This window comes from Leptonotus elevatus, chromosome 12 (assembly GCF_054856555.1).
Source record: "Leptonotus elevatus isolate MCC_2025b chromosome 12, RoL_Lele_1.0, whole genome shotgun sequence".
Lineage (NCBI taxonomy): Eukaryota > Metazoa > Chordata > Actinopteri > Syngnathiformes > Syngnathidae > Leptonotus > Leptonotus elevatus.
This window is the reverse complement of record NC_141250.1, coordinates 21,877,076-21,998,971: the sequence shown is the minus strand read 5'-3', so window position 1 is coordinate 21,998,971 and position 121,896 is coordinate 21,877,076. Positions and strand designations below refer to the sequence as shown.

The window sequence follows — 121,896 nt, the reverse complement described above, 5'->3', positions numbered from 1 at the left end:
GTTGTGGCTTTGTTCCTCAAACCTTGAGGGACTTTTGTTTTTTTACTCTCTTCCAAGTGTAAATTTTACTCTGTTTACTGTGTAAAACAATGTGATTAATCTCGGAGACTTGTTTGATTCATTAGCTAAGACATTTTAATCATAATAATCACAAATAATTGTAATCTAATATACATATTAGTGCGTTCAAGCGATTACAATTTTTAACTAATTATTTAAAATGCCCTGTACGCCCTTCACCTTCCCTGCTTCCCTGCACTTGGGCCTCATTTCTTATTCGTAGTTCTTGATTGCCAAACGGCCACTAGAGGACAACCGATACTGGTATCGGCCACCGTTCCGAGTACTGATACCTTAACTCATTCACTCGCAGCCATTTTCACTGAAGCAACTCCCTTCGCTCCCGGCTGTTTTACTGGATTTTGACTGATCTTGCAAGGCCCACATAACTACCATCGCTTTAAGCGACCTCTTCAGGTCAGAGGCTGCATCAAAGCCTTCTGCATGCTCGAGCATCGCAAAACATAAAACATGTCTAAATAAGTTTTTGTGACCATGGCAATATTTAAAATAAAATGTGTTTATACATTTTTGGGAGCTGGTATCGGCATTGGTACTTGCTCATCTCCAATTGTAAAATCTGTTTTTGAGGAAATCAATGAAGACTTTGTTTCCTTGCCCCCCAAGTGCTGGATAAATGCTGGCTTATTTTCTTGCTGCACTTCACTTGCTTTTGTGCTTCTAATGATGTTCCAAAGTGTGTGTCCTGTGCGACAACCCCCCCCCCCCCTTCCCTTCCCCTTCCCCTTCCCCCTTCCCCCCTCTCCTTGTTGTGAGAGCTGTGTGTCAGTCACGGGGCACTCTGACATGGAAATGTGGAAATCCCTGTCCCAACAATGAGCTCATCTGTGGCCAGACAGGCTATCCTGGCCTTTTTGTCACCGGCACTGCAAAGGTTTCACACAATTGCTGTTTTTTTTTCCAAGCAATAGCACAATGGACATACTGATACATCAGGGCAAACAGAAAAACCTGAACTATAATACCAAAAGAGAAGACGTTTTAGGTAGACAAACTGTAGTTGAAACTAGTGCTGACACTATCGAATATTTTTAGAATCGATGAATCGACTAATCGGATTCATTTGAATTTTGCATTGAGAATCCGCCGCCACCGAAACAGCCTGAGATTACATCATGCAAGCAGGAGAGGAGGGTATGAGAGAGGTGAAGCGGAGGAAAATCAGGCTAACATAGATGGGTGTTTTCGACAGTGTAAAAATAGTGGATCTTTACCTGGCCTGGCCGCCAAGTCATGAGTATATACAGTTTTGAAAATACTGTACTAGGGTTGGTTCTTTTTGTGTAACACATCTGTCACAGATTTTCCAAGCCTCATCTGCAGCTTGCTCTTTGCCTGACCTTCATCTTGAATTCTTCTCTCGTTAAGCTCACTTTTCAAAACATAAATGTGTGACCTCTTGACGTTTTTCCCACCATTGCTCACTTGGGACGGAGGGTGGCCGTGATGCTCCCATCCTGTCATTCTTCCCACTGTCCCCCCTCCTTTCCTCTTTTTCCTCCATGTTCTTCCCACTCGCTCCAGTATGATCACGTTTCCGAACGTTTACTATGATTTCATAGTAGAGGGCCCGTCTTGTGTATATGATGAAATAATTTTATGAAAGATTTCCCATGGACTCAAAGGTTACTTGACGATTATTCTCCCTCAGTGTGTGTTGTGTGCCCTCTAGAGGCAAAGGGATGAAAGTGCAAAGATGGACTGTATTAAATTGTAATTAAATATATTTTAAATTAAAGCAGACACTATAACTAACCCTCAAGAGCCTTTAAATAAACTAACACACGTGTCACCACCTAATTCTCTCAAATCATCTTTAATATTATTTTATTTGACTGGATGAACATAAATTGCAATTTGCAACACCTTATTAAAAGTATCACTCGAACAAAATTCCTAGAAAATCACTATGTCACATCAATAGTAAGCTTTATTATTATTATTATTTTTAGAACATGCTACCTATGTGGTCCTTGGAGACTAGTGTGCCATCGGGCACCATAAGTTGGGTTTCCATCCACCCATTTTTATTCGAATGTTCAAGAAATGCAAAAATAAAAATGAATGGAAACGCCAGAAATTCGAAAAAGGGCCCAAAAAAGTTTTTACGCTTAGAGGGGGTGGATTTTGAAGCGTATCGAAAAAAGGAAAATGCAAACGTTGGCTATGGAATTGTGAATAACCGCTGGCGAGACCGGATACACGTCGCACGTTTGACCGGATATTACGTCACATGTACGTTTGTAGTAAAGCAATGTTGGACGAAAAAGTAAGGTATGTTTGGTGGGGACGACGAAACAGAAATCTTTTTGGAATTAATTAAAGAAGCGAATATTAATTAATGCTATTTTAATTGGAAAACAACAAAGAAACGATACGGTTTTATCAAGAATTACAAAAGCAAACTCATGCGACGTCATCGCACGGCGCAGTTGCTTCCTGGTCTTATTTAAATGACTGGTGGATCACATCTCTATGGTGTTATAGCGCCACCTAACAGCGGCGGAGTCCCCTCTCAATAGTCGTTAAAGAAGAACAGGTGGAAACGGGCATAAGTCGCATGTCCGTTTTGCGCATTTTCAGTCAATTTGCTTTAAAAAAAAATGGAAACAATTGGCTGGAAACCCATTAGACAGACATGCTAACCACGGCCCTTGTTTGATTTGTTGAACCGGCTCAAGCCGGATGTCTCCTCTCCGCCGCGTGCAGGGAGGACACATGGCCAACAAAAGCCTACCGGAAGCAAAAGCTGACGGCGACCATCTCCAAATGACCTCCTTTCACAACACAGCGTGCGTCGGACTCGGGACAAATGTTCACTTAAAGGTGGCCTTGCCAAGCTCGCCTCGTATCAATCATAAAAAGCTAATAGAGCACTTTGCGACGAGGAAAGCTTTCTCCATCCACCGTGTTGTTTATTGCTGTGTTATTTGTTGCTTTGCCACGATGCGCGCGCGCGCTCGCTCTCTGCAAGTGCCAAAGCATCAATTCTACAACTAAAAGGGGCCAATCTTTTCCCGCTACTGAATGGCTCACACTTTGTTGATGGCAAAATCAGTATGTGGCCTCTACTGGTGATTCATTCTTCACGATAATTGTCAAAAGTATGGAGTACCAAAAAATAAAATGAAATAAGACACATAGACCTATTTCCAAGAATCTTCATATTTCAACATTTCTGGAAAAGGTGTTGCACATGCAGTTGAAGTCAAATTCAGCCCTGTTGATTTTTTTTAAAATGACATCTTCCTGGCTAATGAGACTATGGTGTTCCACAGGGTTCAATTGTAGGGCCTCTGCTGTTTTCATTGTATCTGCTGTCCTTGGGTTTCATCGTAAGAAAACACGGTATTTCCTTCCACGGCTATGCAGATGCCGGATGACTGTTGGATTGATGTCCCGCTGAGCAAAAAAGAAAAAAAGACACGGTATGTTTACTTATTAAAACAAAACATCTTATTACTCATTTTAAAACACGATGACCAGTAATGTAAATAGACAAGTATATGAAATAAACCACAACATCAGCGGACAGTGTTCATGAATGTGTCACGTGTCTGCGCGAGAACTGAGAGGTCGCAGCAGCGCCCATCAGTAACACGCACGCACATTCCTGAAAGGTCAGATGAGAGTAGATCGACACGCATTCCTGGATGCTTTCCTTCCTAAATTCCTCCCTGGCCTCGGGCACTTTGCATTTAAGATCAAATGTGGGAAACGTATGAGGACCACACATACACGACAACAACATGCAGCCAATATCTAACACATTTGGCCGTTAAAACAGGAGAATATGTTTAATTCACTGCTTGTAAAAGTTGCCCACAGTTGTTGTTTAATGACTTTTTCCTTCGCGAGTTTCTTCCGGTGACGTGCAGGGTGATTGGTGTCAAATAGGACAGCGGCTCGCGATGTGATTGGCCCAACCGGGGCAAGAAGTCATGCGCTGATTTGAGCTTTGCGCTCACGTGTGATTGAGTCGCGCGCCGATTGGCCCATTTGTGTTTACTTTGGCGCGAACTGCAGAGTGCAGCAGGCTCACACCGGAGCGAGCGGGTTGGAGCCACGCTTTTCTAGTTTAGCGTTAAAAGGGTTTATTTTAAACTAGCACTAGTTTAAAAATCCAGTGTTGTAAGACAACTTAAATAATAATATAAAAATAAATTTCTTGAAATAAAAGAGACGTTGTCGGCAGGATTCGAACCTGCGCGGGGAGACCCCAATGGATTTCTAGTCCATCGCCTTAACCACTCGGCCACGACAACTGTTACCGTTATCATATAAAATAAACAATTTATGGTACTCTGTCTTCCTCAACAGCCGTGAACATTTTCTTAAAGAGACGTGGGATAACATTTACAATAGATTGACAAGCGCTTGATACGAGAAGCGCCTTTAAACTGCGTGCCAACGCTAAGCTAGCAGGGGCAAGCTTCGAGCATGTTTGTTGTCGGCAACCAAACAAAACAAAAAACGATGCCTGCACATTGTAATGCCAAGTTGCGCGCAACGGCAACGTCGTACAATAACAACCATGCAACTGGGAGTGACCTGCAATAAGTACGATTTTATTTTATGTTTTGCCCTTTGAAACAAAACAAGTAAGTTCTTGATTTATTTTCAATATGCATTGCCTTTGAGAAAAATGTTATCCTCATTAACAGCATTCTAGCAAATCTTGTCTTCTTTTTGCATCTGTGGCTTGAATTCATGCATTTGACTCTTGTGTTCTATTTTGTTTTTGTTCTAAAACTCACCCCCCCCTGAAAAACTCAGTAGTGATTTAATGCATTTTATGACTAAATGTTACACATCTTAAAGCCACGGTGTGTATTTTTTTTTAACCACAATCTAGTGGTTAACTAATCATTCAATAAAAAAACACACTATAATATGCAAAAAAGTACGTCCCATCACATCAACGTACATTTTTCAAAATATAATTGGAGGTCTAGTAATCACTAATTATATTACATGGCTGGAGTTTCACCTTAGAAGAGACTGACATGTTTCGCCGCCATCTTCCTGCTACAGATGCTCAAAGGACAACTTTGCCAATGTAGTTTGCCCGGGTGGCGCTTGCATCGGGTGTCGGACCCAAACGCAAACTACGACTTGGTGGTAGGCTTGCGGTGTGTGTGATCTCTCTCGAGCTGCTGTAATGTACGTGCTTCTAAAGGCACGCACTCGGCTGCATTCTATGCTATAGCGACATCTAGTGGTTACTTGTTACACAATGTGCCTTTAATGCTACCCATTTTATGGGCGTAACCCTTTTTTTCCCCCCCTAATCAACCTGCCAGCGTCATCGATGGAAGTCGGCAAGCATTGTATATGGGAAGGGGGCGTGGCTATATTGGAATTCTGAGGAGGCGTTTTATAGCTAGTTACTGATTTGGAAGTGGATGCAAATGAAATCATACCGACATAGGTGCAAAATGTGTGTATGTGTAACTTCTGACAACATGAAAGTAAAGAGCCACAGTTTTACGTTTTGTGATATAAATTATTTATTTACATTTACAGAAAAAAAATGACCCCATCAAGACAACGTAGTAATAACTCATGGAAACGGAACCCAAGATACAGTAGCTGAAGTCATTGTCACAACCAAAGAAGAGAGCTCTAGAATAACATCGTGACCTCTCAAGGGCCTCCTATAACACAAGGTGCAAGGCATCACGTGTATAGCCACCCCCCACCCCCCCCCCACCCCAACAGGAATAAAGAAAAACCTCAATTAAAGCCCCCTTACCCTGCTTTGCACTACCCCCAATTTGCTTTGCCCCCTCGCCTACGAATGACAGACACCGGCTAACCCGTATCTACCAAAACTCACACATCTAATTTACACTCACACGTACATACTCACATTCAGGATTCTCAAACCCCCCCCACTTGCCATTCCCCCTCCCCAAGTTCTCATGATGCTCTCTGGCAAGACTTTTAAAGTGACGCTGACAACATTCCCCGTGTGCGAGTCTCGCCGTCGACTGGCGCGCCAGCTCGGTCCTTGCTCGCACCCCCTCGTCCTCCGTGGGCATTCCTGGAAGTTCGTAGCGGCCGCGAGGGGGGAAGCAGGTCCTACATTTTTGGGGGGTTGCTCTACAAAGTGTGGGGCACATTTAACAAGACAGGCCTCCCGTAGAGCGGACGGCCATTGCGTCCGACGGGCTCAGATAAGTCGAGTGGAGGCGCGCATGGTGTTCTCGGTACTGAAGTGGACATTGTTTTGCTTCTGCCGGTTGATCCTGTTGGAGCGAGGGCACTTTCTGTGTGGGGAAAGAATAGAAAAAGGTTATGAGGGTTGGATGTTGGATATATATATATTTAATATTAGGGGTGTGAATTGCCTAGTACCTGGCGATTCGTTTCGTATCACGATTCATAGGTCACGATTCGATTCGATACCGATTTATCCCGATACGAAACTATAAATTGATTATTGCGATTTTTTTAAACTCAAATTTAGAAAATACAAATCAGTAAACTTGTACATGTACACTGTAAGATTTGTATGAAAATGTATTTATTTATCTGAAAATTCAGGTTGCTGTCTGTTTCATGTTTGAACAGCACTGAAATAAAAATATTAAGGCTTAATGTCCCATTAATATAACATTCTTCTACGCTTAATGTGTAAATCCTAACCCTAAGTAAGACGTTTTGTTGAATATTCCCATAAAAAATGTATGCTTAAAAATCGTTTCGGCCGCATATTGAATCGATTCGAGAATTGCGCGCTGTAATATCGCGATATATTGCTGAATCGTTTTTTCTAACACCCCTAATATATATATATATAATATATTTATAGATAAAAAAATATTTTTTATATATAAATATTTATAGATAAAAAATATTTTTTATATATATATATATATATATAAAATATTTATAGATAAAAAAATATTTTTTTAAATTAGAGTCTGAATTTGTTCCCTTAAACAAGTGAGGGCACTTTAAAAAGGACAAGTGTCTCTCCTTTGCAGTGCATTGAAAGTCAGCGGGCAAGCAGGCTCGTTATGATGATGTTCGAGCTGTACTCACTGTTATTTTTTGGGGTGATATATTTCCCCCTCTTTACTGCTTTCACCCTGACACTTTACAAGTGCTCATCTTATTTGGCGCACTTGTTATGAGGCGCAATAAATTGTCAGGCACACAGATAGACGGGCGGCAGCAGAATGTTGGGGATCAGATGTGGATGCGCCGCGTCCGTGTTTGCAACGCAATCAAGGTGACCTTTCGGAGCAGCAAAGTCCCTCGTGCGACTGGGGTCCCCCCCGCCTCTGCTCATTAAAAAGGCTGCGTGTGCGTCTTGTGTGAGCGAGCGCACCTTGTAATGCAGAGCACCACCACGCAGATGATGACCACCTGCAGGGCTCCGATGATGGAGGCGATGAGGACGTAGTGCAGCTTGCCAGAGCCCGGCACCACGTAGAGCACGTTGTACTCTTTGGTGTCGCACTGGGGTCCGCTGAAACCTGAGTGGCAACTGACCACGCAAAGGGCGAGAAAACACACACGGCCGTCGTTCAGTGCCTCGCAAGAAAAGAAAAAACAAACATCGGCAACGTCACATTCCAACGGGATCAATTTCATGTTTTGACGTGATGAGTTTCGCGTTAAAATGTGGTCAATGACCACATTATAATGTGACATTTATCATGTTAAAAGCTGAACCTTATCAATGTTAAAACATGCAAATGATCATTTTAAAATGTGAAATATGTCTCATTTATTTGAATAGTTTTGAGCTGGCCTTTTTTTGGACGAGCAAACACATCACAAAGAAGCAGAAAAAAACCCATTCATATTGTTCCGCTGGTTTGGTCGCTCTGCTCATTCTAATTTCTTATTATGAGGAATATAATCAATGTAAGACAAGGAATGAGCGCGCATAATCGTGCCGGTCAACTGTTTGAGCGAGAGCGACAGCCGCCATTGAACTGTAGAACAAAACGTAGGCTGAAGGTCACTACGGTCGGGAATAGCATTAACGGTTCGATGCGTTGTGATGCAGATGTAAACGATGTTGAGGCCAGCACAATTCATACATTACAGGATTCGATCATTAGATCATTGCCCAATGACAAGCATTTTGTACCATCTATTGGATCCGTGAAATCGTTTGCTCGTTTTTTGTGTTTTTGTTGTAAATCTGGTCTACATCACGCCACTGGGTATGCACAAGACTTATGGGAAGAAATGCTAAGTTCAAATGTAGTATTTGCAAATACGTTTCCAAAAAAAAATGGCAGTCCCACGCTTGGTTATGATTGAGAAATGTCAAGTAAATCACTTTCTCATCATGTCTCGGCAGCTTCTTCCTCGCACAATGAACACATGAAATCATTTGCACTGTTCTTTGTTACTGTTTTTCATCTGGATATTTGAGGCCTGGAAGTGTTTCTCATTCAATGATTTACTGTAATTGTGATGTTAATTCAAGATTGGGACTACGTGTGTTCCAAATGAGGTAGGAATTTGGATTATGTTGATGAATTAGGGATGAAGACAAAGACTGACTTGGACTGAAGTTTGACAACGGACATGATTTCTGATCCTTGTCAGCTCGTATTTGTAAAGAGCTCCTCAACTAATACGTGACATGTTACCGACCCAACAACGGCTACTCTAGAAAATATGAAGAAAGGCGACCATCTTGTGTCTCAGTTCTCGGTCCTCAGATAGCATCAGATATGGCAAGACAGACTGACAGCCCGACAGACAAGAGAGGCGAGTCTGGATGATCTCTATCCTCAGAGAGGAGCTTAATGGTCCACCTTTTATCGTTCTGCCTGTCTGCCTCGCTCTGCCTGGCAATCTCGTCTTGCTCCGAGCCGCCTTCTCGCTGTCTCGGGGGAGATTGTTACCAGCAAACAGCGGCCGATCCTCGTTTGCTACAAAATGCACGCAGTCACAGTTCAGCCTGCATCTCAGAGTCAGGCCGGCAATTCAACCTCGCCGTCTTTTGGGGGAGGTCTTCACATTAGGATACAGGCTGTTATTCAGGCGGCCAGTAGGGGGCAGCAAAGATCTTTGAACATCCAGCTCTGCCAACAACAACAACAACGCCAAAAAGCCAATCGAGACCAGCAAGGAAGAAAAAAAGGGAGAGAGATAGCAGTTGAGAGAGATACCCAGACCCTCTGGCGGCTGCGCTATCAGGCTGTAAATGATGGAAGTCTTAGCCGTACAATTACACATTCCCTCTGTGTGCTCCTTGTTGCGCTAGCGCATTCGTTCCTCATTGTGCTTTTATGCAAACGCGACGTCTCTGCTGTCTGCATTCAAGTGAATTTTGTGGAGGCCAGAGAGAGAATAATGTGCACACAGGCTCATTAGTGCCTGCGTCACTGTTGGTGCCAAAAATGGATTTTGTCTTTATGCACTAATGAGGACCAAACACTACAAACTGCACTCAAAAGATGACATTTTAATAAAGGTCATTTTACCAAATGTAACTGAAAGGGACATCATATGAGAATTGTACTTATTACCTGCTTGTATCGAATGATTCTCATTCTCATTTCTGAAAATGTGTATGGACAAATAATTTTATTGAAATGTGATGCCACAATTTGTCATATTTTCATAATCCCACCCCCTACAAAGACTTTCTCCGCCCATGACTTGCCAGCTAGCCTGGGCAAAGAGCCGCCACTTTCAAGCTACGGTCCGACGACACTGCAGGAAACACTCATAACAAAGCCAAAAGGTAAGCAGAGCTGCAGTGAATTTTGTATGCACAGATTAGCGCTAGCTTGAGAAATGAGTTGGATGTGACCCCCACTCGTATTTCAAATCATTGTTCCCCAATGAAATGAGTGGAAATGTCATTTATCTGTTCTTTCCAAAAAATTGCTTCAATTATTTACTCGCAGCCATTTTCACTAAAGCAATGTGTTATATCAGTATAAAAAATGGATTTACCAAAAGAAAGATTAGTCTTTTCTTTCATCAGGAAAAAAATATTATAAAAATAAAATATATTTGTATCTGTTTCCGTTTTGCAGCAATTAGAATTAGAATATAGCTAAGTTATATCATTATTCACAAACCTGTTGAAAACACTGGAAAAAAGAGCTTGTTGCAACATGGCCCTGGTTGATCTCTTATACTCTGCTGCCACCTGCCGGACGTTTTTTTGTTTTTGTTTTTTGTAATAACTACCATTGCTTTAATCGACCTCTTCAGTTCAGAGGCTGCATTAAAGCATTCTTTATGCTCTAGCAAAAAACAAACAAACAAATGAGTTTAGAAGGAAAATAATACTCTTGTTTTATTGCACTTTATAAGAACAATCAATTACATCATTGCATAAAATGTAAATAACTACACAATTTGTGAGTCATGTCATTCATTTTGGATTCTTGTGGTATACATGACTTGGCCACTGGGTGGCAGTATAATACAATAAAGTCACACAGGCAAGCGAAGAAGAGATTCACTCAATAGCTGCTGTGGGTGACTCGTAATCTGCAGTAATATATGCCATTTTTTTCTCAAGGAATAACAAATTGATGCCTTTGAGTGTTGTAGAACGATGTGATTCATTAGCTCATTTATTGCACTTACAAATATGTGTTAGCAATAAGCTAAGCTTTAATAAACACAAAGTGTAATTCTCTTTGTTTTGTGTTTGTCAGTAAATTCAATTAGGCGTGGCAATAAACATCTTGAAAGCCTCTTCTGAATGTTTATTCACAATGCCAAACTGCCACCATACAGTGCTCGTATCTCAAATTTTTGCTCACATGTCAAAGCCAACATTGACTGAAAAACGCTTGTCTTGGTCGACACCCCAGCTCGCCGGACCGACCGCCCCCTCAAAACATGCTCATTTCAGCAGAACAAGAAATGGGGCAGTTAAACTTCTTAGTAAAAAAATGGTGAAAAAAAAAATCCATAATCTGTCTCCCTTGAGGATATTTTGTCTTTTTCTCATCTCCCTTTGCAGCCCAAGAGAAAGTGGATGTGGGAAAGGAGTGGCATCGCATTCTCCTCGGGCGGGAAACAAAACCTCGCAGGTAAGTCAAACTTGCTTGCAAGAGAAAACAAAAGCCAAGCGCAAAAATAGCCCAACATCCAGCATCCAAGCTGAATCATCCAAGTTAAAGTGTGTCCGCCGGCGCCAGCGTGATTCGCCGGCGCATTATGTGCGTACGCTCTTTTGCTCCACAAATGGATTTCCCCAAGAAAGAAAAGAAGGCACCCGAGGAAGTCTTCTTACAATTCCAAATCCGGTTGTTCCGTGTTTTTATTTTGGGCAACGGCTGAGACAAACAAGCAAAGGCGTGACAACGTGCTTGGCTACTGACCCAAGACTTTTGAACGCGTGGATTGCAAATTCTTTTTGCGTCGGCGGCGACGCCGACGTCAGCGGCATCAACAACGCGGCTGCCAATAATTGCTTGTTGAAGACGGGACGACACCACATTATTGTCCCTCCAAGACAACATTAGCCATTCTGTGTAATGTCATTACATAATGCAGAGTGTCATTACGTTCACTCTCAACTCTTTTCATTGTCTATTTACATGAGCACAACAGTTTTGTTTTTCTTTTCTCTTTAGGATGAATCAAATCTCTTATCTTGCAATTCCCATATGCGTCCTAAAATTGACTATCGCACAAGCGGCCGAGCACGCAATACTGTTGTGACACGGACCTTCTACATAGCCACAACATGTTGTTAGTTTGTGTGTGTGTGGGTGTGTGTGTGTGTGTGTGTGTGTGTGTGTGTGTGTGTGTGTGTGTGTATACCTGCATGAGGGCTGGGCAGGTATGCTGGGGAACTGACACTCTCCATGTACGCAATAGTTCTTGTACAGATCTGGACAGGGGGTGTACAGGCCATCTGCCTGCCCGTTTCCTGACAAGAGAATATGCAAAGCGGGGCATGAAACACAGAAATTTGTTCATAACACCATCCATTCATCCGCTCATCCATTCAACACATGCATTGCACTCGTAGCACCTGGAATGCCTGTCTTTACATGATGGCCATCTCTTTAACAAACATGCACTGGAACACCTGTTTATGCTTGCCATGCATGTGCAATGAATATGTAATGTTTGTACGATGCATACGCTATGTGTGTAAGACATAGGTAACATGTAACACAGGTGTAGCATGTGCAATGCGTGTTTAACACATGCAATACATGTAACGCATGCTGTGGGTGTAACACATGTAACGCATGCATTACAAGTGTAACATGTGTAATGCATGTGTAACATGTTGATCACGTATGTGAGGCCTTTTTAAAAACTGTTAAGTCTCTTCATGCACATGTAATGGATATGTAACATTTGTGTAATGCTTGTTACGTGTTTTATACATATGTAACACATTCAACACAGGTGTAGCACATGTGTAATGCATGTTTAACAAATGTAATGCATATGACACATGTAATGCAAAATACATGTAACGTGGAATGCATGTAACACACATGTAACACACATGTAACACACATGTAACATACATGCAGCACACATGTAGCACACATGTAGCACACATGTAACACACATGTAACATACATGTAACACACATGTAGCACACATGTAACACACATGTAACACGTGTTATGAATGTCATGCTTCATACATATGTAACTTATGTAACAAAAGTGTAATGTTAATGCATGTAACACAGGTAAAACACATTGTTAACATGTGTAATAACACGTGTTTTGCACATGATATTGTGGCATGTAACATCTGCACTTACCTGTGATGTCGGTGGGTGTGAAATGTCCATCTGCGCCTTTGTTCCCATCTGGAAAAAGGCCAGAGAGACATTGATCTGAGGCCAAAACCTTGCACCTGGCCATTAGTAGATCCGCATTTGAACAAATCCACAGTGGCAAGTCAAGAAAATTAAATGTGATTTCAGCTCTACAAAAGGGCGCAGGAGCCAAATGCAGCTGCCACTTAATGCATATAAATGCGCACATTGTATTCGATTCGAAAAGTGGCCACCATCTTTTTTTTTCTCTTTCGATTATACTGTACAAAGGCTGGAAAAGAGAGCAGTCTGGAGGTACAGAAGATAAGAGAGAATTGTTATTTTTTTGTTCCCTTTATTGGTGCTGTTTGGAAAATTGCCCTTCACAATAGCAAAAGAAGCCCCTTCCCACTCATTATCACTATATTGCCGTCATTTTCTTTTCAAAGGCCAGCAGTTTGTATTGCCACTGTCACACACTGAAAAAAAGAAAGCAAGAAATGTGTTGGCTGATTCGAGTTTGGGATTATTTATTTACGCTCGTAATATCAGACTCAAATTGTGTCTTTCTATGACATGCGTTTAAGATGACTAAGATTGCTTGGTCAAGATGTCGGCCCGTTTTGGTGTTTGGATCCCCTGCGTGCGCTGCATTGCTTTATTGATCTTTAGAAGGGCAATTCCCCCAGTCACAACCAATACAAGAAACATGAAAACAACAATGACCAACAGGGGAAGACAGAACGGGAAGACTGGCAGGTCGTCATTCAGCGCCCCAAGTTTCTTAGATGAAAAAAAAAAATAAGGAAAGGAGAGGAAGTAAACCAAAGCTCAATCTCTGCTCCTCTATAGGGGGAGGGGGCACAGTATGAACATGGAAAAACTTCAGCACATAAAGGCTGTAACGCTACACAGTAAATTCTGTCGTGTACATTTGTCTCTATTCAGAGTGGGATCAAATAAAGAAATGAAAAAAATAAGTCGCTCAGGGGTTGAGAAACAAATTCACGACTTTGTTTGACGACTTGTTTAAAATGGGCTAAAACGCCTGCAACACAAAACAAAGTCGAGTTGTATGATCATTTTGAGGAATCGCAATGAAAATTCGGGCGCCATTTGCAGCTTTAATTCCAAGTTGTGCCCGATTCGAATTTCTGGCTGTCCCGAGTGAGGCTGTGTCATTTGTTTCTCTTGCCACTTCCCCAGATTGAAACAAATTGCATAAAGTACACCGCCATCAATCTGGTTATTCTGTCCCAAAGCGGGTTGTGTATGTGGCAAGTCCGCCGTCTCTTCTGGTCCCAAAGCAAGTTAGGACTGATTGCGTTGTCCCCAATTACTTCTTAAAGCTCTCGTCTGGAATCTGCAATCAATTGTCCCTAAGTGCCCCGCGGAGGCGGCACGTCCGTTCGCACATGAAAAGGCAACGTTGTGATTTGAGCACCTTTGCTGAATTGTGACAGCGGCTGATGCGCTTTCTGCACACATGACGGCACCTTGCGCCAATTTCAACCGTCGCGTAAGTAAGTGAGCCGGAATGCAGACAAATTCCAACGCGGCGGAAAAATTAACAAAACAAGACCATCGCATCTTTATCTTCAGCCACATGGATTAGCAGGGGGGAAAAAAATAAACGAGTCACTTTATGGGTTTTAAGCAGGCTGATTAATAAAATATCTCTATGTGCCTGGAACATTAACAAACAAACACTGAATCCAAATGGAAGACATTAGACTAAAAGGTAATTAACATTCCGTAATGCTGTGACTATACGCCGGCTAACTGTATGTTGGGGGCGGCAGATTATCTTTGCAAACGTTCCCGTAATGTGATTAGAGCAAACGTGTTGTCAATGCGGATGGAAGGTGCAGTAGCTGCGAGGCGGGCGAGGCGGGCGAGGCGGGCGAGGCGGGCGAGGCGGGCGAGGCAGGCGAGGCGGGCGAGGCAGGAGTCTTTAGCTGCTTTTCTTCACTTCACCAATCGAGGCTACGCTATAGATAGAAATGATCATTCGAACCTACCAAATACATGCAACATACTCTTTTATGGATTTAAGATCATTTCCATCAGGACTCGACCGATGCCGGTATTTGGCAGAAAAGAGTTTAGATGAGCGATTGTTTGGTTGGTTAATTAAAGAAGAACTTTTTTGGTCCTTGAAAGCCAGCAACAAATATTGTTTCCACCTGCTCTCGTTAGCTCCGTTCCTTGTTTCCTCTAAACGTGTTTCCTCGAAATCAGCGCTGTCCAAACTTTTCCCTTGGACAGCTGCATACAGAGAAATCGAAGGATGGTCACTTTGACATTATTGTTTATCATATTGTTATTTATTAAAAAACACTCAATCAAATCTTAATCTATAATAATTATTATTATTTAATTTTTTAATTTTTTTTTAGTTATTTTAACACCTGTTGAAGATAAGGCAAACTATTTGGGCTTCTTTTTTTCTTTTTTTTCTCTTTTTTTAAATTATAAATAATAATAATAATACATTGGGATTATTTATGATTTATGACACACCTGTCTCCCACTAGAAAACTGTAGATATGCCCCCGCCCTGAGCAGATGTCCACATTCAGAATCAAAGCAAGTGTAATCGGTATTAAGATGACAATTTCTTTAAGCAGTGTTTACTTAATAATAATAATAATAATAATAATAATAATAATAATACGTTTATTTTGTATAGCGATTTTCAAGGTACTTAGACACTTCACAGAAAGTCCAAAAAAGATCGAGGACGTTAATAAAATCTGTACAAAAAGCTTTAAAAAAAACATACATACAAAACATAGAATTATTACAATAATAAAAAACTAAACCTTCATAATATTAAACATTAGGCATTAAAAACGACTTTGAACAGATAGATTTTGAGTTATTTTATGAAAGTGGAGAGGTCCGGGCAGGCATGGATTGAAGATCTTACTCTACTTAGTTTATCATTAATGTGATATGTTCACAAATCAGAACTTGATACAGTCTGCAGAAAGTGGTGGAAAACATTTTTGCTTCTGAAACAGAAATATCGTAATTTATTCATTTAACGAAAAAGAGAAATGCGGTTACAATTAGCTTGAAACTGTTTTGTTTTCATACCTATAAAAGATGTACAAGTCAAATTGATCAGTTGTCGGGTGTGTCACAGCCGCTTCAAATAAGGTTGCAGGCATGTCAAAAGTGATTTTTTTATACATGCTCTAAATGTCCCCGGGCCATAGTTTGGACAACACTGCTTTCAAGGCCCTGCAATTTGCTGGTGACCAGTCCAGGTTGTACTTTGCTTCACTTGGCAAAAGTCATGTGGGGCGGGGCCGAATGAAGAAGACAAAATGATGGCTGAACGTTGTTTTTACAATCTCCGAGTCCATCGGCAGATTGGGCTCGGTCACGCTGACTATTTGATGAAATCTTCCCGCACAGCAGTTGCCGCTTGACGGGATCCACTCCTTTCTGTGATGCCGACATGTTTTTCAAGTTGGCAGCCGAACCCGCAGGAGGCTCTGGGGTATACTATTCTTGTTTCTCCGCATCTTTTGTAATAGGCTTGTGAGGGAAAAAGATGTATTTTGAAGGGCAACTTTCAATGAGAATTCACGCGTCGTATCCGTCTCACAAATGCGTGTCGCCAACAGATGGTGCTTGTTATTGAGTCGCTGTTCCACTTGAGGAGTTCAAGGAATCTTAACTTCCCGGTAATGATCACAATGGACACTTTGTCGAGGTATAAAAAGCGGGCAGGAATTTAAGAGCATCTCATAAATGGGTGAGCTTCGGTTAGATTTGGCTTCTGATAAGCGGCGCATATTGTGCAATACGTGGACACACCGGGTAATGTCTTAGCTGGAGTTAAAGTCGCTTTGTTGGAAAGAAAAAAAATCGCTAGAGCAATCAGACAAATATATAGACTCTTCTTTTGCCTCTCTTATGTAAGCGCTCCACATCAGCTGCAACGCTGGATAAATATTTAATCAAGTACAATTGGTGGGCAAAGAAAGTTCTATTAAAGACAAAAGGGAGTAACACTTGAAAACCAAGGTTGTTTTACTAGTTATCGAAAACTAACGAAAAAACAAACATTAAAACAACGATTTCAATAACGAAATAAAATAAATACGAAAACGCTTTTTAAAAAACAAAAATGTCCTTCGTTTTAGTCTTTGGTACCGTTATTAATTTAAGTAAATTATTTATTTCGATATTAACCGGTATGAATACGTTTGAAAGTGTGTCACACAGAAGTGATGTCATCTAGCAGCAGCCAATAGAAAAGCATCTTCAGATGACGGTAATTTTGCCTGCTTGACTTTTGGCTCCAATGGCTCGACTCGCCTGCTTTTTCATTGAACTTGTCAGAAATCCCACGTTAGGTAAGAAATGCATTACTTTTATGGTACACTTATTAAAAAACATACTGAAACTAACTAAAACCATACTAAAACTAAGCATCGTTTAAATAACTAAAACTTATAAAAACTAACAGAACAACCCTGATAACTACCTAAATGTAAAAAACTAAACTCAAAACAAAAAAAAAAAACTAAAATGAAAGTAATTAAATATAAGTAAATAGCTCAAGTAAGGGGACACTTTTCATGTGTTGTTTTTATGAAATTATTAACCATAATGTAAAAAAAAATAATAGGGGGAACTCAAAATTTCAAGGTGACAAACTTCAAACTAGATATTTTCAGTTTTGCTGACTTTCCCACATTTCACATCTACAACTTGCTAGCTGTGTTGCGCTAACTAACAAACGTTGTGATTAATGTCAATAATTTATCAACTTAAATGACCGTTTTAGCACCCAAAAATACAATTTGTATTTGTAAGTGTTGAAAATAGCTCAAGATCAAATCTCTCAACTCCCTTTAGACAAATTGTTACGTTAGATACATTGGAGTAGGCGGCTTTTGTTAAAACCTGTTTCAGCCTCAAAGGTAAGCTTACGTGTAGATTAATTTCTGCCCATTACCCTCTTTAATCTTTTTTTTTTTTTTATTCATCACTCATGGCTCTTAAAGCTTTAAGGAAAGTGATGATGAAAGTCTTTTCTTGTCTGGGCCTTTTCACGAGCGCAGACTTTGATGGCCTGTGCAGACATCTGCGTCTGTCTAACCCAGTGCTTCTCAATTATTTTTTGTTATCGCCACTCCATGAAGAAGAAAATAGTCCTCCTCCCCAACTCTCTGACGCAACTATAAATAGTATCATTTGTCTGGTGAAATTGTTGTAAGCACACCTGTGCAGAGGAGCGAATACTTGCTCTCTCCCTGACAATGAGAGCGCCACTGCCACCTACTGTAGTGGATGTGCAATTACACTTTATTCTTGTGTGGCAAAACAAACAAACAAACACGTGCACGAGGGTCACACATGCCCCCACTGGCAGACTGATTTGACTCTAACTAAATACAGTGTAATTAAATATTTTCTGTATCTAATGAAATTAGCGATTGAAGACGATTTTGTGGTGATGTTGTCTTGATGTTGGCGAATGATTGCTCTTGAACGATGCCGCACTTTTGATTTCTTTAAAGTAAAGCTGTCAAAATGAATGGCTTTCAATAATTGAGCGATCGTTTGGAGCCATTTTGCTATTTAAAAGGGTCCAAATCCTCAGATTTTAGCATATCAACAGTTCACTGATTTCTGTAGTCCTTGATGAAAGAAGACTGATTATCTTCTGTGTTGAATCAAAATAAGACATTTTCAAACATCTGTTTTTACTTTGGAAAACAATGACTGAACCGGTAACATAGTACAACATCAATTCCCCTTTTTATGAAGTACGAAATAAACACATTTCACTGGTTACTAAACAGTAATCAGGAAAAAAATGCTTAATGCTAAATTAAAATGAATCCAATTAATCGATTGAATAATTGATAGATTCTAAAAATATTCAATAGGGCCAGTCATTAAGGCGATGTGAAGATTCCGGCCCACAGCGACGATATACTGCTTGTAATTGGGATTTAACGAGAAATGTTTGATGGAATGATTCATTTTCAATTCAAACCCCCGACAAGTAGCAGACCGAAATCCCCCCAAAAATGATGAGCACAGAAGACTGAAATAATTGGTGACATTTTGGAATGTGGCTGCAATATATTGAGTCTGACCTTGGCAGTGTCCCAAGTGCTTGACCTCGATGCGTTCCTGCTTCTGACAGGAGGCCTCCTTCACCTGGCAGGGGTTGTCATAGGAACGGCCATCCGAGGCACACACCGGATTGAAGCTGATGTGGGAACAGTCGATGTTGCACACGCACCTGCAACATAACAGGTCAGTTACGCAACTGCTGCTTGTGACACAACGACGTATGGACAGCATCCACAAGATGCGGACTCAAAATGACTGAAGGGTTAATGGTGGTTAGAAAGAAAAAAAAAATGCGCTGGATGGAAAAGACACATTCAATCTTTTACATGGTGAGGATATCGGGGCCGTGCATTGTCATCCCGTTGAAATTCAAATTCAGTTTGACACAATAGCCAAATAGATGAAACTTTGCACACACAAAATAGACCGGCTGCGCAGAAGGCTGCTCCGATAAAAGAGCGTCACAATAGAAACAAAGAGATAAGAAAACGGCACATTTGGCTGCGTCTTGAAAACAACCCTGAATCAAATAAAAAAGTACTAACTTGGCTGCTGATAACATCGTAGCATTAGCATGCCATTATCCCAAAGAGTGTGTTTACCATCTCCTTACGTCCTTCCACGCCTGACACTATCTTGATGGAGCTCAACGAGTATAATGCACACGCCGCAGTGGGCGGCTGCCTTTCCAGCGGCGGCGCCGTCGCCGTCAATTGTCCACCTGCGGCAACGATCCAACTGCTGATGGTGACGTTCAAAAGGACTAAGTAGCGCTACAGATACTTGCGTACGCTAAAAAGTAAAAATAAATAAATCAAGCCTGTTTTGAAAAAGTCATCGCTACAAAGTACAGATGAGTTATCAGAAAATGACTTTTAAGCACATATATCTAGAAAAAAAAAGTAAATGTTTAACACTCATTAACGCAACATTATCCTGTCACTTTTGATCCAATAATTTAATTTACTTTTCTGACTGCCTAAAAACTTAATATCTCAATATATTTGTTTTATGCAGCTAAAAGGAGCATAGGGTCCAAATAACCCCAAAAGAACACTGACATGTACATGTCAGCCATCTTTCTTGTATATGTTGACAAGCAAAAAAAGTTCCATACTCTGTACAATTCTAACTCATTTGCTCCCAAAAACGTATAAATATGTTCTATTTTAAATATGACCTTACCCCCAAAGACGTATTTATATGTTTTGTACGTTTCTTTTATGCTAGAGCATACGGAAGGCTTTGATGCAGCCTCATAACTGAAGAGAGTATAAGAGATCAAACAGGGGCATGTTGCAAAAAAGCTCTTTTCCCCACTGTTTTAAACAGATTTGTGAATAATGATAAAACTATATTCTAATGTTAATTGCTGCAAAACGGAAATTTGGATACAAATGTACTTTTTCTTCCTGATGAAAGAAAATACTCTAATCTTTCTTTTGGTAGGTTCCATGTTTTTATAGCAATAGAACACAATATTCTGTGGGTCTTGCAAAATCAGTCCAAATCCAGTAAAACAGCCGGGAGCGGAGGGGGTTGCTTCAGTGAAAAGGACTGCGAGTGAACGAGTTAACTATTCCCCATGAAGTTATTTAATTTTTTTTTAATTGATTAATTTGACTCGTAACAAAAAAGGAGCGTTTATTAAATAAAAAAAAGACATGTTTGTAATAATGACCTTTTTTTCTGTTAAAGAACATCCTACAATGTTTTAATTATCAGGCTTTAACATTCTATGTTGTACTAAAATTCCCATGAGACAGACTAATTCAATTTGTCATTTATTCATTTAGTCCTTATAGGCAATTGCATATTAACGTGCACTTTATGCAGCTAAATGTTTGCTTTCCTACACATTTGAATAAAGAACTCAAACGGCTTCTTCTCAGCCTCGGGCACTTGCCGCATCCGTGCTCGTCTTCTCTGCATACAATTTTGCTTCCTCACCAAATGGGAGACAATTGCTTCAAGGTTTTCACCCGGTGACAACATTGATAATGTAGAATTTTTTGCAGGTCTTAATCCTCTCATGTAATAATAACAATAATAATAATAATAATAATGGTCCTGGCTCAATTTGACCTGAGGTTCTTCTCATTATTTAAAAAAATGTCAGAGCTGAAAATAATCCTAAAAAACATTCTTCACATCATCATCGTTTACGAAACATTTCAAATAATGCTTAATGCATACATCAAATATATTCAAGTAAGAGTACTGCTACTTTAGAATCATACATGTCAAAGTAAAAATGCGTTGATTTGATTTGATCTGTACTTGAGTCACTTCTTATTCATTTTTCAAATCAACGCTTGCACGTCAACTACACAAGAATATAAAATGGGAAAGTGCATCATAGATTTCATTTGTATATATATAAAAAATAATAATTTAAGTGTAATTCTGCCTCAAGAAATAGTCTACAATTAACTTTTGTTGTTGTTTCCACTCATGAAACAGCACAATAGGCTGGACGAGGCATGTTACATAACTGTTCTTTTCTCTGATGTTTTGACCCACTTGCATGGAAATTAAGCACTTGGTGTGCAGTCATGTGACTGCTTGGCTTCATTTGGTTGGTCAAACGGAGCCAAACGTCAGTAGCAGTTCCATTGGTAGCAGAATGTAGTTCAATGTAATTGAGTAAAAGTATTGTTTCTATGTAAAAAAAAAAAAAAAGTGCAGTGATCTCAAACAAATACTTGAGTAAAAAGTAACTGTAGCACGTTATGACCCAGCTTTGAAAAAAAACCCAAGTTAATGCCACTCATTTAAGTTTCACACTGAAAAATCGACTGTTTTGTTATTATTATTATTATTATTATTATTTATTTTTTACTTGCGTTCATGTGGAGTAGCACAGTGAGCTAGTGAATAGCTCATCTGTCTCACAGTTCAGAGGTTCCGGCTTTGAATCTCAGCTCCACTGTGGAATTTGCATATTTTTCCTGCATTCCAAAAACATGCGTCTCAGCTTCATTGAGGACTAAATTGTCCAAAAGTGTAAATGCTGCATTTGAACTCCAGTCCAGGGGTGTACCCGGCAAGTTTGGCAAAAAGCCACCTGGAATTTGCTCCAGCTCACCTCTGACCTCAATCAGGACAAAAGTGACAAGAAAATTTGTCAATTTGACAAGCTACCAGGAAGCTTATCAACAACACCTCCATGATGAAGTGTGTACAACAAACACACATTGACCGTGTACACGAGTGCATGCGGTGTGGTCCGCCGTTGTGTGTCAGCTTTTATTAGGACTAACTTTGCAGATAACCTCCCCCAGGCAGATGCCAGACACTGTAATTATAAATCTGTCATTATTCTCACAGCCTTTTCATTTTCTCCCGGCTCTCGCTAAAGCGCCAACATTCGGCTGTCTTACAAGCGCAACACACACACACACACACACGCGGACACACACACAGACAAATATCCCCAGGCAGGCACCTTCACAATCGGCCTTGATGATACAGCTCATGTTGATGTTGATTGAAATGCCGTGCGGCAAAGGATGGCAGGATCGCCTTGCGATGATGGATCAGTGCAAGTCAAGAAAACCAGAATTGTTGCGGTTTTCTTACGCGCCACACAGATAATAAGCAAATACCCCCACCCCACCCCCAAAGACCACCTCTGCAGAAAACACCACTGTTTCCAGTTAGCTTACGTGCACAGGCGTACAGCCTCAACGTCATTTTAAAAATATACCCCAAAAAATTAATAATATGTCTCTTTTAAACATCTTCAACAAAGTGATGATGGATGAACAGATGATTCCGGTCAAAGCATCATGTGCGGTTATAAAAAAAAGAAAAGAAAACAAGTCCAAATCCTTAAACTGAGTATCAAAATCTAATGATGTTGTACTAGCGTGGAAGCAGAAGTAGTCAAATCTGAAGCACGGGAGATAAAGTGGTTGCCATGGTGTCAAGAATATATAATGAATTGAGGTTGACTGTAATTCCGTCTCAAATTAGCCCCAAGACAGGATTTGGGATTCCGGTGCGTTTATCGTCCAAATCTCCAAGAGCGAGCGAGTGCGAAACACGACGCCTCCGAGCTCTCGCTCAGAGTGCCCGCCCGTCCGTCCGTGCGTCCGTGCGTCCGTCCGTCCGTGCGTCCGTGCGTCCGTCCGTCCGTCTTCTTTCCGAGAGGCGGCGGTTGGTCAGCGGCTGATGTCTGGCCTACATACATTTTTAATGCCCACTCTCACTTTCCCTACAACAGGCACTATAGCACCAGACTGCATTGCGTCAACACATCCTAATGCTTCTTGCACACACAAACACGCACGCTCACAGTAGAAATGTGTGCAACACACACCTCGGTCTTGTGGGGTGAGGCTGTTTTTTTTTTTTTTTTTGTTCGGTTCGCACACACACACACACACACACACACACTTACACACACCAGGGAGAAACAAAACACTACATGGAAGTTAATGGTGTGTGTGAACGTGTGTGAACGTGTGTACACGGCGGTCCAGGTGCGTGTTTGTGTGTGTGTGAGACATGTCTCTGAGGAGATGGTCTTAGCAGGATGTGTTGTATTGATTAGTTGCCTACGATTATTTCACTCCCATCAAAGCAAGCTCCCCCCCCCCCCCCCCCCCTGCCCCCCCAGACTGTCTGCTGGCTTCAGATCGTAAAAGGCACTTTATTCGCGGACTGGGCCGCCCAAAAGCATTTTTCCCCCCCCCTCCAGCTGGATGGAGAAACATGACATATATCGGTATTTGTCTCCAAAGTGGAACGTTTCCAAGTTGAAAAGCAGACGTTTGAATTGCTTGTGTACAAATAGACGGTCTCTGGAGTTACGCTGGCCACCCTTCAAGTGTGAAATGAAAGAACCAAGTCACAATTCACATACATTGTTGTATTGAGTTACGAGTGACCCGACTTACGAGTTTGAGATAGCAGCCTGATTTGTTCGCTTTGACTTGCGAGTGTGCATTTGTGATACGAGCGCTGTTTGGAGGCAGCAACTCAATTCTCTTCACAATGAATGGCACTTTGGCAGACAGTGAACAGTTCAGTAAAAAATAAATACAAAATAAATACAAAAACTCAAGGGTTAGTTTGAGTAACATAAAACTAAAATAATTACACGAGCACAATAGGGGTCAGGGTTATTGTCAAAGCATGAACACCATTTTCAACACTTCAGATTGGTATATAAAAAAAACAACTACATAACACACATTTACCATTTAAGGACTGACCAATAGTAGCAATTTATAAAAAATATTAATATATGTGAAATTCACCAAATTTGGAGATAGGATGGATGGATGGAAGTTTCATCCCAGCACGAGCAATACTATGTGATCTTTCAAGGGTGAGTTTGTCATTAGAGACAGACCAATGTTTTTTTCAGGGTCGATACCAATTACAAGTTGTCAAGGAGGCCGATAACCGATATTTTGGAGCTGATAGTCACGTTCACTAAAAGGGAAAATATTGCAGTAAAAAAGAAAACATTTATTGTTGTGGAAATGTCTTTATGCATGTTTACTGAACAACTTTTCAGATTTGCAAAATATATATATTTTTTAATCTTCAACAATAGCCATATTGTTTTAGAATTTTAACAAAAAGTTCAGGGAGCTTCCAGGGTCGTCAGCATGTCTTAAAACGTTAAATGAAAACTTCGAACATGTAAATAGCGCCCTGTTGGTTTCTATAGTAAATCAAGTTTTCCAAAATTTCAAATATCTGAAATTTTCACTTATCTTGGTTTACATTTTAAGCAAAAAGAGAAGATGCAGAGAGTTCCCAGGGTCAGAAGCATCGCTTATAAAATGCACTGAAAATGTAAATAAATAGTTCCCTGATCTTAATACTTTTATGTTGATCTATTATCAACTATCAGATTAGAATTTTCTACGTTGTTTGTCCTCATTAAAATTATGGGTTGACCCTGAACCCTATCCCAGCCGACTCTCGGCGAGAGAAGTGGGGTACCCCCCCCCCCCCCCGGAGTGGTTGCCAGTCAATCACAGTCCTTATTTTTTTCTCTAATTCAAAAGACAGAAAAAGCCGTTGAAAACTATTCAGGTCAGTCAAGTGCTGAAGGCTCCCTGCTGCTGGTGCAGCATTGAATCACCTTTGTGCTTTTCTCTTCAAATTCTTTTGGCAATGACAGCACAAAAAGGGCGCCTTTGACAACCTCTTGCAGCTATTTTCGGAACGTCTGAACTAGCCCACGCTCCCAAAGCAAGAATCCCCAAGCTTCACCGTACATCCACCAAACGCTCCATCTCGAAAAGCAGACCTCTTTATGTGTAATTACAGTTTAACGCCACAAATGGACCTGAATGGCTTTTCACTATTGATCCTTGAGGTAAATTGTTCATTTTTGCTTACGGCCTGTGCCCGGAGTGGCGTGCTCGTCTGACAGGGACTGCATGCATAGAAGGATAGTGCCGAAAGCTCATCGCAACCAACATCTAGATCAGACTTGCCCGATCCTGGTCCTGCAGGTTTGAGATGTTTCCGTCCTCCAACACTCCTGATTCGTATCAGCAACCCTCATAATGATCTTGAAACCCTGCAGGACTCCGGCCCTCGAGGACCAGGACTGGGGAAGCCTGAACTAGATGGTCAAACTCAAAGGGGTGGTGGTCCGGTTGTTCTCAACGTGGATACAATTAACCCTACAAAAAAAAGCTATTTTTACAATGCCTTTGTATTGACTTAATATCGTCACATTACAGTCTACTGCAGTGGTGGGCAAACTTGGTCCTCGGGGGCTGGAGTCCTGCAGGTTTTGGATGTTTTCTTTCTCCAACACAGCTGGGATATGCTCAGTTCATCAGCAAGCTCCGCAGGAGCCTGATAACGAGCCTGTTGATTGGAATCAGCTTGTGTTGGAAGAGGAAAACCTCCAAAACCTGCAGGACTCTGTGCCCTGAGGACCGAGTTTGCCCATCCCTGGTCTACTGTGTTCAAATGATCATGTGTACAGGACTTAAGTTGATTAAATATTTGAGTTGGAGTATCTTGGATCTTTTTGGATCACCGATGGGAATCTCTGACAGGTTTAATGATAACTTTTCAGGACAGTTACTTTTGGATGAAGTTGTTGTACATTATGAAGCAAGTTACAGTTTTCAGGCTTAATGGGGGGAAAAAGTTTTTTCCTGTTAGTGAAAAGAACAGAGAAATCTGATCCCACGCGAAGGAACAAAACCACTGTAGAATTCAAGGAACTCATCGTACTGCAAAATGTTGCGCTAATTTGTCTGTGACTCAGACGGCAAACAGACAGGTTCATTCAGATCAAACCGCATTAAGGAACGTTTCTCTCAGGCAAATGTATCATATTAAGAGAGCAGCTGTTAAAAAGCCACTAATGGGCAGCAAGCAGCTATTTGAAGCTGTTAGTGCCTCTGGAGTCTCAAGAACGTCTCCAGTGCCGGAATAATGAGCAGGCAGGCCACTTTAGGGTGCCTGAGGGTGTCAAAGTGACCTCTGCAAAAGATGCGGAGTTACTAACTTACCATCTCCTGCCTTCGGATACAACGACGGACCTTACTCTGCACAGTAAAATAATGATCACGCAACAACGCACCATCCTACGCTGCCTACATCATTGAAGTTTTAGCTTCAAACTCACTCATCCCCTGACCTCAACCATACTGAGGATCTTTAAAAGTTCTACAGATGAGAGTTGTCGAGTTTATGAAAGAGGAACTTTAACATGTAACTTGTTTAACTTCTGAGTTTTACAGTATGAAATGAGAGAAATACTGCAAGAAAACAAACAACGTTTTCAGTTCTATACATGTATTATTTTTTCAAACAGTTGTGCGTAATAATTTTTAACATAACCGTGAAATGAGGCCGGTATCAGATAGATATCCATACCTGGAATTGTCAGAGGTGGAAAATCCAGGTCCAGAAAGGAAAAACCCTGCCACAGTTTGGCTTTAATACAGGTGCTCCTAGTCAAGCTTTTTCCGGTTGAGTAGACACAAACAGAACTGTTGCAGGGTTTTTATTTTCTGTACCTGGATTTGCCACCTCTGCTCTCGGTCCTCAAGGGCCAGAGTCCTGCAGGTTTTGGAGGTTTCCCTCTTCCAGCAAGGCTTATGCATAGCTTGCTAATGAGCTGATCATATATCAGCTGTGTTGGAGAAGGGAAACATCCAAAACCTCGAGGACCGAGTTTGCCACCCCTGTTCTAGAAATAAATACTATAGACTTGCTTTGAGGCTGCTAACTAGCACGGCTAACAGAGATGATGTTTTTATACCCAAACATTTCAAAATCATACACATTAGAACTGTAATTGCAACAGCATGACACTGTGAAACCGCAATACCGTCAGAATATAATACCGGCCCATATCTACCCTGGACTGGTCACAAGTCAAACACAAGGCACAAGTAGACAAACCAGTCACACAAACATTCACACCGGCTTTAATTTTGACGTTCTAATAATAATTTAATCAAATTCCTTTCTTCCTTAATTTCTTTGATTGAGCTCAATACGTTTGAGATTTGAATTCACTGGAGGCCTGTCAATGTTGCATTCGTCAGTGTCTTTGTCTTGTCAGAATCAAAATGGGCCTGATTTTGGGTTCATTTCACAACTGTCTCGCAGGGATGAAAAACTAACGGAGCTAAATATAGCTCCGATAGAACTAGGGCAAAAGAAGTTGTCAGAAAAGTGGCCCCAGGCTATCCATCCATCCATTTCGGCTGCTTATCTGGCATCGGGTCGCAGTGCCAGTCGTCTTTTGCTGAGGGAAGGCAATCCAATCATCCCAAATGTCTACAGGTGCAGGCGGGAAAAATGGGTCACCTGCAGGCTGTTTCTGTCCTATACTGCTCACTGCAGTCATTACAAACCATCAAGCGTACAATAGATTGATCCCTGGTATGCCTTCTGAAGATGATTTGACACAAGTCTCACTTATTTATTTTTTGGGAGCACCACTGCCAAACTGAGATAATGCGGATAGATGCGATCGACTGTCTGCCACCGTACAGTTTGAAACCTGGACTGGGCTTGCATTCCCATCGCAGGGTAAAAAGGCGTGTATGTAAAGAGGGACATTATGCCTCCAAGGTCTAAAACCTGGTACACACTTTCGGATAGTTGGACTGATTTTGAACCCTCTTCCGATTAAAGTCAGCAAATGTTCCTTGGAAGTCTTTTCAAAAGACAAGCGGATCTCAGGAGACAGAGCAGACTCAGATGGACTCGGACTCAAACCGGGTAACTGATGACTACGTTTCGGGTCCTGGCCAAGTACACAGAACATCAAGTTGATATTTTGTGTCAATTACTGTCGATTTGCGTGATTGCACATCAATTACCCAACATTCCTATCATCAACTTGTCCAAAAGTTAATCGTGCTTCTAATGTCTCTGAGCATTGATTACAAGAACACTGACAAAACTCAGCTGATTTCTCCAGACAGTTTGATTCCGCAGGTACTTTGTTACGCGTGCGTGTCTCAAAAGCTTTTACAACTGTTCATTGTTTTTAATCGATTCAATAAAATCAAGAATGACGCATAAATCCATTGGTGCGGGCTCACCCGCTTTGTCGTTACAATGATTTCGCTCCACTTGATTGATTAACTAGCAGCTGGTATGATTGGAATCAACTGCTGTCTGATTGGAAGAACCTGTCATTTTAATCAAGATGATTTTGTTTTAATGCACACAAGCTCGCCGGATGACTGCCTACTGATGAGAATGACGGGTTCTCGGCTTGGAATTATCTCTGAATATTAAGCACAAATATTCTCAGCACAAAACATCGGGGTGATGGTTTTGGGAGACTTTGGGGAAAATGAAGGATACTTGTGGTTTCTGCATTACAATAAGGTTTTTTACTAAAATACATCCTTTTGATTGTGTCAATTGTGTATTTTATTGTCGTTGTTCTGGATCATGGTCTCGTGTCCGGCGCTACCTTCTCGGTGTACTATTTCAAAAACAACATCACACAATTAGTTTTTGTTGCAAAAAACAAAGTTACTGGCTATTTTGTCAGTTGTTTTTGGTGATTTTTCTTTAACACATACAGCCTTGGTCTTGTCACGGTGTCAATCTCCAAAATTCTTAGTCTTGTTTTGCTTTCAATGCTGTTTAGTCTCCATAACGGTTGGTGTAGTCTTAACTACAACACTAGTGTATTTTAATGAGGTGCATGATTGTCTTTGCTCTTGTGTTAAACACCAACCAAGTGCACCATATGGTGTTGTTTGTTTTGACACTGGACCCTTGTGAATTCTCAATAAACGGTGCATTTGGAATAGTGGGATGCGCTGACAAGAGTTCAACACGCAACAAGACTCACGATGCATTTGATCCCGAGCATTCCGGTTATTCACGGACTCACGGTGTATTATATTTCGCTTGCATCAAGCTATTGGATGAGTCATGCTCTCAGGGAAAAAGGCACATTTCCCACCTTCCTCGAATGCAGCATCAGTAGCCTGGTTTATTTCAGTCTTTGTCAGTTTGTTGTTGCTGTCCTGCGTCACATTAATCCCGTCATGTTATGTTTCCTTTTGTCGTGAGTTTATTCCTTGTGTTTCTTTGGTACTGAATCTTGTTTTTTGGACTTATAGTCTCGTGTTTTGATTCTTCCCAGTGTCGTGTTTGCCTTTTCATCTTACCCTTCATGTGGGTCCTCCACCTCTTGCTTCACTCCACTCCACAAATCTGCCATTTATGACCGATTGGCTGACACGTTTCAGTTAAAAACATTAACTACTGCGTTGGTACGGGCCGACATTTTTAGTGGTTCTCCAAGTCCGCCAAGAAATTTTGAAGGGTGTCACTTGCCCTAAACGCTTGACTTAAATAGCACGCACAATTAAAACATTATTTGTGAGAAGAGCAATGTAGGCACCAGAATAGGTCATGTGCTTAAGAAATCAATTGCTCTTTTCGTAAATTTCCTTCCTTATGTGTTGAGTCTTTCACATTTAAACGGTTCAAAATGCTAAATGTAATTGCTATGCGTGTACCCTTCTTTAGATGCAAATACGGAGTTGTCATACTGTCTAGTTCTGGCAAGTATTCAAGCTGAACATCCAGCTAGTCGAGTGTTGCAAACGCATGTTTTGCATACAGAGCCCTCAGGCTGTTGTTGCTATCGTTTCTCTGCTAATGCATGCGGATTAGTTGATAAATGGCAGCCATTTGGTACTCAAAGAAAAACAACGACGTCAGAATGTATGGATGCATCCTGGTTGAACTACTTTTCTTTGTGTGAGCCAAATTCATTTTGGCCTGACATTGGCAAGTCCTGTAAGGACGGTAATTGGATTTCCAGAATGAGCGAAACGCTGCTTTCTCTCTGCGCTCCGCAATAGTAATTGAGGTTAAATGAAATGGTCAGCCGTGCACCAAACCTCAGCGGATGTTCTGTGGCAAGAGTGTGCTGAAAAATGAACATTTCTCATCTAAGATCGTACTCGCCTAAGACCTTCAAATTACAATACCAAGTGGGAATATTGGCGGATGATGGACGAAGAGCTATAAAAAATGGAGGTCTTTCCTTGTTGTTAATCAATTCTTTATGAGAAGTAAGTATCACAATTAAAGTGAACAAAATGTATTATCACAGCAGTGCTAAAAGAATGATCACTTCGTAAAAACAAGAACAATCTCTTCTCTCATTGGTCAATACTGTAGACGGGAAGATGTTTTTCTCGTGAGTGATGTGAATAAATGCGAAAAAACAAAACTGCCATTTGTTGGTACCTGTAATAATTAAATGGATCATCATGTAAATGTTTTCAAGATCATTAAAACCTATTTTAATATCTCACAAAGACAACTCTAAAATGCAGTATCAAAACAATTTGACTTAGTGGCGTAACGCTCCAATGGATGGCATTTTTGCATCTTTCTTATGGTTGAGTCATGAACGCTAACCTTCGCTGAGGTCAGCATGGCCTGTGGTTCTTTCAACGTGATTCTGGGTTCTTTTGTGACCTCCTGGATGAGTTGTCCGTGCGCTCTTAAAGTGATTTCGATTCACCGCTGTTCTACAGTTTTGTCCTAAGGATAATTTGCTGGACCTTGGAAATGGCTTTGTGACCTTTTTCAGAAAAAAACAAATGTTTATACTATACCATACTATATTTCTTGAATTTCCTTGGATGGTGGCCTGATGAATTTCTTTTTGAGATCTTGTAGCCTGCTTCACGTCTTCTGACTTTGAGCTCAGCATTTCAAAACGGTGGTAAGTTATCACCGTTAACTTAAGATTTTAACAATGGGGACAATCACTTTTTTACCACAACTTAATTAATAAAACATAATTTTGCAACACCATTTTGTATTTCCTTGGGTTGTCTTTGTCAGCTATCAAAATGGTTTTGCTAATGTGAAGCATGTAAGTGTGAATCAGGAAGGGGGCAAATATTTGTTCACGTCACTGCACCTTCATTCTGTGAGCTGCCGATATTATTGCTGATAGCTAACGGCATCAGCAACTATAAAGTGGAGCCATTTGCTCTCACAGAGGCTAAAAACGGTGTTAACGATAATTACAGTATCGATTTATTTCATCTCTTTGCAAGGCAACTTACCAAACGTCCTCTGCGTCCACGTCACACTCTGCCCCAAACTGGCAAATGTCACAGGTGGATGTTTCCTTCTGACCCGCTTCCGCTGAACCCTCTCCTCCTGAAAACAAGAAATGTCAAGAAAACTCAATTTCCCTTGCAGAAACGTTCATATAGTGGTTCATTCCACACGGTAGCTGTGCTTATTAGACAAAAGAGAAATGGTTATGATAGCAGAAGTGAAAACGGAACGTATCACCATCATTACTTAAGATGAAGCTTAGCTAGATGTTGTATTCTTTTATTTTAAGTTTTACAAACAGGAAGTGGTCCGTTTGGTTGAATTCTAGGGTTTGCCCAAATCAACCCCAACCTGAAGCAGATTCCTAAACGGTTGCGCATCACTAAATAGCAAAGCTTTTTGGGAAAATATATTTTGCAAAACCTAACAAATAAAATATCGGACAGCCTCCTGGAATGCAAATGTTTGCCTTGAAGGGTCCGTTGTACATTGGTCAAAGTCTATTCCTACCCAAAACAAGAGTCACAACACCAAATAAGTACGGCCTTTGAAAAGTAGCCAGACGGCTCGAGCCTATATGGGGTACTTGAGCACTGCTAGCCGCTATAGCTGTTGCCGCCGCTAAATGCTAGCAACAGGTGCCGTAAAATACAATGTCATCATAATTAAGTCTCTTTTAGCGCCCTTAATTAGCAATTGAACGAGATTTCAGGGCGACAGTGTGTTGTTGATGGTAGCAACACTTTGTGACGGTATATAAACAAAAATAAAAAAATATCGGTCATTGGTCAGTACTACAGCACTAATGGAACCCTTACATTCCGTACTTATGTGTCCGTACTTTACGTACGTACCTATGTTGCTTGCTACCACGAGTGTGGCTCACACTCCCGGAGAGACATTCTTTGTGGGTTTTTTTGGTACTTACAGGCCAATACAGCTGATTACGATTCTGAAACGCTTCCTGGTCAAATGCAATGCACCAAATCTCTAGGTGCGGCATGAACCTGAATATCAGAACGAGACAGCGAGAACATGTTTGTTCTCACACTCTCCATCAAAGATAGGGTAGGTTTACATACAAAAAGTCATCTCCTTCATCCGTTCTCTCCGAGCCCGTTTGGCACTCCCCTCTCCTTGCCCGACGCTCATCTATCACTCTCTAAATCCCGCTGATCTTTTTGGACTGCCTCTTTTATTCCATCCTGCTGATTTTCTCACAGTGTGGTTACTGGCGTCAGGCTTACACTGGCTTAGGGACTCTGCCAGTGCATATGAGGATTCGCAAGTGGCTGAGGAGGGGGCGGCGGGGGGGATAGCTGAAAGAAAAGGCAATTTGGATGATCTCAAATTGCATTCTCCCAGCGCATACGACTCTTGCCAGTCTCTGCACACCTTCCTTGCGGGCCCACTCCTCCTCAGACGCGTTCTATTTTTAAACTCACAGGGGGGACTACAGAAAAGACGGTGAAGGGGCGGAACTTGGCATCATTTTCTCGTGTCGTGTATTTAATCTCCCTGACACGCGGACGCCCACGTCGCCGCCGTCGCCGTGGTGCATTGCTCCCTCGTGTCGCCTCTTTCATTTTCCCCTTTTGAAACTTGTGTTATTTCTTGTGATCCCCTGTGACACACACGGGATGAAGGAGAAATAACTCTTGGTGAGAATGAGTGGTGTGTGTGTGTGCGACCTGATTTTCCACCATCGGATTAAGTTGGCTTTGACTTGGAATTCAAAAGGTCAAAGTCAGTTTTTCATTTATTTCACTTTTTGTATGGCAGTGGCACGGTGGATGAGTGGTTAGTGTCAACGCTTCACAGTCGAGGCTCTGTGTTCAAATCTTGGCTTGGGCCTGTTTGAGTATAGGTACGCATAATTAGATGACTTGAGTTAGTCCGTTATATTGCTGTAACCTCTATCTTGCTTGGCTTTCCTTATCTATGGCACTCTTGGCACACTTAATAGTTGAATCCAGGTAAGACCGTCGAGTCACACGCTGTCACATGAGCACGGCTGAGATTGGAGATCCTTTTCGGAACGAGCAACCATTTTGAATAGATTGCACCAAGGTAGAAATAAGTTCCATAGCCATGTACTCTTGTCTATTTGGCATCCATTAAAGAGTTCAACTTAAACAGATCTCTGTTAGTTCTTGTTAGTAAAGCGGGCATTCAAGAAAACCGGACAGGACCGGCAAAAGTTCCCCGAGAACTTTCAGGCCTTCCTGAGAACTTTCTGGCTATTGTCAGGAACTGAAGCACCCAGCGCATTCCTATACGCAGATCCAGAGCGTCCCATACATGCTCGATGCAAGAACAGTGAAATTTCAGCTTCTTGGAATTGCATACAGATCATTGTAACATGGGGCTGTGTGTTAAAATGAACGCTGCAACAAGATTTGATGGTTGTTGATGAATGGCACAACAATGGGCTTCAGGATCTCGTAAAATACTTCCTGCCATCTAGTGCTGTGGTTTTCAACCGCGGTTCTCGAGTACCCCTATCCAGCCTGTTTTCCATGTCTCTCATAGCCAACACAGGTTTTTCAAACGATCAGCTAATCAGCAAGCTCTGCATGAAGACTGATAATGATCCTCAGCTGTGTTGGCTGAGGGAGACATGCAATGCAGGCTGGATAGGGGTACTCAAGGGCTGTGGTTGAGAACCAGTGATCTCGTGAACCTGCTTACATAAGATACAACATCAGGTAGGACGTTTGTTTATTATTCACAACCGCTTCCTTGTTCCTCAGTTGGAGTACTTTTTGATTGGCTACATACCATTTTCAGTCACATTTCAAATCGTCATGAGTTGGGAGGCGTCTGCTTTCCCAACACAGGTGTACAGTTTTGATAGCAATTGAACATGTTGCACAAACACAATATTTACGTTTGTCAGCCTGACCTGTATCAGATGATCATCATCTGGACAAGTTCTCCCTTAACACACCTCAAAGAGGATAATCTTATAAAATAATCTTATAAAACAGTTTGGCGTTTGGCGTCCTTGGTCAGGAAGGGGTAACATTAGGATAAACACAGCCCGATTATCTTTACGTGTATGAACGTCTGAGGCTAATGGGTGATAGAAACCCGATGTTATCCTTTCCATGCTACCCATAGCAGCACAGCAAACTCATCCTCACTCTCTCCCTTACATCTCCGTACTACCTGAACAATTACCACCGGTGAGCGGGTCCGACAATGTTCCACACTCCTCAAATCCCCCATAGTCTCATCCCCCTTGTTCTTACATCTGCTAAATCCCCAGAATCAAGAGACACGCTGGATAATGACCAACATGATTAGCCCTGATAGTGCTCTCACAATAACATTCACACACACAAGCGCGACATCATGTAGTATTGATCCGTGCCTGGACCTGCCCCACCTCCATCTCGCTCACATCGCTTTGTTTTCTTTTAAAAACAACACGTAAAAATGAAAAAGCAAAACAAAAACTTAAGTTGTGATCAAGTTGCTTGAGAAGACAGAAAATGAGATTAGGGTGACATGACACGAGATTAGAGGAGATGAGGTGGATAAACATCCAAAGGACAGATGAGCAGAAAATGGTAATCAGACACAGAGGTGGTGAGGAGGAAACCTGTGGTGCTTAAAGAGCGTCTAATCCCCTGACTGCCGTATGGGCTTTGGTCATGCTGGGAGTATCAAGCGTGCATGAAAAGACACTCAGTGTTGGAACATTGAAGGCGTAATGCCGTAACCTCTGGGCTTTGTTTGACTTGCACGAGGGGTTTTGCGTAACCTTGGGAAAACCCTACAACATTACACAGTGGCGAAAGCAAGCAAATGACCAACACAGATTGGACAAATACCATCTTGATGCTAGACTAAATCCAGATACAATTCCTAAAAGACGTTTGGAACTAATTTCATGTGGCTTTTACAAATATGAGTGATACTGATGATTATTTTCTATCGGTCTCGATGCATATGGTTCAAAAAGTTATTCGAACGAAGTTCTTCGAACGAAGTTCTTCGTGCTTCCAATTGCCATGCGCCCAAGCATTTTCGATTTTATTTTACATTGCATGGTTCAAGTGAGACGATTTGCTCTTAACTCGTTGAGTTCCAAAAGTCGCCAGCCATGTTAGAGCATTTTGCCTCATCTTTCAAGACCCACAGAATATTGTGTTCTCTGACAATAGTAGGAGTCAGTGGCTTTTCTTTTACATGGCCTCCCTCATTCACTGCATCTTTCTCATGATCACAACACACACTTTCTTCTACCTACCACGATGCTTGCAAAGTTTGTGCCATACTTTCATATTCTGCTCGAGTGTGCAGTGCTTTGATCCGACGTGTTGGTCTTTCTCTCCCTCATAATCAATGTGACAAGCACATATTCGCTGCCTAATCTTCACCTTCTACTCAAAGACGAACTGATCACAAATCCAAGGCGATGCAACACCGCCATGTATAGGCATCCGTCAGCCATGACCGTAATTTCACAGGCAAACTGAGAGACCCTTCTCCACACCTACCCATTGAAAAACATACCTGACGTGAATATTTGTCCATTTCTGTAAATGGCTAGATTCCAGTTGACAAATATAAACATCCAGGGTAGTCAATAAGTTAAATTGAGTGGATATGTTTCATGGCGGCATGAATAAACTGCATTGAATCAGATATCTTCAGATGAGAATGAGCCCAGAATTATCCAAATGTTGATCAAATCTGTGAAGGCACAGATCGGATATCCGTGTCTGCTCAAACAACACAGATAAACACTCAAATGTAAACTACAGTAAAAGCATACACTGCACACAACACCGCAGTCCAAGTGCCAATTTACAATGAAACACAACACAACACATTTGGAAGAAGCCTGATTTGGTTCTGCGAATAGCATTCACATTCTGTGCATTTTTCTGTTCTGTTTACGCTGCCATTATCTGAATTACTTCATTCGACCAAAATCCAGTCCAACAAATATGATAGTCACTGAAAAAAAAGTGGACAATTTTATGCATCACAAACTCTTGTGTGTGACCTCGCAAATGCGCTTCTGCATGAATGGCCTTAAAATCCCGCACCCTCACTCATTGCATGCCTCAGCAGAAGACACTGTTTGGACCACTGTGCTCATTCAAATTCACATCATTTGTTAGAGTGAAATTTTCGACAGGAACCATAAAAACAAGCGCATATGAAGGCCTAAACATAGGGCAAAGAACTGGAGCACTACGGCACAGGCCTTATACAAATGATGAATGAAGGCTCAAACAGCTCTGGGAAACGCACACAAAAAAAGATTACTGCGACCTTGGTTGGTAACTCACTGGGGAGAACCACCGTGAGGAGAGGGATGAGTGATGAATCGCGTACGATAGCTGTGTGGGGTCTTGGAGACACTGGCAACAGAAGGCCACGTTCACGCTACATTCATGGAGATTGGGGCAAAAGTAAAAGATAATCTACGTACAGTAAATCTGGCTGTGCCACTCAGAACATGCGTTCACACAGCATTTGCAGCTTTCCCCAATTATGGTCATTAACACAACAATGGCAATTGCTGTGGACGCAAAGCGGCATGGACAGCTTGGGCGTTAAACTTCAAACGTGCAACTCCGCTGACAAACCGTCCCAACCTGGCAAATTACCGTCTCGACGTCAATCCTCTCCGCGCATCTCCTGTCGGATGGGCCCAGGGCGAAAAAGCTGGGGAAATGCCAGCTCAGACAGCTTGTGGGAAAAAAGTTGTTAACTGTACATGGCATACTATCGACCAGGCTATCTTTGAAAGTTGCTACTGTTTTCACACTGAATACATTACATCACACTCCCAGTAAATTGTGAGCAACTAATTAGGTTCTTTGTATATGCCAGTGTGGAACAGTTTACATTTACTTTATAATATAAAAAATGGATGACGAGTAGTTAAAAAAAACATTAGAGAATTGGGATAGTTTCCACAAAGTAAATTTGTGAATAGCAAAGTGTGACTAGGCAACGATTCTATCTGTATTTTCAAATTGGTATTTTTTCATGTTTTCAAATATCATGTGGCCATTTTTCCAATGTTCTTACAAAGAACATTGACTTGCACTAAAATTTGCGAGAGTCTGCTTGGTAAAAGTTTGATTCATGAAGACTTTATTTATTCTTGAATTGCGGTTTTTGCATTGTAACCGGAAGCCGCGTGAATACCTCCTTAACAATGAACGTCCCCCAGAACCACCCACAAACCACTGAGGTGAACTTGTGTCTATAAGGCAGCTAGGATAAACGTTACCCGGGGATGTTATCTTCCCGTAAAGTGACACGCGATCCGTGAAAGATGATCTGGGAAGAAATAAACACGAGCCCACGGGCTGATAATGGCCTCGCTTGACGATGCGGAATCAATGGCGAAAGTTGCGTTCCATTTGCATCATACCGCACCGCATACGCGACTTGCGAAACTCGGCCGGGCGCTCCATTCAAAGAAGACCGCGCTGACAATTAAACAATGCCGCCCATCAATCAAAGTGACACGATCAACAGGTCAGTGCCCCCAAGCGGTGGATCCCACAGGGCAAGAGAACACAACACGACTGGAGGGGGGGAATCTATAATAGATATCAATATTGAAAAAGATGACAGATGAGACTGCTGCTAGAGACCAGGATTCAATTTCTATTCCTTTTGTTCCTGCAGGAGACCATATCACTGCTCACAAAGTCATTTGTCAGCCGCCGGGCTAAATGAGGAGAAGGCGGCCTTGTCCAAAAAGTGAGCCAAGGGCAGTTGTTCCAGTGACGCAAATGGCAAAATGAATTAGGTACTAAAGAATAATGACTGACATAAATAATGATATCATCAGGACTTGGTGTGTGCTGGATATAAAAATAAATAACTATTTTTAAAAAAAATCACCATGCGGACAATTTAGTGCACAGGCCTGGCATTGAAACCTAATAAATGAAGTAGCTCTTCAGTGTCAAGAAAAGCTGAAAGTGGAGGTGAACAGACCTCATTTCGGAAGTATTGATAACCAATAGATGAATTTGTTTACAGTGCAGTACAGGGAGTCCTCAAGTTACGGCGGAGATACGTTCCTTCGCTGGTAATGTAACCCGAATTTCGACTTAAGTCGGATTTCACCGTTAAAGTCGATATTTACATCAAAATACTTTGTATAGTAATTTTTAAAAACATATTTGCGCGACCCGGAAGAGCCGGAACCAATAATTTGTGTTTCCGCACAGACATTCATGCAAGCTGACGGACGGCGGAGCGGAGCTAATTCAAACTTAAACATGGAAATGTGACGCGCCTGATGGCGAGCGGACCTGCTCGATGGACGTCCGTTGCTGAAGGTAACAACAGCACAACTATAAATAACTTTAAAATGTCGTGATTACTGTAGGAAATTAACGAAAATAATGAGGCATGGGCGCCGTAAAGTCAAAACGACGTAGCTCGAGGACTTCCTGTATATGAATACGGAAAACTATAATAGTAAGCATACCATATTTCCTCCTTCTGTGATAGCTGTTGGCATTATTTACGAATATGCGAATGGGGATCGTGTCGATGTCTATGTTTACATGCACAATATTCGGGTTAAGGTCAAAATTCCCTTTTATGAAACATTCGGGATCACATGGCCGAACGGACAGATTTACTCCCGTATGCATATCCTGATTTATTACACAGTCATTTTCGCATTTATTTTCCATGGTCAATAAAACACATTATATTCATGATGTCACTCACCACACTAAAAATGTGTGAATTTCCTTCTTTCTCCAAAAGTGTGCTGCTATGCTGCATCACCATGTTTCGCCTCTGCTTGTGTATTTCCAGTGGGTTGCGTGCCAAATGCACACTTATGAAGACGCATATATGTGCGTACGCATTTTCTCCATAGAGACAGAAAATAATGTGAAAATGCCGCAGGTAAATCAATGTATTCAAGTTAGCCTCGCTTAGCCAGTGGCAACGTTAAGATGGCTGCCAGGCATACAAAGTACTTCCTGTACTGTCGACCAAGATTCCTTTTGTGGAGCATTCACAGAACACAAACCAATGTTCTCCTCAATGGAGACAGCTCGATATGCGTTTACGTGGCCTTTCAAAGCCGACATGACGAGGTTTACCTTCCCAGATATCATGAAGCCTTCTGCACGGGCAGATGTCCAAACAGTAAACCGAGGACCCACTGTACAAGTTTGCATGCGACTTTGGGCTGGCTCCATCATGGTGGCCGCCAGGCTGAGTCACTCACATGATTTGTTTGGCACAGTTTTTTTCTTTTAATGCCGGATGCCCTTCTTGACACAGCCAATCCATTTTTTTTTTTAATCTAAGCTTGGGGCTGCCTTCAGCGGCTGGGTGTTGGCCCCTGTACACGTTTTGTAAAATAAGACATATTTTAAAAAGTCCCTTGCTTTTGAAAATGTGGCCACTTCATCTTTGAGTTGTCAGCTATTGATCCAGGTGAGCAAAATATGACACATCAATTATCTGTGATTGTGATTAATCAGATTGTGGTAATACAGTCAGCAAAAGGACCAAATAAACTCTGCACTACTTGAATCCTCAGTTGGCATCGCATCGTACCCACAACCATGTAAATGATGTGATAATGATGATCCACAATGATCCAAAGTCTCTTGACAAATCCTACCATAGTTTGGGCCCAGCCGCTGCCAGGTTAAGAGAAACATGATAGTGAGCGAGGAGCTGCTAACCGGCCCGTGTACGGGGTCTTCAAGCCGGGTCAAACCCTTGCTGAATGGATTAAAAGGAAGGAATTATGGCTTTAAAAACCTTTTTCCCAGCTTTGCGAGGATTAGTCTCTACATTATGTTTCTCTTTTCGCTTGAATGGCTCAGCGGCTGCCCTTCAATTCAGGCACCTATCTACAGTCAGCCAGAGTGCCGGGAAAGGCAAGCATGTTGTGTTGAAGAAAAAAGAAGAAAAGTTTCATGACTCCACCTTCAAAGTGAGAGCGAGTAATGGCAGTGCTGAGTTTTTGAGAACTTGGTAATGACCCTGTGGTTGAGTTATTTATTGGTTTTAAGCCATGTCGTACTTGCTTTTTGTGTATTTACATGAATCAGAAAAATTACTTGTCAGTCATTTTGACAGTTTTTAGACAGGCATTACAGACAAAGAGTGGAAAAAGATGGGCTAGTTGTGTGAGTGTTGTATTTCCTATCTTCCATCAGTGCATTTGAAATTCAATTAATTTTCCCTGCGAGCTGGCACTCGCACTTGGTCGATTTCCTGAGAAATCCCCATCCCAATCAATGCCAAGCATATGCTGAAATGTGCACAGAGTAACAAACATTCTCGGTTCTATATTTATCTATTTTGTACACCTTGGACTGGGTACCTTGGAAGAAACGTCGAACATATCTTAACCTTGTCTTTACAAAACTAATATGCACATCTCAAAGGTATGGAGCTAAATTTAGTGATGATTAAACAAGAACAGTGTTAGTGTTAACCAATTAAACCCAAATCACTTCCAGTCCATAGCCGTTTCTCAAGATGCATTCTCGTCCATTCTTTTGTCCTTGTGACCTCATGAAACATCATAGTTGCGGCCCAAGTCCTGTTCCAATTGAAAGGATGCATAAAGCAAACATGTAGAGTACCCGGATGGTGCTAGCTTAAACCAAGAATGCATCGGTAGGATACTTGTCAATGCTCTGCTACGAAAATACCCCAAGATGTATTTCGTGTTGCTATCGCGGAAATACATCAGAGTCGGGCTGGGATGTTAACAGCTATGCGGCAATTTACAAAGAGACTCGGAAGAATGTTCTCGAGTATGATATTAGCAAGACCATACTTGGTTAATTCACAAGATCGTACTCAAGATCATGTGTTCTGCCAGCTGTGTCCTAGCAAAGTGTACAATAGAACAGTAAGATCAATATAACCGATAACGGTGATGAATTTAACTCTCTGGCAAGTTGCGCCAGGAAAATGACAGAAATATACACTGCAACAAACCATCCATGACGCTAACTGCTACATAGCTTCTGCGCATGCGCGAGAAGCAATATTCATCCATACCATCGGTAGAAATCGTCAGTATTCCTCGATGTTAGAAAAAGGCAACCGTAAAGCTCTTTACGGGGGTGAAATAATAATAAAAAACTTCCCAGCACTGAACCGTTTATCCACATTTTTTACCCCCTTCACTCTAAAAACAGTTCGGTCAAAAGTAATACAATTATGGATGGTAAAAAAAAATTGACCCAACGTTCTCAAGTAAAGGATCTGACCAATATTTATGAGTTGTTTTACACTAAAAGACCAATTTCTTCACTCAAAGTTGGGTCAAATTGACCCAAGTAGAGGATCGGTGCATTTTTGACCCATAGTTGGATTATTTTTGACCAAACTGTTTTGAGAGTGTTGTCGTTTACAGCAGGGGTGCTCAAGTCCAGCCTGTTTTCCATGTTTCTCTCTACTAACACACCTGATTCATGATCAGGATCGTTATCAGCAAAGCTTGCTGATTAGCTGATCATTAGATTGAGCTGTGCTGCAGGAGGGAAACATGGAAAACAGGCTGGATGGGAACTCTCGAGGACCCAACTTGAGCACCGCTGGTTTACAGTACATCTCATTGTTAACTCTATTATTAACTATGTCAATTAATCGCGAGTGCAATACATCTCATAGATGACGGTTCAATAACGACCCTTTCCCATTACCACATACCCTGTTGAGTGTGTTACCAGCACAATGAATACATATTTAAATCCACTGTGTGATGTTTCTAGTCGTTATGATAATGTTGCAGGTGATTTACACCGCGCGATGAGGTTACCAATTACTGTTGACACAATTGGATACAATGTTGTGGTTTCTGCTAGTTGAATACATAGCACAGGGTATTTTCACAGGAAGTTGAGACGAGGTCACCTTTTGCAGCTGGTTGAAGGGTGCGGAATAATGACAAAATGAATAAGTAATCGCCTGGTGAAGGATATCAATTGGAAAGAGCTAAATGGCAAGTATGGCTGCGAGCCACTTGACTGTCCTCGGTACATACCTCAAGTTGACAGCCGTAGCCTGCGCTCTGCCGCAAAAAAAAAAAAAAAGATCACATTCTAGTGTTTCTTATTGCAGCATTAAAGTAGCATCTGATTCATGGCCAAAAAAAAGAAGAAAAAAAGGGCTCTGAAATGACTTTTTAAATGTCTTGTGCAAATGTGCAAGAGCTGATTGAGATTTGTGTCCTCGTGATGGAATGGATCTTTCCGGTAATAACTACAACCACACAGACTTGCCAGCCAGCCTTTTTCACAATATTAGGGATTATCTTTCTGTCCTATAAATGTAATGAACGTCGGTGTCTATCATGCACGAGAACGGGGCAGGTCTGCATTTGATCCGATGGCAAATGACATGAAGACAAACTCAACGAGGTTATATGAATTTGTGGTGGCAAAACCGTCTCACACAAAACAGAATGATGCTATGCAAACCCTCCAGCAGGAAATTACATGCTAGCACCAAAAGAAAGCCTCAGGTAAGATGAAAACCATTTTTACCGTTACAGTGATGCCATATTACGAAAACATACAACAAAGATGAACTGATTCTTGAAGGACATTTTGACAAAGAAAGTGATTGGAATTGATTTTTCTTGTCAGAGTTTTTTCCACTTTACCCATTTATTATTTTTTTTAAATATATGCTTTTACACTCGATTATTGGGCAAGCAGACTGTTTGAATAGCCATTCACTAGCAATGGAGAACATTTTGCTTTATTTATTTATTTATTTTTACAGCTAGGACTGAATTCTAAATACCTAAAGCAATCATGTGGCCAGTAGACTACAGTATGTTTGGCAAAATTAGAAAACATGGGTGCACTTTTTATATTCAGCATATTCAGAAAATCCCTAAAATCTCACCGTAAACAAAGCTGGTACACACACACAACAACTTCTAACATCTTAACCCATTTTCAAAGTGTAAGCTACGATGGCGTATTAGGGCCACGTATAAATATATATATATCGATTTAGAGGGCGGGAGCAATATTCCGAGAAAGAAACTTGCAAATCTGCCACTTTATAAAGAAAAAATGCTCAGAAACGTACGAGAAATACACGTAGCGTTCCACTCGGATGTTTGTGCCAATACTTTTTGGTCGGGTTTTCAAATAAAGAGATAGTAATGGCTTTAACTTTATCATGTTAAGCATTCATACTTTGAAGCGTTGCGTACTGCCAGTAACAAAGACAAAGCTTTGCAAAGGTCCACACCCTGAGGATCAAGCATTTTAATTAATTTGTTAAAATTAATATTTACCAAGTTATACATTTATGTTTTCAGAATTATTATTTACACATCTATACATTTTTTGCTTTTTTTTTGTACAAGTCGCTAAGTTGATGTGTCGGATCTGCTGCTCTCCGTCATTCACTTGCATTTACCTAAAGTGTGTGGTAGCTTCTGATTGGTTAGTGTTTAGTCAGCTCATAGGGGATCAGGAAGTGTTGTTGCTTAAGCTGCTGTGTATGACGAGTAAAGTTTAAATTAAGAATGAATCCATCTCAATCCTGCCTTTTCATTTTATAAACCGTGTTCCACTAACCACCAACAAATCCTCACATTAGACTATAGCTACGCTACATGTATTTCTCGTAAGTTTCTGATTTTTTTTCCCCTCAAAATACGAACCCGCCCTCTAAAAAAATAAAGATTTATACGGGGCCCTAATACGCCGTCATGGTAAGCGACCCCACACACGACCTGGGAATTATGGCGCTTACACATGCACAAAACCAGTGACAACCATAATTTTCATCACCCAAACCAAAAGTCAGTCGAATCTGTGGTTCTTGCCAAAATTGAATTGTGGTTAGTTCGTCACTCTCGTTTCTCATAATTCACGACAGGGCTCAATTCCTACCCACTCCACAATAGTGGTGCGTTATGATTGGGGGGGAAAAGGAATTTCACCAGAGTTAAAGAGTCTTTGAACAGATTCTCCTTAACGCCCTCCAAGACGCGCTCACTCTCCGTCAACAAACACAAAATTTGGCAAGCCCTCGCACCTTCTGTCCCTGTCACCTGCTTTGCTCCACTACGCATACATTCTTCGAAAATGTCCACCTCTGAGCCACAGCCATGCGATACCAACTTGACCGGTGTCAGCTGGTTGCTGGCTTAAGCCTCTCCATGCCACGCTTTATCTTGCCGCCAGCCCGAGGGGCCAATCGCACGCCACTGAGAGCTGGAGAGGCGCCTCGGACCACCCCACGCTGGATGAATGGCGGCGGGATTTCAGCTCAAGCAAGGAGGAGGACGAGAGCAGGCGAGCTGCTGGCAAATCCTGTGCACACCAACCGGCAGAGTGCAAGGGCGAAAGCTGGAGGGCGCAAGATAAACATGTTTTTTTTAAGTTTTCTTTACTTTTACTCCATGCATTTCATACACGCCAAAGGATTCCCTACTTATTTGTTGTGATCAGGGGTCACATTCGGATTAGCCACAATTTGCTTCCTTAACAGCATTAAAACTCCCCAGTGACTTGACTTCAGGCATAACAGCAAAGTGGATTTGTCACAAATGTTCTTGTACGGTGGTGCCTTGAGATACGTTTAATTCAATTCATTCGGTGGTCATCTTTCCCCATCAAAATGAATCATTAATCACTCACAATTTTTGCAACGTGATTAAAAATATATAAGAATAGTACTACTCTTTAATATTGTGCATAATGTTACATCCCATTGTGAAAGGAAAAATCGTATACTGTGTATAGTGGTTGCATTAAGCATTTCCCGTTTAGCGTCTTGACTCTTGAAAGGAAACAACATATGCTTGACTGCAGCTCCTTGTCCTAACATTATCTGAGGGAATATCTGAGGGTGGGTATACTTTTACTCCTTATTGCTGCTAAACAAAAAAAAAATCCCCCCTAAGACTTTTAAGTTTTACTCATGAACATGTTTGTTAAAATTTGTGATTTTGTGTTGCGTCATAACCATCAACAGGCGTTATGTGATTGTCAAGTTACGAGCTTACATCACACTGCGCATCACAAGTCAAAATGGCGGTCACTGAATGCAAGCTCTTGAAAAGAATTGGACAAAGCAAGCGTCCACTACACTGCGGTCTTGGTTAGCCTCCATTTTGAACCGTACGGTTCCACTCTTTCACTGCCTTCTCACATTTTCTCCGACATTCAGGGTGCATGGGAAAAACATGGAACCGCACAACAACTCTTAGGCATGATTTTCTGAGAGCTTTGTATGCTAGTCACAGTCAAAAGTGTCGCAATACGCCATTTGCTTCTACTGTGCAAGGGCCGTTAAACATCAGAATTGCGCTCGGCGATCTGTTTGTAACCTGTTAAAAAACAACAACAAAAAACATATTGCCATAATCCCAATTACTGATCATTTTGGTCCCTTTCGTCAATGGTATACCTAACGTATTTCCATCTCAAGCTGGATACCAGCCGTGTCTTGTCTTTTAAGAAGAGCAACCTCTTTGCAGATTTGCGTTCTGGAAGTGCTGAAGTTCCATATTAGGCGCTGAATAAAAACCTCTGACTGCATTCTGCCACTTCATTAGACAAGACTGCTCTTGGAACAAATCTTTTTGTTCCTCAAGGCTGTGGACGAGAAAAATGAGCAATGGCAATTTTCCAACAGAGAAATGAAGCACGGAGCCAAAATGGAAGGCCAATAATGAATTTCCATTCCCTCCAGCTCTTGTGATAGTTGAAGCAGCTGATGGAGTCTGTTAGTCAAAAGTAAAACACACTAAACTTGTGCTTTTTAAAGTCCGTGCACAGAAGCAGGAAGGGAAAATCAAACACAATAAAAATAAAAAAAACAGTCAGCTGTCCTTGTTTGTTTGTGCTCCCCCCCCAACTGGCAGAGTAAGCTTTCACTGCAGGAACATTACCTCTTCCTTTGCTTGCTTCCTCGACTGTTTTCTTCTCAGTATAAACAAGTTCAACGCCTCGGACATCATATCTATTTGCTTGCACAGAAAAGACAACAGGGGGAAATGAGGACTGACGTGAACAAGAATTTCCAAAAAGACGAGTCGCTAGTCAATCGCAGGGCACATATAGAAAAAACAATCAACCGTAGCATTTCTTTGCTGTTTTCCTTCAAAATTAGCATTCATATTCGCTTCTTTAATTAATTCCAAAAAGATTTCTTGTTGCTAATTTCATCACTGGTCAAGTTCTGTGAAAATGACGTTAACGCCTCCGCATAAATATTCATCAGGAAAATCCCTGATACCGCTGATACAGTTTTAATCATATCCATTTCTCTTACATCCCTGATTGTTGTTGCATTTGTTAGCATGATTTTGAGGTGACCTTGGGTTACTTGTTTGTTCGAGTAAAAACATGCATGCCAGCAATTCTGTCAACTCACAACCCTCACATTTCATTCAACTGCCTTTCTACTACAAATCCCATTGAGAAGTGAGAGCTCTACGCTCTCCTTTTCCAACCACACAACAAATTCTCGTGACATTAAAAATTCAAGCCACTCCGATGAGTATTGAAAGCCATAAATATACAGCCTTCAGATGTTTGAGCACACATTGAGCGCAACGCTGTTGAACGTCCCTTAAGAGAAACGTCTCCAAAGAGAAAAGCTCATATGCACTTGAAGTAAGAAAAACATGGGCCTGTTTCAAGCTGATTCAGTCGCGAGAGCATTTCGGTCATGGAAAGAAAACAAAACAAGAACGACTGCCACGTGATTTTGTAGCATTTGAGAAGTGGTTAAATTCAACCTTGTCATGTACGTCATTAAAAAAGTTGTAATTTTTTTTTTAATATAAAAGATGTCACCATCACAATTTTTACGTCTAAGTCCGAGTCTGAGTCGATGCTGAGTTTCGATCCGATACCTTGGCAATACATTAATTATAAAGACAAAGAGAACACATCCAAATCGTCTTAATTAGCTTAATTAGCAAATTCGAATAAAGGTATAAGGTTGATAACTCTTTATATGGCTGTAAGTCAGCAGTTTGACAAATAAAGTAAGCAAAATTTTATTCTTGACGTAAGAAATTCAGAAAACTCAAAAACGTAATATTTTTCAGCTGATACTGATCAGCTGAAAATCACGAGATCGGCCCAGATTTCCGATCACATGAACGGATTGGGACTACTCTAAATATGATTATTTTGAGAACAAAAGGCGGATATTGTCCTATTTTTCAGAAAATGAAAGCATAGATTCCAGAATAAAAGGATTGGAGCAGTGGGGTCACTTTGTAAAATATAAATAACAGACCTACGTGGGGACTACCAATGAAATTGAATCTGAATTTGACCAATTTTGTACCTAGTAGGTGTCCACCTGACACACACAACATGGTAGGAATGTTAATTAATTTAGCTGCACTGTAAATTCTGACTCTGAGTAATATTTACACTTAGAAGAGAGTAAAATAAAGAATTGGAAAAAAATAAAAACAAGTCACTCAAGGGTTGAGGAGTGAACTTACGACCTTCAGCTTGGGAAACTGCTGATCTGCTGCCTGAGCCACACAGCTCCTGCTGTGTGTTAGTATATCGCTCGTGTCAGCTGGAATCTTCCTAACTTCTAAAAACAATGTTTTTGGTCTCCTCTTGGAGATAAGCAAACAGTAGGAGGGGCATAGCTCATGTGGTAGTGTGGCAGGCTCCCAAGCTAAAGGTTGTGAGTTCGTTTTTCAACCCTTTTATTTATTTTCAATTCTTTATTTTACTCTCTTCCAAGTGTAAATATTTGCCTACTCTAAAACTGAGTCTATTTGGTCCCACTCTATATAGAGTCAAATTTATGCTACAGAATTGACTGTGTATTTATTTAATATTATGAGTGGGTCCTTTGCTGTAAGTTTTGCGAAGCCCCACATAACAACTGCCCAAACACACGCACGAAGCATGTCTAAAAATCTTAAGTGGCCAGGCATTTCCCGCGCTCCCTCTCTAAATCCCAGTCAAATCCTGCCATTACAGCAAAAGGTCATATCCTCCCATCTCTCCGGGCCAATATTCGTCAGTCCGCCCTTCTTTCTGCGGGGCAAAGCAATCTTTCCCACCTCACCTCTGCCGCATTATTTTCAAGATGACAAAAATATATATCTGACGATAAAATCCCTAACGCCGGTGAGATGGCGGTCTGGCCCGAAGGTGACCCCGCCGTTCTCATCAGGCTCACTGTCCCGCTCTTCATCCAGCTCCACTCATAGCTCTGATGCACTTCGATTCCCTCCTCACACCGGCTAGTGTCTGAATTCATTTCATTCCGAGGCCCGCTGAGCGCCCGCTCCAACAAGGCAATGGAAATGCTAATAATAATTTCAGAGCGGCATGATTGGATGCGTCCCCGCCGAGAGGGAGCGAGCATGTATAGATGAAGGGATCTTATGATTTCACTCTCAGATCCCAACCCTCCCGGTCGAGATTACAACATTATCCCGGGCCAAAATAAAGGCTTATCTGCCAAACCTTTCACATGAACGTATGCTCTGCGAGGGGGATCGGCTTTAATGCCTACTCTATAGAATCTATAGGGCTCGCATTAAACCTGATCCATCAAAGGGTGGGCCGACTTCTGTGTTGTAGGGCCACATAACTAAACGATTCCGTGACTTTCGAACTATGAAAGGCATTTCAAACCTTTTAATTTAACCTTGCTGACATATTTGCAGGGCTTTCATAGGCACACAAAGCATACAGACAAAAACAAAATATACCGGCGGTCGGTGCTGTAATTGCAAGTAGAGGACGGCAAAATATGCAACATTTTTCTAGACACAGAAGAGCGAACCCGCATCACCACAACCAATTACATTGGTTACATTCCATATAATTCTACATTTTTTACCCCAACGTTCCTCATTCATTTCCAACATTTAGGCCCAATCCCAATACTGCCCCCTTACCCATCCTCTTGCCCCTCCCCTTTATAAATGCGCGTTCACGCGGACAAAGGAGTTTCCCAATTCTCCGTAAAATGTAGGGGGATGGTTAGAGATGCAGGTCCCTTTTCACGAAGATAGATCCCGACCTCCTTCGGTTCTCCCTTACTACAGTCACACCCCCTCGGTAACACAGGCAGAAGCAATGGCGACACCAGGAAATAACAAAATGCAGGAGATGCGTAAATGGAAACTAATATTTATTGAATGTCATAGTAATGATGGTTTTATCGACTGTTCTATACTTTGGCAGAAATTGGCACAATTGTGTGTTTTGGTAAATGCTCGCTATATTCTCGTCCGTTACGTCACAACCAGCATGCAGCTGCGGCGGCTCGAGGTAACGACGTAGCCGATTGGATAGCCATAGTACGTTCCCAATTCCTAGAGGGATTTTTTTTGTCTTTGCCTCCCCAAAGAAGTAGAAGGGAGAGGGAAGAGATAAGCGAGACAAAGGGTGCAAGGGTGAAGAGGAAGTAATGGGATTGGGCCTTAAGTTGCTGTTTTTCTGAGTTTTCATCTCATTCACTTCACCTTGGGAACAATTTTCAACATGTGGACTTTTTAGTGTAGTGGCAACGGCAGGTGAAACTACTCTGCGTTGATATAACTACCTCAAATCAGCTGTCCTGGAACTGAAAACGCAGAGTTTCCTATCTCAGGGCATGTCAACTCGCTGTTCAGGGTTCAGTCTCGGTGTTTGTTGAACATGTGTTCCTTTTTTCATTTTACCGTGGTGCGTATTAAATATTGCGCACAAGTAATACACATTACAAAAACAACTAAAACTAAGCATAAAAAATAAATAAATAATGAACAGAACCACCTTGAAAACTAATTAAAACTAACTACATTTAAAAAAAACAAAAGGAAATAAAAACGAACTAAAATGAAAATTCCCAAACTATAATAACCCTGGTCCCCACACACTTGTTAATAGCTGTGGCTAACATATGAACAATACAAAAAGCACTAAAGCAAATGCACTCCCACTGGCTCCAAGTATATAAAATGAGCAGCAATTTCAGCGTAAACATCCTTCCACAGTTTCCTCGGCCTTGACAAGAAAAGGAGATATTGCAAAAGCGGTCATTTTCTTCACTGTAAACTAACACAGGGTAAAAAAAATAAAAAATAACTTTGAAGAAATGCAACTTTTCCCCTCGCCATCCCAAACTGCTCCCATCAGTGCAGCGGAGCTCCTCTTTAAACTTGCGGATATCGGCACAGAATGTCAACTTCAGTGAGGCTCAGGCTTCTAAATGAGGCTGGGAGCCGATCTGCCCTTCGGCTTTCACCTGCCTATTAGGGTGGAACATATTGGCAAGATTCAGGTTCTGTGCATGCGTGCGTGCGTGTGTGTGTGTGTGTGTGCGCGCGCGTTAGAAGACATGTGGCATCAAATGACCAAATAGGACACACACACAAATACACACAGACAAGTGGGTGGGCTGGCAGTGGTGAACCTTATCGCGAGGCCACAAAGTGGGAAGATTAGATTACTCACTTCCATAAACCTCTAACTTGGTTACCATGGCAATAGCAAGGTGACTGGGGCAGCTACTCGTTATTGTAGAAGCCATCGGAGCGGGAATGGTGGTGCGTGGGGAGTGGGTGTGTGGTCGGAGGGGGGTGCGGGGTTTTGGGGGCCGTCATGGGACAAAACAATCATCAGAGGAACCGTAGGTCATACAGATATTTCTTTCCTAATCTATTCTTGGTCCAATAGTTTCACAGTCAGACAAGATAAATGAGGTCACCGTCTCTCCTGAACTCTTAAAAAGTGTCAGTGCAGTACAGCATGAATAATTGTGAAAGGCGACATATTACATGTTATTATCTATTGGCTGCTGCTGGATGACATCACTTCTGCGTGACACACTTTCAAACGTCTTTAAAATCATCCCCAAAGGTTCATGTAATAAATTAAATACCAAGGGCTAAAACGAAGGACATTTTTTGCTATAATTAGTTAGTTTTTGTTTTTTTGTTAGTTTCCGTTAACTAAAATATCCTTGCCATGTGCCACATACTGTACAGTGTAGTGTATGAAGTGCTGCATCCACCAGTGAAAATGCTCGTTGCCACAATCTGGGCTCATTGCGAAAACACGTCTCCTTCAAATATTGTAAAAATGTGGGCAAATACAAAAAGAATTGTTGAAAAAAATGGTCCGAAAACGTTCGATGCTCTTGAGCCAGCAAAAGACTTGAAGTGTGCCAACGTACAGTCGGATCATTTCCCTGCGCTACCGCGCACCCCAACAAAGCTCGATCAATTTCAATTGGATTGACAAGTGCAGCACAGTTAATTAATTCAAATAAATGAAGTGCTTGCAGATCCATAATGTCGGAGGGTCTGATCATTAGATTAATTACCCCAATCATGCTATTGTATTTCAATTAGGTCTACTGTTTATCTTTTTATTAGTCAACCTTTAAAGAAGAGAAAAGGTGAAAACAACAGGCGGCGTGTTGCTGACTTTGCACGGTTGATGTTGCCCACGCGATAGACATTGTAATCATGTTTGTCGTCAATGTCGAGATTAGTCGAGAATGAGAAACAATTAAAAAAGGCACAAAAGAGTGACAGGCATTCAGGAGATGTAATAAATAAGAGTAATTACCCTGCTCTTGTCCTGTTCTTAACAGATTAATGAAAGCGCCTTTCAGACACAAAATGGCTATGATAAGTTATTGGACACTGTTTTGACCTTGACAAATTGCTTCATTTAGATAAGAGTTAGCGTTCGAAAGAGCGCAGTGAAATAGGTCGCTTGAGTGCCAGCAGCCGTCCAACGGCACGGCGGGATTCAAAGGCGGTTGGTAACCTGCTGGCTCTCACCTCCTTTCTATTTGGGGACTCAAGGATTTTCTCAACATATTTCACTGAAAAGGCACAAAGCAAAATTAGATCCGTTAAGTGTAAGTGAAGCAAATGAATGCATTAAGGCCGTAGTTCCCCTTTTGAATGTGACTTTGGGTATAAACTGCAATCCTGTTTTTACATCCTGCTGAATTGCCAGAGTCTCGGTTGCCTCATTTTATTTTTTTTTCACCTCGTGGCTGCAGTCTAAAAGAGAAAAAAAGAGAAAAGAAATTCCCCCTAGGACGGACTGTTATGTAAAAATTTTACAGTGGATCACGTAAAGCCCAGAGACACAACAGTGGCACACTATTAGTGATGAATTATATTCCTTTATATGCGGATCTTTAGACCGTCGGATTATTTTCAACTTTATTTTGTCAGATGACAGATTGATTAGTGCACAGTTGAATTAAGTTCCCCGAGTCTAGACAGCTAGAAAATATATCATCTTGAAAGCAAGTGGACGGACTGAAAGCAAGAGTTACTTGCACAAGTTGCAAGATGAACAAGTAGGTGGAACTTGCCAAGAAGTCACCGCTATGAATCAGTGGTGGGTGTTGCAGAAGGATGGATGGAAGGTTTGGTGGGTGGGAAGAATCGTTGCTGTTGTTTGACTTATGATGACAAATAGAGGGATTTTTACACGGTGGATGGCTGAGGGGTTGCTGGTTAGATGTTTGGTGGGTGGAAGGCTAGCTCGTGGATGACGTTCAGTAGTTGTTAGTCACGGCACGACCATCTGTCAATCCATCAATCCGATCGCTAACACTAAACTATCCACTGCACCTGAACCATAACCACTAATTTGACTTCATTTGGGCTTTTGAGTTTTTTTGCTGCCCGACATTTGGATTGAAATTTCAGCGAATAGGATTCCAGCACATTGGGGTGTTTTTCTGTCTTCTCAAAACCAAATCTTTTTTTATTGTACATTTGGACTCTGGTACACCTATTTTCTCAACGGTATTCCTGACTTCTGTTGATGTGTTTTGGCTCGCATTCCTCAAGAAAGAACTCTGCCACCATCCACTGATTGGCCAGCCGTATGGTGGAATTGTTGTTAGCATCAAATGCCTCACGGTTGAGAAGTTCAAACCTTGAAATTTAACTTAGGCTTTCCTTTGTTGAGTTTGCATGATCTCCCCGTACCATCTTTAGTTCATTCAAGACTCTAAGCTAAGTTGTCCTTAGGTGTGAATTTGAATGATTTAGCTGTCGACCAGTCCAGAGTGTACCCCGCAGTCAGGTGTGGGATAGGCTCCAGCACACCTGCAACACTGATGAAAACCAGCACTATAGAAAATGGAAGAATTTTTCAATGGGCAAGTCAGTGATCTGATCTAAACCCAATAGAGCATGCGTTTTACTTTCTGAAACAAAAGTGAATGTATGAAGAGCCAGTGAAGTCCTGCCAAAGAAACGGGCTCAGGGTCCGAGACTTCGGACTAAAAATGATTTCATATTCAAAATGATGGTTATTTACGATCATGTAAAAAATAAAATAAAATTAAATTTAAAAAAATCATCATCCTTCCACCACTGAAAATAGATGTAGTTGGGATAGACTGCATGTGCAATGTAGGGTTTGAACCAACTAGTCGACTTGACCACTCCGCCACGGCGTTCCTAGCATGAAGACGATTAATCGCCAGAGTCATTCAGGGAGCTTTTGTATAAATTGCATCATCGATTCGTCGATGTCGAGTCAACATTCGTCACTTTAATGTCGAATACGAAAAATCTGACGTCATTGAATCTCAAGCGCCAAGCAATAAATCAATTAAAAAAAGTGTATATGCCTTTCAGCCACTTCCTTAAAATAGACTCGGACAAAAGGCCACTGGTCTTCGTTTGCCCTTTATGCTCATGTGAGTTCCGTTGTAGCCCACTAACAGTACAATTAGATTTGGACAAATGTCTGATGCTTACTAAAGGGATCATGTGACCAGACACACGGCTCGAGGCCATTTCCCCGCACAGCTGACTTATTTTCCTCTCGATCCGATTAAAAAAACATACCAAACACAAAGCAGCGTGCGCGCTCGCGAGCATGAATGCATTGTGCATTGTGTATGTGTTGCTTGCACGTTGGACACACACACACACACACACACACATAAAGCATACAGCCAATAAACATGGCAGCTACCCAGCTGACCAGATCTTTACGCGTGCAGATTTATCATTGGCCGTTAAAATGCGTTTGATTTTATCCTTGGATGGCCCGTTCATGTTGCTTTCTTCAGCGCCAGCCCTGCCCCGCTTTTTTTTACGAGCGCTTTCTTTAACCTTCTCCACCTTCTCGCCCCGCGCATAAAACAACAGCAGCTCTGATCTACTTGCACCTTTGCCATCTCAACGCATCCACACCTAAATTCACCTTTGGGGCTGAGATTTGCTTCTATTTCACTGGCAAACTCGAACTCTGTTCTTCAGCGTACATGTCATGCACTTGCCCTCTTGGAGTTGCTACCTTTCTCACCTTGATGGTCAACAACGAGGCGCTCTACAGCGACCCCGTCAGTGGACTAGTCAAAGGGAAGATACATTTTCCAGTTGGAAGTGTTGCTAGCTCACTAACTCCACATCACAGTTGTTGTGTATAACTGCTGAGGCAACGAAGATGCTCAAGTTCTTATGTAGCGAGGCGGGGGGGGGGGGGTGGGGGCGGGGTGAGACTCATGCCAGGCCCCCAAGTGCTGTACCAGTGGTTATTAACCTGGGTTTGGTCGAAGCCCAGAGGTTTGGTGGAGGTCAAGAAGACACACACCTGACTCAAATGATTTTGTGATGATCATTGGCTGCAGGTGATCATACGACTTTGCTTGGCCTATTTGTGCTGCAGAGAATTTGATGCGCTGGGCTGTTGTGATGGTACGTCATGTGATTTCTTTATTATTGTAGCCTGTCATACTATGGCAAGCAAAAAAAAAAGAAAGTGGTCAGACAAATATGTGGAATATGAATACACATGTATAACGGAACGTACGGTGTTCCACAGGGTTCAATTCTGGGGCCTCTGCTGTTTGCATTGGGTTCCATCTTAAGAAAGCAGTGGTGGTTGTTTTAAAAAAGGAACCCCGAGTGTAATGACAAATTGTCTCGACATTATTTATTTGGTTGTAATTAACATCACTATAAGAATTATTTTTCAAAAATCATTTCCAGTTTGAACGTACGCTGCCATTGTTATTTACGTCGCAACGCATTCAGTGCGTAGTGACGTAGAATGGCAGCTCGCTCTCTGCCGAGCAATGTGAAACGACTATAAAGAAAGCAAGTTAAGCCGCCGTAGCGTTCCTAAAGGGACGATCAATACTCTTGAATGCGTCTGGTGAACGACGAGAGCACGGCGTGAGGAAGGTTGACTCTCCCCATCGCATGTTGTTTCCTTAGGAACGCTACGAGGCTTACCTTTGCTTTCTTTATGGTAGTTTCACATTGCTCGGAAGAGATCTGGCCTCCATTCTACGTCCCTACACGCGGAATGCGTTGCGACGTAAATAGCAATGGCGTCCAAATAAAGTTTCTACAAAATGTATTAAACTGGAAATGATTTTTGAAGAAAAAAAACCATAGGAGCATTTCCTTAAACTGCGTTGAGATGGGAGCACGAACGCTTTCTGAATTTGAGGTGAAGAGAGCCAGATTCGCTGAAAAGGCAACTCTCGCTGTTGGTTTCGTTCACCGGTAATCCCTATACTTATGTCTTGAATTGTAATAAAAAATCACTTTACAGGCTATTTTCTTAACATCACAAGCAACTTCATTTCTCAGGTACACATGAAAAGGGCAGCAAAGGGTATTATTTTCATTCGCCGCACGACTGTCGGATGCATCTCCGACAAGTACTGTACAGAATAACAAATGTACGTATTGTGTTGCGAGGCCACATTGTCTTGTCCTCGGTTATCTGCTGTTGCCTCACTTCGCTTTCTTATCGCTGTCTCCCGCTTCTCTTCCTCATCTCTCGCTGCCTGTTTCCTCACTTCTGTTATCTATTTTTGCCATTTTCCTCAGGCCATTTGCTTTTGTCCACGGCAACCCGCCCTGTGCTCTTTCTTGTCAATGCTCTCTACTTTCTCTTTCCCTGGTTGATCAAGCACTAGTTTCATTTCTACTCTTTCATCAGCCATCTTTTTTTCGGGGGGAGGGAGGGTAATAATCTCTTTTCCAATCTGGGCCTCATATGTACTCTCCGAGGCGCCAATGAAAGCGCTTCTGGACATAATGAAGGAATCGTAAACACACAGAAGGGGCAGCAAGAGATGGACAGGCGCAAATATATGCACACGTGCAAACACGCAGACAGATGGGCTCGATTATTGACTGTGCGCGGCCAACTTCGGCTTCAGGAGCAGCTCGCTCTTTTTTTTTTTTTTTTTTTTTTTTTGGTCGATTAGCCAACAAATTGAGGGCTTAGTTGAATGACACATTAGTAATAAGCGAGGCTTTCAGATGATTAGTTGCCCTTCTAAAATGACCAAGACTTAATCAGACTTAATCATCAACAAATAGTTTGACACCATTGGCAAATGCCTCATCATTTTCCCAATGACATCTTCTGAGCTATTTTTTGGATGGCCAATGACAAATGCAGAACTTTGAATGTAAGCAATCTACCAGACATTCAATTGTTTCAAAAGTTCACTAATCTTTTTTCATTGGTAAGGCCACTCTCTGTTTTCACTCCCTGCTCACCATGAATACCACAACCCGCATCATTAATGTGACGCTACATCACAATCATATATTTTAATTAGCCCAAAGCTAATGCAGGGAGGAGTTATTATATGTGTTTTATTGGTCCCCATATGTAAATTTGCACTTAAAAAAAAAAGAAATGATTTTGTTGACCCCAAGCTGGTTTCCGATCCCCTGGCATACCATTTTGAAGAGCGATAGAGAAGTTATTCACCAGTAGTTAGAGCTGTCAAGTTGAAAGCTTTACAGTAAAAAGGGATGTTAAAAACTGTCCCAGTTCAACACTTTATAAATGCATCTGATTTACCGTTTACAGTGGTGGTTTACATGCTGCTGGGGGCCGTAAGTGCAACTCGGCTCTATGAACTGTAGCTTCAGTGAGCAGCGAGCACAGAGCAATACATTTGTTAAAAAATATATATATAATGTGTGTGTGGGATTAGAGCAGTGGAAGAATAAAGGCATGAGCAATCTTACCATCATCTCCTGATCCTGAACCAGCTTCTGTAAGTGAAGACAAACAACTCGAGTTAGTAAACAGATCCACGTCATTTTCAAGAAAATATCAGAACTCTTTTATAGAAGCAATTAAGTGAGTTAATTATGAAAGAATATGAACATTTGAAAAAAACACGATTATTGTGAGTGCTTTAAAATTATTGGTGTGATCGCAATATTAGTCACATAAAGGAAAGCATCTTTATTTAAGTGCAAGCTCAAGATTTTGGAGAACATGATTTTCAAAATGCTTTGAAACACCTTAATCAAGGGCATGGGAAACGAGTATAGTTTTGAACCTGGAATTAAAAGCATTTACACTCGGAGCTGACAGCTTATTTCATTTGCGTGCAGCATAACAGCTAAATGCCGCTTCACCACGTTTGCTTTGAACACCCGGGATTCATTAGTTGACCTGAGTCTGCAGACCTCAGAGACCTGCTAGGTTTATATTACATGAGTATTTCTTTCATGTAATAAATGTACCCCCCCCCCCAAAAAAAAATAATAATCTAGTTACACATACTGAAAACATTGCAAGATCTTTCATTTTGAAAAAAATCAAATCAAATCAAAAACACTTTATAAATTGTAAACATTAACAGCTAAAATGAATTTTCATGCAATACGGAAACAAAACAACAACAAACAAAAACAGATGTAATATAATTTTGAAAACATTTATTGTAAAGATGTCAAAAGTAATAATTCAAAGGCAAACAAATAACATTGTGGATATTATCCAAATTTAACATACTTTGTTAGTATAATTTTATGTATATGCTATATAGTTACTGCACTTGTATATGTTACTATGCGTTTTATCCGACATGCTTCTCCTGACTGAGCACTCGCAAGCAAACCTGCAGGATCTCGGTTCATTTGACGTAAGGTATGCCGTAAAGTAGTTTCCCCAGGAAAATGTCATCAACTCCGATTACATTTTTAACGTTTGGGCAAAGTTGCATCATTTTATTTGATGTTCTTCGCCACCTCACTGCAACATGCTAAGGAATTCAGACGGAGTATAAGGCAAGAAAAAAAAGTCTCGCTTGAATTTTAGTGACTGCAACGATCTGTCGGCTGGAATCAAATTACCCCAAACTAAATTTAGGGAATTGCTTCTTACATCCGAAACAAGAAGCCAGATGCCATCGTCACAATTTGCTTGCATCAAAACAACAAGAATGACAAAGGGGATAAAACACATCATTAAAATCAGGAAGGATGGCTGTGAAGCAATCTTTGCGGATGAAGTGCATTATTACTCGACAATAAGGAAGTGACAAAGTAGACGACGGCAGAGATTGGGATTATACTGCGTTGCCTACAACAGTGTCACAACCTTTATTGAATATGCTGAGATAATGACGATCTTGTCTCAATTTAGTCTTCCTCAGCGTGAAATGTAGCCGTTGAATTGAACATAAAGCTGATGATGTACTGAGAGGAATCCATGGCTTTTGACCTTTTCTATATGAATGGCAGTAGGTTAACTACTGCTGAACAAAGACACATTATTTGTTTGCTTATCTTGTTTTTGTTTTGTTTTTTAAGACCTTTTACTGCTGTACTGCATTTTGATTCTGATCGGAAAAAAAAAAAAAATTACTTTTTCCATTTACTAATGTACGAAATATTCCCTGATGTTTGTGTTAGGCTTACGGGAATGAAAACAATTATTCACCCATACATTTCGAAAGATTACAATTTCACGCTATAATTGCAATCTGATGATTCTATGAAAGTGCAAGACTTTTCGCTCAAGGTCGTCATACCGCCAAAATGTGAAGACGCTCACATTGACACGGCCGCTGCGTGGCAACTGAACACGCGCCGTGCTGACTGTAATTGTACCGCTAAAGCATCGTTGACCGAATGCATTAGTTGTAGTAAATACATTCTTTTCAGCCCAATCAAGTGAAACTGGAAAATTAATGATCTCTCACTACTTGGCCACAACACAGCGGTTGTGACTCACTGACCTAAGAAAATCAGTTAGCAGCGAGACTAATGGGACGATAGGATTCCACTTTCCGAAGAGCATAAAGACTCGACTTGGGAACAATGAAGAAAAACTCATGTGGTCCCATTAGTCCAGATTGACCCTGAACTTCTACTTCGGGCTAGTAAATGATGAGGATGAAGTGTTTGACCTATATATCTGTACAACAGATCCAAGATGGAGGCCAGACTTGAAAAGAAAGCAGGCCGGGCACGAGAGCTAAGAGGATAATAGTGAGATGCGGTGCGTTCACAAGCATCTTCAGAGCTTGACTGATAACAACACCTCCAACTGTGGACCTTTTGTGGCCTCCCCCTGGTAAGTCTCGTTGTGTCCAGTCAATGTTTTAGTCAGTCATCTACTCTCTCTCTCTCTCTCTCTCCATGACTTCTTACCACTAAATCCCACTAAAGCCCCCTGAAAACACTTTGAGCACCAAACTGTATGGCTGTGAAAGGGATACTGATGAGCACTTTGAGGCACAGCCACTGTAATGCGAGCTGTGGCGTAAAGTGCAAGGCCGGGGACCGTGTGCCGCGTCTCGGAGGACCCTTGGAGGATATTGTGTCAGCGCCGTGCAAACGGTGGCGGGCGGGCGGGCGGGCGGGCAGGTGGGCTATAGAACTGCAGATCAACTGCAGCGGGTCAAAGCAGTGGAGTCCAACGTTTCTGCGTGTGACTCCTGGGTTTGACCGCATGGTGGCGTAACCAGGATTAAGAGCACTTTTTGCCTCAGTGGTGGTTTTTCCCACACTCCCATTGGTACCTGAACACACCATGCCAAACAGCACCTGTTTTCAACCAACTGATAATCACCAGTTAGACACGATATAAGCTGCCTGCCTTGGCATCACTCCAGTTTGGTGTGGAGAGAAGCCAAGGAGCAGCAGCTGCAGGTCCATCGAAAGAACGTTGACTTTTCCAATTAACTATAATGTTTGGTTTCGTGGTACTTAAACTGTTATTTTACCAACTTTTAGAACCAGACCAAATTTATGCGTGGGCCCCCAGGAAATAATTAAATGAAGCCCAAGGTAATGAGCGTCAGGTGTGTGTGAACCTTGGCGGCAAACTTTTTTTTTTTGACGTGGTCGTTGTCTTTTGGACATAATTGGAAAGGATTGGACTTTATTGAATTCAATTGTTTTTGACCACACAACAGGGCATTTTTAATTTTTAATTTTTTGGGTGCTATGACACGCGTCCGAAGAGTTCTCACCGGTTCAGCCCTCAACAAATATCAATATTCAATATAGCCTTATTGGAAAGACTCTATAATACTTACGCAACTTTATTTTTGAAATAGTATATCTTCTCGTCTGGAAAAGATGGGTTAGGATTAGGTGAAGTGATCAGTGGTGGGCAGACAGTCAGTAACGATCAGTAACGATTGGTGGACTGACGTTTGAAGGTATAAGAACAGGCAAAAGTGATTTTTGGCCGTCACCCGAACCGTCAATAGCTTGAAGGGCAGTTTGGAGAGAAGCAATAATGGTCTAAGAATTGATAATTTTGTGTGTAAATTGGTCCAAACTGTTTCTTAATAAATACAATTGTGTGCTGTTATCCTTGTAAACAGTTTTTACTGAGGGTCGCAAATAGTGGTGGCGAACTTTAATTTAGCGATGACGGTAGCGCGGTTAAAATAACAATGACGGGGAGTGACCGACCGATCGACTGACTGACTGACTGACAGGCTGGCTGGCCGCTGACGAAGGATGAATGTTAACCGACGTGCACACCACTGGATGATCATACGTTATTTTTGAAATCTTTCTTTCTCATCTCGAAAAGATGCCTTTTATGCGCTGGGAAAAATTGGGCTATATTCTCATAAAAGGTACACACTCAACTAAACGATTCTAAAAGCGTATGTCTTTGATGTGGGAGAACGCCGGAGTACCCCGAGAAAACCCTACGCAAGCAAGGGAAGACCACACAAACTCCACACAGGAGTGTTGCGATTCAAATTTAGAAGCTCTCGACTGTTAAGGTAGGCGTGCGAACCACCGGCTCACCAAGCTGCCCGGAAAACAACCAAATGTGGGAAAAATCAATTGGAGGTGTTGCACAAACCACAACACAACAATGCGGAACGTCTTGAAGAAGAACGAGACCCACTGGCGTACGAAGTAACAGATGTCGACCAAGGAAAACAACAACAACAGCTGACCAGCCAAACAATTTGAGCGCTGTGAAGAAAGACACTAAGACGACTGTTGTTGAAGACATCAGCAACAATCTCCAGAGGGCATGAAGTGCAGATGTTACAACAAAAGATGCAAACGGCTCATTTGCAAGACGAATAGGAAGGCCAGGCGCGGGAATTTCCCCACCGAGTACAGAGGCCAGCCTAAAAAATATGACTGGGCCAAGAATCTATGGACTGGTGAGATGATTTGGAGAAAGAAAGGATCTCCCAAACGGAGTCAGGTCCATAAATATTGGGACATGGACACAATTCTCATCTATTTGGCGCTGAACAACACCACAATGGATTTGAAATGAAGCAAAGTGCAGATTTAGTTTGAAAGTATTCAGGTGACCGACCTGATCTTTATGGAGCTGACTACGCGCTCATGTCACGACCATTCCTTTTCAAACAAAGTAGAAAATGTACCAATGCAGTTGCTTTGAATAGAAACGGAGGAATTGCCAAACGTTTCCACTAAGAAAAAGTTACCTATCAACAAATACTCATGTTTGCAGGGGGGAAAAAAAGCTGTTGGAGGCTTTTACAATGAAATTTTGATTATTTCCGTGACACAAATGAGAAAGCCTGGTACTCATTATACTGCTGTCTGCTTCCATTGTGCACGGCAGCCTCCCATTCAATTTGACATACATTTGCTAAAATGGTGGAACATATTTTTGAAAATAAATCAATAAATAACGGTGCTTGCTCATGTTTTCTTTCATATATGCATTGCAATGTGAAACCGGCATCATTTCCATGTATGTTTTACCTCCGGTGCACAGAGTTAGTTCGAATGTGCATTGCAAGAAAATGACTTTTCAAATGGGCTCCAGAGTGAGATTATTACATGGACACCTCAATACATATTTATGACTTTGTGTACTATAGAAGACTGCGTCGCACTACGTAACATAACATCATAATGCAATGATGCGGTCACGGCATTCATGATTTTACAATGCAGTCTGGGCACACGGGCTGCCTTTCATAAACGTTCAGGTCTTGAACACACACACACACACACACACTCTCCAGTTCCACTTTGAAATGTATTGAGATACATATCGAATCATCTTTTATTGGTGAGATTTATCTTAGAAATAACAATTTTACTGTACTGACAAGATCATTTAAATGTATGTAAAATGACAACAACAAAAGGAATTGCATCATACGCTGTCGAACTGAACCATATCATATTGAATCAAATCGTAATCCGGCTGAGTCAAACCGATTCCAATCGTTCCATTTTAAAATTAAACCGCTTGTTTAGCTTGCTCTGGTGCACGTGCGATCGGCACATTTATGTGTTTAGTGCATGCGCGGACTGAAACCGGTGATAAAATCACCTATAATGGCTGACAGACTGTCCGATATTCTGAATGGCCGCAATGCAGTTAAACACGCCCGTACCAAAGGTAGTGTGTATTTCCGTACATAGTGATCAATAAAAATGCTCTTAAAAGCAATATTAGTAGTCTTATATTTAGAAATGGATGTATCAAGCGAATCAATCAATGCGTATGTATGTAAACTAGTTTTATCTGCTTGGGCTCCTGTTTGCAGTTACAACTATCAATCACTGTAACAGCCAATTATGGACGACTGAGGCTACGTGGACATATGCGCACACACACCAAAAAAAAAAAAAAATCACACATCAACATCCACGCTGTATATTCAGGTATCTCGATACAAGCGGCTGGGGATGAGGCTTTCATGATATTTCCCAGTAAAGCCTGTAAACAAGTATTGGCACTGTCGAAGCTGACATCCATCCATTCCATTCTGCACTGCTGCCACTAATGGGATTTTAGATGAAGGCAATGGGAAAAGGAGGCCAGGGAGAATTGAGGGAGAGGAAAAGAAACAGAGCAAACACGGGGAAGGCTTCGGCGCAGCACAGGTGCGGGGAAGTGGATAAGCCGCACGGTTAGCCGGCGTAATGTGCTGCCGTTGGAGTGAGTTTAACATATTCCACATTTGGTTAAGCCGGCCATACTGACTGACTGAATGCCCGAGTCGTGGGGAGAGGGCCGACTTCTGCAAGTGTGAACTGTCTGCCAGGCTTTTCCGCATCAGCGACTTGTGTTTAACACTCGGTTACATAAGGAGCTTGTGGTAGGAATTCCACACATTTATAATCACAATTGCCCTGCGATTGGCTGGCAACCAGTTCAGGGTGTACCCCGCCTACTGCCCGAAGCCAGCTGGGATAGGCTCCAGCAACCCCCGCGACCCTTGTGAGGACAAGCGGTACAGAAAATGGATGGATGGATGGATAATCACAATCGAGCAAGATGCAACTTTAAGGTGTCCTTGTGGGTCTCTTCAAACGATCACATTTCAAGCGTCTTGAGAATGTCTTCAAATGGTAAGAACGGTGGGCTATTAACGGATGTGATGGATGCCAGCAGGAAATTAAGCCTCTGGAGCCAAATTTGTCAGCAATATTATCTTCTAATGACCCAGACAGTGATTACGATCCATAGCAGAGGTGTCGCATTTGGATATATTGCAATCTGCTGAGGAATTGCGCTGTTATTAAGCTTATTAAGAACCAGTCAAATCAAAGATTTAAATCAACAAGAACGTGACAAATGATTTTGAAAACCACAGTCTGAATATGTTTTATTTAATAAATACTTCAAATCAGAGTTTGTAGTTTGGACTGAAAAGTAATGGGATGCAAAAATTTTTGCACGATCAACTTACTGACTAACTTGGATGTTAAAATTGCCAACTGGAATCCAGACATTTATTTACTGTACACCTGATACTAAAGATCAGGATCGTTATCAGGCATGCTGATGAGCTGATTATATGAATCAGGTGTGCTAGTGGGCAGAAACATTTAAAAACCTGCAGGACTCCGTACCGCGAGAATTGGTGAACCCTAACCGAAACGCAACAGAAAGTTCATTTTGATTAGATTTTTAAATTTGGCATCATTTTTTGCCCTATTATATGTTCTCCTCCTCCTCAGAAATGTATCTGTTTGCCTTCAATCTTTGGGTGTTTCATCCCCCAAAATGTTTAAGACTTAAAGGTATTGAAAGCGTTTTATTTCTTTGCACACTGTTGCCGCGGCGATGCACTGCTTGCAATTTTTTTTTTTTGCATTTTTGAGGGTGTGAACGTTGCGCACACATAAGGACTGGCAAAAAGTTATGCACATATTTTGGAAGGTTCTTCTCCTATGTGTCAGTAACCCAAAGTGCGCTAGTACCCCAACGTGCCAGTACCCCAAGCTCGCAGTTATATTTCTTATAAGAATTTGGAATCATTGTAAACGTTCGGCCCAGTAAAGTAATAGCTCACATCTGCCCCACGAACTCGCACGTTGTTCTTTGATTCCGTTGGACTCCACCGAGCAATCTGATGTTATCAATCACATTAGGAACGAGAAAATATTGTAGCTTTGTGCCCACGTTTATGAACTGCTTTGATTAGACTCGAAATAACCTTCTTTGAGGCGTGTCATTCCTCCCCGGCGTCCTTATTGAAATGCCACGCGCGTCTACGTGTAACACGAGACCCGAGGGTGCGCGTAGAGATACAGTCAAAGGCTGTTTGTTCCGTCGCTGACCCATAAAAACATGATTGTTCAACACTGCATTAGGAGCTCAAAGGCGGATTTCCCCCCCCTCCCTCGATAGTCGTTTCCTCGGGACCCGTTAACCTGCTTCCTCGTTGCTGACCTATCTGTGTCAGCGCATGCCCACTTTACGGCGGCAGCGCCGCGGAAGCTTCGGCAGCGACTCACGTGTGCCTCGGAAGCGGCTACCGTCACTTTGTCAGCCGATCGACTCATTTAGAGCAAAGTGCCGGCATATTCAAGAGGACGGACTGCATACTTGAGGGATTGCGTTCCAAGCGTTAAACCAGCGTTAAGACCTACCACCAGGGCTTAGATCCACCAATGGCAAACCGTGGTCTCATCCCAAGGCCAAGCCTACATCCAAAATCCTGAAGAGCCTTAATTAGATAATGCTTTGCAATGATCTCAGCACATTGTTTGTGTTTTTTTTTTTTATTCTCCTTTTTGCCAAGTTGAGCTTTTGCCAAACATTGGAACATAAAATGGGGATATATTAATGGCTCGTCCATTTTCTGTACCTCTTACATTCCATGTTAGCTTATCCCAGCAAACTTTTGGGTGGGAGGTAGCTTAAACCCTGGACTGGTCACCAACTAATTGCAGGGAATTTATATTCTAGACCAGGGATCTTCCAGTTGCAAAGGATTTCTCAGGGCAAAGGTCCGGACCTCAAATTGTTTCAATTTGCACAACCGCATCATGCATTTTTTTTTCTATACCTTTTATTTTCACCAGCGTTGTAAGGGGTGCTGGAGCCTATCCCAGGTGACTTTGGGCGGGCGGTGGTTTACACCCCAAACTGGTCGACAGTCAATCGCAGGGCACAAACAACCTTTCACACCATCCTATTTTCTGACTGCTGATTAGTGACGAATAGAAAAAAGCTTGAAAACAAACTTCCTTTTTTCCTGGTAATGTTGAGAGTTGGCAGGTTTGGTGTTTATGTTGTCAGAGAACAAAAAAGTATTTAGGTCTTGAAACATCAGTCAAGATATTCTAAAACAGCCTTCAATACGGGCAAACTTGAAAATGAGCGAATGGCCGAACTGTATGCGTAAGCTTTCCACGAGGTCTGATGGCACTTGCAGTCCTTTTCAAGAGGGCTTTAAGCGTGTTCAATTAAATGGAACTGTCGACTGCAATCCAATTAACACATACATGTTGCCATCATTATCTTGGAATCTTCTCACAGCCATCAACCGGCTGTACTTGTCCACGTTTTATGAGCAGCAGCAACCAAAAGTTATTTTTCATGCATACAAGGTCTCACGAAATGAACTACAAATGTATGACAGTGAAATATTTAATAGTGGTGGGACTTTGCAAAAAAGCATTCATCTATATTACAAATCTGGAAGTATAAATTACAGAATAACGCATTTTCAATTAAAGCAGTTTATTTTCAATCAGGTTGCTGAATACACAAACTGATTAATTTCAATTTTAACAACGTGCAATTATTAGGGATATGATTTCAAGCAAGCGTCGAGAGTCGTCGTAAATTCAAGTTGGCTATAATGTATTACAGCTTTTAAAGAATGTGTGGTCGACTTAAGTATTTGTGCATGAGGCTCTGCTACTTCTCGAGGGCTTATTTCCTGTTTTCACTCCACTGCAGGAAAAAGTGGAAACGGACTCAGGTTGTGATTTTCTGTTTTGTTGACATGCTGCTACAAAGTTACACTAAGGATGATTATTTCCATTTGCCAGAGTCTGAACTACGGTGATTTCATTTGGCCTCGTAGCCTTCAAGGACTATGCAGAATTACAATTCGAATGCAATACGTTGGTCAAAAAACAAAGTTCTCATGGTCTCATTGTTTCTGCATAGGTCAGCTGTACGCTTTCACTTGGTTCTTGTCAGCAAAACGTCGTGTTCTTTGTCTTTTTGGCATGCTTGCTTTTTCAAACTTCAATGTGCCTTATTTTGTCACGTCATGAGATGCGTTGGCGTATTGTACGATCGTGTCCGTATGTTGGACTTCTTGCTTACATAAACGACTGTAACTGTACTTACCCACAGGACAGGCACCCTCCGACAGAATAAGTATTTCAGACTGTTGCTTGCAGGCGTCTCTTCGCAGATAACACTCATTCTGGTAGTTTTGATTGTTGGAGCCGCAAACTGGAGCGTAGTCGTTGTTGCACTGGAGGGACAGGAAAAAAAACGAGAAATGATGTTGTAGGCCTCATAAGGTCATCTTAATTTCACAACAAAAAGAGGTAAACAAAAAGGAGCATGACTTGACCAGACAAGCAGCACAAAACTGGCGTTTGTTAACGGTCATAATTAGTCAGCTAATCTAGTAGCCGGCTAAAGGCATTTTAATAGCTGAAGTGCTCAATAACACCTCCCTAAGCCCCGTTAGCTGTTGATGCTATCGCTAATGTCATTGCGCTAACATGTTGCATCAAAGTGGAGTTGGCTGCAGTGATTCTAAATATATCTACGGCAATTACAATTTGAAATAGGTACATGATTGCCCTTTGTGGTTCAGAAGAAACTATATAATGCAGCTCAGTTTAACACCGCTGCCAACTACAACCACCATGATGAAGTATTAAAAACATGTGAATCCCTTTTGAACAGTGCCGAACGTGAACATTGTTGTCTTTTCAAAAGGCAACTTTTAATACAGCTCTTGCAATGGATTCAATTAGAACATACAAGAGTTCTTAAAGGGCACTTGAGGGGTCACAAGACACAACATTTGTTAGTTAGTTTGAAGGTTTGCACATATCACACGGTCCGTCTGTTCTTATTCTTTTAAGCAAGCAAAGATTCTAAAACAAAAATGTTGCAGGTTAGCTGTTCCCTTTCCAACACTGTTATCAACGGAGGCCGAAGGGTTAGAACATGCAGATCTTATTGAGTGAGGCCTGGCTTAATTTAATTAATTTTAAAAAATTCGGCCTTCCTGGGTGGAGTTTGCATGTTCTCCCCGTGCTTGCGTGGCTTTTCTCCGGGTACTCCGGTTTCCTCCCACATTCCAAAAACATGCATGGCAGGTGAATTGGACACTCCAAATTGTCCATAGGTGCGATTGTGAGTATGGTTGTTCGTCTCTGTGTGCCCTGCGATTGGCTGGCAACCAGTTCAGGGTCTACCCCGCCTACTGCCCGAAGCCAGCTGGGATAGGCTCCAGCAACCCCCGCGACCCTTGTGAGGACAAGCGGTACAGAAAATGGATGGATGGATGGAGTAATAATGTGAGGAAATGGTGCAATGAGCAGCAAATACAGGACAGGACATAATGGTATTGGACAGAACTGAAGTATTGAGTAATCTCGTGAAGAAGGGACACAACATAGGATGAGGCAGGACTTGGCGGGTGAGGACAGGACAGGAATAGTTGAGCCAGGTAGCACTGCATCCGATAGGGCAGGGACACGGGACGAAGCAAATATGACAGGACAGGACAGAACTGGACAGGATAGACTCAGTGAACCGGGCAGTGCCGTGCAGTTATGTCAGTATCTCATTCTCCTAACGTTGCTCCACTGGAGCAGTTTTAGGGTAAGTGACTCGCTATATAGGAGATCGTTCCTTTCATTTCCCCACACGGGCTGTTGCCTCCGTGGAAACTTGAGATTTTTCATATGATTGATGGCACCGTTCTACATCTCTGTTTTGTTTTTCCTATTTTATATGTGGGTGGAAACTTCTCACAGGCAAGATATTAATATGATTTGATATTGATCTGACACTGCAATGCTGCATAAATAGCAAACGTGATCATTCAGCAGAAAAAATATTCCAGGCTGTTTCCCAGGATTAGAATGGTTATCAGCGGTTTAAGAGAAAAATGCAACTTCACGGTCAGGGGCCGTGGCATGATTAAATGTAACGCGCTGAGGAATATCACAGTGAATTTAACTCTCTGGCTGTGACGTCGCTGGAAGATGAAGACTCATTGAAGGGTTCCCACAGGAATGAGGCTCTGGATTGTCTTTTTCTTCACTTTCGGGTCTGTTAAACCTCCGAGGTATTGACCGGAAATCTGTTATCTTGGGGCTAAATTGTCTGCCTTTTTTCTCCCCAGATTATAATTTGGCTAGTGAAAAGATTTGTTCTGGAATTTTGCACACTGAAATACCGTCAAGAGTTTTTTCTGAACATAATTTGGAAAGAAAACAGTTCAGAACTTGGGTTTCTGATATTTTGTTTCCTTTCAATGAAATGTCACCCAACCATAGAGGTCAGTCCTCTTGAGGCCCACCGGAAATGCACATTCAGAGATATGCAAACATAGTGAATTTTACTGACGGTAGAAAGTAAGAAGCGGAAATTGCGTCTATTTGTGTCATGACTTTGTCCATGCGGCACGTTCTAGAATGATGGAAGTACAGTATTCCAATATGGGCGTACCTATCGGTTCATGCATGTAAACGGCTTATCCCAAATGACACCGGAGTTTTTACCTGAACCCGAATTTTTACCTGGACCCGAATATTGACGACATGTAAACGTAATAGGTGCGTATTTGTGAGCGTGCGAATATATGTTGTGACTAAGCAAGATTGTACGTCTTGACTTTGAACCTGCTCAACCCAAGTAATGACTTGGCTCACTTGGTTGAAATTCAGTGGAGAACCCCCCCCCCCCCCCCTTCCCCCCCCACACACACACAGCAACTTGGGACTTGCTTGGGACTTATTCCGACCTCTACAGAATACAAAGAGGAGCCAGCAAGAGCCGTTTAGTCTCAGATGCTAAATATAACATAAACGGTCATTACAACTCAAAACGGTGATACGGTTCATCATTTTACACCGTAAATACATCACATCCAAATTCTAAATACATGAAATATCTGAATTGCATTATTTTGGTGAAAGTCAATGGTTGGCATATACTATAGATCAGATTAACCATCACACACATAAACCCGCTTGCGTGCACACGACGGGGACACGGAGGGGAAAGGCAAACATAAGCATCGATTCAAAACCCCCGGAGCATCATAACGATCAATTGCGAACACGCTTTTCAAGCGGCGTTGGTGGCAAGGAAAAGACGAGATGAACTGCACAACAAAAGACTCTAAAAGCAGTGGGAGGAGTGGAAGGAGGGAAAGCCGAACAGCACACTTGCGTCTGATCAAAGCCACTGGATGCAGGAAGGCGCCCGGCTGCAGGGGAGACAAGTACAACATAAAAAAAAAAAAAAACGCCGAGCAAAATTGGGCTGAGGGGAGCAAAGTCGGAGAGGAAGGGAGGCAGAAGAATGGAGGATAATGAAAGTAAAAGGGAATATCAAATGTGTGCTACAGGAGGCCAGAAAGAAAGAGTGAAAGCGAATCTGGCTCAACCAACTTGGCACGATAAATAAAGCACCGCGAGGCCCGAGGCATGCAGGGGAACAAAAAAACAGAACATCACGAAGATGAAGAAAAGGGGCCACAGAACCAGATCGCGATTGGGCTCAAAAGGAGAGCGGAGAAGAACGAAAGACGTGGCAAGCCCACAAAGACGGCGGGAAGAGCTTACGGCGGGGCTTCGCCGGCTCACGCGCTCGCCCATCTGGCTCGGGCCGCTCTTAACCTCGAGACCGGCGCTTATGCCAGGCGTGACGCAACGCCAGGGAAAGATGCCCAACACAACCCCGCGTCAGTCTTTTAACACCGTCTTCGTTTGCAAAAAAATATATTGATATAAATCCCCCCCCCCCCCCCCCCGCCACCGCCTCATCCCTTGATCTACGCTGGGATTTGGCTCGCACCGTGCCCGAGGAGAAGTGCTGTGATAGTTTTTCAGGTGGAGGCTTGCTCATGTGTGACATGTTGTTTATCGTATCCAGAGACGTCCCTGACCAAAAAAATAGAGGTTGCGTAACATTCCTTTACAAAATGTCATGCAAGATGTCATGATTGTATGTTTCTGTTAGATGCTCTAGATGGTTTTTCCCCCCATTTTCCTGGTTATTGTTTACACTTTGTTGCATTTATTTGATCTTGCGCTTTTTCTCGTCCACATTTCGCTTCATACTTTTTCCTTTTTCTCCGTTCCGTTTTTTTTTTTTTCCGTTCCGTTCCGTTCCTTTTTCTCGCACGTTATATATTTGTTTACCTTTTTGTTTGTCTCTGGTCTTGTTTTCCAAACTTGTGCAATTTAGAAACTACTTTGTGTGTGTGTGTGTGGGGGTGTGTGTGTGTGTGTGTGTGTGTGGGTGTGGGTGTGTGTGTGTGTGTGGGGGGGGGGTGTAACTGTGTGCTCTTCTCATCTGTGTTCATTATTTGTGTAGTTTAGATATCATTCTTTCGTTATTTACTATTTCTGAGTTCTTTTGTTATCGTTTAGTATTTTATTCTTTTTTCTTTTTCTACTGTAGCATTTTTCTATTTGGCTTTGTCCATCCACCTTAAATGTTTCGGTTTTGCTGTCGGTTGTTTTCCGCATCAACCTTTTGTTGCTGTTGTTTGTTATTCTTACTCGCTTTATTTTAATAAAGTACTTTTGTGCGTATCTTCTTTATGGTTCCGTATTCTGAGTACCGATCGTAAGCAGCTGCGGCTAACGTCGACGCCACCTTTTAGCACACGTAAGTGCGAGCCGTGGCTTTGGCCAGAGACTCTGAGGGATTAGTGAAGTGAAGCCAGATTGAAATCTTGCAATCACTTTTACAACACAATCATTTAACAATATCATAGCAATGCAGATAACTTTAATCATTTTCACTCCCGATGTGAATCTGCGATCTGCCATTCTTTCGGGCTCTTTTGTTTTTGATTCAGTTGTGTTCATTGCCCCGAATGCCGCTGGCACAGTCCGATCTGGTGTTGTTGTACGTATATGCAAATTCCCGCCAGCTCTGCCCATCTCACACTCTCGCGCCATGGACAAAAGTGTGCCTGCACGCGTGCCCTTGCCCTGCTCTCCGCCATTTCTCGCAAATACTATTGACCTTGTTATCACAGAATTCATTAGGCTGCCCTTTGTTCCCATCCCGGGCTTTGTTCTCCTTGTCTGTGTTCTGCATACGGGCCCCACTGTAGTATCCGCAAACAATACGAAAATAGAAACAAAGGTTTTCCATGTAATAGTGTGTGTCAGAAGCGCTGGAGTCTTTGATTGCTGCATTTTTCTTGATGGCTACAGAACATTGATTTCTTTCAGCGTTGTCATCTGATAGCCTTTATGGTTAAAATGAGAGTTTTGTGATGGGAAGGGTCTCTACACGCTTCTCCCAAATGGTTTCAAGAAAGAGACTACGGCTGCTTGTCAAGCTCGCACTTTGGAGTTGACTTGAGTCTCGTATATGATCTGATCAGCGCACAATGGATGCGACAGACCTGGATGTTCAATCACCCTTTCAAAGAAATGTCAGCCTATTTATTTTTTATTTTTTTTACCTCAAGTTGTTTCCATCCATTTGGTTTTCAAATTCATCCAAAGAATGACAATAGCATATTGATATAGCACGTCTTTTTTTGACTGATGTAACCGTAGGACAATCAGATCAACCATCCTGCTCTTTACTTAACCTGATTTTAACCGTAGCATTCTTGTAGCATAATAGAGTTATTTTTGAACCCTCATTTATAACAGCGAAACAAATTGAGTTCACTGTCACAATACAGCGCTGGTGTCTCAATTCTGTACTCGCAAGTCAAAGCAAAAAATCTATAAAAAACAAACAAACTCATAAGTCATGTCATTCTTAAATGTCTGTAACTCTTTTGTTTGTAAATGCTTTTAAAGGTACTTTTAATTTGGGCTATGACTAACAATTATTTCAATAATCAATTACTCTGTCCATTATTTTGTTGATTAATTGGATAACAAAAAAAACATGTTTTGATATCAGTCCCTTTATTTAAAAAAAAAAACATTTCAAAATGACTGCAGAAATTACACAAAAATAAACAAATTACTATTCAGTTGGTGGTTTGATTCATAACAACTTGTAATATGCAAAAAAAAAATATTGATCATGGTTTTCCTAAGTAAAACAATCTAAAAGATTCATCGATTATCAATAACTATTGATTAATTTGATAATCTATTAGTTGTCGATTAATCAAATAACCACTGTACCTCTACTTTTATTTATGCACATTGTGTATAAAATGTGCTACACCGACAATTTTGATCACTTTGGTCATGATAATCATCATGTGAAATTAGAATCTTAAAGAAAAGATTTATATTACCACTAATACTACTAAGGCATACTTAACATAGCACATTCCACATTTACACAACGGCAGATTGCAATTTAACTTTACAAATTTTGGCTTACACAATTTCTGCATGCAGTGATGTTGCACTTCTTCAGCGATGTTGTGTGGAATTAGCTGAGGGGGGGGGGGGGGGGGAGTGTTGAATCAACAGAGGGCAGGAGAATTTGATCTTCCATAATTCTCTCCAGACAGGGAAGTGGGGGTTATTGGCCAGGGCCATATGGCACGGCCTTATGTGCCTGCTGGCTTAGGAACGGCACAAGTCACACACGTGCACATCGATCCGCACTTTTGCCGTGACAAAAACCCGGCCAACCGCATGGCTACTTCTCTAAGAACATGGCAGGTGAAGAAGATGCATGAACACAGCTTGCTGGCGTCGCTAGCCAAGGCTATGCTGTGCTTTGTTCTATATCCTTGAGGCACACTCATACTGTATGTCAGATCCTTTTGCATGAATTATGTCATTTGAATTCTTCATCAAGTCTCCTGCAGGGGCTGCTGTGGGTCTACCTTCCCTTAACAAGTTGGCATGGGGAATGTTCAGAGAATTGATTGCGGCCAAGACCTGTTGTTTTTCTTCATACAATGCAGGCGGGACACACCAATCCAACCAAAGCATCAAATTCAGTTGTATAACAAGTTACAATCATCATAACAAAGATGTAACCGGACCCATCACTGATGTGGTTCTTGTGTGTCTGACCAACCAGCAGCCTGACAGGGCTGTACAAAGGAGGGCGGGGGGGGGGGGGGGGGTGGAAATCAGTTCTGTGTCAAATGAATGCAAAAGGAAAATCGCAAGGGAGTAAACGCTGGATTAAGAGAGACGAAGGTAAAACCCGAAGTGCTATTAGGAATGGGAAATAAAGCTGCAATTGGCCATAAACAGGCTGAGCTGCGGTTCATTCTCAGATGTTTTTATGCATTCTGTTATGATAAACATGTCCACCCAATTTCATGTTAATCAGTGAACTGGTGTCTGGAGCGCTTTGTTTTTCTTCTTTCCTACCTTTCTAACAAAGTAGATGAGGGATGGAATTTGCCTAAAATGGTTGCTTCAGACCAAAATGGCTGACTTCCTGCTTAATTTCAGGCTAAAGTTCTTGAAACATTATTTTGATCAACATCATTTTGGCATTTAGGGAATTTTGGTATAGCAAGAAAGAACAACGCCATAAAAGACAAAAGAGGGGAACTTCCCGTTGGTGGCGAGCGAGCGCACGGCATGGGAGCGTGACCGTGTGTGGCGGAGCAAAGCAGTGTGCGGATTTGGGAGGTTGGAGCTCATCGAAACGGCTGCAAAAGCAAACATGACAACATATCCGACTCGGTAAGCCAAAACACAAATCAGTTAGCCGCCCGTCCAACCGAACCTCCCTCCAACAATTGGCCGACTTTCAAGGTTGTAAACCCCCAAACGTTTTTTATTCTTCCTACTTGTGTGTTTTTATTCTCATTAAGCTATCTTGCTGTTAGCCTAGCAACTGGAAAGATATAAGCGTTTGAGCTAATTTAAGAAAAAAAAAAAAACGTGGAAGTGTTTATTTCAGATTTGGAACAGGAGCCCTCAAAACTCAGTTAACAGCGCTGCCTCGAAAGTAAGCAAAAGATAATAAAGGAGGCGCCAAATACCTGCAAACTGCGATGTGAAACCAATGTTAATCCGAGCCTTGTTATTACAAATAGATTGAACATAGCGATTTGAGGAAAACATTGCCACTACATTTTGTGTATCATGGAAGGACAAAGCCAGCCAGGCAAGCAATTTTCCTGCCAATTGTTTCCACAATTTGGAGCTCGTTCAATCCATCTCTCTTGTCCATTTTTCTATAGCTTCTTCTTAGTGTCGTGGATGAGTTGGAGCCAATCCCAGCTGACTTTTTTTTTTCTCTTTTTTAAGAGCTCAGTATTGTTCATTCGGAAATGTCATCATCATTGCTCTTTTATTTTTATTTTTTATTTTTATTTTTATTTTTTTTTATTTTTTATTTTTTGTGTGTGTGTGTGTGGGTGAGTATGTGTATGTGCGTGCGTGCGTGTATTTGTTAGCTCACCAGAAAACCTATTAGAAAAAATCTCATACCGTTCACCTAAACCGAACACCAGGAGACCCGAGGGGACCAAAGAAAACCAAGGAAGGTGAAATCCAGCACCGACCAGACACCCCCCACCAGAACTCCTCCCCAGCCCAAGAAACATCCAGACCCCAACAAATCCAAAAAACATAAAATCAGGGAGGCCTCAAGAGACCAAAGGAGAGACCGAGAAAAGGAAGGAAGGACAGACGAAGCCGCGTGAGATCCGCGGACACCAGCCAGCCTCCACCGATTCAACGACCTGAGGAGGAAACCGATTGTGTCTGAGTTTCGGTCGATGCTGGTGTGGTGGATCTGGCGTGCATGAAAATCTCCACCAAAGAGGGGAGCCGTCGACCCCCGCCGGAACAGAGCAAGCGCAACACCTCAGGGCCCCCCCAGCTGACTTGACGGCAAGAGGCCGTATACACCCCGGAATGGTCGCCAGCCAGTTGCACGCGAAATTCAAACGATTTTGATGACAGAGTGCTATTTGCCGTCTTACCAAGCAAAGCGTCGCAACCACAAGCTGCTGTGAGCACACAAATATCCATCAAATCAGGAAGATCACAACAGTCTGGACTTCTTCTAATAAACAGCCGCACGCCCGCAAGACGTTCACATGACTCCCATGTTTGACTAATCTGTGGGTATGCGCCTCAAACAACAAGCTGCTGGAGACTCGGAGCTCATTAGTACACATACATAATTATCCCAGCAACGGTGAGGCGAGGCGCCGACAGCGAGTGGTACATTTGCGCAAACTTTGCTGTGGAGCCAAAAGCTTGGCTCCCCAGCAACTGGGGGGAATTTTAGACGCGGCGGGGAGACGAGATGCTGAACAAAACACAGAGAGTCCATGAAACCAGAAACGAGGACTTTTGTTGTGTTATTCAAAGGGCATATTCGAATAAATGTCGTTTATCATCATTCGGATTTTATTACGATGGCCTGCTACGTCACTATAACAGTCGACGTCTCCGTCAAGTCCCGTCGTTGAACACGCCCACCTTTCGCCAAGTGCTTCCGCATATTCAGCGAATGCTTTTTAACGCGAAGCCTCTCAAAAATGAGAGCGAATGCCTCCACCCCGATCGGCAAACCTATACGTGCTTCAGTTTCATTTTCATCAACTTTTCACTACATAATCTGATAGCATTTAGCAACAATTGCATCTCACCCGAATTGACGTGAATTCAAACGTCCAAAGTGACACGAGCAAAAGATCCAAAAGAAAATAAAAAGGTATCAAATAGATTGGAAAACAAAACTGGTCTACATCTCATTGTGCATGTGTGCCAGCTCGCGATCCTCCTACACATGAAGAGCCAGTGGCTCAGAACTGCTGAAAAGAGATTTTATTCAGCTGAAGGACACTCTTGGGAACTTTCCCGCTCAAGCTTCCCAGACTTTACCCTGACATAAAACGGGGGGGGAATGAAATGCTCGGCTGCACTGCTATCGCTGCATCAGCATGTGTGGCATATATAGAAAGAATTTCACCAACTTTGGCATTTCCCGACGTTGCAGAAAAAACTCTTTGGAGAGGATGGGAAGGCACTGATCCCTAAGCGGTACACAATGACCCCAAGTGACCTTTGGATGCTTTCTTGAAATGGATCTTTGCGATGGAAAGAACACACACGGGGATGAGATGAACTCCAACCGGTTGCCTTTTAATGAAGCTGGCCAAGAGGATATGTCATTTCATGTTTCAGTTCAGTGTGCGCTCATCTTTTCACTTGGAAATTAATTGCATCGTATGTTGCATAAATACTCACGCTGGGACCCCTTTGCACCCGAGAACTTCTTTTCATAAAGTTCTTTCGTCCAAGGAGCTCTTACAGGGGAATCATTTTCTTTCCAAAAAAACGCCCTCATAATCCTAACTTTTGGTTGATGAGGACTCCCGAAGGGAAATTAACAAGTACACGTAGCTTCTTAGGAAGATCATTTTCGAGTATGTTCATAGGAAAACTGTATTTGGCGAGTACACAAGACCGTTTTCTGTGTTCTTCATATTGAAAAAGGACCACCGACTATTCTTTTTACCTACTAATGATGCAGCATGAAGAGCAACTGTGGGTTCAGTATCCTGCTCAAGGACACTTCAACATGGCCACAAGGGTTGGGGATCGAACCTAAAACCTTCATGCTGGGAGACGACCACTCTACAAACCTGCCCCGCAACAACTGGTTGAGTGTGTTTGATAAATGAAAGTTGAAGAATTTGCAAGTTACGCTTGCCTCCTATTATTCTTTGAGTGGCCAAAGGGGGGAAAAAACGAACTGGTTTAAACTGGTTATCACTGGCGACCAGTCCAGGGTGTAGTCACTTGACTCCAGTTAGAGAAGAAGGACTGATATATGCTGTTAAACAAATACTTTTGGGTGTGATAAAACACAATCTGGAGGAATACAAATTTGAGCCATAAAGGCTATCAAATCTCCGTTTTGACCATTTGACCGAAAGCACAATTGCACTCGAGCCTCCTCGTCGCACTACGCCAATGACATTTACTTTTCCCTTCCTGGGAGGACGCCGTGGCCCTTAACGTCCTTTGAGTTCTTCACAAACACGATCACATTTATATTTTTACACTAAATAATGAGCCGAGTGGCATATCAAGCACTGTTGAGTGACTGGCTCCATCTGTTGCTGCCAGAACTGCATAATTTCACCAGCTTCAGCCAAACACATACACAGAGATTCACTCACACATGTTCCTTATGCACACAGCAGCCTGACTGACAGCCTGATCCATTTCCTGGAGCCATTAGGCGGCTCTAGATTATGCAATTCCTCCCATGGCTATCATCCACCTCTATCAATAATAAATATCTCCATAAAACTGGGGCTGGCCTCGGAGGATTGGAGGCGGCACCGCCCCGGCACGTTCCACTTCTGATGAGCCCCTCGGTGTGCTCGTTCTCAACAACGCCGTTTGCTATTCCACGCTACGAGTCCTCTTGAGTTGGCCGGACACCCCCCCCCCCCCCCCCCCCCCCGAGGCACAAGCTTCACTTACGCCTCATCGCACTTATCAAAGCTGCGGCTTTATCAACTCTGACACAAAGACGTCTCTGGGCTTCTGGTGGTGGCAGAGATCACCTGTGGCTCAAGACATGAGATGGACCCTCGTGTCCTAGAGGCCTCCGATTGGCTGCTCGGGAGGCTTTTTGGAGTTCGGCTTTGACCCTTCGTTCCGTCTGAACTATCAATACAGCAGAGGTGGGCGCGTCAGTAATTTTTGCTGGTCTATCATTTGTCATTTGCCAGCGGCCGGACCACCTGTCCGTCATCGTCAGTCCGTCGTTATTTGTAGCCGACCAAATGGGTCTTTGTCAGTCCGCCACTATTTTCACCACGCTTCCGCCATCGCTAGGCATACAACACAGCCAGCTTCCTTTACCAGCTGCGACAATGTAAAAAATAAACGAAAGGAAAGACTTAGAGAATGGGGAGGTGAGGAAGTTGGCGTATTTGGTGAGTACAGTTGACTTGTTCAGCTGTTGACGTTTCAACCAAAATAGCATTTAGCAGCCAAAGTAATAACACGACCACCATTAACCACGGCGCGTCGCGATACTTCAGATTCGGACTGGACTTAGCATTAGTCGACAGTGAAATGGGAGTCCATCAGTGACGGAATGTACTCAGTACTTAGTGACGATTCCGGTGACAGACAAAAATCCGCTTCCGTCAGTGCTTAATCCGGCAGTTTTTTCAAAGTTTTCCATCATTTGCCAGCAAAATGGGTGGCTGTCAGTAATGGACTGATGTACCATCCGTCAGTACGGACAGAATTCCCACCTCCGAAATTCAGTCATTCCCACAGAGGCTGGAATTCCACTGCAGGTCCAAGTGTCTAATTCTAATTTCATCCAATCCTGTCTATTTTTTTTTTTAAGTGATACATTTGGTACAATTGTGATGACATATCAAACACATGAAATAACCAGCAAAAGTTCAAATTACAATTCACATCAGATTTGTATCCAAAATTGGAAGAGGCCATGTCAACTGCTCCACTTGGAAGTAGAAAAAATCTGAATTGTGTCACTTGAACCATGCAGTGTAATTCCCATCAAAAATCTGCATCCCCACTGATTGTTTCTTCTGCCCTGGCAACCTTAAAGAAATATCAAATGGCATTCCTTCTGAGTTGAGTTGAGATGATCTCCACCTTTCTACCGTCATTAATTTTAACTCACTCCCCCGTGTATTAGGTAACTATGTGCAGTATAACGCATGAAGCCAGCAGTAAATCCTCCATTCACGAGGATCGTAATGCTCACATTTCAACACACCTCCAGTTTGGCCACAGCTGTAGCCAGAGGTGTTTTATTTTTTTTTAAGACTGGATGTCCATCTGTCTCAGTCTTGTAAAAGCCTTCGAGGTACTCCATTAACCTCAAAATAATGTCCATTTAAAACTGATTAAAGTTCAAGGACACAAACTTTGCAATGCAGCTGGATTTGTAAAAATTGGTCCAGGAAGTTATGAGGCAGCAGCTAATGGATCTGTGCTACTAATGATTTCCACTGAAAACAAATACTTGTTTATTTGGCTTTTCATTTGTTTTTCTAATTGGCTTCAAATATACATTTCCAAAACAAACCATCGTCCTTATTAAAAGAGCTCCTATCAGTTCTTTCCTCAGCCAATTTGTGAAACAGTTTTATGAAACTAACCATCTGGCCTATCAGGCTAGCAAGGACACCACGACCTCGCAGAATTCATTTCAGCCACAACCGAAGAAATTGTGTTCAATGTTTAACACAATGTCTTCATTTAGAAACGAATATGGAGGACATTTCACATCAGAAAGGTCAGACAGTCGTCAACTGTGAAAATCACCTTTATGGAAGGAAAGCCAGAAGGGGTACACCAACTCGCCAATAGCTAAAAAGGTAGGAAAGTTCTTTAAATACATGATGCAGTAAGACAAAATGTGATGGACGGGCAGATAGACATAAAGAAGGAAGGTGGCCATCTGGATGTGTAATTTAGGTGGGGAGCCGTCACTGCGGTCTAAATTAGCTGTTGGAACAGTCTGAGCTTCAGACGGATTGCAGGAACTGTTGCATGTCTATGTGAGCTCCATGAAAGCACTGACAAACAACAATGCAGCTCGACGAGCTCGTAATTAGAACGTCTGCCTCTCAGTCTAAGGTTTGGTGTTCAGGTCCTCCCGTATTCCAAAACATGCATGGGAAGACTTCATTTAGTTACATGTTAAGTGAAATCAATAAAGCCAATGATCCGTCCGGTACTACTGTGGCTATAGACTTGTTCTCGTCTGGTACTTGTCCCATTCTAGTCTGCACTATTTTTGTTCTAACCTGGTCCTATAGCCAAATTCTAATCTGATTTGTATTTTCTAACTATTCTGGTTCTACTCTTGCACCAATCTAGTGTTAATCTGGTTTGAGGATAAGTGGTTCAGGAAATGAATCATAGAAGAGTATGGTCATTGCCTAATACTTGACTGGCATTTGTCTGATTCGTCTCTGTTCCTAGTCTGGTCCTAACTTGTTCTAATCCAGTCCTAGCCAGGTCCTCGCTTGGAACTATTTTCTTCTAGTCTTGTACTAGTCTGGTTCTACATTGGTTATAGTTTGGTACTAGTCTGCGTCTAGACTGGCACTAGTACGATTAGATTCAGGTCCGAGCCTGTTCTGAGTGTGGCAGCAGTCTGGTCCTAAACTGTTCCTAGACTGGCTCGAGTGTTGTTGTATTTTGGCTGTAGTCTGCCCCAATTCCGGTCCTAATTTGGTCCTCGTTAATTGACCTCTCTTGAAGAATAGTCCAATGTGAGTATGAACTATTTTTTTTCTGTGTGCCCCGCGATTGGCTGGCAACCATTCCAGGGTGTATCCTGCTTTTCTTTCCAAAATCAGCTGGGATCGTCTCCAGCTCACTTGTGACCCTAATGAGGACATGGATGAATGTACACATGTGCTGGCCTACAAATAGACCATTAAACAGGGCAAAATCAATTAAACATGGTGGGAAAAAAAGTGTTAGCTTTTCCTTCCTGTCAACAGGATTATGGATATTACGGGTATTAAGGAGAACACTAGACTGCCTTGGCGTAAATTTGCTCTCTTTCAATGCTTCTTCTTTTTTTGAAGTGCTTTGGCAAGAAATGGAAAATGTTCATGTTTCTAAAATAAAAGTTGTAATAGCGGTATTTCTGAGGCTTGGCCTTCAGCCTTCTTCCCAGCGGGAAACAAGGTATGCCCCACAAAGGGAATTCTTTCTGACACAACGGTCAGCAACAATATTCATCTCACTCTTCTTTCAGTTCCAATTATTTCTGACTTTGTTATACAGAGCACATCAACCAAAAAAAGACAAACACTGTGCCTCAATGGATCCCGTCGTGGAGCTTAAGCCAAGCCCAATTCCCGCGACAGCGGAATTGGAAGTGTTGTCCGGCTAAGTGACAAACTCTTACTCGATGCTGTCTTGTTTCCAAACACTGATCACAACGGTTGCAAAGACAAAGTCACAGCAGCCGAGCACCAGAGACCGGCAAGGATGAGCCGTTTGTTCGAGTCAGGCAGAGGAAAAGACAGGTTGGGAGTAATGGGGGAGACAGACGGTTGGAGGTTGCCTGGCATGCGCCTTTGCCGTTTGATCGCTTTGGCAGTCTTCTCTTGATTAGGACCTGGGCCGCTCGTCCCTACGGAATCTCCCCAGCCAAGTCACGGGAGACGAGCTTTTCTGTAATGGTGTCTGACAGCCTGGCTCAGAGTCACCGAGGAGCTGACACACTTGCTGGATCTTTCAGGAGAGGCGCAATTTTCTCCACCTTCTCCGTCTTTGTCGTCGGCTCGATCCATCACTGGAAAATAATTAGAATGAAAGCCGCAAGGCAAGCAGTGATGAACGGGGACCTCACGCAACCTGTTTTTCCTGGCCAATCTTCGGAACTGATCTCACTTTGACGCCATGCTCCGCCCACATTAGATGGCGTCGGCAAAAATGTATTATGATTTAGCGTTGGCCATCTGTCCAGGGCACCTGCTTCTGGTGGGGGCTCATTTGGGCGCGTTACCTATTAACCACAACCTGGAATTCACCCGAAATGTCTGCTTCAAACAAAAAATGGCCGACTTCCTGTTCAGTTTGCAAGGGTTCTTGAGACTCTTTTGTGTGTGTATAGGCAACCGATAATTAATTCTGTTTTCCGTTTAGTTAGATAAGAGTAAACTTCAACTGTAAGTGTTTGTTTGGGGGGGGGGGGGGGGGGACACTTGAAGCCTGTTTTTGAACAATTGCTGTCAAACTGCTGCTTGTGTGAAGTGAGTTGAGTACACAGCCACCATCGAATGCTTGCATTTGAAATGATTGGTCACAGGTCAAAGTAAAAAAATGGCCAAACGACAGCTTGTATCTCAAAAAAACAAAAAGCTTTTGGCAATTTAATCCTCCATCGCAATGGTACTTGTTACTTATTTCCACACAGAACTGATGTGTTTGCTGATTCGACATCCTGACTTGCTCGTTTGGCTCCGGAGTAGGAATTTCCACAGAGTAATTTATAGAATTAGTTAATCACGGGAGAAAGGGTTTCATCAAAGAGCCAAGTAATGATAATTGCGCAATCAACAGCGGGAGGAAGCGGTGAGAAGACAGCGATCTCTGCCAGAAGGCCTCCGCTGATGAGAAACGACTCACTGCGCTGACCACTCATCTCGCCTCGACAAACAGTACACGGTGATTTATGAGTCAACTCAACGCCTCTCAAATGCATTCACTTGCTTAGTTCAATCATGTTCTGCGTAGTCAACTAAATCCAATAAAACAACACTTGATTAGCTTCTTGAGGCGTTTTTAGAATAATTGTGGGATGTCAAAGACAAAAACAAACATTCATTCTTGACTTGGAATGTTGTTGTGGCAAAGATTAAGATGAAGGGTCATATTATGGAAAATTGTTTTTTTATTGCCTGTATGAACATATTCTAACGAAAGCTAATTAAACTGCTGATTAGCTCCTTGAAGCTTAATAAATGAACACACGGTGTTGAAAACCAAACCGGTTTTACACAACTTAATTCTTGATTTTAATTACAGTGCTGCCTTGAGACACAAGCTGACTTAAGAGTTAGTCGGGATAAAAACCTCTTTGGGATGATTATTGCTTTGACTTGTGAGTAAGAATTCCAGAAACAAGCGCTCCATGGTGGAAGTGGAGTCAAATCAAGTCGCCTCACGACAGGCAACAGTTTGGCAGCTTTGTGAGTAATTCATCTGGGAAAAAAAAAGAAAAAAAAAAAGTTGCTTCAAACTGCTAGTTGCCCCTCCCACTTGAAGTTTACTCTCAAAGTAAGCATCAAACAAAGATAATTACCTATGCATGTATTTTAAACAACCACAAGTCCGGTTAGCATAATGCTAACAATGCAAAACGTCATTGACATGCTAACAAATGGCGCGGCTGTCGCAGTGGCGTCACTCTTTAAGGTTTGGATATTTGAACACAAACGCTGAAGCTTCAAACCGATAATTCCTTTTTTGAAGAATGAGCACAACATGCTGCGGCTTGCTGAAGAGCTGTGACCGTCTCGGGTTATCTAAGAATATCCGTATGTGTGTCGTATGCTGTCCCCGTGCCCATTGAATTCAAGCAAAACTGGTTTTAATTATCTACATTCTTTTGAATTCTATCATTGGTGATCTTTTTATGAAGTTCAACATAACAGAGCAGTGTGAAAAAGAAAATGTTATTTCCATTCGTTTCATTTGGAAGGAGGATGTCAGATGTGACTAAGCTTTGTTATGAAATAAGATCATATCTCCAAGGCTGTGTTAGATATATAAATGAAATATAGAATTTTTTAAAAGTTTCCCATAAAGTGGGAAGAACCTTTTGTTTTCCGCTTATTTCTCACAAAGCCTTTACATGGGGTATCGATATGTATACGGGCGGGAGTAACTTGTCCGCTCACGCATGTAAACCGATTATTCCCAATGTTACAGAAAACGGAACGTTGACCTTAACCTGAATATTGACTGCATGTAAAACGTAGCCGCCGCGTCTGAATTTCTCCCCATTGTGGTGTCACAATTAAGTGAACTTACAAAACAACTGCTCCTCCGCAGAGTTTCTCCGCCCCTGACCTTGGCGGCTAGGCTGGGCAAAGATCTGCCACTTTCAAGCAACACAACGTCATCTGAGGTGAGTGCTTGCCGTGCTCCTCGCCGTTCCGTGTCGAGACATTTTTACGGGCCTGGCCCAGGTCATAAATTTGCCGCTACACACAAACACTCAGTCCCGATAAAAAGATGATAAATGAATGCAAATATATGGAGTGAGGTCTGCGTCAGAAGCTGCTATCCCCATCAGCTCGGCCCGTGTGAAACTGTTTAATAGGAGGTGTTTTATTATTTCAAATTAGCTGTCATAAACCCACCGGCTTTGTGTGGATTTCTTTCTTATACGATGAGCTTTTTGCGCATCATACGTAGTCAATTTATTTATTTATTTTTCCCTCAGAGCCTTTTGTTCAATGAAATATGAAGGACATGCTGGCCTTGCGCTCGCACCATCGACATCACGTCAAGCAACACGAGCTCTTTGAAGTGCAGAGAGCTTCGGCCCTCACAAGCCCAACATTACAAAGCTTTCAGGAAATAATTTGAGAACAGACCTCAGAGGGGAATGGAATGGCGGCCACAGCGAAAACAACACGCGCGGCCCAAAAACATTGCTTTATCTCGTCGATCGGTGGAAATGCAAGCGTGGCTGAGATTAAGAAGCCCGACGCGTATTCGGATGTCAGGCAGGACACGCGGAGCCATGTTTAAAAGAAGCTCCCATTCAACTTTCCCTGACTGCAAAGTCGAGAGGGTTTACATAAATTAAAATGGGCTAATCTGCCCACCAGCCAGAGCGTCGCATGCATGTCTGCTATTCAAATGTAGGGAATGTGCTAGTTTGTGGAAATGTACAAAAACAGTCAGCATATGCATAAAAAAAAAAACTGCTTGTTAAAAGCTTGTCCTCGTTTACTAGCAATTTAAACGTACACAAACAAACAAAATTCAGTTCATTATAGTCCAATATTTAGTTCTTTGCCACTCTTGTTTGTCTTTAACTGTTCATTACACGTGGCCGCGCTTTTTCTACATGATCTTCAAATCTTCTCCTTCACTTCCTGTTTAAAGGGATACTTGATTTATTGAGCCATTTTCAGCAGTGAAACGTAAAAATTTTGTCCAGAATTAATTTGATAACTTCATTATTTTTCATGTACAAATAAAACCTTTAAAAAAAAAATTCAAGACAATTTCCCAGTGACAACTGGAATGTGAATTCACAGAATTAAAGGGTCCTCCCTACCTTTGGGCATTTGAAATAATCACCAATGTTTGGGATGTATCATCATCACCGCACAAAATAGGAAATCCTGACATCAATAAAGTTTTTTTTTTTTCGAATAATGGCATCTTACGAGAATAAAGCTGTATTTTTTAAGTTTATTTTTAAAATTTGACTATCATTGTAATAATGCAACTTCATGTTAATTGAAAAATGCAAGTTTCTCTTAAGATTAGGATGACCTTTTTATTCCAACAAAATATGTCGTCTTTCTTATAAAGAGTATGACTTCTTTTTTTAAGTCAACTTTACTGAAACAAAATGTACATTTCCTATTGTAACATTCTAATGTTTATCGTCCCATTTTGGCCTTCGGGGTCAAACATGACGAGTTGAAGCGCAAAAGCTGACAAACATCATTTAGACGACAATAAAGCCGGCGTTCAGTGTTAGTGTTTCCGAACCCTACAAAACCAAACCACAATCATGTAAAACTCGAAAATAAAGCTTGTATTTCAGAAAAGGACAAGCGCCATACGTATTTTAATACAGAGAACATCGAAGAGTGACTTTGAAGGGTTACGATTAAGGATGACTATAAATTAAAGGTGAGTCAACAGACGGTAGTTTAGTTTTAGTAGACTCACCTGAATAAAATGCTCATTTAATACTTGTAGTCACCATTTCAGTGTAATGTTACAGAAAGGTCAACATTTTCTTGGAATTTTCTGCTTTTGCGATACAACACCAAGGACCTCATTGAAAGACTTTTTCAACATCAAAACTAACTTTAGCTTAATCTAGATTAATGTATAATGCCCTAAATAACAAATGATTAGCTTTGACCTGGAAATCAGAAATAAAAAATGTCAAAAAGCCGATTTGACCAAAGTCACATAAAATGGAGATCATCTGCTTTTGTCTTTGAACTCGTCACGTGTTACGTTTGATTCGTATTATTAGCATTGTGAGCGTTACATGGAAACATTTGACGTCTGTCAGGTTTCCGTGGACCCTGAAAGTTTTTAGAACCCCCAAATGAGAGGACACAAGATCGCGGTTTGACTGGAGGGGAGAAAGTGTGGTGGGAGTCGGTGTGAGGTGAATCTAATTCATCTTTGCAGTGAATGACCTCCATTGATTCCGGCACATCAAACTCACTTTCTCTTCAGCGACTCCCTCGCATGTCTCGTCCTCTCAATTTGTTCTTGCAAAAGGAAAAGGGGCACACTCATCCATAGATTAATTCACAATATGAAACAAGCTAATAGTAGATATTAGGGATGAAACGGCTCGTGGATAAAATATGAAATGGCTAGCATTGCGCGTATTGTTTTATTATAGTTAATAGTGTGTTTAGCGTCTCTGAGAGTAAACGACTCTGTCGGCGGCTCCTCTTTGTATTCGTTATTTTTGCCGTGTTGTAGCCGGCTCAATTTTCCAATTAGCGGCCGGTGCTGTGAAACGACATCCAAGTCGGAAGGTCCCTTCCCGTATGGAATTTGTCAGTTCTCTCCTTGCTTCCCGTGGGTTTTCTCAAATGTCTTAACTCGTTTAACCGAAGACTCATGCCTGTCCTGAGATGCGAATGGTTGCTTTTCTACTGCATCCATGTTGGGGGACAACAAGTCCCCGAGTAATTAATAGCTGACTTGGCTACGGCATCTGTTGCCAGTGTTTATTAGCGGCTTCAGTGTTAGCGGCTAGCAGCTAGCCGCTAAACAAGTGCCCCGTGTAAGCTGAGCTGACGGAGTTGCCGTTGCCTTAAAAATAAAAAGTGCCATATAAATATGATGTATTTTTATTATTATTATTATTATTATTACTTCTGTACTTTTATTAACAGTGAGCTACTAAGCAAAAAAATAAATAATTAAGTAAAAAAAATATGATTATCTACAAATGAAACCCAATTGGTCATTATTAAGTGGAGATGTGTTTTTGGTTCCGTATTTATAATTGTTCTTTAAACAAGCAAAAAAATATATAGATATATTTTATTTTATTCCCAATACTCGATTATTTGATATCATTTTCAGTAGGATAGCCGAAGATCAAATCCCGCCAAGCTTGTACTCCGCCTCTCGCACAAAGTCAGTCAGTTGACAGCACTTTGGTCGATTGCAATATATCAGCCGCCAGTCCGAACAACTAACTACGAACCCGTTAACGTTCTTGTGACCGATAAGAAAGAGAGCATTGTCACATGATTAACTTGGGACCTGGCATGCAGCGAAATTCATTTCAATTGCTGCCATTTACAAGTCTGCATGTGCAAAAAGTTTATGCATGTTCAAAATGATTTGTGTCTCAGTGATACCGATAACGTGATCATTTTGGTTCACGATAATCCCCAGTTTGAAATCTTCCTACCGTTTCATCTCTGCAGGAGCTGGAATAGAATATTTTATCTGACAGTGGTGAATAAAGTGTTGACTTGAGGAAATACAGCCTGGACCTATTTATATGCCATGCTTATTATTTCCAACACTGGCTAGCAAAAAGAAAAAGAAAAAAAAGAAAAAAAAAAGGTCCCACATGATTTGATGTAAAGAATAAAGATATCCACTTGTGTTTTCCATGAACCGGTGGTTTTAACTTATACATTCTCATACGGTCTTCTGATTGCCTGAGACCACCTGATAGCGTTATCGGCGTAAGATCTCCTAAAAGACAAATGCCGCTGTAATGTCATTCTTCTCCAGTGCTCGCTCATCTCATTTCGATCTTTGATCTCAAATATGAAAGCGCGATAAAAAGCAGGTGACCAATGGGGTGTCGACGTGCCTCGTCGTACTGATGTGCGGATAATGAACAAAAAAACCAGATGAGGAAATGTGTCACATCAACAGAACTCGGCGTCTTCATTCATACCGAGACATGCATTGCGTGTCTCAAAAGCAAACGTTGTGCCAATCAATACCCAGCGACTAGCTTGCTGACTTATTTTTTTTTATAGTTCTGGTCATAAAGTTAAGTACGAGCCATTATCAAGAATAGCACAGTTTCTAGGATTGATGTTATTAACGAGCTCCTTTCAGTCTTCGGCCTCATCAGTGTCAAGGTTGTTTACGACTGCGGCAGAGTACGGCGGTCCGTGGCGGCGACGCGGGGGTTCACGAGAAGCCATAAACGGGCCTCATTTAATGCCGGCGCTTTTGCTTTCCGAGGGGTAATTATTTCCAATCGGGACGATGGCTTTCGATCCGGCTGATTTCAGGTCGCGGTACTCCAACTCACAGGTTCAGCTCAGAAAGATCGATTTTTTTTTTTTTTACACCAAATTCGATTTATATGCAGCTTCTGAATACTCTGATGTTTCTTTTTATTTTTTATTTTTTTTATTTTTTAAGAGCTCAGTATTGTTCATTCGGAAATGTCATCATCATTGCTCTTTTATTTTTTTATTTTTTATTTTTATTTTTATTATTATTATTTTTTTTGTGTGTGTGTGTGGGTGAGTATGTGCGTGCGTGCGTGCGTGCGTGTATTTGTTAGCTCACCAGAAAACCTATTAGAAAAAATCTCATACCGTTCACCTAAACCGAACACCAGGAGACCCGAGGGGACCGAAGAAAACCAAGGAAGGTGAAATCCAGCACCGACCAGACACCCCCCACCAATACTCTGATGTTTAAAGTGGACGGATTGGGCCATGTTAGATAACAAGGGGAAGTGTATGTAAAATATTGACGACGATTGCAGGACTTTTGATAACATAAATCAGCGGTGTCAAATTATTGCTGTTCCCGGCGCACCTTGTGTAAGACGCACTTACACTTATCAAATATAGACACGAGACAGACAAGTCATGGCAAACGTTATCATCGACATGCATTTGCAGAATTGTGAGTCAGTCTGCATTTTGTTTTGTGGATCTCATTTGCATCAGGAAGTTGATGTCCAACGCTTTTTACTCTTCCCCTGATGGCTGCTGCATGTTTTCTATCTCAGCACATGGGACGGAATGATTAAATCCATCAGTCTCAACAATCTGTCAGCCGTCACAATTTAAGAGCAGCAGGGCCAGACGCAACAGCATCTGTGACATCACTTCCTTCCGGCCTGCAGCCGATGACGATTTTGCCCGACATGGCAGCGCTTCCCTTACGTAGATGAATGATTCCCCCCCCACGAGACACAACTCAACTCATTTGGGAGTTTTAGCAGAATTTTTAGCATGAATCACACCCCAAAATAAAAAACGGGGGGGAAAATATATAGATCGATCAACTGAAGACATAACAAAGTGGCAGAACATGCTGCTGGTCTCCTCCAAAAATGGAAAAAGTAAGCAAAAGAAAATAGTAGCAGGCTTGTTTAGGGATCTTACCTTGAAGTCACAAATGCAAGTCACCATGTTCCCAATTCGTAGGCACTCGGCGTCAAACTTGCACGTGTTGGTGTCGCACAAAAACAGGTCCGTGTCTCGGTCATCAAAACCTGGAAGGATCAAATTCAACGAGAAACAAGCGTAAGGTAACGTCCTTTTGCTAGTGAGCGCTACAAATTCTGCTTCGTATCCGAAGACTTTGTTTGGTCTTACAACTGGCATACGCAGAAGGAAAAACAATCACATTGACTGGCCTCGTCTGACTGTGCTGAGCTTTGGTGGGTATTTTAGTATTTTTCTGCACTTGACATGAGGGCCCCACCTAATAGGGATTTTTTTTTTCGGGAGCGAGACAGAAAAGAAAGTATCGATTAATCGGCCGATTAACTTTAAAAAAAAAAAAAAACTTTTTTTTTTTTGCCCCTAATATATTGAATGTCAATTATTAATGGATTTTCACAATTTGTGGTCTGATGAACGTCAACATACAACGTTATTGTAGCCTATAGATTTATGTGTACTGCTATAAATAATGAAACCATTGTTTCAACTACTGTAAAGTACACAAATGTAAAAACAATCTGAAAACATCGGCCATTATCGTGGGGTCGCAGAATTCAAATAAAATATCTTGTCATATTTTTCAGATGAATCCTTATTAAATACTTTGTGTTTGCATACAAGAAAACTGAGTTGGGGGGGCAGCAGCCTCGGGTGGGGGGGGGGGGGGGTGGTTGGTCGGGGTAACGATGCGATTCATGAGGCCACGGCAAATCTCGAAAAACTCCATCAAAGCATCTCGAATCAAATCAAAGAGCAACACGAGCCCGAGTCAGACCGCATGAGCTTGAGGCTATTGGACTACCTGAACTGATTGCTCTCACACACATTTTGTATGTGCGTGCGTGCGCGCGAGCACTATTGTTCAAGCAGCAAATAATGGCTACAAGAGATACGGGATATGATGCACTGCCGCTTTTACAGAAAATCCTTCAAAGAAAAAGCCATGTTGTAATTACTTTTGCTTTTGTACTTCAAAAGCAAATCCATTATCTATATTTTGTGAGTTTGTTTGATTAATATTGGCTTGATGAGAACCTAAAGGGATCGTCGCGATCCTCCTGAGATGTCGCGTCGTCCCCGTAGAAAGAGATGAAACCGTGTTTGTTTATGCTGCGCTTTTTTGGGGAGATATCATTGAAACGAGATTGCGCTCTTTGCATGTCGTCTGCGCGTTTCAATTAGACGACAAGACGGCTCCAGTTCATAAACAAGCTTTAAATGGAAGAATGGAAAGATCGTTCCACTTGCGTCTCTCAATTTGAATGTAAATTCACAAACGGCTGTCAAAAAGCACAGCAACATTCTGATAAATGCATTATTATCATATTGATTATTTGACTACGCACTTTACGGATAGAAATGTTTAGTTTAAGCCATAAAATTACCTTCTCGCATACTTTGAAAGCACTTTTTTTTTTTTTTTTACATACTGTAAACTTATTCGAAGACACGAACAAAAATCAAAAAAAAATCATACTTGCAGTTTGAACTACTGTATAAAATGGATACAACATCAACAACACAGAACACCGCCAAGAGTTTTTATGACGCTGTCGTCTAAATCGAGAGACAGGAGGACGCCAGTGGCCAATTTATGTGCCAGAGGAGGTTTGGAATTCTGCAGTTATTGAGTCAGTGAAGCAATAGGGACTTTTTTTGTTTGCAGACAACCAAGAATTCTCAAAAGGCCAATGCACAAATATTGCCCATTGACCATTTGGGAGGTCCACAAGAAAACACAAAGTACTTTAAGTAAAAGCAGCACAAACATTCAACTTTCAAGAAAGACCATAAAACGACTCTTCGTGATATCAGCAACGAACTCCAGTGGGAACTCTTCAAGCGGCTTTATTTTTTTTTTTGCATGCCGCCATGTGAAGGCAAAAGAAAGATGCTTGATGACTGAACAGCTATTTTTTTTTACAGGTTGCAGAAGTGATATTCGATTGAAAGTTGGGCGTGGTGATTTATTTTTTAATAAATTGAATTATTTGTAAAAAAAAAAAAATATATATATATTTCCTTACAAACTGTATCTGATGTCGATGGGTGAAATAAAAGCTGTGAAATAGTGAGCTCAAATTTGTCCATTGACTCTAAGTCATATAAATTGACCATTATTCATGATTGTTTATGATACATTCCAACTTATTGTTCTGATAATGAATTTAAACAATATGTAAATACAATATTTACCAAGATATACAACAACACAGCAATTTAAGCTTTTTTTTAATTGCAGCTGCTCGAGATCAGTCAGATATACAACAACACAGCAATTTAAGCTTTTTTTTTAATTGCAGCTGCTCGAGATCAGTCCCGGCTCACGGGAACGTTCATGCGGGCCGGCTAACAAGTAATATGGTGAGCTGCCATTTTCTTTTTAGAGATTTCTTTGGATAATAGATATTAAGAGTCCTCTGTGCCTCCTTCTACTATAAACCGCGGCTCACACCACTTCAAAAAAAAAAAAAAAAAAAAAACTCCTACTCATGACAACCAAGCAGTCATAAACGCGCAGCAGGGTAGACCGATGGTGGAATCAACCTGCAATTTGCCAGGGCCGTAAATGACCATAAAGTGCGAGCTCTCGGTGCAAATATGAAGTCGCTGAGTCAAGAGCGCAGACTTAAGAGGTGCTTGGAGTGTCTGGGATGAGACGAAGCTCTCAACTCATTGAGGACCCAAGGAGGAAATCTCAAAAAGTAGACAGATGATGTCCACTATTAAGGGCCATCAGCTGGTTGGCTGCGACGAAACAAGCGGGCAGCGCTAATGCAAAAAAAATAAATAAAACATCTAATAAAAAAACACATTTGAGCAGTGGCAGCAAATGTACTCACACTTGCCGCTGTTCTTATAGCGCAGATGCTTGGGATAAAAGTAGCTGCATTGATTCAACTCAACGATGCTAGCTGCTAACAGCTAGCAGGGAGCGCTCGTTATGCGTGTGTGTGCACTTTGATGCTAACAGCTTGACAGTTGCAGTTCCTTGACCGAGACCAAAAGTACTTTCTGCTTTCGTTTCTGAGAATCATAGGAAATGTAGTCCTGTACATTTTATTCGAATACTTGATTATTTGATATCATTTTTAGTAGGATACTGAATTATTAAAATGCTGTATATTCAATAGCTGCAGCCTTATCGTATGGATTTATTGGGTCTTTTTTTTATTTTCCTAAATGCTCAGGTGGCACCTGGAGGGGGAGGTTGGAAACAAAAACAAGCTTCCAAAGGTACAGTAAAACCAAAACAAAACAAAAAAAACATTTTTCAAAACATTTTTTTATTGTTAGAAATGGGTTTGCATACTATCATTTTTTGTACCCCGCCTACTGCCCGAAGCCAGCTGGGATAGGCTCCAGCAACCCCCGCGACCCTTGTGAGGACAAGCGGTACAGAAAATGGATGGATGGATGGATGGACTATCATTTTTAAAAATGTTTTCTCTTACGGCCTCTCAACAAACAACAATTGCCGGTGGGTTCCTGAGTCCACAATTAACAGTGGATCACGTATACTTTTTTGTAGCTTTTTCGTTTTGCTGGCGGGCCTTGGCTAAATAAAGACTGTGTAACTCTGTCCCATATAGAACATTGCATTAGCAGAAGGGCCCCACAAAATTTACGATGCCGAGCATCAGTCTTCTTCCCTAATGCTGTAGCCTCGCGTTTAGTTATTGTACCTGTCAAAGGGTTTGATGTTGCGCACACTGCACGGCAGCCTGCTGCCACCCGGGCCTTCCTTACATGATTATACATCGCCTGGCAAGCGCATCCACTTCATAATCAAATGTGATTCATCAACGCAGTGAGGGAGGCTCGACTGCCGCGCGAGCGTCAAGAACTCCAAATGTGCTCCGGCAATTGCATTGATTTCACCGCCGTGTGTGTAAAAAATTCTGGCTGGCGGAATATTGTGAGTAGGAAATGATGACAAAATCTTTGATTTTGGTAACAGCTTACTGAATGCACGCATACTTCTTGACTACAAATTAGGAAAAACATTGATTGTATTCTCATTTAACAGATGTGTAAGTCAAAAAGCGCCCTGTAATTGATTGGCGAGGGAAGTCAAAGAAATAAAAAAAATCTTGACAATAATATATTTCTACGGTGTGTGTGGCCGCATTTTCAGGAGCCTTGAAATTGGGGAGTCACCGTTGGTGTGTCGAGGCCACTGGGTTCAAAAGTTGTGGTCAAAAGATATCCTTCACATATTTCAGTTCGATGGATGCAGTACAACATGTCCGCAGCAGAGGGCAAAGTCCGTGGATGGTTTAGTTGAGTAAAGTTCTGGGTTTGGGTCAGGGTTGAGAGTTTGTCATTTTTTGCTCTTAAGGTAGTTACAAAAAAATAGCACGGCACAAGGATACAGTTTAACCCCCAAAAAACTGAAAAAAAAACGGGATATATATATATATATATATATATATATATATATATATATATATATATCCCGTTTTTTTTCAGTTTTTTTTCAGTTTTTTGGGGGTTAAACTGTATCCTTGTGCTGTGCTATTTTTTTGTAACTACCTTAAGAGCAAAAATGACAAACTCTCAACCCTGACCCAAATATATATATATATATATATGTATGTATATATATGGTATTGGTACGGTTAAATGGTAAAAATACGGTGGTTATATCATTTAAGTATATATAAAGGTAAAGCCCAAATTGGTGAATGTTTTCAAATTCAGCTAATATGTGCAGATAAAAGTTCCCAAACAAATTGATATCTCTCGAAGTACGTCTTATCTCTCACATCAGTTTTGCACGGTTGCCGCCATAAAGTCCGGTTCATCATTTCCTTGGGAGGACGAAAAAGGCGACAGCAATTTGTAAGCGGCAGAAAAACAACATGAGAGGTGTCAGGTTGCGCGTCTCGCGTTTCATCCGAATGCAGGAGGACACTGAAGAATGTGAAGACGTGGACATATGAGCTACGCTAGCGGAGCGCGGAATCAACGATGACCTGACGGGAGCACAAACTGGTTGCTGTGTGAAACTCGACGTGGGCTCGGCTTGTGTTATCCATCACTTTGCAAGGGGAACACGAAGAGAATCTTTCAAATAGTGCACTGCACAAAATGATACCAAAAAAATGGGATCGCCGTGTTTATTACTTTTCAAACAAACTTAACGTCAAATTCCGTGACTATAGCCTGCACCCGTGTTTAACACGACCCTCCAAAATTACTCTTAAAAAAAGCCGTTTTTTCTCTGTACTCGTGTAAAGTGATTGAATGAAAAGGTTTTGAAAGTAAAAATGGAAATTTGGATTAAAACGACATATCTACCTTTTTGCAACAAAACTCACGTCATCATCTCAATTATTGTAGCGCAGGAATTTACTGGACTGTGACCCAATACTTTTGCAAATATACATTTTTTTTGTTCCATTATCCACCGAGTCAAAGTGAACACAATCGGAATTCTGGCATTGAAAGCATCCTCTCATTTCAAATGAGCTTGTTACTTACTGTATGCGTGCTGTGCACGCGGCTTAAAAATGCATTTTCAATTGGCAAAGTTGTAAAGTTTTATGCTTTCATTTGTCAGGTACAAGCAACTCCGGCGGTGGCACAAATGAGACCATTGTTGGTGATTAGTTGCCGTGCTTGTGCAACAGCAGGTGTCCATTTTAAGTAGCACTTAAAACAAGCGCCAAATCATTGTTGTCCTTTTTTTTTTTTTCTAATCAGCTACCGGTTGCTGCGTCATGAGGCCGGCAAATTTACGCCGCCCGCCTCCTGCCGCGGGAGGAAGTTACCGTAAGTTGAATAATTCAAGAAAACAAGCCGACAAACATCAAATATTCAAACGCCGATGTTTATATGCCGGCGATTAAGATGGCAAGAAGAAGCACTTACTTGTCTAAAAGAGAGCGCTTGTCAGCCAAATGCATCTTCCGCCGACCTACCTGGAATTTCACGAGCGGCTTTTCAGCATCGCGCTGATAAATTATTAAGTGCAGTAAATGATGAAAGGCCAACAAGCAGCAAGGCCAGGATTCCTTTTTTGACCTCTCTTATGAATTTACATTTATTTTTCCTTAACAACATGGCAACAAATTATATATCATCACCGTCATCGTTACTCGTCCAATGACATGTCCAATGTTCTTTAAACCCATATTTGGTGCGTGTTTTGGAATTTCCAGTAGTTCGGCAAGATCATTAAAACAGTCCGGAAAAAAAGTTTATCTTTTGGGTTTCTTATAAAAAAAATTCCATAACATCCATCCATTTTCTTCACCGCTTTTCCTCACAAGGGTCGCTGGAGCCTATCCCAGCTGGCCTTCGGGCAGTAGGCGGGGCACACCCTGAACTGGATGCCAGCCAATCGCAGCCATTGTCATGTGTACGGTTATTCGGTCGACTTTGCTTCGAGACGTTGCTTCGGTTTAATAAAGTAAGTTGTGATGTCACTGGTTAAGGATGGCAGCGTGAAATGCTGTGATTGGATGAACTTTAGCCCTGCGATTGGCTGGCAACCAGTTCAGGGTGTCCCCCGCCTACTGCCCGAAGCCAGCTGGGATAGGCTCCAGCAACCCCCGCGACCCTTGTGAGGACAAGCGGTACAGAAAATGGATGGATGGATGGATGAACTTTAGTGGGGTGGTTAGAAATCAATCGCGCAAGGGTGTGAAATCGTTTTTGGAGAACATTCTTCTGCTTATTCTGACAGGCAATGTATTCTTTCGACGGGGACCCTAATGTAGTGCTATCAAAAAATGGTCCACATGGCGGGAGCAAGAGAGAGAGAGAACAATGCTCGAAGTATGTCGTGCGCCGGCAACATACCAGACACTCTTCAAACAAGCGATTGAAAGCAACCGGCAACTTTTCATATTTTCGCCCGTTCTCGCCACACTCATTAGCATTGATTGTAGCAGCAGAAGGCAGCTGTTTTGCGAGACGGCGCTAATGAATCCATGCGCTAAACGACCAGCGCCGTGCAGCGGTCCACAGTTAATGACCAGCTTGTGGACATATTGGAGCGTTTTGCTGCAAAGAGTCAGACAACATCTCCAGAGTTGGATCCAAAAAGGAGAGCCGAATCGAGTAATTGCCGTTGGAAGGCGTACACTCCGAAAAAAAAAAAAAGCACTCCTCGCCCCTTTGCTCTTGCTCGCAAGCAAGTTTCACAAAAAGAGACGGACTTTTTCCCAACAACTGAAATGTTTACAAGCCAGAATGCGTCGGCTTGTTTCTGCTGCCAAGTGGAATGAATGAATTGATGCTGGAAACGAGCCGAAACTGTCGCTGAAGGCAGAATTTTGCTAATTTCTTAGCATGAGCAGTTCAGGTGATGCGTGGATGATTAAATACGAAGATAATCCATGTGCTTTGTGAAGGTGAGAGTTAACTGGATTTGGACAATTCTAGTCGAACTCGACTAAGCGCAATTTCTGTAGAAATTGCATGGGAATGCTAAATGCTAAATGCTAAAGATTTTGAATGCACGTGGAATGCTAATGAAATACGTAACCGAGACAGATGCGCGAAATTGTCGAGCTTTTTCTGCCTATGCCATCCAATGTAGGCTGAGCATGGTGTCTCTCACTCAGTAGCGCCCCCTGGAAAATTAGGGGGGAAAAATGGCCTTGGAACCCTTTTCACACTGCATTTAACAGTGCACAGTGCGCCGTCATCAAACCCACACATATTGAGAATGTGGTGAGGACCACAAAATGGAGCTTTGCTGGGCGGCACGGCGCGGCAAGAGGACCTCTTGCATGACGCCTTGGCGTCTCTTAACTGTTCGAATGAAGAGCGGTGGCGGTGAGACGTCAGGCAAGCGACCTCCAATAGGGGAGGAGCTGGTGAAGTGATTCCGTTTTGGATTCAGATTTATATATAAGTTAATAGCATGATTCTGTTTTGCATTTGTTTATTTTTCTCTGCTGCTTGTCTCCTCGTCTTTCTTACAATGAGAAAAGTCAATGCTTTCTTTTTCAACAATGAAAGCTACAACTTGTCGAGGAAATCTCTGTTTTCACTTCCTGGTTTGCTACGTCAGCACTTCCCAATATGGGCACGCTGGCCGCTGTTTTTGCTGCGTGACTCTTTCACACTGAATAAGTGCAGTGCGAAAAAAGGGCTTTAACCGGTTCTTTTAATCAACACAAAATTGTGTGGACAACATCTGTCATGTTATGACAAAATGTATGAAAAAGTCTCAAGGGCCCATGTTTGAAATTGAACAGGAAGTCGTCCGTCCATTTTGGTTTGGGCGAATCATACTTCAGGAATTGACCCAAATGAGCCCCAATCAGAAGCAAGACAGATGGGCGCCACCCAAAGTTTTTTTTTTTTTTTTTTGGCCTACACCAAAGTGGCATCATTTGGGGGATTTGCCATTGAAAACAAAAATGTTTTGTTTTCATTAGAATTGAAATTCACAGCAGCATTTAAAATGCAGCACAATGCATTTTGATTCATTTAATGAACTCTTCCGCTTGCGCTCGATGCGAGGGAGCGAACGAACGCGCGCTTTGTTCCCAGCGTCTGCACTTAAGCCTCCGCAAGGCGTGTCGGATAAAAGCTTTTGTCTAAATGCACACGAGAGTGTGAAAGGAAGTGAGGGGGGGGGGGGGGTGGCAAGCGTGCATTTGGGCAGGATGCGCACCATTATCGACACTCATTACCCACAAATCATTAGCACCGATCACAATCGGCAGAAAAATAAAAAAAAATAATCAGCGTGGTGATGAGGACAAGCCGTGTAAGAAAGGAAACTTTCTTCACCGAAAATGATAAAAAAAAATAAAAAAAAAGGAACTGCTCATCTCTTTCTCAAATGGGCACATCAGCTATTTGATCTCCCAGCATCCGTCCTCACTTTCCAGATCCAATTACGAGCTTTTGCACTTGGATGTCCAGCACTCTTGCGCTGGGATAACAATCAGTCCTGCACGGGGGAGAAGCAAATGTTCCGATTCTGGCTGCAAGTCATCCACTCATATTGACGTGCGCCACTTATGAGCTATAATATCAATAGTGGCGTGGCGTGTAATTGGCCGGGGGCTATTTAAGGCTTCGACAGACTCGGACGGCCAACAGGGGAAATATACAACCGCGCGCCGCCTGCAAATTATTACTCTCCAAGCACACTGGAAGAGTGCTAGGCTAAAAATGCTCATGGTCGATGTGAAACAAATTTGTTTCTTGCGTACGGGAAAAAAATGCTCTTGGGTCAATGCGACATGATGCTAATTTGTTACTTAAATAAACCAAAAATACTCACGGGTCAATGTGACCCACTGCCAGTATTTCTTTTATACAGCAAATATGCTCATTGGGTCAATGTGACCCACTGCTATTTGTTCCATACAGCAAAAATGCCAATGGGTCAATGTGACCTGTGGCTTAAATGGTTACCAAAATGCTCATGGGTCAATTTGACCCGCTGTTAGTGTGTTCTGTACACTAGTTTGTTTGCTAGGTACAACAAAAATGCTCATGGGTCATTGTGACCAAGTTAATTTGTTTATTTTGCACAGTAAACGTTTCACGGGTCAATGTGACCCACTGCTATTTCTTCTATACAGCAAAAATGTCAATGGGTCAATGTGACCTGTTGCTAATTGGTTACTTTAATACTCCAAAAATATTCATGGGTCAATAATGTCTTTCCATACTCTAGTTTCTTTAATAGGATAGGCTACACCCAAAAAAATGCTTATGGGTCAATGTGACCCCAATGCTAGTATTATTTTATACAGCATGCTAATAGGTCAGTTTGGCACAATTAATTTGTTTCTTTTGACAGAGAAAAAAAATTATGGTCAATGTGACCTGTTGCTAATTGATATTTTAATACAGCAAAAATGCTCATTGGTCAATTTGACCCGCTGTTACTTTATATTTGTTGCTTATGGGTCAATGTGACCCAGTAAATGTGTTTGTTTTGCACAACAAAAATGTGAATGGATCAATGTGACCGTTTGCTAATTGGTTACTTTATGACACCACAACAGCGTTCAGGGGTCAATTTGATCCACTGTTAATTTTTTTCTGTCCTGCTTTAACAGTTGTTTCTTTTGATAGGCTACAACAACAAAATGCTCATGAGTCAATGTGACCCCCTTTTAGTCATTGTTTGCATACACTAAAAATGCTCTTATAGGTAGGCTGCCTGTGACCAGCTTTTTTTAATCAATAGGGAAGAAAACAAAACATCAGTAAGGCGATGTATGAACCCACCGTCCCCCCATACGCCCATCAAAAGGTCCGAAAATCTCAGAAATGAAATCACCAAGACATTGTTCCGGGTCAATTTGACCCACAACAAAAGAGCAGTGTTGAAACGATGGCAGACAAATACAAGACATGATGTCTCTCCCGTCCCCGACTGGAGCATCGTGCGTCTTTTCCCAAACAGCAGCCAAAGGCAGCCTGGACCGACGCACGCATGATGCACATCCCCGGCCCGTCTATTCGCATCCCCGGCCCGTCTATTCGCAAACGTATGCGCCGATCCTCACCCGAGCAGTTCCAGCCGGTGGGCGTCTGGCAGTCGCTGAGGGAAGACGGGAAGGCGCGCAGTTGCTCCACGGGTAAAGTGGCGAGGAAGGAGAGCAGCGTGATCCGAAACCAGCCTCCGGTGACGCCGCTCCAGCGACGCCGCCGCCGCCCGAGCTGCGCCGCCGCCGCCGCCGCGGCCGGAGGAGCCTCCATCGCCGCTGCTGTCACTGGCCGCTCACTGGCCGCTGTCGCTGTCGCTTCGGCGGCGGCACCGCCGAGAGACGCGCGCCGACCACAGCGACTCCGATCCGGCTGCTTCCGCGGGGCGCTCACACGCCGACTGCGGAGCATTTTCCAAACGATACCGCGCGCCCCATCAAAGAGACCCTCTTTTCTTTTCTTTCTTTCTTTCTTTCGTTCTTTCTTTTTTTTTTTTTTTTGTTGTTGTTGCCCAGAGATCAACCACCTGCAACGGGGGAATGGATCGGGGGGAGGTTCGCTTCGGGGTGGAAAAGTTATCCGAGGAAGGTTGATGCTCGCGGGGGAGGAGGAGGGGAGGGGGAGAGGTGGGTAGGCGGGTGGGGGAGATCGAACCCACACAAATAAAAGAGGCCACGCAAATTCAGAGGCGAGAATCCCAAAGCAGTCATGTAATAATCATAATAAGAATAAAATCCACGGGTGGAAGAAACACGCCTGCTGTCCTGCCTGGATGCCGCCTGCATGCATGCGTTCTGAGTTTGGTGGCTCAATATTGCAGCTCTTCTTTCTCTCTCTCTCTCTCTCTCTCTCTCTCTCTCTCTCTCTCTCTCTCTCTCTCTCTCTCTCTCTCTCTCTCTCTCTCTCTCTCTCTCTCTCTCTCTCTCTCTCTCTCTCTCTCTCTCTCTCTCTCTCTCTCTCTCTCTCTCTCTGTCTCTGTCTCTCTCTCTCTCTCTCTCTCTCTCTCTCTCTCTCTCTCTCTCTCTCTCTCTCTCTCTGTCTCTCTCTCTCTCTCTCTCTCTCTCTTCTCTCTCTCTCTCTCTCTCTCTCTCATCACGTGAGATAATGTGGGTGGTAATAACAGTCATTTTTAACAAATAGATATCATATGAAAGTTTGAGGGCGTCATAGACGGACATGATTAGTTTCCAGCAGTATCTTGATGAACATGTTTCTATTTGAAGGTTCCACAACATGACAATCGCATCAAGAAGAAGAAAAGTACAAAGTCACAAATTGTAACTTCTTAAACCCACGCAACCCTTAAAACTGCTTGGTCAAAAATAACCCAATTTTGGTCAAAAATTGGACCGAGCTGCGACTTGGGTCTATTTGGCCAAACTTTGGATTGTTTTGTTTTATACACACACGCACAAAAAGGTTTGTTTTGCACAAACCCCCCCAGAAAGTAGTTGTCAAGTAGTGGGTGGGTTCAATTTGTGACCACATTGGGTTCATTTTGACCGAGCTGTTTGAAAGGATCTTTTGTAGTTTGTCACCCTTTTACTCGTCGCTGCCACCTCTGGCCCAAAGTGTAAATGCAGCATCTGTGTCGGGCTCGTTCACGGTGCGCGTGCGAGTACGTGCACGATTTTAAGTGCACGGCACATGTCCGCTACTCCGCGGGGAGGCGCGTGACGTCACCACTCCACCACTCCAACCCTTCCCCTCCCCAAAGAAACTGTGGAGTATGCGGGTCTGCACACTATAAAGGGAAGAAAAAGCTGATAGGTGCAGTCAGAGTAAAACAGTCGGGGCTCTTTGTACTCATCTGGGCATTGGTGGGGCATGCATGATGTAGGAAAAAAATGGCTCATCAGCGCCTCCCCGTGGAAAGCGGACCACATTTGTCAGGCGAGGCAGAGTTCCTGGGTTGGTTGGCAGTCAATCGCAGGCCACTGAAGATTTCGTGCGAATCCAAATTGTGAACTTTTGTCTCAGCGGCGTCTTGTTGCTACTTTTTGATATTTCAAAGGTTTGCCAGACTTTGCAGCTGATTCCTCACGGCGCAAACAGCCACACAAACAAAAAGACACTTTTGTTGTATCTTTTCTCAAACTGGAAGCGCATCCAGATCATTGAGATGTCATCAGGGTAAACATTTGCCGAAAAGAAACATGGAACATATTTTGACCGTGATTGTAGGGAGTTTTTGTTTTTTACTTACTTGACCTTCAATAACCTTCACAAAAGCTTGAGCTGTTTGTAAACCAAAGAAACAGCAAACCATCATCATCGCCTTCACTTTGCTTTGATTTGTTTTTTATTTGAAGTTACGTGTTTTTTTTTTTTTTTTGTATGAAGTAGTAAAGTGAAGAGTTTAAACACAAAAGCCGATTTTGGGGGATTGAGTCAAATGATGACAAAGATGTCACTTCATTACAAAAGCAGACAACTTCAAGGAAATAATTTGGTTAAAAAACTGGCAAGTCCATCATTTTCACATCAATTAAAAAAAAAAACTGTCGCTGCTGCAAAATGCATATGGCAGTTTCTAAAATCAAACTTTTATTTTCAATGAGTTTTATGTCATTTTTTCCCGGGTTACTTTTGATATGGTACAGCTCAGTTGCAGAGGGCGATACGGTGACTTTTTTTGTTGCATTTTAAACAAGTTGTCCGTATTGTAAATGTGCAATTTCCTTCTCAGATATCGCTCTACAATTAGACAAAAAAAATAAAAAAGATATGTATCTCGATATAGTTCAATTCGATGCACTCACAACTTTTTTTTCTCCAATTGTAACAGATTTTTGTTACACTCCTTCTATTTTGTTATTTCTGATTTAACAAAAAACAAGACAAGAAAAGCGTGATTTTTTTTTTTCATCTCTCTTATTTTTGGATCCCTCACATTCGATGTTGTCTTTTGCGCCAATCGCAGTTTGAGCTTGAAGGATCTCGTCATCAGGCCTTTTGATGGGTGGCAGCTGTTTATGTCAAGGGATGACCACTGCGGAACCAAATGCGCCGACTGCCATTATAAGCGGCCGAGGGGCATTTTCGGAACAATAACCCAGAAAAAAATGTCTGTTGAAATCCATTCATCCAGCGTGGCCTCGCATAATTGGCTTACTTTGAAACAACACGTTCGGGATTATTGAAAAATAGTAGCGGCCGTATTTTTTTGGCCGGGGAGGATATGGCTAATGACATGCTTTTGACCCGCAATGCCCTAAAAAGCTGCCGGCACGAATAAAATAGGTTGAGTCCAAAATCCATCTGTGAGCATTATTTATTTATTTTTTGAACTGAGGAAATTATCAGACATGTGCATGGAAAAGCCCTTACATAAAAGACACAAAGGGCTGCGTGTTCAGGCCCGTCACAGCTAAAAGACACGTAACCTCATGATGCCAACTAAGAAAAGTTCAAGTGGGCCGTCAACAAATGAGCCTTTTGACTCAAGTTGACTTCTCACAGATAATTTCACAGAAACGGCCCATCGTCATTTAGGGGGGGGGGGGGGGGGGGGGGGGGGTGGGGTTTGCGTCGTAGCGTTCCGTCCGGGGCAGACAAGTGTCACACACGCAGATGTTTACGCACAATGCTTTTCCTTGTTGTGTGTGCTTAACATAACTCGTACCTAGTCTTTTACCGAGTCTTGTATTTGCTCCATTGAAGGCCATTTGAAAAAGTGGTTGAATCGATTTGTCTTAGTACAAAATGATTCCCGTAAGGCAGTAAACCAGGTAGGCCATTAAAAAGAAATAGGGACACAAGGCTCAAAATAATTTTGTCCTTTGTTGCGTAATAAGAACAACAACAAAATATGATCAATCAAATGTTTTTCTTATTTCTTAAGTCATTTGCTCCCAAAAACGTATAAAAACGTTATGTTTTAAATATTGCCATGATCCCAATAATTTATTTATAAGTTTTTTAGGGGTGGGGGAGGGGGTTGTATATGCTAGGGTATGCAGAAGGCTTTGATGCAGCCTCTGACCTGAAGAGGTCGCTTAAAGTACGAATAGTTATTACAATAAACGGCCAGCAGGTGACAGCAGAGTATAAGAGATCAACCAGGGCCATGTTGCAAAAAAAGCTATTTCCCCCACTGTTTTCAACAGGTTTGTGAATGATGATGAAACTTAGCTATATTCTAATGCTAATTGCTGCAAAATGGAAACACATACAAATATACTTGTTTCCTTGATGAATGAAGAGACTCTAATCTTTCTTTTGGTAGCTTCCATGTTTTTATAGTAACACAATATTCTTTGGGCCAAGCAAAACAGCCGGGAGCGAAGGGGGTTGCTTCAGTGAGCGAAGGGGGTTGCTTCAGTGAAAATGGCTGAGAGTGAAGGAGTTTAATTGACAGTGTAAATCCACAAATAATTGACGCCACCCTCTGGATGGGGTTTGCAATTGCATATCGATGCTACAAGATGGAGACAAAACACCTCAAACAGAAAGGATCATAAAGCATCAACACATGCATCTCGCATGTACACAATCATTAAACCCATGTAATATAGACAATCGTTTTTTGGTCGTTTAATTCTTCAACACAAGCAAACTTGCTTAATTTTCCGACATCGTGACCAGCATCCCTGAACACAAACAATAACTTGGAGAAAACGGATGGATGGGAAATGGTGCATTCATCAACAGCATTATTAACATGATTTTTGTTTTCTTGACGTTAGGTCAAAATGGCCACAGCCAAATAATAGTGAGTCCGGAGAACGGCAACTTTGCGTGACCCGGCTCCTACACAGGTCCGGTTTGCCAACGCATGCCTTGCAATCCAAAGCGTGATCCAGACCCAAATGTGATCATTATCTCCACTTGACCCGGCCCGAACCCTCGCGAAAAGTGCAGCTGCTGCTTAGTTTGTGAAGCAGTTAAAAAAAGTTTGGATGCACTTGACACAGATGAAGTGAGCGCATGAACAGCCGTGCTGCTTCCCGGCAGACGTTAACTTGATACCTTCATAAATACTTCAGTCATTCACACAAGACAAAATGCTAATTAGTGCGGCTTTTATCCTCGTTTGTTTTTTTTGTTTTGGTAAACGATTGACAACATTTCTGTTCCTTGTTCTCATTGTTGAAGCGAAGCTCCTGGCGGTTTGTAAACAAACGCCAAAGTCCAGCCGTGGCAAGATCAATAAAATAAAACGGTGAAAAGGCAAAGACAGGCAAGCGGCGTTATTTTCACAGTTTCGCCGCTCGCCGGTCAAACGTGAAATAAGCGTCATGTTGTTTATGCGGTTTTGTTGAGAATGTGACATTTGTGGCAGGTCAGACCGGCCTGGAAATGGACGGGCCCGCTTGGGAAACACAAAAAGTCGGCAAGAAATTTGGAACATGTTTGTGGCCAAACTCGTGGCAACAACAAACAACTGTTTTGAGATATTTCCAACAAAAGCAATCGAAGTTCGTCATTTGTGAAAGAAATTGCCATCGTTCCTCCTCTTCGAGAAACGCTTGAGGGCTCTGCTTTGTGCATATATTTAGCAGGTAGAAGTCTTGTCAAGACAGATTGACATTTTTGAGCTCCCTTTTGATTTGTTTGGCGGCAGACCTTGGGGTATGTAGCGGTTACAATCTCCTACGTTTGTCGCACCCCGCGCTTGAACCCGCGCACGGCTATAACATCTTGTTTTCATTCAGCACACATTGTTTTTCTTCCCTTGTAACGCAATCCTGGAAGTATAAATGAATCGGAATGTGTGTCCCAAGTGGACCTATTACTTGTCATTTGTATGTTTTTGCAAACTTTACAAGGAGACGTTCCCGTCAGTCTGCCGCGCCATCTGGACGTCATCACTTGACGCGCAACGTCGGGATATTTCAAAAAGTGCGAACAACAACAACAACAACAAAATGTTGACTTTCTGCCCAACTGTGAGTTTGCCATCATTTCTTGCAGTTTGTGACTTTTTGCATGATTGACATGACGGACCGTGCAAAAGTGTGGGCGGGGCTGACCCCCCCCCCCCAACACCGCCTGACCCCGGGAAAAAGGCTAATTACATTTCGGACTTGCTGAAATGTACACCGTCTCCTGAGAGAACGTTCTGGCGTAACACTCAAGCCCCTATCACATATCTCCCGATTGATTTTTCTACCTCATCATTTCACTAATGCATTCATAAATCATCAAAAAAAAAAAATATATATATATATATATATAAACATCTGTCCTGTCCAGTGTCACGGGAACCATTTCCTGGCGTTTATCACTAATGGTCCAAAAGTTGAAAGGTTAGAGTGCACGTAGAACATGCGCGCGCATGAGTGTCGTGTGTTGATTGCCGGCGTGCGTAGAAGACAAAACGTTGTGCCGGAGTTTGAACACATGTCGGCATATCCGACCTGCTGCCGGATTCGTTTCGTCAATAATTGATGGCCAAGTGTTCGAGAGCAAGCCATTACCCTCCGGCACGGCTACTTCGCAGCTTTTTCCCGTAAGATTGAAACATATTTTAATAGTATGATACTGTTAATTCCACGCACCAAAAATTGCAAGTAATTGAAAACCCCATTAAAAATGTTTACACAGTAATCGTGTAGAATTTGAGTTGAATCTTAAATGTATTACAAAGTGTGATCCCAAAACGATTTGTTAACAATTACAATATACAATACGGGGAGCCCTCGAGACGTTTCGACTTTATGACGCCCGTGCCTCTCCCGTCTCCCTCGTCCGTCAGCAATGAATGTCTGTGCAAAAACACGAAATATTGGTTTCCGGCTCTTCCGGGTAGCGCAAATGTGTTGTTTAAAATGACTGTACAAAGTGTTTTAATGTAAATATCGACTTCAACGGTGAACTCCGCTAGACTTATGTTGAAATTCGGTTTACATCGACAGCGTGGGAACGGAACTCCGCCGTAACTTGAGGACTCCGTGTTATCGACTTTAACGGTGAACTCCGACTTGCGTAGAAATTCGGGTTCCATCATCAGCGTAGGAACAGAACTCATCCGCAACTTAAGGACTCCCTTTATAATACTGATGATTTAATTAAAAAAAAAATGAAATCCACAGTTTGGTGAAAACTCTCAATAACGCCCACTCACAAATGTATTTCCTTGACACCAATTGCTATACTATTGGCGGCACGGTGGCTGACTGGTTAGCACGTCCGCCTCCCAGTGCAAAGGTTGTGAGATCAAGTCCGGGCTTCGGCCTTCCTGGGTGGAGTTTGCATGTTCTCCCCGTGCTTGCGTGGCTTTTCTCCGGGTACTCCGGTTTCCTCCCGCATTCCAAAAACATGCATGGCAGGTGAATTGGACACTCCAAATTGTCCATAGGTGCGATTGTGAGTATGGTTGTTCGTCTCTGTGTGCCCTGCGATTGGCTGGCAACCAGTTCAGGGTGTAACCCCGCCTACTGCCCGAAGCCAGCTGGGATAGGCTCCAGCAACCCCCGCGACCCTTGTGAGGACAAGCGGTACAGAAAATGGATGGATGGATGGAATTGCTATACTAGTCATACCGTAAAATCCTGTGTATATTAGCCCCGCCCCCCCCACCCCAATAATCCACTTTAAAAAGCGTTTGTTTTTCCACTCTACCCGTATATAACCTTCTGGCAGCTATGAATAAACTCATATAGTAACATTCTGGTTCAATTAGAATTGAGATGAAAGCAGTCGTCGTCATCACGCTATTAACATTTCGGCATCATGAGATCAAGACGACGCCCAACAGTTTCGAGAAGATCAAATGATGTTTACCCATAAATTCTAGATTCTCAAATTTCATTCTATTATCGTGAACTATTTGTGTGTTCATGTGCAGCGTTTATTTACAATGAAAAGCATTTCTGTGCTGGAATGATCAAGGCTCGCCGGACGGAGAACTATTTTCCTCTATTGTCTGCTTCAAAAGGAGTTTTACAATTTACTGTCTCCGCGCAGCCAACAAATCGCGTCTGGTCACCAAACAAGATTGTTTGACTTGACTTTATTCAATGGCTCGGGAAATAATGAGATATAAGCCAGCACAACTCGCTGCAACAAATCAAGTAACTGTTGCAAATAATTAGAGCTCTAATGTGGTGTAATGGAGAACTTTTGAAAGCTGGCATGTTATGGAGAACTGCTGACTTTTTAATTGCTTGCGTGTCGTAGTTGGCCTCTGGAGATGCCGTCCTCGCGTCAAGTGGGAAATTACACGAGCGCGGTCTTGTGAGTTGTCATTTCTGAAAAAGTGGCTGAAGAATGTGGCCTGACTGCGGCGTCACAAAAGGATTTGCAAGCATTCGTCACTTTCAAGCCATCGCTGGTCTCTACAGCACCTGAAATATTAGCCAAAAGCAAAACGGAGCTGCTCTGAATTTTGTTGATGGTACACAAACCGACAATTGTATGGATTGGAGTGTGTTATTTATGAAGTGCTGCAATCATGAGTGAAAGTCATTTTTATTGTCTTTTCTTCCCCACACTTGGGGTTTAGAAACCACCTCATTCAGTGCCCTGGCATTATAGTAGTGAAAGCCGTACTGTACTTAAAAAAAAAAAAAAAAAAAAAAGATCATGCTGTCAATGACCTTTCACAGAAAATAAGTCTCATCAGACCGCACACACCTGCGACAGTCTTTTGTCTTATGTGTCTTGGCTGTGCAGCTTCAAATCATATGTGGCCCTCATTTTTTGTTATTGTTCTTTGGTGTCCAATCAGATTTCTGCTTTTAGATTCACTCAGTGGTATCGACATTTTTCCATCCTGTGATTGGTTCAGCTAAATAGTCGGATATGTTTACCTGTTAGTGCACATTTTAACTCATTCACTGCCATTGACGGCTATAGACGTCATATATTCATTTGAACTATTTTTATTAGTTTAACATTTTTCCCACTTTTGTTAACAAGAGTGTGAAAACCTAGATTTTTTTTAAATATTAGAACAGATATACAATTTGTGATTAATCGTGAGTTAATAGTAAAGTCATGCGATTAATTACGATTAAAAATGGTAATCGCTTGACGCCCCTAATTTTTAATAATCTTTTCTTAAAAAAAAAAGATTATTAAAAATTGGAAAAAAATTATTACAATTATTTTATTTATTTATTTAAAAAAAAAGATTATTAAAAATTAAGGGTGTCAGGTGATTAAAATTTTTAATCGTAATTAATCGCATGACTTCACTAGTTTAATTAATTAATCACAATTTTTTTTTCTAGGTTTTCATACTCTTGTTAAAAAAAAAAAAGTTAAACTAATAGAAATAGTTCAAATGAATTTATGACGTTTATAGCCGTCAATGGCAGTGAATGAGTTCAAATGTGCACTAAAGTTGGATTTACACGGAAATACAGTATTGGATATGATTACAAATTCATTTTCAAGAGAAACTCGACTTTGAGGCTCGGTCAACCAGCACCGTTGCTTGCTGGCTCGTTTCAACTTCGGTCTCTAATTGAATGCCACTCATAGTGATGTAGAATTTTTCTACAGTATTTTATGGCAGCGCTGTGGAGAGGCAGATGAGGACACGGGTCCGAAACGCACTGCCCACCTCTGCGTATAATATACGGCCGTTTAATCAGCAAACTTTGAGTACTTGAGTAATCACTCAAAGGCACTTGTGGAAGCACTGATAAGATTCCTGCTTGATGTGTGGAGGAGTTTTTGCTTGAGGAGCTGCTGTACTTTCAAAGTGCTTGTTTTTCGTCTGTTGTGTAACTTCAAAGTTCTGCACTCATGCCCCCCCCCCCAAATCAGCCAAGTTCCTTATCTAATGCTACTGTGCCTGAAGACAATATGATATCCGCTCACAAGAGGGTTTAGTTTAGTCGTATCGTTTCAAAATGTAAGGAATTTGATCCTCAACGAGTTCCATATGAGAAAGGACGAAATATCACATGCTAGTTTTTAATTTTGTATAATGATTGAACAAAACCTAATGATCAAGAAAGTAGACAATATCACGAGAGTGAGTGATCACCCACCAACAAAAAATGAATTTTGAAAATAAAAGCCACTTCTTGCCTTCTGATCAGTTAAACGTACAAGGCAGCATTATTTTCGTAATAATAATAATATTTCAATAAAATAATATTTTGACTCTTATATTTTCCATAAATTGTGTATAATTTCTTACCGATTTACTATCAAAGCATGTGGACAATTATAAGCTAAGCAATATGGCTCGAAACAATTTCACATTCGTCGATGATCAAGCGTGTTTTTCCACAGATTTTCCAATAAGAAAGCCTACAATGAGCATGTAACGGCAATCACATGTTAAAAGTGTCAAAATGTTGAATAGTTGCATAGGTATCTATCTCCTTAACCAGCGTGTAGCTTCACGAGCCCCCCCCCCCCCCCCAAAAAAAAATCTTGTTCTATCCTTTTGCTGCACAAGTCAATGAAACGTTCAAAAAGTGCTTCCAGCTGAATGAATGCTGGAAGGAATGAAGTGGCAACCCCCCCCAATCTCCCCCCCCCCCCCCCTCCTACCCACACGTGGGAACTAATAGATTTACCCCGAGGGTGATAGCCTGCGGTGCCGGCGAAAGTCAGCTCGCAAGGCGGCACTTACAGTCAAGCCATCCCACTTTTGCCGTGAACAACACGGGAAGAATGATCCTCGCGTGTTGAAAAATTCAGTAGATCATGCAGTTGAGGGGAAACATTTCTTTGGGCGGCAATCAGTCAAACGTAGCAAAGTAAAAGGAAGCCTGAAATATTTACTAAGTGGCTGATCTTGATCATGGCCGTTGAAATAAGAGCGTTGAGAGAGCGCAAACGAGTTGTGTACTGCTGCAAATGGTCTCGCAGTGACGAGGGTTGGAGTTAAGCATGTTTCTTGCGTGAGAAATAATGCTCTTAATTCAAATGCGAGAAATGAAAATCTTTTTTCTGCAATGCTACACATTGTTGGATTGCGTTAGCGTAGCGGTGGTATTCGAAAAAGGTCATTTTGAAATTGTTATGCATTGTAGTTTAGCGCAAATAAATTGTCAACTGAACCATAACGGGAGTTACCGGGACTCAAACCCGGGTCGTCTATCTGACTGAGCTAACAGGCCCGTAATTGTTTTAGTGTGGACGACGTGTTTTGCAACGTCAACCTCATGAGCCTCTTTCTAACCTCAACCGTTAATATCCCAGAATGACGATGGTTTCCCAAAAGTGACGGGGAATTGTCGTCATGATTGGTCATTTTCATGCATGGCAAAATGACCAATATGGTCGTATTGTGTTGGAGGACTTCATATCCCAAAAGCCCGCCACAAAAAAAAAGCAAGAACATGATTTTAAAATCAATCTTTACTATAACGATCAACCAGTGCAATATATTTTTTTAAATAATTTTTTAAATTGTTTAAATTTTTATATTTTTTATTTTTTATTTTTTGCCAGTGAGAATGCGTGCAACTGCATTTCAAATGAACTTGTCGTCTGGCGATGCTTGATTTTGGCAGTCCAGTAAATAAGACATTACAATAATTGAATTTGCTTGTTAGCAACGGATTCATTTCTCTGAATCTGACAGTGACAGGAAGCCGCTTAATTTGGAAATATTTTAATAACTCCAACATGACCGACTGTTAGTCATGAATGATGGCGCTGTTTGCTTTGTCGTGATAGCATCGTGCGCCATTTTGTAGTACAACCCGTGTTATTAAAAACGTCACTGCACATGCGATGTCACAGTAATGTTGCGATCAGAACAACAAAATGGCAGCGCGAGAGTGGTTTCGATCTTACGTGGCAAACAGAACTTTTTGTGTTAGCCTTGGTTACTCCGAGTCCCGCTCAGACCCATTTTCGTAGGGTGTTCCACAAGGTTCAGTTTTGGGGCCCTTGCTATGTTCTTTGCATTTGTGACATAACTTTTTGTGTTCGCGTTAGTTGCCCTGAGTCTCGCTCTGCCCCACTGTCGTATGGTGTTCCTCAGGGTTCAGTTTTGGGGCCCTTGCTATTTTCTTTGCATTTGTGACATAATTTTTTGTGTTCGCGTTAGTTGCCCTGAGTGTTGCTCTGCCCCACTGTCATATGGTGTTCCTCAGGGTTCAGTTTTGGGGCCCTTGCTTTTTCTCTCTCTCTATTTTCCTGTACTCTTTTTACTGTATGACAAATGTGCACTCCATGCGCAGCGCTTTATACGCAGCAACGGTTGGATTTAAAGTGCTCTATAAATCAATCCATTTAGGAACATGACATAGTCCGACACGCTCCACGGGCTTGAAGCGTGTGGCTTCTACTGATTGGAGTAGGGCACGCATTCCAGAGTTTCACCTTCTGTTTGATTGCCCGTAGAAATTCTTTGTCGCTTCGCATAAATGCTTATTATAACGGTGGCCACCATATGAAAAACAACAAAGTGTGCGCCGTGGTGTAAAGTAGCAGTGAGTCATCCATTCCGCCCACAACAAGCGACAAGTGTGACAGCAGGCATTCCGTCGCATATGGCTTTTGCGCTTCAATGTGCAAATACGCATTTTACACACACACACGCACACACACGCACGCACACACTCACACATCCAACGCTCAAGTGTTTCACCACATCTTAATATATTCCAAACAAGGCCATTGTGCAACAAAGGCGACCGTTCTATTACAACTGTCTGTCTTTATATCCGCAAGGAGCTCAAATGGTAACATTTACTACATCTGTCATTTAGTGGCAGCGAGGAAATCAAAAAGGAAAAGTTTGAGTTCATGAGAAGGAGACCTCCGGGAACTCCGCGGCAATCACCGTATAAATGTGAAGCTTCGACTTGCTCGCGTTATTCCTCGGAGGCGAAGCGCTCCCCGCGCTGCTGTTGTTTCATTGATTGGTGCTGATTAGCCTGAAGTTAGCGTCTGCGAATTAAAAAACATAAACAAAATCACATACAAAACAAATCAAAACGACCTTCCGTACGTTCCGTTTGTATTCACTTCCCATTGACTTGTGTTCAGCGCCACAATACGCTTCACTTAAGCCAAATGAATGCTCACAAGTCGTAGCAAAAAAATCATCCAAGCAACAGCTGGTATCCTGGAAACCTCATAAGGCAGAACCGCTCATATCTCAAGTACAGACAGTCCGCGCTATGCACGCCCTCCGCTGGGCTCGTTCTCTCCCTCCTGACATTTATTTAGTGCATTGTTGTTTTTCCATAAACCTTCTGTCCACCACTTTTACAATGCGGCATTGTGTAGGCTTGCATTTGTAAATGTCAAGCCCTTGATGGATCAGCTATCGGATGAATCGATTAGCGTGCGGCATCAAGCAACAAAAATGAGCGATGAGAAGAATGTCATGCATTATTGCTCAAAGTGGATGCACGCCATAATGAAATATCACCAGAAATGCCAGGGCGGTCATCGGGGGGGCACCCGCAACAATCGTGTGCCGGATGACGCCAGAATAAGCAATAAAGGTAGGAAGGGAATGCGGGAGTATCAGCGGATGCAGGAATGCCTGAAGACGGAATACAAGATCACAGACTCGGCGTTTTTTTGTGTCTCTTACGGACAGAGCTCACTAAGTATTCTGTCTTTGAAGAAGCGACGTTCTTTCAAGGACAACATCGTCCAAATTCTGGGAGGGAGGACCGTCCGCTCATATGGTTTATTTCAGGGCCGATACCGATTATTAGTAGTCAAGGATGCCGATAACCGATATTTAAAGCTGATATTTATTTTTCACTAAAAATGAAAATATTAGCATCAAAATAAAAATAAAAATACAAGCTCTTATTTATTATTTATTTTAAACATATGTTTATTAAACAATGCTTACGGTAGTAAGTATTACAATTTTACTGATCTTTTGTTTTAATTTCAAACTAAAACAGAAGGTGCAGAGAGTTTTTTTCTAACCGCTTCAGAAGCGCATATATGAAAATGTTAATTATTAGTTCCCAGATTTTTTTTTCCCTGAACATTTTTTTTAAAATGGATCTGTTATCGGCCGTAAGATTCTTCAAAATGGCCAATGCTGATATCCGTCATAATGCTGAATATCGGCACCGATAATCGGTCGATCCCTAAAAAGAAGCCATCCATGTCAAACTAAAAAGGCAGAGGTTTGAGGCCTCACGATCATCTGCCTGTAACAATGTCCGGACATCTCTCTCCCAAAGATCCCCTCACCCAACGGGTTGAGGGGCCCTAACTAGAGCCGCTTTGCTCCAAATGGCGTCAACATCCGATTGGTATGCAGGACGGTCAATTCGCTTAACCACACCAGCTGATTGTTGATCAGCGCCGAGGAAGAACACCCGCTGAGGTCGAAACAATTCACACCTCCATTTTAGAGCTGAAGAAGATAATATATGCAACACAAAAGAACAGTCCAGTTTCCTTGATTCAACTTTTGTGGCTTACTTTTGCGTTTGAACTCTTTTTGTGGTTGCAATCCCGAGGGGCGGGGGGGGGGGGGGGGGGGGGGGCGAGGGGGGTGGATAAGCCCGCCAGAGGATCTCGGGAAATGTACAGCAGTAATTTTGCGTCACGGCTCAAACACTGTCCTCAACCCAAATGGTCCTTTCAAAGCATGAAAGTTCCCCTTTTTCTGCTTGGCTTTATGAAAGGCAATTATCGTGTCCTGGTAATTGATTTGGGCTGCTTTGACATGGCAGTTATTTGACAAGGTGTGCGCGGGGTTGGGGCCGCCCGTCACTGAATATTGGGGGAGAAAGACGAATGGGTGAGGTGGCAAATTGTCTTCGCTATCAAGTCAAATTTCCCTCGTTCATCGGCGTCCTGGAAGAGCAAACGATGATCATTCGCACGATTCCGTGACTTTAAGTTGACTGCAACAGAGGTCGTCAGTGGCGCCCGCCAATCGGCCATCTTTTTGACTAAACAGCAGTCGGGTATTTTTCTCTCTATTTACTCTTCACATTGAAATGTCTTAATTTTTTTTTTATTTTTCTTTTTTTTTTATTTTTTTTTATTTTTTTTTTATTATTATAATTTTTTTTTGTCTTATTTGTAACGTCTTTGCTCTGCCTTCTCTGTCGTGGCTGTTCTCTGATTAAACGGCCCAAAAAAAAAAGAAAAAAAAAAGGAGGCCATTCATTTAATAAATCATTGTTGCGTTGTTGTAAAACCGAGGCAGTTGAGCAAACAAATGAATCCAATCTGTTTGCTGTGCACCTCCTGGCTACATCGGATAACGCAACCTCCGCACTCGCCACTCATTCGTTCATCCTTTTCGTTGTCATCATTTCATCCCGTCTCTGGTTCCAAAGCGGGCCAGACGTGGCCAGGTCGTTTTGGGGGCGAGCGCGGAGACGAAGAATCAATAAATAAACACAACTTTAACATTAAACGGCCATATCGTTGGTTCCACGACATTTCCTAGTTTCCCGCAGGATGACCTGTCAAAAGTATGTTGAGAAAAGAAAAAGAAAAAGCCCTCATGAAAACCTGTTTCATAATCCAGTTTCACGTGACTTGGCTCCAGTCAGGCTCAAGTTGCCAATTTTAGGACTTGGGAATTACTTGGCTAAAACTTACGAAATATTTGACGAGGCATGGGCTGATCTTACATTCTGGCGTTATGATAATCATGTTTAAAAACATCACGGTAAAAATAGTAACGTAAAATGACAGCTCGAAAATGACCTTTTTTGAAATATTTGGGTAAATAATAACATTGTATTTTCCCATTGAACACAATCGACGTTGTCTTTCAATAAAATATAGAATATTTTGGTACAGAAGAAATGTGTACCGTGTTTAAATTAATTTAAAAAAAACAATTATTCTGTTTTAATTATTTTTAGTAAATCATAGTGGGCTATTTTTAGAACAGACTCATGAGCTACTCATGTTGTCCTAACTAGTACCCGCTGGCACTTTTTTCTTTTTTTTAAAGGACAATCCACATTATTCAAATTAGAAAGATGATATCCCCGTGTGCACAGATTAATCTCGTAACTTCCTACCCCTCCCCTCTCTGCTCACTGAGAAAAAGCGAAATGGAGACAATTAACGTCAAACTCCTCTCTGCAAGCAGCCAATCCTATTTTGCCCTGCTTACAAGTCCCCTCACCATCACCGGTGACAGTCAGTAATGGCAGGATATTGAAACCGACTTTTTGAAACCACGGTAAGCCGGCAAACCAGTCGTCGGCCCACAGACTTGACTTTGACTTTGAACTGTCTCGCCTGAATCTGTATTTTCAACATCATCTGTTTGTTTAGTTTTTTTGAAGAAACGGTTTTATGTGTGTAGAACGCACAAAGTAAATTAAATACACACTCGCTTTTACGCAGAGTCTAAGAATGCACGTCCCCAATTAACGCAATTCCCAAATGTTTTCAAGTAATTGCTGCATTCAGTAGAAAATGACAAGTCGGTGGCCTTTTTCTTGTCCAAAGGTTAGGCCAGCTCGTCCTTCCTCTGACATTTCTGGAAGCTCAGTCAATTAATAGGGTGCCCCCCCCTGCCCCCTCCCACCCACTGAGCGATGTTTTTTTCTTCTTCCCACAGCTACTTGACTCGCCGTTACGCAGTAGCCTGAAGGCGATGTGTTGTCAATCCACACTTTCCGAGAGCAATACTGAGATCTTAAAAAAAAAAAAAAATAATAATAATAATAATAATAAAAAAAAAAAAATAATCCACACTTTCCAAGATAGCTGCATCGCAACTCGATGCTTGACAATTGTGCGTGCGAAAGTCACGATGTAAACAGGAATTATTTCAGGAGCCTGCAAAATGTCTGCCTTTTTTTTTTTTGATGTAATCACTGAAAATACCTTCTCCCGGATTTGATTTCTCAGGGAAGTCATACCTTTGAATCCGATCCAGAGACGCTGGTCGGGCCCTATAAATATCACCGCACGAGATCAGAAAAGCCGAGCTGAATAAATGATTAAAGGCAAGAAAGGGGAGAAAAAAAAAAACACACCTGACTCATGTCATGGCTTCTGAACAACTTGGCTGAGAATTGAAGTTGACTTGCGAGACCCTTGCGGAGAGAGACGGATGGGCTCCCCCGCCCAAATCATTTACTCGCTCGACGCTTTCATGGTTATCTAACATGTTGATCGCAAAGGTGCTAATTGGGTTTAGGATGTGGCGGGATTAGAAAAGATCAAATGTGTGATACATTCATTTAGTGAGTGCAAACGCTGAAATGAGACACCTGCATTCAAAATGTTACACCTTTGCCTTTTTTGTTTGTTTTGCACATCACACCCGACGACACGACAAACTAAATCTGGCAACAGACTGTTTTGCTGTCTTCACTTTTCCCGTCATTGCGCCGGGTCGCACCTTACGTGCACTGGGTTCAATTCCAACGTTGGCCTCTGATCGCTAGATGGTGATCCAATGATCCTTTTTAGCGTTTGGATTTTTCAACAAGAAAGAGTGGCTTCGTGCTAATTGCTAACTGGTACAGGTCAGGTGGTTAAATGGGGAACCTTCAAAGGTTCTTAGCTTAGGTTTTTAGGTTAGCTACGTGCTACAAACGCTCAAAGTGCGCATGCGCAGCGAGGAGCAAGCGCGCGCGCGAGTGGTTGCGGCAGATTGATTGGTCGAGAACCAATCGTTAAGATGATCCACTAAAAAAAAAAAATAATAATAATAATAAAAAAAATAAATAAAAAAATAAAAAAGATGATCCACTCGGAAGACGCGGCGACAAAAGATCCTTGCTAATAGGCCAGAAATCAATAGATTTATATCACATTCTGAAGAATCGCAAAAACGATTTAGGTTATAATCAAGATTTGAAAGATTATTTTACCTCATTTTGGGAAATGTTGTATTGGGGTTTTTTTGTACTAAAGTTTTGGATAAACGAGGACGTGTTGGACATGAAGTTTGAAAATATTGCGAAATATGGTGTTTGTGTTCACTACTCAGGTGACGCCATCAAGGTACACATAACCACAGTATTATTTACAAATGTTGCTTGGAATAACACGAGGCAAAGCTAGACTATTATGTTGTTTTGTTTTTTCCCAATTTTGATTCAATAGTAACTAGAAGACTGCAGTTTGACGCTGATAAACGCATTTGCTTCGTCATCATGTTCCGCCATTTTTTTTTTTTTGCGGGTTTTCCGCCCATCCAGATACTTCAAAAATATTGACTTCTTCAAGCAGATGCCGCTGGAATTTATTTCCCATTCCCGTACAGAACCTCACCTCAACATCCAGCTCAGCCTTCTTTTTTTGTGAATGAAATGTTTGTTTATGGTCAACAAGTGTTCATTCAACTTTTAACGGTTAAACGCGCTCAGATTAAGATGTTTACGTTTGTAAATGTGCGGTTTAAATCAATTGATGACGATCATTTGTGCTTTTTTACCGGACTGAATGGTACAATTAAATCAACTGGAAGAGAGGTAGGCCTATTAGCATATTTGTTAGCAATTGGAAAATGCGCAGCTCGATCCGGATTGCATCATTACGCGGTAATAAACAAAAGCTTCCCAATCATTCCTGCCCGTAAGCAAACTAACACGTTAGCCGTTTTGTCAGCTTGATTTAAATTTCCGGCAACGTCTCAGTCGGAGCAATTCAATTGTGGCCCCCCGAGGACATGGAGGCTCCATCATTTTCCTAGGCCTCCTTTAAGGTAATGATTGTATGGTTTGGCTCGGGACCCGAAATGCTTCTTAAATCTTCCCGTCTGCGAGGGAGGGATCACGCCGACCTCGAGGCCTCCTGCTGCAATGAAGCAGCTACTAATGGCGTTCGCTGCGGCGGCGCGGCCGACTAATAGGTTAGGCCGACTTCATTCGGCTCGCGCCGTGATTTTTGCTAGCCCTTGGCGAAGAGGGCAGTAATTAAAAACTGGAACTGAATGCGGCTTTGGCGAAGAGGCTCAAAAGGAATGATGAGGTCGTGCTTTACTTTCCTGTTAGACCACCAAGTATGCGTGGTTGAGGACTCAATGATCGGTCAAATTGACCCGCTCTTAAGTTTAAAAGACATGAACATTTATTTTCAATACACATTTGTTTGAAAAAAAAAAATAAAAAAAAAAAATAAAATGAAAAAAAATATATATATATATATATATTAGGGGTGTTAGAAAAAATCGATTCTGCAATATATCGCGATATTACAGCGCGCAATTCTCGAATCGATTCGATATGCGGCCGAATCGATTTTTAAACATCAATTTTTTATGGGAATATTCAACAAAACGTCTTACTTAGAGTTAGGATTCACACTTTAAGCATGGAAGAATGTTCTATTCATGGAACATTAAGCCTTAATATTTTATTTCAGTGCTGTTCAAACATGACACAGACAGCAACCTGTTTGTTAAATACAGTTTTCTCAGTTACAAGCCTGAATTTTCAGATCAATACATTTTCATATAAATCTTAGTTTTGAGAAAGAAAATCGCAATAATCAATTTATAGATTTGTATCTGGATTAATCGAATCGAATCGTGACCTATGAATCGTGATACGAAGTGAATCGCCAGGTACTAGGCAATTCACACCCCTAATATATATATATATATATATATATATATATTAGGGGACTCAATGACCGGGCAAATAAAATGGACCCTAGGGTGGAATTATGGAATTATATATATATATATATATATATATATATATATATATATATATATATATATATATATCCTTCTGCAAACATGACCACATAAAAAGAAAAGTGAAAAATCCAAAATAAAAGCAAGAAAAACAGCGCAAGTGGTAATTTTAGCTCCAAGAAACCTCCCACCTATTGGAAAAGGTGCAACGTATCTCCAATGCACAGGCCCACTCGTAATTAAATACCTCAATGAGCAGATTACAAGTTTCCCCATTTGGAAATTTCATTACCACTCCCATAATTGGATTCCAAATGTAATTAGTTTTTTTTTTTTTTTTCGCGCTAAACAGCATGTGATTCGAGGCTGAATGTGAAGAATGTCAAAAGGTCCTCCTTTTACTTTTCTGACACCTTGACAAGTGAAGTGAAGGCGACTGACTCGGATTTCTAAATACGGAAAAGCAACACAGTCTTAACGAGTATTTCTTTGAAGGTCTTTCCTGCCTCTTTGGTTTCCGCAAAGCTCCACTTTTATGATCAAGAATAGATGCCGTTTTACCATCTAACTTTTCAGGGAACTTAAATTCCTTTGCAAAAGTCATTTGTTTGGATCGATTACTACCTGCCATTTTGCTAAGCATCAAACATTCCGGTCGTAACTGAAAAAATGTGACATTTACATGAGGACAAAGTATATTTGTCTGCCTTTATTTCGCTTAATGACTTGGATGATTGTGCTGCGACATTATATGAAATCCAAAGTGGCCTCCGGGAGAAGAAAGTACCTCCTGACTCACTCAAGTTTCAAGTCGGCACAGTGAGCTTGTTCAAGTTAAAAAGGGAAATGATTGCCTCCGGCGCACACGCACGCACACGCACACACGCACACACCCCCACACACACACACACACACACACGGCGGGTAAATATCAAACGACAACTCAAATCCTTTCACATTTTCTTCCTGACACTTTTGGACTGAACGACAGCCAGCGTTGTTGTTGTTGTCAAAGTATGTTTTTAAAAAGTTGAACACGTAATTCACGGGCAATTAAGAGTTTGAAGACCACCGGCAGCCCCCCCCCCCCCCCCCCCCCGCCCACTTGCATGATGCAGAACGTGTCTTTTATATTTAGCTCGGCTACGAGTTACACACAAAGACCTTCTTGTGCGCACAATACACATGTTGTTGTAGTGAATTCAAAGAAAAAGAAAGCGAGGTCGTGTGTATACGCTTTTGAACCAATAATAGCGATTTGCTTCGCCTGCGCACTTCGTATTCTTCAAGCCCAGCTGCAGTTTGTTGATGTTTTTTTTTTTTTTTTTTTTTTTTTTTTTTTTGTGTGCGTCGTGCACACAATGCTCCACTTTGTTCAAGGCACTGCGGCACTTCGGCGGGTCATGTGATGTCACTCCACCATTGAGGACGACGAGGGGTGGAAATTGCAAACAAATACACAAAAACGCCGTCTCCGTGAAAAGCGGCCGATGGCCGCGATCGCGCGATTGAATTCACCGACGACACCGAAAAACCTTCAAGAACTTTTGCGATATATTGTTTTTATTTTGTTTTGTTTTTTTAATCTGAGAGGAGGAATGTCATATCTATTCACCTTTTTGCCAAAATACTCAGACAGCTTCTTTGCCTCCAGCAAGGTTTGACTGACTTTCAAGCGAGTTGTTTATGTGAGACT

At 41.9% G+C, this 121,896-nt stretch overlaps 1 protein-coding gene, 1 long non-coding RNA gene and 1 other non-coding gene across 3 annotated transcripts; 1 reads left to right on the top strand and 2 right to left on the bottom strand.

Moving 5' to 3' along the window:
* The first annotated feature begins 2,301 nt into the window (after positions 1-2,301).
* LOC147165046 (uncharacterized) lies at positions 2,302-11,420 on the top strand. Its single transcript, XR_015096731.1, has 4 exons — positions 2,302-2,355; positions 3,360-3,509; positions 9,703-9,805; positions 11,048-11,420. It is a non-coding gene; the product is annotated as an uncharacterized LOC147165046 (long non-coding RNA).
* Positions 4,265-4,346, bottom strand: trnas-aga (transfer RNA serine (anticodon AGA)). The gene has a single exon. It is a non-coding gene; the product is annotated as a tRNA-Ser (tRNA).
* LOC147165045 (tomoregulin-2-like) lies at positions 5,567-101,535 on the bottom strand. Its single transcript, XM_086091858.1, has 11 exons — positions 100,804-101,535; positions 90,245-90,354; positions 67,330-67,459; positions 57,489-57,515; positions 31,498-31,594; positions 18,949-19,097; positions 12,824-12,871; positions 11,854-11,962; positions 7,421-7,579; positions 5,876-6,353; positions 5,567-5,831 (listed from the first exon to the last, which is right to left on the bottom strand). The coding sequence occupies exons 1-10, from the start codon at positions 101,132-101,134 to the stop codon at positions 6,257-6,259; spliced, it is 1,257 nt and encodes a 418-aa protein (XP_085947984.1). The 5' UTR covers positions 101,135-101,535; the 3' UTR covers positions 5,567-5,831; positions 5,876-6,256.
* Between the last annotated feature and the right edge of the window lie 20,361 nt (positions 101,536-121,896).

Excerpts from the sequence above, each read along its gene's own strand:
- LOC147165045 (XM_086091858.1), bottom strand. The coding sequence starts at position 101,134 with ATGCTCCGCAGTCGGCGTGTGAGCGCCCCGCGGAAGCAGCCGGATCGG. Across the intron at positions 12,872-18,948 it reads GCACTTGGGACACTGCCAAG|ATGGGAACAAAGGCGCAGAT; the intron begins GTCAGACTCAAT and ends GCCTTTTTCCAG. Across the intron at positions 11,963-12,823 it reads CACACCCACCGACATCACAG|GAAACGGGCAGGCAGATGGC; the intron begins GTAAGTGCAGAT and ends TTCTCTTGTCAG.